This window comes from Rattus norvegicus, chromosome 3 (assembly GCF_021556685.1).
Source record: "Rattus norvegicus strain SHRSP/BbbUtx chromosome 3, alternate assembly SHRSP_T2T, whole genome shotgun sequence".
In the NCBI taxonomy this organism is placed as follows: domain Eukaryota; kingdom Metazoa; phylum Chordata; class Mammalia; order Rodentia; family Muridae; genus Rattus; species Rattus norvegicus.
In genome coordinates this window covers 151428741-151537498 of record NC_141536.1, presented here as the reverse complement: position 1 = coordinate 151537498, position 108758 = coordinate 151428741, and the positions used below count along the sequence as shown (strand labels likewise).

The window sequence follows — 108758 nt, the reverse complement described above, 5'->3', positions numbered from 1 at the left end:
AAAGCAAATGTTGAGTCCATGAGGTAGAACGAGTAAGAACAGGAGTGAGCCAACCTCACAGGCAGCTTCTTGTAAACAGTGGGGAAGGGCCCAGGTTTGTGGACACGCAGTATAAGAAGCGGGAGAAACGTGAAGGTAGTTTAGTACCAGGTACAGAGCAGAGTTTTGATTACAAGAGAATAGCACTCAGGAGAGACGGCTCAGGAGTCAAGAGCACAGGCTGGTCTTGCAGAGGACCCAGCTTCCGTTCCCAGTACCTGTGTCCAGAGACACACAGCCACCTCTAACGCCAAAGGACCCCAGGCTATTTCCTGAATCTCCCCAGGCATCTATATCACACACGCACAAACACCCACATACACACACGCACAAACACCCACATACACACGCGATCAAAAATTAAATAAATTAGCAGTGTAGGACGTCCATTGTCAGGATGAGGTGCCCTTGGAGTTCACCAGATGAACAGGAAGTGCTTTCCCTCCCCCCAAACCACCCCCTTCCTCATGGCTGGCAGCTGATGCTGCTAGGAAGCCCAGTTGTGACTGAGCCTCTGATTAATAACAGGAATATACACAGAATTTTCACCCTGGGCCAGGGCTAGGCGACATGGACCTGCTTCCTCCTAAGTAAGGTCCCAATGGTGAAGCAAAGTCCAGATCCACCAAGGTCTCCCCGGGGAACCAATGAGTTTATTAATGTTACAGACAGAGCAAGGCAGGGGGGTTATAGATAGAAACATGGGTGACCTTAAAGCAGCCACCCAGGATGATGACTTCCTCCCAGCTGTGTAGATGACACCTCCCTCCCCTACTCCTTCCGGACACATGGGTTTTCATCTTGGGGGAAGCTGTTGGTACACAGGCCAAATCTTCCTCTCTGGGCCCATTCTACCAACCGTTGGTAGCATTTCTTGGAAAAAGATGCAGGTATGTGGACAGCAGCTCCGATCTCACCTACATCATGGATCCTGTCTACGTGACAGGTCTGAAAAAGCACTACCCAGACAGATGTGTGTACACCCTGGTCTCCCCTCAGGTTACCATGGTGAGCGACCTCTGGGGTCCCAGGCTCAGGCTGAAGGGTGAGGGATGCTGGGAGCAGGCTGCAGGCTGGAGGGCCACTCAAGACATCCTTTAGGAGCATAAGCACTCAGCTCTCCCTTTGTCACTAATGGACTTAACATCCACCTGCTGGGCTAATGCCTGTTTGGCCATTAAACACACCCTAAGAGCCTACTACTGTACTATGGTTTCCAGGGTAGATGAAGTGCGACCATTGCTGTCACCATATGTGGCCTTTCAGGGGTTCAGAACTGCAGTCCCTGGGTCCCTGGTCATGAAAAGGCACCTCCTGGGTTGTGTGGAGCAAAAGCCAAAGCGTCTGCTGACTCCCTACAGGGCTAGCAACAGGGCTTCTCCTGAGCTGGGCTGCAGGCACCACAAAAAGAGTATCTGCCACGGCAATGGTGGAAGTCATTCTTTACCAAGGATCTAGTCTGAGCAGAGCAAACCGGAACTTTCCTTGGGGTGTTTCCTCGTGGCTCTCCCGTTCTCAGCCTATAGGTTCACGGGGAAGTGGGAGCAGAGAAGTTGTGGGGGAGGGGGTTTGGAAGGACCAGCTATCGGGAGGCAGAACAACTTTACTTTGGGTGACTCAAGGCTTATAAAGTTTTGAGGGACTGAGGATAGGAACATCCAGGACGGGTAAACATCATTGGCTGAGGGCTGAGGGCCAAGGGTACCAAAATGTCTCATCAGCAGGGGGAAGCATCTCAGGAATATCAGGTGTTAGCTGAACAGGTTTTTATCAGGAGAAAAGAAATTGATCCTATAATTGAACTAAGGCTATATGACATTCCTCAGGTAGAGGCCTGAGGTGCTTAGAATTCCCCCAGAGAAAGTCAGAGAAGGAGATCCCTGCAAGTGAAGAGTCTCTCATTTATGCACTGACCCAAAGGCTATGTGATCAGGGAGTGCTAGAGTCCTGTCCAACGTCAAGAAGCCCCACTCTGAGTCGGGATGTGGGTTTATTTCCTAGCAAAGGTGGAAGCGTGTTCTATGCTTGGAGAAACGGAACTGTATACTGACGCAAAGAGACAGGGAGAGACCTCGGGACTGTGGACTAAGCTGGGCCCTCCTTCCAGGCTTTGTGCCTGGAAATTTGACAACTCCTGGAACCCTGAAGTTAGCATGCTTTAGACAGTGAAAGGTCACTAGGAGGGGTAGTTACCATTCCGGGGTAGCAGCTTTAAAAGCTAGGGAAAGCAGCTAGGAAGACAGCTCAGTGGGGAAGGACACGTGTTGCTCATGCATGAGGACCTGAGTTTGAATCCCCAGCACCCACGTGTGCCCATGCACATATCTTTAAGTCCAACGCTGTTGGGGACAGGGACTGGAGAATCTCTGAGGCAGGCTGGATCCCAGCCTAGCTCTGGGCTCAGTGAGAGATCTGTCTTAGGAATTTGGCAGAGCACTGTAAGGCCTCAATGCCTCCTTAGGCTTCCATATCTGCTCACACACATGCATATGTCACGCATATGAAGCACGCGCGCGCGCGCGCGCGCGCGCGCGCACACACACACACAGAGCCAGTGCACGGCTCACCATGGGCCTCATCTCTTTTTAGACAGAAGCATGAACTGCTACAGAGGCCTAATAAGCCTAAAGCCCTCTTATAGCAACAAGCAGATCCCCCTTCCCAGGCACCCCATGTCCCAGGCGCCTGCTTCAGACAAGTTCTACTGCTCCAAGCCATGGCGAACCTTATGTTACTACTTTACCAGTCTGACCCTGCCTGTCCTGGTGCTGCCTGAGGGTATAAGGGTAAGGAAGAGGCATGGCGGTAAAGGGCAATCCCCCAATTAAGACAGGCGACCAGCTGGGCAAACTCCAAACTCTGTCTTCTCCATGTCTGATGTCAAAGCAGTCTTTAGGTCTTCAACGCCCTTTTCATCGTTGTTGTCTGTCACACACTTCTTTCTCCTGGGCTGGTCCCACTCCCTGTTAGCAGCTTTCCTCAGCAGAGAGCCCGGGACTCTGGCATCTTTAACATCTTGGGTCTCCCAGGGAACTTGTTTCAGTGTCCATGATCCTCCAGAGCGCTGGCTTCACTTCTCCAGCTCTGCCCTCTGTAGCACTCAGGTTGATCCACTCCACTGTCTCAGCTGTTCCTGGTGATCATCCCACGGTCCCGGCATCTCCAATACACCGGGGTCTTCCAGGCGTCCCTCTAATACTCGAACCATATATTGTGTATTTTTCCTCTTTCAACTTCCCTTTTTTTCATTAAAATGCTCTTCATGAGACTTAACCAGAGAACAAAATCTATGATGGGCGTTTCTGAGACTTCTTTTGCCAATGTAATTAATCTGAGTCTTTTCACCTTAGCCTCAGGCCTTCAGACAAAGGCAAAAAGCAGCCACATTCTTCACCAAAATACCACAAAAGCAGTCTTTACAGAACTTACCAAAATTATTCTCCTCTGAAACCTCTTGGGCCTGGCCTGCACAGTTCAACTCACTCTCAGTAACAAAGACTTCCACATTCCTACTAGGAAAGCCCATTAAGCCCCATTAAAAGCATTCCCCTGCTTTCCAAATCCAAAGTCCCAAAATCCACATTCTTTTGAGCAAAAGCATGATCAGGCTTATCACATCAATACCCCAGTCCCTGCTACCAACTTCTGTCTTAGTTAGGGTCTTATTGCTGTGAACGGACACCATGACCAATATAAGTTTTATAAAGGGACTGGCTTACAGGTTCAGAGGTTCAGTCCATTATCATCAAGGCGGGAACATGGCAGTATCCAGGCAGGCATGGTGCAGGAGGAGCTGAGTTCTACATCTTCACCTGAAGGAAGCCAGGAACAGACTGAGCATCCTCAGGCAGCTAGGAGGAGGGTCTCCTAGCCCACCCCCACAGTGACTCACTTCTACCAACAAGGCCACACCTTCTAATAGTGCCACTCCCTGGGCCAAGCATATGCAAACCATAACAACTTCTAAGGTGCTTCTCCTCTTCATTCACCCCGTAGACGGTACAGACCATATTTAGGTAGTCTCCTAGAGGGTTCTAGATCCTATCAAGTTAACAATATTAGCCACTATAATGTCCAACATAAAGAAAATACTAAACTTAATGGGGAAAAAAAAACCACAAACCACTGATAGAGATTAGAAAATTCAGGGAACTGTGTATATGTCAGGCACACATGTGTGCACGTGCCCCTTGCCCAAGTCACAAAAGTGTTAAGCAGTGGGCAGGAGGATTTAAACCTGAGCCATTAGTCTGCTTTCTGAGCCATTATTGATGAGGGATTTGGAAAGAACTCATGCGGATTACGAAACTCAGCAAGAACTGGGGCGGGAAGCTCCAGAATGGGCCAGCCGGCAAACATCTGGACTGTCCAAACTACTCAAACGAGTCGCAGCCACCAGGAGACGCTATGTAAACAAGTGGGTTTGGCGAGGTTTCAAGACTTCACACTTTACTTACAGGAGCAGATCTGGATTCAGGCCACCGGTCATCGTTTATTGATGCCCGACCCGGAAATACAGATCCGCGAAGATAGTCGTGCCTTGCCCTCTTTTTGGAATAAAAATAGCAAGCAGAGACTTGGTCTAACATGAGAGCAAAGCTCATAAAGTAGAGGTCCCAATGTTGCTGTCTAGAGTTGTCCCTGCCCCCTTCTCTCTCATGCACACACATGCACTCACACTCACGCACTCACTAACGACAACAACAACAACAATATGACTCCCATCGTCATCCCAGCCCTTGGGAGCGGGAGGTAGGAAGAGGCAGAAGTTGTGAGCACGCTTAGATACATCTGCGTTCGAGGCCAGCCTGAGATACATGAGGCGCTGCCTCAAACGAAAAACCACAAACCCTCCTACAATTGTCTAATTTGGACTTCAGTTCTGCCCTGTGCAGTGGAAGCAGAACAGTAGTGGGAATGAATCCCTACCCGCGCCCTCACGCCCAGAGCAAGGACTGTTTCCCACATCCAGCCGAGGTACCAAGAGCTCCAGCTTCACGGATACAGGGAAGCATCTGAAGGTTTCTTTCCACCCAGTGAGACTTTAGGAGGCTTCCCAGGGTAGCAGCTGAGCTACTTGTAAAGGAGGGCAAAACTGAGAGCCACGCTTGCAGGCTCACGCCTTTATGCCAGTCTCTGCGAGGTACAGAAGCTTGCCAGCTAAGGAGGCTGTGACTCGGAGGCTGTGACTCGGTGGAGGCGGTCCCTGGCGCTGTAGCGATCCCTGGCGCTGTAGCGGTCCCTGGCGCTGTAGCGGTCCCTGGCGCTGTAGCGGTCCCTGGCGCTGTATCGCTACCCGGCAAAGTTCTTCAGGAGGAGGACACATCTATCTTACACTTTAGGGCAACAGAATTTGCACTACTAAGGATTTCCCAAAGATAATGAGCACCAAGCTACTAACTAAAACTAGTTAGCAGCACACATCTACTATCCCAGTTTAGGACGCTGAGGCAGGAGGATTGCCAGTTCAAGGTTAGCTTAAACTACATAATAGGATCCTCCCTCCCTCAAGCCAAAATGAATTTGCAAAAAACAGGTCCATGGGCTTCAAACACAGTTTTTAATCAACTCAGCTTATCACACTTTAAAAAAATGAAATGGCCAACTTCCTGTTCTGTCTGCACAGAGCAGGAAGCTATTCAAGGCAGTGTGGATCGTTGGAAAAACAACCAGAGCCCTAGACATGCAAACTGTAAACACCCAAATTATGATTCAGTAGGGAAGGGCTGGGTACACGGCTCAGTGGGTAAAGTGCTTGCCACACAAGCCTCAGGACCTGAGTTTCGATCCCAGCACCCACAGACAAAGCTGGGCCTGGGCTCCTATGATGCCAGTGCCGAGGCAGAGGCAGATATGTAGTCATTACTTTCCTGTTTCAGTTCTAAAACACTATGACCAGAAGTAAGGCCACACCTCCTAGACCTACTCTCCAAGTGGGAGCTAAGTACTCAAGCATCTGAGCTTATAAGGGAACCTTCCTCATGTAAATAACCACACACCCTATCCTGGTTAGGGTGTCTATTGCTGCAATGAAATACCATGCCCAAAGCAAACTGGGGAGGAAAGGGTTTATTTAGCTCAGACTTCCACTGTACTCTTCATCACTGAAGGAAGTCGGGACGGGAACTCAGCGTGGGAGCCTGGAGGTAGGAGCTGATGAAGAAGCCATGGAGGGATGCAGCTTATTGGCTTTCTTATAGAACCCAGGACCACTAGCCCAGGGGATGGCCCCACCCACAAAGGGCTGGACCCTGCCTCGTTCATCACTAATTTAGAAAATGCCCTACGGCTGGATCTTAAAGGGGTATTTTCTCAATTGAGTGAGGTTCCTCCCTCAAGACGCTAGCTGATTTGTGTCAAGTTAGCATAAAACCAGTCAATACACACCGAAACGTGTCACCAATGGGAACCGAGTTTCTGAGCCTGTGGTAGAGTGGGGGGAATTCTTGGTGGTTAAGAGCATTGGTTGCACTTCCGAGGACCCTAGGTCAATTCCCAGCACCAATGCGATGGCTCGCAACCACCTGTGACTGCAGTTCGGGGTCTCCAATGCTCTCTTCTAGTCTCCGTGGGCACTGCTACCTGAATACCATATATGGGCATACACCTGCAGGCGGTACACCCAACAATATTAAAAAAAAATTTGTTTTCTTTTTTTCGGAGCTGGGGACCAAACCCAGAAAAAAAAATTTTTTTAAAGGTTAAAAACACCCAGCAAGCACCAGGTTCATTGAGAAACTTTGTCTCGCTTAAAAAAAATAAATAAAGTGGAGGGTGACTGAAGATGATGCCCAATGCTATCCTGTAGGCTCTGCTCACACAGGCAAACCCACACAAACATGTACACACTCGCGCAACACACTCTCAGTTAAAGAAGGAGCAGGGGCATCTGTCAACAGATCTGTCCCTGTAGAAGAAACAGTGAGCTAAAGCACTGTTTTAGCACTGCAATCGGAGGAAATTATAGTTTATCTCACAGGACATTCGTGGAGGAGGGTGTGAGATGCTCGGATTGGTGAGGGTAGCCCTAGGGTCCTCAGTGGGGGGTGGGGGAGAATGAGGCAGAAGCAGCCTTCGAGGCGCGGCTGAATGTTTTCCAAAACCAACACAAGATAGCCACACCCAGGTTCAAGAAACCGAGTAAGTACAGGGTGTTACCGCTCTGTTGGCACCATGAACCTGGGAGAGTGGATCCTAAAACTGAAGTGGAATAAAGTCTCACGCAGTAGCCAACTCTGACAATTCATACTCTGAGGGTATTCTTGAAAATTAAGCAAGGTCATATGAGCAAAGGTCACATGAGTTCAGACTTATACAGTCACCAGGGTAAGGTCGCATTAGTGTGAGCTCTGTACCGTTGCTAGAACACCTGCCTGAAAACATTATTCTGAATAACAGGGTTAGTGATGAGTAATCTAAAGTAAAATCCACTCCTAGTCTCACCCCGGGGAGGGGCACATTCCTAGAACAACCATGTTATAGAGGGACAGAGGTTGCAAGACTCTTCTTGTCGGGTTTGCTTGGCGTTTTCTCACGAGGAACCAGAAACCTCTCACAGCTTCATTCATGGACCATTTGTGTGTTCCAAAACCAGAAAAAGAATAAAAGAGGGAAATCACCACCCAGTCAGGCCTGCTAATCTGAGGCGTGCTGGAGTCTGAGCCAGAAGCAAGTTCAAATCCAGCCTGGATAATTTAGCAATACTCTGTCTCAACTTCAATAGAGAAGAAAAGTTCGAGGCTGTAAGTTCTATGGCAGGGTGGGCGCCTAGCTTATGTATGGCAGTGGGACTCAGTCTCAGTAGCAAACGCACAAGAAGAAATAACAGAAGAAAGAGAAATACCTCAACTCAATAAAAAGGTTAGGCTGTGGAAACAACCAACAATAAAAGTTCTGTAAGACATAGAAAAGGAAATAGACTATCTTCTATCAAGTTAAAGGAAGGCTTGGAGAGAGCTCATCAGTGAAGTTCTGACCTCACAGGTCTGAGGAGCCAAGTCCTTGGAAACCTGAGGTTTCAGTCCCTGGAGCCCAGGTGAAAAGGCTACAGGACACAGTAGTGCCCGCTTAGAATCCCAGAGACTGAAAAGGGGGGGGCGGAGACTTGCTGGCCAATCTAGCCTAACCGGCGAGCACTAGGCCAGTGAAAGATCCTTCCACAAGGGAGGTAAGCAGTGGGTAATGCCTACCATAGTCATCTGGCTCCTTGTGCGCGCACGCACACACACACACACACACACACACACACACACACACACAAAGGTGTGAGTACTTGAAATGGACCCTTAACTCCATGTAGAACGATAAAAACTGGATTTAGCTGAAGGGAAAAGAGGAAGTAACTCACTGCAAGTCAGAGAAAATACTGTTCAAGAATAAGGGGGGAGGAAGTTGCTGGAAAGTTGGCTCAGTGGTTAGAGCATTTGTTGTTCTTAGAGAGGACCCCGGTTTGATTCCCAGCACCCACACAGAAGATCACAACTGCCTGTAACGCCAGTCCTCCAAGATCCAACACCCTCTCTGACCTCTGAGAGCACCAGGTGCACACTTGGTCCACCTACATATATGCAAGCAAAGCAAGACACTCATAAACACAAACTAATAAAATAAATCTTAATAAATAAAAGTGGGTGCTAGAAGACAGGGTCATCAGCTAAGAGCCCTTGCTGCTCATACAGAGAACCCACAGCAGGCTCTGACAACCTCCTACAACACCTGCTTCTGGTCTCTGAGGGCGCCACATACACACAGTATACACTTACACGGAGACACATATAAATAAAATAAATCTTTAAGGTCAAAAGAAGTGAAATTAGAGTGTGATGGCATTAACGGTGGCCGGCCGGTCAGTCAAAAGGAAGTTCAGGAAGCTGAACTTGAATCAGAAGGACAGTGGTTCCCTAAGCAGGGGTAAGAAGCAAGCTAAGCCAGAATAGCAGAGGCAGGTGCAGATTCTAGAAGCAAGAGGACCCCAGTTCGATTCCCGGCACCCACAAGAGGAGAAACAGAAGGAAATCTCAACGATACAAAATGACAAGAGCAGTGAGGTCCAGGGAGGCCTTTAGATCAGAGTTAGAGCTCTCCCTTCAGTACCCCTTTCCATCCCTTATGTAAGTCCTAGTCTGCCCTGCCTCCTTTGAGAAGCTCACATGCATGCAGGAGTCTACGGAGGCCAGAAGAGGGCACCAAGCTCCTCTAGAACTGGTGTAATAGACAACTGTGAGCTCTCATGAGGGCGTTGGATCTGAAAGAACAGACGTATTTAAGTACTGAGTAATCTCTCCAGTCTTCTGTTGAGGTTTGATCTGTTGCTGTGTGTTACAATGCTAAATTCTGGGTTTTTGTTTGTTTGGTTTTTGTTTTTGTTTTGTTTTGTTTTTTGTTTGTTTGTGGGGTTTTTTTGTTTTTGTTTTTGTTTTTTTGTTTGTTTGTGGGGTTTTTTTGTTTTTGTTTTTGTTTTTTTTTTTTTTGTTTTTTTTTGAGCTGAGGACTGAACCCAGGGCCTTGCGCTTGCCAAGCGCTCTACCACTGAGCTAAATCCCCAACCCCACAATGCTAAATTCTGAACCCAAAGGTCTGGCCTATGAGTGAATTCTCATCGTTACCAGCTTTTCTTGTGCAAAACCTTGTCCCTTAATTTAAAACCACTGGTTAAATAAAAATGGCTACAACCAATTACTGGAAGGATTAGAGGTAGGTGGGTTTTGAGTTACCTGGCTGGGGGGTGGAAACAGGAGAGGGAGAGAGAAGAGACCACAATGGGAGAGAGAAGGCACCATGAGAGGAGATGGACCATGAGCCAAGAGAAACAGCAGGTATCTGGGGACACTGCTGGGGATCAAAGCCAAGTAAAATAACGACAAACTGAGTCTCATCTATGTGTAAGCTAGTTGGGAATAAGCTTAAGTTAGTTGTGTTACACGCCTCCAAAATATCTTTATAAAACCCTAACTCAGCTTCATAAAAAGCAATAGCAGTAAAACAAGGTTTAAAATGCAAAGAGGTTGAGGATGTGTGTAAGACCTTAGGTTCAGTCTCCAGCACTAAAAGGAAGAAAGGGAGGGAGGGAGGAGGGTTGGTGGATTAAAAGACAGCTGCACATGATCCAGCAAGGGTAAAGTAGTAACTTGAAATTTTGGTAAATCGAGGACTAGCGAGATGTCTCAGTGGTTGAGCCCTTGCTGCTCTCCCACATGACCCGAGTTCAGTTCCCAGCACCCACGTGGTGGCTTACAGCTGTCTGTCACTCCAGTTCCAGAAGATCCAGAGCCCTCTTCCGGCTCGGCACACACACGGTGCACTTGCACACATGCAGGAAAAATGCTCACACACAAAATTAAAAAAAAAATTAAAAAGACACTGGTAAATCATCCGTGGATGATTCAATTTGTAATTACTAAACAATTAGAAAAATGCACAGGGGCCGGAGAGATGGCTCAGCGGTTAGGAACACTGACTGCTCTTCCAGAGGTCCCGAGTTCAAATCCCAGCAAGCACATGGTGGCTCACCACCATCTGTAATGGGATCCGATGCCCTCTTCTGGTGTGTGACAACAAACTTGCATATAAAAATAAATAAATAAATAAATAAATAAATAAATAAATAAAAGAAAAATGCACAGATTGAGGAAGGGGTAGAAATATTTCTTTAACACTGTGTACTTAAAATGAGGAATGATGCCAGGTGTGCTGGCGCTGTAAGAAACTGTAGCATGCAGGAAGCTGGGGCATGAGGGTTTTAAGTTTGGAACTGCCTACACTAAGACCTAGTAGCCTGGATAGACGGATGGATGGAGGGAGGGAGGGAGGGAGGGAGGGAGGGAGGGAGGGAGGGAGGGAGGGAGGGATGGATGAATGGATAGATGGATAGAGAAAAACATGAACCGAAAAGAGAGCAGGAACTAAGGACTGAGGATGTAGCCCAGTTGCCAGATCACTTGCCATAAACACATGAAGCTCTGGATTTGGTCCCCAGCACCATGTAAATTGGATATGGAGGCACACATCCATAATCCCAGCATACAAGGTCATATCAAGGTCAAGGCCAACCTGAGCTAAAGGAGACCTTGTCTCCGAGAGGGGAGGGGGACAGCAGAGGAACAAAGGAAGGACTTGGAAGGAATGGCAGGAAGACTCATTGGGTAAAAGTGTTTGGGGGTTGGGGATTTAGCTCAGTGGTAGAGCGCTTGCCTAGGAAGTGCAAGGCCCTGGGTTCGGTCCCCAGCTCCGAAAAAAAAGAACAACAACAAAAAAAAAAGTGTTTGCTGCTAAGCCTGATAACCTGGATTTGATGATCCCCAGAGCCCACCTGGAAACACCAAGTCCTTCCTACAAGTTGTTCTCCAACCTCCAAGTGTACCACCCATGCCACTCCTAACAAAGAAACACGTGATGTGAAAAAGATGTTTTCGAAAGACTAAACGGGTAAGCTGATTTAAACTGAAATGAAAAAGGGGGTTAATTATGCTAATGAAGTCAGAGGCCGAGAGTGTCCAGGTCCGTGTCATAAACAGATTTGAATAGCAGCTTTCCTCAAGCCACTCCCCCACCCAGTGGACAGTCTGTTCCTGATGTCATAAGCTGCCCATTGTGACCACCCATTCTGTCCCTTGACAACACAGGGTATCTTAGCCCTTCGAGTCAAAGGGTTATTATAACCTGCTAACTTCACCTCCTTGGAAGCTACTGTTTTGGGCTCTTGTATCTGCCTGAGTTAACGTCTCTGGTGGCCATTGTATGGCTTTCTCTGCATAGCTGTTGCTGACAGAACTTGGAAGAGTAAGAATTTCACTCCAGAGTCCCAAGAGCCAAAGCCTGGCAGAAGACAGCACAATATTTCTTAGGAAGAGGCGTTTCCTAGCGAGGTGTACCACTTACACTTTGGGTAGCAGGACACCTGGCTTCAAGTCAACTCCCCCATGGAGCCAGAATCCATAGAAATTTGTCCTTATAACCCACACCACCGAATTCCTCTCAGCAGATTCCAGTACCACCTGGCGTCGTGCAGAAAGAAGAACCCCAAGAAAGCCAAAAAGATGGCCAGCTGTAAATACAACGCCTGCCACGTGGTCCCCATCAGAAAGCTGGCTGAACATGAAGCTACCTGTGTCAACAGAAGCTCCATGGAGGAAGAGGACGCCTTAGGCCCTCTGCAAGTCAGCCTCCCACGGCCTCAGAACGAGGACACACTACAGGTCCGTTGGCTTTCCAGCCCTGATATTTGGAATGTTGACGGTGCCAACTGTCACCCAATGTTCGTCCTTAAGAGTTTTGTTCCCCAAAAACTTGTTTGTGAAAGTGACATCCAAGAGTCACCGGGAGGAGACCAATGCCCAGAAGATCCTCAGACTAGGACCAGGAAGGCAAACTTCTAGCAGGAGGAAGAGGGCTCTCAAATGCGCAGATGGATGCGCATCTCATCTGAATAAAAACCTACAAAGTAACCATCCGAGCTCTGCTGGTTGTTTCTAAGGGCTTGGGAAGAGCTGCGGTGGAGGTGGGGTTTAGGACAGAGCTGAGAATGTCAAATTGAACCAACTTCCACCGGGAACACTTAACAGTAGCTATGAAAAATGCTTAACACACACAGGCTTTGATCAAGTAATTCTACATCTAAAACATCACCCTGCACAGCCAGCCACATGCAGAAAATGGAGTTGAATACAGTTATTCAGTGAGGCGTTATTTATAGTGGCATTGACTTACCCAGAGGGAGGGCCTAACTAAGGAAACTATGTTGCAGCTTTACAAAGGAGAGATGATACCGTCCTGAAACAGGGGTACAGTTTATGGGTGTGGAAACTCTGACATTGATTGTTCAGAAGTCTATAGGTAGAACCAGCTACTTGGTTCTATAGCCTTAAAACAGCCAGAGAGAACACCTAAGGCAGTGTTCCAATAAAACTGTACACAAACCGGCAGCAGGCTGGATTTGGCTGGTGGGATGTCAGTTGGCCTTAAACTTTGAAGTTTCCAGTTTCTGATGGGATCACAGGTGTCCCACCACATCCAGTTTAGGAGGAAACTTTTTTTCTTTTACCATAACTTACACTCCACACTACACTTGCCTCTTCAGTTGTTTCCATGAAACTGTCCCTCCAAAGAAGGTTCTGGGTATGTGAAGTTTGGCACAATTACTCACTCGGTGGGTTATCGAGAAGCCTGCTGACCCGAATTCAAACTCTAGAACCTACATAAAGGTGGGAAGAAAATCAATTCCACATGTCCTCTGACCTCCATGTGGGCACCCCCCCAACATATATCCAATAATAATTTTAATATTTATTTTTATTGTGCGTGTGCGAATGTATGCCAGGTATTAGAAGGTGCCACTGGGGCTGGAATTCGTGTCTTTAACCACTGAGAGCCATCTCTCTGGTTCTTAATACAATTTAAAGAACTGCGACGTGGTTATCTAGGGGACGTAGTACACAGAATAGTTGTATAAGGCCAGGAAAAGAAGTCTGATGTGGGTTATGAGATAAATTGGTCATCGACAACAAATTTTACTTTCATCTCAAATAAATTCATCCTAGCATTTTTACTCTTGTGTACATTTGGTGCTAAGGACCAAACCCAGGGCTTTGCACACACTAAACACGCACACTATCGCTTGCTATGTCTTTGGCCTACTTCTATCTAAAGTTGAAGTCTTCCATAATGGAGTTTAGATACATATGCTAAATGCCCTGTGACATACACGGAATACAGAAACAGAGGACAAAACAAACATAACCTGGTAAAAGTCATATTAAGTCTGTTTTGTGGATGGTTTAAACCAGCCATTCTTCCTGGTGAGATAGGAATTGGTAAGGAAGCAGTAAGGTTTTGAGAATTCATTACACGGTCACAGAAATTTGCAAGTACAAAGTCCAGGTGAAGCTCAGAAGACTCTTAATGGCCTCTGCACAGCCTGGTGCGGGCTAAGTCCCAGCTCTTGTCTCCGTCCAGTGCTGGGTTTGGGAAGTTTCCACCAGCTGTTCATGAGTACAGCTCATGTTTGTTAAAAGGACTGAGTTCAGCAAATTCAGACTAAGGAGCCTTTCCCTCAATGCTAATGACCTTAATGGTTGAGCCGTCCAAGCCATTCTTCCAGGCAAAGTCCCACCCACAAACCCAGGTTCCAGCCATCAGCTGTGGCCTAGGCCTGCTGCAGTGCCACCTCAGTTTGTGTCCTGTGTGGGTTCTTTCAGGTGAGGCACTCCCAAGCCTGACTGTCAGCTCGAATCCTCCGTGTCCCAGCCTCAGTTTCCCATCTTCGCCTTGGATCTTGCTAGCTCAACCCTATCCAATCTTCAGAAAGACTTCCTACTCGCATGTAGTCCCATTCTGCTCCCAGCATGAGTTCATTACAATAGCTTAGGAAGCCCAACTGATGAAGGATGTAAGGCTCACCACAGTTGAATCACCTATGTCATAAGTGAGTGGTAACAGGTCGCCCTCTCCCCAGTGGGCTCCTTCTGGAATAGGTAGCTCTTGAGAGCCAGACCAGAGATAGGAAATGGGACCCGGTAGGCAGCCTAAGGTCCCTCTCCTAGGCTAGCTCAGCACAATCAGATTTGGACTGGGCTCCTCTTGAAAGCCTTTAGACCTAAGAATTTCTGGGCAGCGGCAGGCAGCCACAACACTCCAGAGTCTTGGTAGGAACCTTTGGAAACAATGCAGTTCAGGCCTCTTCCCCAAGAAAGCAGCCAGCCCTTTATGGCAGAGAAGAAGGTAGAGCCAGAGACTACATACAGAGACTACACAGACACAACAATTTGCTACTCTTTATTGTCAACTTGGCTGACAAGAAGGCACACATTTGCGTGTGTCTATGAGGAAATTCCAGGGTTAAAAGAGCCCCCCTAAATGCAGGCTGCGGCACCCCTTAGAGAGCCCCGACTGTAGGAGAGCCTGGTAGGCACCAGCAGCCTTTATCCTCTGCTTGACAGCCTGTCCTCCACCATGCCTTCTCAAGCACAGACCGCACACACGCGTGGCTGCTAGTCGCCTTAGCCATTCTGAGAAAAGAACTAGAGAGCCAGGGGTGAGGCAGGTGCTGCTCACTGAGCATGGGGCTCAGACAAGGAGGCTGCAGTAGGCACAGTGTGAGAGCACAGCCCGGCTCCCGTATCTTTTACAGGAGAGCGCCTGGACTCCGGTGTGCTAGCGCAGTCTTCTTCAGACGTTATCTCTTGCCCAGTTGGAGAACATTTGCCTCAAGTCTCCCTTTAACCAGGACTAAGTCTAGACCTCCCATAGGTCCATCTAACTCCCAACCCAGGGACACCCAGGCAGGCTACAGAAAACAACACTTCCTAACGTAGACATTAGGCTCAGCATCTCCCTAGTCAAGCTCTTAACTGACTGAACTATGGACCACGCTCTACCCACTGACTCCAAGGGAGGTGACAGCCCAGGCCATGGCTGCCACCAATTCAGGATAAAAGATCCAGGAGCTGGGCAGCCTTCCACACATTGGCCAGAGTCGAAAGGCCTGCCATCCATCCCTCTACCTATATTAATGGTCTTACCTATGGCAGGCTCGGCTTAAGGCAGCAGCTGCTCCGTGGAAGCCATAAGAACCACCCATGCCCCAAGCCATGGCCCTGAGGCATCAGGGCAAAGGTGAATACACCGTTCTAACAGGTTCTCAGAACCCATCTTCATCCACTCAGAGCTCTTGGGAGCTTTGCAGAGATGCTCACTGGGTAAAGCTGTACCTAAGAACAGAGGTCTACAGGCCTACGTGTCAGGAGAGGGCCTTCAAGGCACTTCAAGACTCAGAGGGCAGAGTCGGGGCTGCATAGGGAGAACGGTATTTTATTGTGGAGACAGTGTACCAACAAACGAGGGAAGGAGCACCCCTCGCCACACCCCCATCCTAAGCAGGAGTCTGGATGAGAGCCTGGGAGAACCTAATAGGGCTCCTTGTGGCACTGGGCGGAGGGCAGGCAGGCCCAGGAGTGGGACTTTGTTCTATTAGCACCACCAGGAACTTCACAAAGGCTAGACCGGGGGAAGAGATGTACCATGTGACTTCTGCCACCTGAGCAGACTGAGGGGCTGGCAGAAGACTTCCTGAAGCTGGTCATTTAATGTGACTTCAACGCACACCTTACCCCACACCCTACCCCTGTAAACATGAGAGCTGGCTTGTTCCCTGCAAGCCCCTCAGGACAGAATGAGGGTCCGAGATGTGTGGCTGGACTTCAGACGGCCCAGGAGCTGCCGGGCCTTCTCTTGCATGAAGAGCTGGTCTTTAGTGCCCCCACAGGCCACCGTCTTCCAGGCACGGGTCATCTGAAAGGAGGTGAGGGGGTTAGCTCTGTACAAACCTAGTGGTCCTGACTATAAGAGGGGGTGCATTTCTAGACCCCTCCCTCTCGACGCTGGAAGCCAGCCTGTGCTTCCTCCATTTTCTTGGGGGACCTGGGGAAGCCATGCTTCATCTTTGGGCTTTTAACAGTAAGGCAAAGAGAGCAGGAGGCCGGGACAGGAAAGGAGGTGGTGGGGGATCTCGAGGAGTCAGCCGAGCAGACGAGGACACTGGGATGCGCGGCCCAGGCCAGCTGTCAGGAACAGAGCAATAAGCAAACCTAACACAGATAATGACCTAGTGACAGTAAGTCTGGGCCTCAGGAAGGAAATGAGGCTGGGGGCATCTCTCCAGTGAGGTCAGGAATGGCTTCCTGTAGGAAGTTGCATCTGCGCTATGGTAACTGTTTAAGTCAATCAGCCAAGCAGCCGGGAACTCAGCAGAAAGCAGGCCCTGGGGGTGAAAGGATGGGCAGAAGGACCTATCTACTGCACTCACAGGAGCAGGGGCTGGAATGTGGCTCCGGGGCTTCTGGGTGGCCACCACCTTCTCGGGTTTGGCCTGTAGGAAGCCCTGGTTGAGCAGGCTGTTATCCTCCTTGATACCCGGCAAGATGAAGCCAGAGGAGCTGGATGGGACACTGGTTGGCTGGAATCAAAACCGAGATAGTCACCACTTTGTCGGAGATCTTTGCAAGGAGAGGAAAACACAACAAACCAACACACCCTGACACCACCCCGGGCTGCCGCCATCCGGAGCAGGATGTACCTCTCTAAGCCTCAGTTCCCTTTCCGACATGGAAGTTTAGATGAGCTCCCTTAATCTTCTTGCTTAAAGGATTAAGGGAGTATCTGAACTGTTCATTTCAGAGCCCAGCGATGCCAGCTCCTATGCCGGAGGATCAGGCTTCCTGGTCTAGAAATCCCGTAAGCATCAAGTGGGGGAGGACATGGACCCAGAAGGCGCTCCCTGCTCTGCTCAGTGCTCCCTTCCTAATGTCCCACTTGGGGCTGGGGCACAGGCTAATTACTTCCCACACCCATCTCCACAGCAGAGCTCACACCCAGAGTGAGAGGGTGAGGCCCTGGGCTCAACCCCCAGTACTGCTTTAAAAAAAAAAACTTCGAGTAGAGGTAGCCAAAAATGTCTGAGGCTTCCCGGGACAAAAGCTTTTCTAGAAGGACACGGGACACAGCCTTACTTGTAAGATCTCTTTAGCAGTTCATGTCCTTTGATAATGTTCCCCACCCCCTCCTCACAGCTTCTCTATTGGTGCCAGGTCCAAAAGAAACTCCAATCCCCCAAACTCCAAGACAGCTCAACCTGGTCTACAGAAGGATTCCTGGCAGTTAGGTAAGAGCCCGGCATTCCTTAGGAACTTGTGAAGCCGGTTCCACTCTACCAAAAGGAGTCTTTTTCCGTCCCTCTGGCAGAAGGGACAGATAGGCACCGTACCTATCAGTCTATGATGGCCTCCAGGCTCCCTCAGCATCTCAAGTACCTGTCACACATTCCAAAGCCCACCCAGTCCTTATCTCCCCCTCCCCTAAACTCCTCCAGCTCCCTCCTAGCAGCTTCTCCTCCTTAGAGCCCTGATACCCTCACCATGGTTTCTCTGTTCTCTTCAGCTGCCATTCTCCCCACACTCACAGAGCTAGAGGCCCTGGCCATGTCTAGTCTGCTGTCCATGCTCAGTCTGCTTTCTCTGCTCTGGACTCCAGATGCCTCTCAGGGCTGCTCTCTATCTCATAAAACCTCCCCATAACCATATCACAGTCCGGCCACGTCATCGGTTCAGTCAAGCCAGGTCACCTCCCATCAGCTGCAAGGGACCAGTGTCCCCCACAGCATCTGGACTCTTAACGGCAGTGACTCTGTACCTGGAAGAACAAGGCTGGCCCACAGACCAGACAGACAGTAGCCACTTGGGGTTATGCCTCAACCGCAGGCTGTGCTTGGGGGCACAGATGGGTGACCCTTAGTGAGAAGAGTGGTGCTGGGGGCCCATAGCATTCTATCAATAAAACTACTGCCAAATAAAACCTAGGAAAGAAATCAGGCTTAGTGCCAACACTGAGCCCAGCTGGAGAACAAGAACCCACTCCAACTAAAGTGTCCTCTCCATGACCAGACAGCTCCAAAGACAGAAGGTTCCTGAAGATCTGAAGCAGGTGCTGTCAGCCCCTTACCAAGGACAGAGTCTTGGGCGAGGTCGATGACATCATCTTCCCATCCTCATCCACAATGTCAAGAGCCAGAGACTTCCGAACCTTCTTGATAGGGCTTCGCCGGAGCTGAGGGTTAGGAAGAAAACGGACGGTCAGCGTCAGCCATCAGGTCCCCATGGCCAGCGCCTCAGTGAATTAAGAGTGGAACTTTCAAGGCCTAGCTAGCAGCTCTTGCTCCAGGGATAGGGGAAGACCAGGAGCCCTTGGCCACACTAGATCCTGACCCAGATGAACTTTACCCTGCCAGACACTGGGGATCTCCCCAGCCTCACTGTCTATCCTTAGAGCAGTCTAGAAAAAAGAGGTAAAGAAACAAGGAGAGAGTTCAAGTGCCACCTGTGGCTAGAGACAGTGTAAGGAAAGAAGCTCACCCTGAGTCTGGGGCCTCCCCCACCACCCAGCAGCCTGTGAATCACACCTCACTCAATGACACCCTGTGCTATTTTCATGGCCGAGGGAGGCCCTCGCTCCTGAAAGGAACCCTTGGGATCTGTCCTGTCTACTGCCTTTCCTCCCACATGGATTCAGCCAGCCATGAAATAAAGTGTGCTGTATGCCATTCTCTGTCCACTGAGCACCAAGAGTCTCACCTAACCACTACTGCACCCACCACAGACAACCAAGCTCATGTCAGGACGCCCAGTCACAACGCTGGAAGAAAGGCTGCATCATTCACAGTACGGAAGGACCCAGGTGAGAAGCCAGGGCCCTCTCTGGAAGGAGCAGTCACGTAAGGCACTTATGGGTCCTCCAGCCCTCAGGTCTGGCTTTCTATGTGAACTGCCCAGGCAGAGCTGAGGGTCAAGCCCACAGCCACTCACCCCAGGCTTTCTCTTCTGTTTCTCGGGTCTCATGTCATCCTCAATGATGAGCTCAATGCCAGCCTCGGAACGAAGCACCTCCTTCAAGTCCTCTTCCAGGTGTGGGGTTTGGGGCTGTGGGCAGAGGCGAGGGTGAGCATGGGAGGGCCACTCAGACTGCAGGACGTGTACGTCTAAGAGGTAAGCAGTACAGGCAAGCAGAGAGCTCACGCCAGGACGATGCCCTCATGTGCACTGCTCATAACCATGAACTGTCCTGCCTTGGACAAACGGACGAAGACATTAACCCCGAAGGCCTATGGGTTCAGCTCTGCACCCCCATAATGCTGTGTAGCAATTACCATGTCCAGAGTTGAAACTCAGGCTCACACCGAGGGCCCGACCCAAACCATAGCAGTCATTAGAGCTCAGATTCGTGAGCCCAGTCTTCCACCAAGTCCCAGCTCTCATGTGTGGAGGTAGAAGCACCCCTTGAACCCAGGAATTTTAGACAGCACCACCTTCTATGACCTAAGCACCCAAGAGGCCAAGGTGGAGGAATTGGCCCCGGGCAAGTTCAGGGGTGATCTGAGTGTGCTGGTTAGATCTCCATTAACTTGATACAAACTAGAGTCATCTGAGAAGAGGGACCCTCAACTGAGAAATGAGACACCCAGTGAGACTGGGCTATAGGCAAATCTGTGCGGGTATTTTCTCCATTAGAGATTGATGTGGGAGGGCCAAGGGTGGGCTGTGCCCCTCCCTCTTGGGCAGGTGGTCCAGGAGTGTATAAGAAGACAACTCCTCCATGGCCTCTGCATCAGTTCCCTCCTCCAGGTTCCTTCCGAGTTCCCTCAGTGATGGACTTTAACTGTAAGTTGTAATAAACCCTATCTTTCTTAGGTTGCTTTTGGTCACAATGTTTTTTACCAAAGCAACAGAAACCTAAGACACTGGGCTTTGTAGACAAGTTACCTCAAAAACTAAAGAACCTACAGCCCCGAAAGCCACGCTCCTTCTGTCTTTGCTCCACACTAACTGGGCTATCTTTCTTAGGTTGCTTTTGGTCACAATGTTTTTTACCAAAGCAACAGAAACCTAAGACACTGGGCTTTGTAGACAAGTTACCTCAAAAACTAAAGAACCTACAGCCCCGAAAGCCACGCTCCTTCTGTCTTTGCTCCACACTAACTGGGACACAAGGGTGTCCATTTCCATTGCTCAGGAGCTCCCTTCCTTCCTCCCCATGTTGTGAAGACTGGCTCTCCATCCGCTTGCCCCAGGAACCCACGTGCTGGATTATAAGACCACCATACCTGGCTTCCAGCTTTTTCTTAAAAATAGGGTCTCGTGCCAGTTAGGCTAGCCTCAAACTTGCTAGGCAGCAGAGGACGACCTCGAACTTTTGATCTGCCTGCCTCCTCCACCAGCCAGGTACTGGTATTATAGGCGTGTGGCCAGCACCTCTCAACCCTTTCCCTTACAGTAAACTCTTCCGTTTTTTAGATAGCATGCGTTTTAATATCCACATCCCCCATCCAAGTCACCACTACCTCATCAGCCAGCCAGTATCTGCCCGGTGCGCTGAGGGGACTCAGGGCATGTAGATGAGGTGACAAGTGGAAACTGTACTTTGCTAGAATATAGAGACCCCAGAGAAAAAAAGAGTTCGTCATCCCATGTTAGATAAACCCAGCCCAGAGACTCACAGCATCCATGCCACATACCAGGGGTTTCAGTGGTCCATATTTCTCCAGAGCATTCTTGAACGGGGTTGGTGTGTGGGGAGTGTTGTCCATGGAATACTTCTGATCTGGGGTTACAAACCTGCTACAGGCCAGAGGCAGCAGCTCAGCAAAGAAGAGCAGATTCACTTTCCAGGTCATGCCCACCGCTTCCCCACAGATACCTTCCCCTACCACTGTGGTCCAATGGTGCCTGCCTGCCTGCCTGCCTGCCTGCCTGCCTGCCTGCCTGCCTGCCTGCCTGCAAAAGTCTAGGTCAGGGGCCCAGAGCAGCAGCTGTCCTCAAAGAAAGGACAGGAAGAGGGGGGAGGAGGCCAGGACAATACTGGAGAGTGTTGCCCCATCAAAGTACGTATGTGGGACGTCCCAGAAACAGGCAGGCCTGAAAAGACTACACCCTCCCTGTATGCCCTCTCTACAGAACGTGTCGTGAGGTCATGATCTATCTCCACGAGTCCCCTCAATCATCACGGTGGAGACAGAAACGTGGTGAGAACCCATTTGCCACGTTCCCCCGTGTTCTCACTCTACCCCTTCCCAGCTCAAGAGCCACAACTATGCACAAGGGCATGCTTCTACCTTCAAGCTTTGGTGGTTCCTCCCTTGGTCCCTTTCTGCATTTAAAGATACAAGTCAAAGTCTTCTTCTACCTCTGGACAAAATGCAACAAGAACTAGATATACCCTCTCGGCAGTAGAAGAGATGGCTGAACAGGGGTACTGGGGACATCGGGGAACTGGGGAAAGTGATCCCCCAAAAGAGGGGGGAGTCTATGGCTATTCCAGTTATCCTAGCCACAGAACAGAGAGGGGCACCCAGGTCGAGCCCAGCAGACACGTGAGCCGAAGAGAGAAAGGGTCCATCCAACACTGGGCAACTAGCTGCCGAGTGCTGACACAGGCAGTGCCTGAGAGGAAGGGCTGGCTGTCACGGTGACATTGTCAGCACAGCAGGCCCTTCAAAGTACTCTCAGCGCCATACTATCCTGTGCAGTCAGGTGAGGAAACCACCTTGGCCCACGTGAGTACGACTCGGAAAAACTAGAGGAAACAGCCCGTACGTGACTCGCAGGCCCGGAAGGACACTCTTTCTCACTGGCTACACCAGATGAGCGCTATCCCTTGTTGAGATGGGGGCTCACTGTGCAGCTTTGGTAGGCCTGAAACGTGCTCTGAAGACCAAGCTGCCCTTGAACTCAGAGGTCCAATTGTTCCACAGGCATGCACCACCAAGCCCACCCTGCTCTGTCCCGTCTTAGTAGATCCTTTAAAGGACCCACTTCTTACTACTGACAGCACCGGCCTCTAGTCATCTGCGACTGTGAAGACCAGGCTGTTCTGTGGTTCAGTGTCCCTATTTAAAGGATTCTCGTTTGAATGTAAGAACTTCTCGCAAGGCCTATCATTTCAGACTGAGCAATGGATTAGTAACTTGTTTCTGAAGGCATCTCGATACGTTGTACAATCCCTGAAATGGTTCCTTGGACAGACTGCAATGCTTCACTGAAAACCAACGAACAGGAGCAATGACAGCACCCTCATGGACCCAGAACTCCATTCGCCACCAGAGGAAGTGGACGCCCTTGGACAACCCTCCTCACAGCAGGCTGAGGACAGACACACTGCTGAGCTCTAGGCTCCAGAGTCAGACAGCGCCCAGGGGCACCTTATGGTTCAAACACATCTGATCCACACTTGATGCTTATCGACGGAGGGAAAGATCTGGATTTTTGTGACAGTTGACATTTCTGAGATCATCAAGTTAAAAGACAAGTGAGGGACAAAGATGTTTAAGACCAGGCTCTTTAGACAAGGGCAGGGGTGTGGCAGCCACCCCCCACCCGACCAGAGCACCTCCCCATCCTCCAGGGTGGACAGGTGGCCTTGTGGGACTCACGATGGATACTTCTGGTGCAGGGGCGTCTTATCCCTGTGCAAGGGTGTGGTGACTACCACCTTTTGGCTGCACACCGGAGTGGACGTCAGGGAGGGGCTCTCCAACTCCAGGGTATCCTGTTTGTTCCAGAAGTTCAGAAACTGCCAGGGAAGAGAGAAGACATGTGACAAGGCGACCTTTGTAAGCGTCCATGAGGCCTTTGCAGGGAGGAGGGACAGCTCCTTAGACCCCCCCCCCCCTTCCCTATGACTGCTTGTTCAGGAAGGTTGAGGTCTTGTCCTAACCTGTAGGGCACCAGCAAAGACTTCTTTCAACAAACATGACTCAGCCCTTCTGTCTGTTAGCATCCAGGGGGGCCTTTCAGCTTTCTCAATGGAAGCTCCACCCCTACAAGTTCTGGATCCCTAGTTATCAACTTGATGGTTTACACAGTCACTGTGGGAAAAAGCCTCAGCCTGTCTGCCAAGTATTTTTCTAGGTTCAGTTAAATGAGGTGGGATTACCCACCTGAATATGGGCAGTGCCCGTCCACAGGCTGGGTTCTTAGACTGACCGACAAGGGAAAAGGAAGCCGAATGGGACATCATTCTGCCTCTTGGCCGGCTGTAGTATGACTAGCTGCTTTCAACTCCGACTACCACGAATTCCTAGCCTTGGTGGACTATACCCTAGACCTGAAGCCCAAATAAGGCTGTCCTTCCTTCAGTTGCTTCCACGAATGACTTAACGACCTTAGCCAGCCCCCCTTTCAGCCCCATAGCCTCTTCCTTTTTATGCAATCACCCATCTGGATCTGAAGACCAGAGTGTTAGCTCCATAAGGGGAGGGCCAGCTCTGGTTTTGCTCACCACTGGTTCCCAAGAACTGAGCACAGGGAGAGAACCATCGAATACTGATTATCTAGTGTGTACCTGCGCCAGGCCCTCACCGGGCACAAGGTGTTTATGTATGGAAGCCAAGGTAGGCAGAGGTGCCCACACACCTGGGAAGGAGAGAAGGGAAGGGTTTTGACAGGTGTGCTCTTCGGGGTAAGGCTATTACAGGAGTCCAGGAAGGACAAGCTGGCACTGTTCTCTGTGACAGGCGACAGGGCCACGCGCCGTTTCTTCTGTCGCTTGAGCACTGAGGGCGGTGTGCCAATGCCTGAGCCCCCAAACTCAGTGCTTGGGGAAATGGGGATCAGCTCTCCCCGGCTGCTCCGGCTCAGGTCTGAAATAGTGTGGCCATCAAGGCGATACTCAGTCACACTGGGCCCTGGTGTGGCAGCCTGGTGGAATGACAGTGCCTGCTGGTGCTGTTGCTGCTGCTGCGGTGTCTGGAGTTGCACTGGGCTACTGTTGACACTGCCCTCTGCAGACGGTTCTTCAGGAAGATCAAATTTACTGAGGTCACACCAAGCATCAGGGTCCTGCCAGAAAGGGAGGTTAAAGGTCTTCCTAATACGGTAGAACTTAATTGAAACACAGGAAGAAGACAGACCGGTGTCAAACCTGCTCCCTTATCCACTTAGTCGCTACTGTTTACATTCATTTCCTCAGCATCCTACATACCATAGTGCGACTTGAACAGGATGCTTGCCCATCCATGGCTTTATAGTGCCTATAGCAACCGGCTGGGAAAACATGCGTTTGCTGCTTTATGTTTGTCAGCTCACTACACATGCGTTGGTGTAAGGAGTTAGGTCTCTCCTACCTCGTGGGTCCTGGGGGGTGACTTCAGATGGCCAGGCTTGGTGATAAGCACCTCTATCCACTGGGCCATCTCACTAGCTCCTTTTCCCACTCGCACATCAAGGAACCCACGCTAAGCTCTTAAGAACAAACAGGAACCACATGCCCTCTGTCTTTCCTTACCCAAAGCTTTCTGAAAACAGAAGGTTCCACTTTGATCCTGGAAATGTGGCCTGAGTAGAACGAGCTCAGCTGCAGGTTGTGGCTGTGGGGACTTGCCGGAGCCGGGACAGTTTATTCCTAAGTGGAAACTAGCTGGCAGCTGGGATCAGAGACCTCAGAGACCAGAGGTCTTGGAGACTGAAGGCATCTACCTTGGTGGTAGGAAGCTATCCTGCAACAATGTCTGGGGAAGATGCGGAGGGGGGCATAGAGAGCAGGCTCTGGGCATCTTTCCCTGATCTTCACCTTGGAAGAGTTAGACATGAGGACTTCTGGCTGACGGATCCTAAAGCTGGAGGTCACAACCAAGAGGAGTGGCTCCACCCACAGGCTCGCAGGCAAAGTCATTGTTGAGCTATTTTCTCAGAAATGACACGGTCCCTCCTAGAGGAAAGTTACAAGAGCCACAAGGCCCCTCCCCAGGATTCTAAAGCTGTAAATAACTGCTGGTGAAAAAAGGAGATGCTGCCCTGCAGGTTGCATGCGTGTTGGGCCGGAAGCTCCAGGGAGAGCGCCTTTATGAGTCTGTCATTCTTCTGGTCATGCAGCAGTCTTCCTGTCACCCATGGACCTGCCAGTGTGTCTAAGGATTTTATTAGTCTGCCATGCTAGACCTGTGTGCACTTGCTCCTTTCACCTGTCCTTAGCACCACTTATCTGGGGTAAACAGGTTCTGTGTTTGTCTCCTCAGAAAAAGCTGTGCAGGGAGCATGAATCACAACAGTATACGGCCTTGGCTGAGCAGCCGAAACCGTCTTGTTACTCCTGGCCCTTCGGGGCTTCTCTCCAGTGAGATCTGGCTATGCAACGCCAATTCAGCCTTTCTCTCTGGGAAGCCCTTTCACCCTACTCCATGCTGGAGGGTAAAGACTGCTCAGAGCTGTGCAGCCCCCATCATTCAATAAATGCTAGGAGGATGGCGGCGGTGGAGGGGGCCGGCTCACAAGGGAAGTGCTATTCGCTGTGTGCCTGCTGGGACCAACAAACATACCGACTCGATCAAGTCCAGAGCTTCGGAGAGGCTGGACTCCACAGCAGGGATGAGGAGGTTCGCGGCCTCCACCACCCACTTGTAGGGCAGGCTTGTTTCTGGGGAGGATTCCTCCTGGTATTCACGCTTGAGGAATTCCAGGGGCTCTGGGGTGCGCACTTCCCCCAGATCAGTGGGGACGGGCTCCTGCTTGTGTTCCTTAGCAGAAGTAGTAGCCACGGCAGCCTCCTCCTCGCTGCTCTCCTCCTCCTTCACAGTAGAGGGCGCCAGGGGCCAGCTGCTCACGAGACTTCCCTGTCGGACGCAAGGGCACACTGGAGATTTTTGTTGAAATAGCGTGCTAATGTTGTTTGTAGCTAAAGACACATAACCCCAATCAAATATCCAAAGAACTCATGTGAACAGAGGCTGAGGGACATTCCAACCCTCCTGAACACTGGAAAACATATTAGTATCATGACAGGGGCTAATGAGATTTATGCATAAATGACACTGTCATTAACAAAATGGAACAGAACACAGGCGAGACAGAGGCTCTGGAGTCAAGGCTGGGCACAGCTGCACTTGCCTACTATCCCAGAACCTGGAAGGCCAAGGCAGGACGATTACCAGAAGTTAAGTGAATTCCACAGCAGCACGGGCTAAAATTGGCTCATTAAGTAAAGGTGCTTGCAGCTGGGCTGATGACCTGAGTTTAACCCTTAAGACCCACACAGTAGGAGAAAACAGACTCTGTCCCAACGTCTTCATGTGTGCTTGCGTGCAGGTGCGTGCACGCATGCATACACTTGTTTTGGTTTTTTTTAAATGCCTTAAAGCAAGCAAACAAAAATAAATTGTTGTCTCCACAAGATTCGGGATCAATATGGAAGTCCCCGACTTAGAAATAAACATGCACGAGCATGTAAGTGACTGCCCACATCTTAGAAAATACAAGCCAGGGGTTGGGGATTTAGCTCAGTGGTAGAGCGCTTGCCTAGCAAGCGCAAGGCCCTGAGTTTGGACCCCAGCTCCGAAAAAAAAGAAAAGGGAAAAGAAAAAAAATATATATATATACAAGCCAAAGTATGAAGCATTCATTCAGGGGATAAAAACGTAGTAGGTCTGAGTTTTCCCTTTTTCTTTCTTTCTTTCTTTTTTTTTTTTTTTGAGGCAGTATCTTTAATTAGCCCCAGTTGGCATAGAAGTCTGTGCTGACCAGCTTCTGCCTCTGGGTGCTGAGACTAAAGGCATGGACCCGGTCCCCCCGCCCTAGATGAAGTAAATCTCAAACAGGACAGGACACACAGAAGTAATACAGTGAGTTGATATAGGTCTGGCAAATGGTTAACTGAGCTGAGCCCTGGGGTTGCAGGTCTGTGGAAGGTGCTTATTGAGCAAGAACAAGGCCCTTTAGGAATGGGATGAGGATGGAACCCAGTATACGTGGGGACTCCCTGCACTATTCCTGAAACTCTTCTGGGTGCTTATTATAGAGTCTGAAAATACATTATCCCAACGCTGTGACAGATACCGAGGAAACTGCCAGAAGCTGACTCCTTTGGTAAGGGGACCTCTGGGGAATTAGGACTAGGAGACACCCTTTCACTCTATTCTCCCCTTCCCTCGCCAATCAATGCCATACCCCCTACAGAGCTGCACTTGTCAGCAGGGGGCCAAACACCATCTGTAGCAGGTGGAACGAGCAGCAAGCCTCCCCCCACCAGTAAGAGAGATACTGTTACAACAGAATGTGTACAAAACACCTTTAAAGGAAAGAACAAGTCAAAGGGTACAAAACAAACTGTGACAGTTTATCTATGCTCGGCCCACTAAGTAGCACTTTTAGGAGGTGTGGCCCTGTTGGAATAGGTGTGTCACTGTGGATGTGGGCTTTAAGACCCTCCTCCTAGCTGCCTGGAAGCCAGTATTCTGCTAGCAGCCTTCAGATGAAGATGTACAACTCTCAGCTCCTCCTGCACCATGCCCGCCTGGATGCTGTCATGCTCCTACCTTGAGGATAATGGGCTGAACCTCTAACCCTATAAGCCAGCCCCAGTGAAATGTTGTCCCTGTAAGAGTTGTCTTGGTCATGGTTCACAACAGAAAAACCCTAACTAAGACACAAACACACACATCATTGACCAGCTTGGTGCACAGAAAGCACAAGACAATGCAGAGCTGCTCACTGTGAAATCTTCCCAGAGCCATCTTTGTTTCCAGTCTTACTTTTTAAAAAATAAATCAGTTTCTTGACCTCTTAGATAAGATGTTATGTGTAAAGAAAATCAAATCGAGGCAGACACCGTTTAAAATGTAACGCTTGGGAGGCAGAGCTGTAAATCAGTTAGCCAATTAATTGGGGGAGTGATTGCTTAGTTTGCAGGAAGCCCTAGTGAGATGGCTCTTCTTGGTGGTCAACTTGACTACATCTGGAATGAACTCAAACACAAGGGGATGGATGCACTTGGGAGGAATTTTCCTTAAAGCTTTCAAGCAGGAAAAACCACTTTTAACCTGGATCTTTTGTGGTGGGAAGATCCTCCTTTAATGGCCCTGCCTGCTGGCAGCCATCATAAGCCACAGAAGAAGGAAGCTTTTTGCTCTTTGCCAGCTGACCCTCACTGGCTGGCAAGTCCACACCTCCACTGGCAATAGAGCCAGCTTCAGAATTCAGTGTATAGAGACCGTCTAAGACATCCGGTCTTAAACCCCCAGTGAACGTGATTGTTGGGGGGAGGGTGGTAATGGGGGGAGGATGGGGTTGGGGAAACCCATCTAGAAGGGGAGGTGGAGGGGTTAGGGGGATGTTGGCCCGGAAACTGGGAAGGGGAATAACAATCGAAATGTAAATAATACTCAAGTTAATAAAGATTAAAAAAAAAAAAGACATCCAGTCTTGTGGACCAAGCAACCACTGGATCCTTGGACAAGCTGGACACAGCTTGAAAGACATTCTAATGAATCTCCTATATATATATACATATATATATATATATGTATATATATATATGATTTATATATTACACACACACACACACACACACATTTAGTCCATAAACAGTTCCTCTAGACAGCCCTAATACTTACATTCAACTTCCAGACCAAATGAACTGGGCACGCACACTGCGTATGCATGTGAGTCCAGCCTCTGGAGTTACGTGCAGAAGACCAGAAGCTGAAGTTAAGCTACCCTTAACTACGCCTGGGTAAAAGACCCTGTCTCCAAAGAAACTGGGAGCAGGTGGGTAGGATGCACAACCCGGACACCTGGGGTTCAGTTTCTAGAATCCAAGGTAGGCGAGATCTGGCACCCAAAAGCTACCCTCTGACCCCTACACCTGTGCTCATACTCACACACATGAACAGAAGGGGAAATGCAGCTGTCTGGGGAGTGGAGATTTAGCCCACGCACCTACCAGTGTCATTGTTTATAACTGTGATAGACAGAAAACACATCAGGGAGACGAGGGGAGTTAAAGTCCGACAGAAAAGTGCAAAGGATTCTGGGTAGATGCTAATGCAGAAATATAGTGGCTGTTAAGCAGCTAGAAATGCACCAATGTGCATTTAGAGAATTATCATAATTCAGAATATATGCCCTTTTTTAAAAAAACCAGCAAATAGAGAGCTACAGAGACCACTCAGCAATTAAGATTACTTTACTACTCTTGCAGAGGACCCATGTTCAGTTCCCAGAACCTACAGTTTTAGGGGATCTAATGTTCTCGTCTGATCTTGTGGGCTCCTACATACACATATAACGAACATCTTTAAATCGTAAAGTCTCAGCAGATAGAATGAGCGGAAACTCATATGGCGGAAGGAGAGAACCGACTCCTCCACGTTGGCTTCTGAGGGCAGAACATAGTGGTGTGTGCCTTTAATCCCAGTACTTGGGAGGCAGTTTGAGGCCAGCATGGCCTGTACAGCACATTCCAGGACAGAGCCACACAGAAAGAGAGCCTGTCTCACAAGATGCACCCCTCCCCCATCCCCCCCCCCAAAAGAAAGAAAGAAAAAAACATATAAGTCACCATGACGAGTTGTCCTCTGACCTCCACACGGACAGATTGACGGGAAGACAGTCACTGAGAGGACAGAGCCTTAGGACCTCTCCCCAGTGTTACCCATCATCCTCAGTGTTACCCATCATACCACTGCTCTCCCCTCCTGAATGAGAACTAGGGCTAGCTGGTCTGTCACAAGCAAAGCTCTAGAAACATGCTGGCCACACTCAGATCCTAGGCAGAAAATGGGTGAGTGGCTCTGGGGAAGTTCTTGGGGAGATTGGGTCAGATGACCAGGAAATAAAGCAAACCAACCAGCCTGGAACCGAGTCCAGAGAACGAGCCCCAAGGCTGCCCACTCACCGGGCCTTCCACAGGCTGGACACTCTGTTGGTAATCCTTGTCCTCGAGCTCCAAGAGCAAGTAGACAGGCTTGCAGTCTCTGGACTCGTTTGGGAACCCTCCCGTGTCGACTTTCCTTTTGATGGTGGAATTCCAGTGATTCTTCACAGCATTGTCTGTCCTGAGGAAGAAAAAAATCCAGGGCCTCTGACATGCAGCTCTCAGCGGCTGCAGCTTATCCACACATCTGTAAGTGAAGTGTTGCAACCAAGGTGACTGCAGAGGGAGGTGAGGCTACTGCACAATCGAGGCCAATCAAGCCCCACAGAGGAGTTCCGAGTTCCCAACCGAGAATCAAGGGAGGCCCCCAAAGATAATATGCATGGGTTTACCCCAAGAAAAGAGCCAGCTCAGACTCAGGTGACACTTGGCACCTGCCTTCCTCTCTATTCTCCCAGGATCACACTGCAACAACAAAGGAAGACTGGAAACAAAGCCAGAGAGCAAAGGTGTAGCAACAGGAAGGGCCCTGGGAAGAAGTGGCAGCAGGTGAGCTTGTGGAAGTTACCAGAAGATGGAAAGCGGACAACAGCCAGCCCAGGAGACTAGGAGTTCAAACCAAATTGACCTTACAGGAGGATTCGAGTCAGAACCAATTCATTCCTAGGCTCCTCCCAGAACTGCAGGAGCCCCAGGACTGGAGTGAGGAACCCAGGTTAAGTAAGCACAACAGCTGTCCAACCTCCAAGGCAGGAGGTTTCCTCTTTAGAGAGAAATAACCCAGCAACTGTGGCCACAACACACAGGTCAGAAACTGGGGTTCCATGGAAATCTGTACCCTGGAGGTGAGGTCCCCAGACCCCATCTACATACCCTGGGGGCCCAGGCAACAATGTTCTTAAAGGAATTACCTGCCTCTGGGGAAATGATTAACTCCAGAGGAAAGGTCCTTGGAATGTCCTCCCAAAGGGCCTGTGGACACCAAACACTGCAGTAAAGGCCATCAGCAGATAAGCAGTAAAGGCATTCACAGATAAGCTCAACCACAGTCACTGACTTCTTAACTGCACTGGGGCGTCCACAGACCAGCATCCCTTCACAGCAAACCTCCCCCGTTAACAAATACGGATGGGTCAGCAAAGAGAGAGAAACACACGGCCAGTGATTCTCAAATTTCCTAACGCTGTGGTGACCCCAACCATAAAGTCACTCCCACTGCTACTTCCTAACCGTACTTTTGCTTCCGTTGTAAACTGTAAATACCTGTGTTTGTCATTTGACCGTCAAAAGGGGTCACCACCAGAGGTCGTGAACCACTACACCAGACAGACCGACAGACAGACCGACAGACAGGCACAGAAGGTGTTTTGGTCATTTTAGCAGCTGCAAACATACATTAGGAACTTGGTCCAAAAAGGAGAATTTAGAAAACAAAAACTTCTCAGCCAAAATAATTTCCAAAGGATTGGAAGGTTAAAACAAATAAAAAAAAAATAAGAAATGTCCCAGGACGCGTGAAACCAAAGAGAGAAGGAAAAGATGAAGGCATCATAATGCTCTCAATATTCTGAACAAAAGTTATTTTTAAGCTCTGTACCTACTCAACTCATCTATTAAGTGGGAGATAGAATTGAGGACAGAGCTCAGGATGCTAATGAAGGGTGTGCTCCACTAAAACAAGGAAGTAAACAACAGAAAAGGAGGGTTCATTCTAACAGTGAGAGGTCAAAGACAAGCAACTTAACAGGGCGGCAGTCACAGCACAGAGGAACCGGGCTCCACCTGCATACTTTATCTAGGGACTAAAGACGTGCCTGTGTCTGAGGCTGAAGAGGACAAAGGATCCCTGAAGTGAGTTACAGAGGGCTGCTAGGCACCACGTGGCTGCTGGGAACTGATCCCAGGTCCTCCGCAGAGCAGCAAGATATGCTGAGCCATCTCTCCAACCCTGTTTCCCTCCCTCCCATCCTCTGTTTTTCAAGAGGGTTTCTCTGTGTTGCCCTGGCTACCTGGGAACTCTGTAGACCAGGCTGGTCTTGAACTCACAGGCATCCATTAGCCTCTGCCTCCCAAGTGCCTGTATTAAAGGTGTGTGCCACCACTGCCCAGCTCTTACCTTTCTTAATAAGCTACTTCTGTTCCACAACTAACTTAAAAAGGCATGGCTTTCTCTCCATCTCCTGGTGGGTGCTGGAACTTACACTTACCCGGAACTATGTCTTTCTCTTAAACTTTTAATAAAATTGTCTTTATTAAAACAAACAAACAAACAAACAGTGGAGGGGGAAACACTTAGAACAAAAGCCAGAGAATAAGGAAATATACTCATAGACAGTACTAGCAGATTAGTTCTATGTCTGAGGCATCATAGTGTAACTTCTGTTGTCCTAACTACTAAGATCCCCTGCCTCTGCTTCCTAGGTGCTGGGGGAAGGGCGTGCATCACCAGCACCTGGACCAACATCTACTTCACTTTAATTAATAACTTGGAGTCAGCTGGGAGGCGGGGGTGCACACCTTTAATCCCAGCACTTGAGAGGCAGAGGCAGAGGCAGGCGGATTTCTGTGAGATCAAGGCCAGTTTATATAGGCAGAGTTCCGGGATAGCTAGGGCTATGGAAGGCCCCTGTCTCCAAAAGAGCATGCAAGTAAGCTCGGAACCAGCCAGCAAGCAGGGTTGCCCCTTGGTTCTGGTTTCAAGTTCTTGCTTTATCCCTCGATGATTAACTGTGACCTGGAAGTGCAAGCCAAGTCAACCCTTCTCTCTCCAACTTGCTTTAGGTGAAGTGTTTTATATCACTGCAACAGAAAGGAAACTAGGATAGGATATACTGTAGGCAGTGGGGTGGGAGGGAGGGTCAGAGTCGCAGGGAGTTAAATCCTCCATGGCTGAAAACCAGGATGGAAACCATCACAGTGGATGAGGAGACAGACAGCCCAGCAGCAGTTAACAGCATTCCCTCTTCCAGAAGATCTTGATTTGATCCCAGCACCCACAGACCAGCTCACAACTGGCCTCCTCAGGCACCAGGCATGCACATGGTACGGACACACAAGTAGGCAAAACACTCACATACATTAAATAGACTGTCCAGGCATGGTGGTACATATCCACATTAGTATCATTTGTGAAGCCAAGGTCACAAGTTCGAGAAGTCAGCCCGGGTTCAACATCTGGGGACAGAAACTAGTGTTTCTCCCATCAGATTCCCCCTAACAGGGTTCAACCAGACTTCCTAGTACTGTCTCTTTAGACAGGCCATTCTTGAGGGACCTACTTCCATTTAATGCACATCTCTAGAAGACCTGGCTGGTTGGATGTTAAAGACCACATAGGGCTGATCACAGTTCTCTGGGACACTCTATCCCAGGATGGGCCTCACCTCCCTACCAGGAGATGGCCTCACCTCCCTGGCAGCATCTTGGCGATCTCAGCCCAGCGGTTGCCCAGCACTTTATGGGCCTCACAGATGATCCGATCTTCCTCCTCTGTCCAGCAGGACTTCTTCACCTCAGGGTTGAGATGGTTGTGCCAGCGCTCACGACACTGCTTCCCAAGACGGCCCTTCAGGTGCTTGGCAATGAGCGTCCACTGTTTTGTGCCGTACTTCTTGACCAGCTCAATGACCTTAAAGAGAACAGCGGTGAAGGACCGGCCCCCACCCCGCCTCCATCGCCCTCCATTAAACGTCTAGATAGCCCGGTGGGTCTCACTTTGCAGTTTACAGAGCTACAGTAAGCCTGTGAGAGGTCCACCCGCACCATACTCTAGGGCAGGATATATCCCTTCAGCACTTCTGTGGTGTACGGCCTCAAGATGTGTGATAACACGCGTATTCCCATGTGTGCACAGGCAAAACCAGGCAAGAGTAGATACTTAGGGAAAAAAAGGAATTTCTGTGTGGAAATATTCTATTTCATTTCTGCATGGTTAAAGAAGCACCGAAAAAGCAGCCCAGGGTCATCGCAGTTTGGGGAATGTCAATCCCACTCTGTGCCTTGATTTACCCACCTATTGCACAAATAACCCACCCCGAGAGACTACGGAAATATGGCACTGAATGTCAAATGTGGCAAAACTCCTGTAACCCACAGGGGAGAGAAGCAGGAGTTTAAGTGAGTTCTGGCTGCACGGAAAGTCTGAGGCTAGCCCAAGCTAACGTGAGACCCCGTTTCAAAAAGAAAATAATCCTAGAGCAGGGATCAGAGGAGAGGTGAAGCCCAGTGGCAGAGAGCTTTACCCAGCATGCGACAGGTTTCGTGTGAAGCACCCTCAAACCAGGCATCTGAGCATTGTGTTTGTGTGGTCTAACCTGTGTCACCGTGTCTACCACATTATCACAGCTTCAATGCCAGCTGTCACTAGCGAAGCAAGCCTCTTATGTGGACCACCCATTACCTGTCCATGATGTTCTATGTGGTAGGTATGGTTACCAGTTAAAAGCTAGGTAGTCTCACCGGATGGTGGTGGCCCCTGGCACTTGGAAGGCAGAGGCAAGTGCATTTCTTTGAGTTTGAGGCCAGCTTGGTCTACAGAGTGTGTTCCAGGACAGCCAAGGTTACACAGAGAAACTCTTTCTCAGAAAACAACCAACAACAAAGAGCTGTCTGGATGATTCATGGAGTGAGGTGGCCACTCGGCCTGGCACTAGGAAGGCTGGGGTTGGAGGAGCGCTCTGAGCTCTAGGTCAGATTATGCTACAGCATGAATATGAGACCAGCCAAGCTACAAAGCTGGCCTTTCTCACTACACAAACACACACAAGTCCCTGGAGAAGCTGTGTGGTACGGGGATGTTCAGATTCCCTGCAAGCCCACCGTGTGTGCAGTCCCTTTGCCAGCACCGACCTTCTGATCTTCCTCTTTGGTCCACGGTCCCTTAACAAGGTCTGGATTCAAAACCCTCAGCCACCGGTACTGGCATTGCTGGTCTGTGCGGTTCTAGAACAGGAACAGAAAGAATGCTGACACTAGAAGATTGAACTCTGGTTGAGCCTTGAGCTCAGGGGGCAGGGTACAAGCACACCTTAGGTAGCTGTGTCCTGTGCCACGCACCCACCACACACCAGAGGCCAATATACCAGAACATGGGTACAGTGATTTTGCTTCACTTTAAAGGATGAACTCAGGCCCTGTGGAAAGGGACCTCCCACCCTGTGAACCTAGTATGTGTGTGTGTGTGTGAGGTGCACTATCTCAGAGTCTATGAAAGTTTTGTGAAAATTATTAGTTATCCCTCCTTTCTTCTTGGAGAAAAAAAAACATTTTTTTTAAGTCTTTAAAGAGCTCAGGTTACAAGGAAAAAGGCAGAGGGCAGAAAGAAGGGTGATGACTCAGCCCAGGATGCCTATGGAACTCCCAGCAGTCAGTGGTAGCCTTGGATACTCCAGCCTTTCCTGGTGCCAGCAGTCCTGGGGAGGGTGTGTGTAGAAGGGAGCTCTCATCCACAGACTTTGCATGTTAGTGTAGTGGCACTAAAACCGTGCAGGAGCTTAGTCTGCTCAAACGACGCTTCCCCTTAGGTTCAAGTTCAGGGCCCAGAACTAAGTATCCAGCTGCTCCTGACTTGCTGGAAGAAAAACAAACTTGCCTTTGGGCCCCAGACTAAGATTCGCTAAGGCAGCTATGTGAGGTCATCTCCCGGGAAACTTTCCTGTTTTATTTGGTTGATTTTCTTTTTTTTTTTTTTTTGTTGAGGTTTGGTCTACTGCTATATATTATAATGCTAAATTCTAGCAGTGACGTCTCGGGTTTATAAGCTTTTGTTGTGCAAACCTCCTTATTCCTTAATTTAAAACTATTGGCTAAATAAAATTGGCTATAGCCAATTACTGGAGGAATTAGAGGTAGGTGGATTTGGAGTGACCTGGTTGGAGGAGGAGAGACCAGAGGGAGAGGGAGAAGAAGGAGAAAGAAGCCTTTAGGAGGGGAGAGGAACCATGAGCACGTGGCCAGGAGAAACAGCAAGTATCTGGGGTACACCGCTGGGGAAGTACCCAGGCCTGCAGTTAGAAGGGTAGATTAGGGGTGACCCCCCCCCATAATTGTCAAAGCCAAGTATAATAACCACAGTCTGAGTCTCCTTTATTTGTAAGCTAGTCAGGAATAAACATAAATTGGTTTTGCTACAAGGTTTCTGTGTAGCCCTGGCTGACCTTGAACTCAGAGATCCACCTGCCTCTGCCTCCCCAAGCGTAGTACAGGAAGCCTGGCCTCCCAGCCTCACCTCACCTACACTTTCTAAGCTTTCTAGAGAGGGCTTACAGAGAATCCTTGCCCTGGGGGAGGGGCAATACTCACAGGAAAGTGACTGGCCAGGAACTTCCAGTCTTGCTGTCCAAACTGCCTCACCAGGGCCCTCAGTAGCTCATCCTGCCAAGGTAAGAAAGACACGGGCTTGGCTTAGCTCACATGTATGGAAAGTCTCACAGATGCCGTGATAACAGCATATTCATGCATTACTCAGGAACTGAGTGCCTACTAAGTGCCAAGTGTTAGTCAGAGATGCCAATCAAAGCCTCAGGCAAACAGAAGCAGAGCCACTCCACGCTGGAGGACACCCTGTGCTAAAGCTACGGTTACCGCCTCTTCAGCCAGGAGGACAGTTTAAACTGAGGAGAAGGGAGAGAAGAGGCTATGGCTGGAGAGGATGCCAGTGACAGGACTCTTATCAACAAGAGGCAGATTAGCCACTGAGGGGGAAGCAGATGATCAAGGTTCAATGTCATTGTTACAAAGTATCCGAGAGCTGCCAAAGTGGGAAAGTTTCAGAAAACAAAAGCCAAACAAGGGGGGCTCCCATCTATTCCTCTGCACTGGAGACAGAGGTTCTCCGAAAATATACAACTTAGCTAGCATTCCAGAGCGGCCTGGGAGACAAGAGATCCACCCGAAACCAAACCGAAACAACGGAATCCCACAGACAGACAAGAACTGGTTTTGGCATTCAGGGCTGAGAATGCAGCTGAGCCGCTAGAGCGCGCCCTGCCCTAGTGGGCACCGCTAGAGCGCGCCCTTCCCTAGTGGGCACTGCTAGAGTGCGCTCTTGCCTAGTGGGCACCGTGTGTTGTCTCCAGCTCTTACTTCAGGAAAAATAACAAACTCAAGACCAACCTCAGCTGCACCACAAACTGGGAGGGCTGCCCAGCGTATGTGAGAAACCCTGTCTGAAAACAAAAAGGACCAAAAAGATTGCTCTGTGGCTTCAATCCCTAGAACCCAAATGGGAGAGACCTGACCCGCAAAAGTTGTCCCAATGCATCTGCATGTGCGAGCACACTCACACACACGTAATAAAAACAAAGAAAAAAGTAGCACACACCAGCCCTCTCTCATCCAAAAACATACATAAAGATTAATGAAAGGGGACTGGAGAGCTAGCTCAGTGGTTAAGGGCACTGGCTACAGGTTCAATTCTCAGCACCCACATGGCAGTATACGACCATCTGTAATTCCAGTTCCAGAGGACCTGGCACCCTCTTCTGGCCTCTATTGACACCAGGCACACAAGTGGTGCACCTACATACATGCAGGAAAAAAATACCCATACATATAAAATAATAAAATTATTTTGTTTTAATTATTTTTAAGCCTACAGCACCCAGTATTCCCAGGTGGTCTCCCAGCCAAGTACTAACCAGGCCTGACCCTGCTTAGCTTCCAAGATCAGATGAGATTGGGCATGTTCAGGGTGGTATGGCCGTAGACTGTTTTAAATCTTTTAAAAAGTAACTTAAAAAAAAAAAAAACAAAACAAAGGATGCAGATTTATTTAGCTTCCTTGCAGCCAACAGTACTTGGTCAAATGCCTCCTTCCACAGCACGTTTAAATTTCATCTCCTCTGTGCAGCATGAGATACTCCAAGAAGGATTGGAGGTGTCTCTGGCCTCAGTATAGATTATCAACACATGGATCAACGGGCTAGCATTTTGAGAATAAGTCTGTTACGTAAGCAGTTTGGCACTGCCTCTTGTGTATCCCTCTTACGGTGTGATGTTCTACACTGCCCAGGAACACAGTCCCCACAGGGCAGAGTGCCTTCCAATTATATGCACCCAGGATGGTGAGATGAATAAACCTGGAATCTTGATAAAATACCTGGTCTCTGGCATTAGGCGGTAACAGCAGAAAGCCAGCTAAGATACAGAGCAAGAAGCACAGAAGAGATTGAGGTCCCAAGGCTTGAGGACTAACCCCCATTCTCAGATCTTAGAGCCCGAGAATGCTCTGGGGAAGTAAAGAGAAGCAGATGGCCCATCAGCTTCTTCACAGTCCATAGATGATGACGTCAGACACTCATTGGCTAACCAGCCTATCCCGGTCTCCCCCCACAAGGCCACCCCACCCCCACCCCCACATTCCATGGAGTAGCTGTGAGGCTCACCTCCTCGTGGGTCCATTTGACCTTACATTTGTTGTCTCTCTGCTCCAGGAGGTCTGAGTCCGTGTCCTGGTAGCGTAACTCATCCAGTTCCTCACTGCGGAAGCAAGCTAAAGGTCATGGACAGTGTGTTTACACACCTTTACCTGGGGGTGGTAGTGTGTGGCCAGGGGCAGGTCAACTATAGGGAGGTTTGGGGAGGCAGGCCTGCCTTTTCTACTTGTACAAAAGTAGGTACCGGTGTGGCGGCCCATACCGGTAATCCAGCACTCAGGTGACAGAAAACAAAGGTTCAAGGTCATTCTAACTACATAATCAATTCAAGCCCAGACAAGCCCGGACAAGGCTAAATCAGCAAGCCCTGTCTCAAAAAGCCGAAAAATATAGGTAGAATTTCACTTTGCTTTTTGTTTCTTTTTTGAGACAGAGTCTATGAGGTATCTCTCCTGGCTGTCCTGGGACTTGCTGTGTGGACCAGGCTGACCCCAAACGCAGATCTTACTGCCAGTGCTGATATTGAAGGCATGCATGCCCCACCAGCCTCTACCCTCTGTTTTCTTCTCAACGAAATGGGTTTATGGGCGTTAAAAATTACACTTATTGGTGTGCCTGTGTACGCGTACACCAGCACCTTCACCCGCAGAGCCATCTGCCCGGCTGAAGCGTATACTCTTTTTTGATTTGTTGAGACAGAGTTTTGTTATGAAGTCTACCTTAATTCTCTGCGATTGTAAATTGCAATTAGAAACTTAGGCCACCATGCCTGGCTCCGTTTTCCTTCTCGTTGCTTTATTTTGGGGATAAAATTGCCCAGCATGCACAAAGCCCTGGCTCCTAACCTCCACCTCACCACAAATACAAAAATCTAAACTCTTCACAAAGTGTGGTATTCGGCTGAGCCATTTTTGTGCAGGCCTACGACCCCGAGACTGGAGGCTGAGACAGATCCGCTGTGAACACAAGGCCAGCATGAACTAGAGACAGACCTAGCTCAAAACAGATGGGAAATGATATTCAAAGCCACCTTCTCACTTTTTTCTTCTCAATAACAAACTCAACACTGGGCATTGCCTGTGTTTTTTTTTTTTTAAGATTTATGTTATGACGTGCCCTGGTGTTTTGCCTGTATCTGCGTACCGCACGTAAGCCTGGTGCATGCAGTTAGAATAGTGACCCCTCCCCCCCCCAGAACTGGAGTTCCAGATGATTGTAAGCCATCAGGGTGGGTCCTGGGAACTGAGCCTGGATCATCTGAAAGAGCCTTTAAGTGTTCTTAACCTCTGCGGCACCTCTCCCACGGCCGCCGGCATTGGATATTTTAAAGATAACCTGTAATCATCAAAAATGCAAAATTTTAAACCTCTTAGGTATGTCCTCAATAACTTTTTCCATTCTTTTGATCTGGATTAAAGGCATATTCCACCTCACCAAGCCGAACTTCATTCATTCCTGCCTGTCCCTTTCCAATCCTTGCCTGTACACGGGCACAACTAACGGAAAACAAAGACCTCAGAATACAATGATTTGACGTCTGGAAGCTTCAAAGAACGAACATGGAAGTTTTTGTTCTTTTTTGTTTGTTTGTTTTTATTTGTTTCTCAAGACAGTTTCTCTGTGTAGCCCTAGCTATCCTGGAACTCATTCGGCAGACTCAAGAGATCTGCCTGCCTCTGTCTCCCTGCTGGGATTACCTAAAGGCAGGGTCTACTACGGCCTGGCTGACATGGAGCCTTTTGACTGCTGTCCTATTACCTAGTTTAATGGTTTTGAGAAAGGAGATCATACTATGAAGTTCTAGGAATGCTCGTTAGGGACTAGAGAGCTGTCTCTGTCGAGGAACACACAGCTCTTGACAAGGATCCAAATTTAACCTCTAACCCCCTTTCCCACAATTCCCACCTCTACAAGGATCCAGGGACTCTGGCCTCTGTGGGCACCTACACCCAAGTGCACATAGCCACACACAAGTACATAACTAAAGAAGAAAGGAAAACAACCAGTTATTCCCAGAACTCGTTTAATCCTTCCCAGGGGCCTGCACTGGGTCACCTCTAACAAACACTAAAGGTGAAGTCAGTCATGTAACTGGGAAAAGAGGAGGTTTCCAAACAAGCAAGACAGGCCACACTTTGTGCCCCAAAGTGTGCTGCTGGTGTCTGCACACCCCTCCCCTTTCTTCCCTCACACTCCTCACAGCCTCTCTAGTCACTCCTACACACCCAAAGCACTTTGGAAAGCCAGGCCCTGCCCTCAGTTCCAACCTCGGGTCTTGACATCACCCACAAAGGTCAGCTCCACCTTCATTCACATCCTGGAATTTGGCACAGAAAAGGCCTAAAGAAATATTTGCCCAGGGAAGGAGTGGATTTGTGAATGAATGAATCCTTGCAAAGATACCGCCTACTAAACAATTCTAGAAACCCTAACCAAAATGAAAAGGCGTTCCTAGACCTAGCAACGCAGTTTTGTTCAGTCATGTCTGACCCGACCCATGCACTGCCTACCACTCTAAAGTCCTAACAATTGAGTCTGCTTCTCCAAAACCCAGCACAAGGCCCTGATTCTATTAGAGCTTGGCCAATGTCGCAGGAAAAAAAAAAATCTGTGTAGCAGAGCTCTGAAGCCTCAGGGCCCTGTAATGGTGACACTATTTGGGGGGGGGGGGGCACGGTTCTTTGAGACACAGCTTCTCTATGTAGTCTGGAACTCCATCTGTAAACCAACCATGCTGCTCCTCGAACTCAAATTCGCCTGTCTGAGTGCTGGAATTAAAGGTGTGTGTGGCCACCCGGCAGGGTCACACTATTAAACAGATGGGAGTGAGTATCCATCATTCACATGCATTCTGGCATTCTCAAGGGCTCCATTTAACAGATGTGAAAAGTGAGGCCAACAAAGATTATGCCACATCAAACTCCACACTTTTACACCCTAACCTCCCTGGTAACCATAGCATGAAAAAGCAGAGGCCTGTGTGCTGTTTAAAGAAAAGTCACATTTTTGTATATACACATACCATTTCTCATGCCCTTGTACGTTCTGGGCTATGCTCCAGGGAAAGGTGAGTCAGAGGCCAAGAGGGAAATGGGCCACTGGGGTACAGGGAGTTACACCATGTGGCAGAGAAAGGCTACGTGAGGATGCAGGGACACTGAGCCCGTGCTTCACAAAAGGGTCCCTCCAATAAACCCCGGCGCTCTCGGAGTAGTACTTCCAGACGCTCTTCCTGGGCACTGAACTGCCCTAGAAACTGGGGCATGGGGAACCACACTGATCAGCGCCCACGGACCCAACCAATACCCGCCCCAGCCCCGAGGAACTCTGAAAGTAAGCAAGCAGGCATCTCTGTTCCTTATCCTCAACCGAAGCTTGATTCGGCCATCTGAAGACTCGAGTAAGGTGTTCTCAATTGGAGAGACCCAAAGAGAACACAGCGGAACCCTATTATCCCACTCCTTAGAAAGCCCCGCGATTAGGCCCCAGATACACAGATGTACCAAAGGTCCAGACTTGACTCAGCCACCGAACCTCTAGGGAACTAGGAGGGAAACGTAGTTCCTGCCTTTGGCCCAGCGGTTGCTGACAGACCAGTCTCGTTGCACACCATTAGTCTTTACTCATCCCCGGTTGCCCAAAACTAGCGTGGGACAGGAAGAGGAATTCTGAAACCAAACCGAACCGGCCGCCGAATCCCCAAAGAGACAACGAGTCCCCAGCCTCACATCCCGCGGAGGGCCCAGGGGCTTTGTGCTTCCCGGAATGCTAACAAGAAAAGAACGCCAGCAAAGTCGAGCCACTCTTGAACGACAAGTGTCTCCCAGACTTCTGCCTTCCACTCGCTGCGACAAGGGGAGACATTCTCCCTACCCAGTAATGGGCCTCCAGCTGACACCGCGGGCAACAGCTTTCCTTCCCCACCCAGCAATTAGGCGGGAGACGATGGACCTCACCCAGGGCCGGGACCGGGTCTAGAGGGGGAACCCGCGCTTTCAGGCTCCCGGGCCCAGGAGGCCCGGGAACCGATCGAGGGGTCCCTAGAGCGTCTAACGTGGCGCGCGCCCCTGCACCCGGCGGCGCGGGGTGCATTTCTCCCGGGATCCCCATCTCACGCTTGCTGACCCAAGGAGAAGGGCGAAAACCCCAGCGCGCCCGCAGCCTCTCACCAGCGCGTCCGCCGAGACATCCCCCCGGCCCGGACCCCGCCGCGCCCTTACGCCCGCCGGCCGAGCCCGGAGCGGGAGCCGGGCCGGGGTCAGGACTCAGGCTGCACCGGCCGCTCCGGGCCCCAGGCGGTGCTCTGAGGCGTCAGCGTGTCTGCAGGTCTTGTCGCACGTTCCCAGGAACTGCAGCTGCCTAGGGAGCGCACTGAACCACTTTCCTATCTCCCGCCAAGTGCGTCGGCGCCGCCCGGCCCTGGCGCGCGAGCGCGGGGGCGGAGCTCGCGGGGGCGGAGCTCACGGAAGGGGCCAGGCGTACTAGAGACGAGAGGCGGAGCCGGCGCGCCAGGGCCCTAGGAGGAGCCTGGGAGGGGCGGAGCCCATGGAGGGGAGGAGGGGAGGAGGGGAGTAGTTTACCGGAGGGCTGATACCGAAAGTGCTAGTCAAGCCGGCAGATGCTCCAGCTGCGGTTGGGAATCGACTACGTCCAGATACACCTACCTTGGGATTCAATGAGGCGCGAGGACCGGCTCTGTGTGGATCTTAGATAGTCCCCCAGGAACACACATAGCAAAGACTGAAAGAACTGAATGGGAGAAACTTCCCGCCCAAATTGTCATTGCTTAGACTGTCCCCAGAGGCCCCATGCTCCCTTTGACTAGGTTTGCACCTTTTCCTTTGCAACTCTTGCTTCTTCCGCGGCCTCAAAGGGACCCAGCTCAAAATCCCAACATTCCTCTCACCAAACTTAAACCTCTCCTCTTGGGTTAAATTTGTTACTCCGTTATTGTAAAGGTCTTCCAGATCACCACGCCGAGCCCAGAGAGACGAAATTTGGCCTCCCAGCTTTTTGTTTGGGTCGTTATTTGGACCAGTAACTCCCCACATCTCCCCTCATTGGGGTTTCTTGTCCATCTTGCTTTGTGCATTTCCCTAGCTGAACTGTGAGCATCCTGGGACTCCAGCAGCCCCGGGTTCAATTTCTAATGGCTAAGACAAGCTCTGATGGCAAGGGCTGTCCACTTTAGGCTGTCATTTACTATCTAAATACTGAGAGTCATCTTACTGGGACTTCCTGGAAGGGCCCCAGCCAAATGTCCTTTAGGCTCAGACCTCAGATCTCTTTAGAAAAACTGCTGGCCACCTTTAGACAGTACAATTCTGAAAACTTCATTCACTACAGCAGAATGAAGACTTAAAAGCTACCAGTTTCCACCAGGCATAATTCAAGGCTTTCCCCCACCTCTCTCCCTTCAAAGAAATTCATGTGGACATTGGCTCTGCACTGCTGGTGGGCTTACAGCCGTATTTCCCATGGGTTGATTCCTAGCCCACCTTTCCCCGGGTCCATTATCTCAAACTATCAAACTTCTCCATGCCCGTTTCCTCATCTACAAAAACAGTTCATAAAAATCTTTGATCATCTTAAGAATCCAATGAGTTATATGCTAAGTATTACCTGGTAGCAGATGGAGAAACTGAGTCACTGACTTCCCCAAACTGTAATTCTAGAGGTAAAGAAAGGAAAGAATGGGGGCTGGAGAGATGGCTCAGAGTTTAAGAGCACTGTCTGCTCTTCCAGAGGTCCTGAGTTCAATTCCCAGCAACTACATGGTGGCTCACACCATCTATACTGAGATCTTCTGGCTTGCAGTCCTACATGCAGGCATGCTGTATACATAATAAATAAATAAATAAATATTTAAAAAAAAAGAAAGGAGAAAAATGGTTTTCCCCCTAGTGTCTTTGGCTTGTTTGCAAATTGGATGGAAAATAAGTAAGAGGAAACTCATGTTTAATTACTTGCACATCCATTGGAATCCCATAAAAAAATGATGTCATACAAAGGCTCAGAAGTTTGAAGCTTCCTGAGGTACAAAAAGGAATGGGGTCCTAGGACTTCTGTCAGGATGGTGCTGCCACCCACTACTTGGGGACAAGGAAAGGAATTATGTGGCAAATAGGTGGTCTTGTTGTGCAGATAAAAGTCTCCCAGTTAAAAGAAAGTTATTGGCAGCAGCCAGTTCCTGGTACAGAGGCTGGCTAATGTAGATTTCCTTTACAAAAGGACTGCCTACAAAGTTATTTCCTAGTCTACGGTTTCTGCAGAATAACCAGGCCAAAGCATGCTGGAAAAGTAGGAGGTCATTTCCTTCTACACTTTACTTTGGAGTACTGTGGTGCGAACCTTTAACCCTAGGCACTTCAGAGATACCTCCCCTAAATGGCTAGGATCGAGTATGTGGAAGGCGCATACCACTATTACGTGGGGTGTGTTGCTGAGGTTAGCCCTGGGCCTTCCTATGTGCCTTACTCTCAACACCTGTACCTCCTCTATGATTATATTCTGACTCCATCTGTCTTCGCCCTTGCCCCCTGAGGTCTGAGAAGCCGCTCTGCAGGCTGCACACACTCCCATTTAGATTACCAATCTCCCTTCCGGGCAAGAGCAGGACCTAGAAATCTGCCCAAGGCAAAAAGGCAGAGAGCAGATGCAGAGTCCACCTGGAACTTGGAACTGGCGCCAGTTAATCGGGACACCAGAGTTAGAGGAGCCTGGAGATCAGTGTTGAGGCAGTACGATCACTCCAGAGTCACAAGGAATCTGGTGACCTCCACAAGTGTGTCCTCTAGTTATCAGCATAGCAACACATAACCCCTGGGGAGAGCATTGCCAGCATCCAGGTGCTATCATACCTGGGAGTGGTCTCTAGGCTCAAAGCAGATAACGTACATTGTGAATTACATGGGTATACCCTTCTGGGATGGAAAGGCTCTAGCCATTTAGCCATGCAATTAGCTGTCCCACCCTAGGCTCCAAATTCAAGGCTATTCCTTTTTCAAGAAGACAAAGATCAAATCTTGTTAAAATACACTTGGCCTGGCAACAAGGAGGACACAACATTGACTGGTGGTAAATAATAAATAGGATACCTGTCCAGAGTTACGGTATCCCTCTCCTGAGTAACTCTGGTTTGGATTTTCCTTTGTTCTGTAGGGCTGCACTTCAAACTCTGGGCTTCAGCCTGCCAGGCAACCAAGCTATAAATAAGCTGTGTGCTCAACCCACTAAGCAAGCTGAGACAATTGCACTGAGCACCTAGGTACTGGGCGGGCAGGAGGAAACTGTGTGCACTCACCCAACACAATGGGACCACTTTAGGATCCTCACAGTGGGGTTACTTAGGAATTTGCAAGGTAGACAATGTAGGGAATGACAAAGAACACCCTTTGCATAGCAGGGAGGAGAAGGATTTGAAAATCTATGCAAGGTGTGGTGTCACATGTCTAATCTCTGTACTTGGAAGGCCAAGGCAGGAGAATCCCAAGTTCAAAACCAGCCTTCGCTACACCGTAGTTCCAGGCCACACTGAGAAACAAGGAGACCTTGTACCCCAAACCGAAAGATAATTCTCCTTCAAGTACTGGTGCATGCCTGAAATTACAGCACTCTGGAAGGCTAGAACAGAAGAATGGAGAGTTGAAGCATCTGCTTATCTAGCATGGACTAGGGAGATTTCCCCAATCAAAAGAGAAAAAAGAGGGAAGGGGGGTGGGGAGAAGGTGGGTGGGAGAAAGGAAAAGACCAAAAGGAGGGGCAGGTGAGGGGGTTTCTCAGAGACTGGCAAGACTTCAAAGCCTTCTTGAGTCCTTTCAAGTCACAACCTTGATCATCTACAGATCCTACTGGCTCTCATTTCAAAATGCATTCAGTACCAAAAGCACAAAAGATGTTTAAAAGCTGGACATGGGGTTGGAGAGATGGCTCAGTGGTTAAGAGCACTGGCTGCTCTTCCAGAGGTACTGAGTTCAATTCCCAGCAACCACATGGTGGCTCACAACCACCTGTAATGGGATCCAATACCCTCTTCTGGTGTGTCTAAGACAGCTACAGTGTACTTATATGTGATAAATAAATAAGTCTTTTTTAAAAAAAGTTGGACATGACACAGATCCAGAATCCTAGCTTCTTAGGAAGTTGAGGCAGGAGGATTACAAGTTCAAGGCCAGCCTGGGCAACTTAGTGAAATCTTGCGAAAAGTAAAAAGAGGGCTAATAATATAACTCAGAGGTTCAGCACTTGTGTAGTAACCATAAGTCCCTAAGTATAATCTCTAGCAGTAGCATCAACATCATCAAAACAAAAACAGGAGGAGAGAAAGAAGGAACAAAAGAAAGGATGGACAGAGGAAGGAAATGGAAAAGGCTAAGCATGATAGCACGTACCTGTAACAGGCACTCATGAGGCAGAGGCAAGCATTCCAGGACAGCCTGGTCTACAGAGCAGGTTCCAAGCCAGCCAAGACCACACCGTCAGATCCTAAAAAGAAGCATGGTGGTTATCTTAGATGGCTACTCTCCAAGCCTCGACAGCTTTGACTATTTGGAAGTGTCCCCCAATGGCCTGTTGCCATCTCTTCACAGAAGGGTGGATTGGACCCTCATTAGACCTTCACCCGAGGGCCCAACTCCTTCCTTCATCTCTCTCCCGGCCATACGGAACTCTATCAAGGCCTCTTGTAGACTCTCGGAGGCTAGAGGACATAGTATGTCTTCATTGGGTTAACTCAAGGGGATCTCCATCTTTCACAGCTCAGAGGGGGGTAGGAGGGACTCAGTGTCACAGTGAGTTCTACAAGTCAGCCCAATAAACTCACTGGTTCTCCAAAATGGACTCTGGAGGAATCCTTACTTTGGTCTGTTGGTGGTGCCCTGTCTGGGGTAAATGGGCATTTTATCTCCCCAGGAAAAGTTCATGAAATATTGATGGACTTACGAAATCCTAGCCCTCGGGAGACAAGGGGGTTGTAAACTAAAGCCACCCAGAGCTAACTAGGAAGGTTCTGTCTGAAAGAAAGAAAGAAGAAAGGAAGGAAGGAAGGAAGGGAGGGAAGGAGGGAGGGAGGAAGGGAGGAAGGAAGGAAAGAAGGAAGTAAAAGAAAAGAGATGGGAGGTGGCCTTTCCATGTAGCCCGGGCTAGCCTGAAATGCATGCTATAGCAGCAGTTCTCAATCTATGGGTACTGATCCCTTTGGGGGAGTCGAATGACCCTCTCACAGGAACCACAGGTAGATATCTTGCATATCAGATATTCGCATTACAATTGAGTCACAGCAATAGCAAAATTACAGTTAAGAAATAACAAAGAAGGGTTGGGGATTTAGCTCAGAGGTAGAGCGCTTGCCTAGCAAGCGCAAGGCTCTGGGTTCGATCCCCAGCTCCGAAAAAAAGAAAAAAAAAAAAGAAATAACAAAGAAAATAATTTGCTGGTTGGGGGTCACGACAACATGAGCAACTGTGTTAAAGGGTTGCAGCATTACGGAGGTTGAGAATCACCGCTCTATAGCCAACCTTAAACTTTTAATTCTGCTTTATCCCCACAGTTGTTTCTTAAACACATAAATAGCTTTGATACAGGCCTATAGTACCAGCTAGGAGGAAGCTGGTGTGGGAGGATTAACTAAGCCCAGGAGTTCAAGACCAGCCTAGGCAACGTAAGTCCCTGGCTCAAAGAAAGGAAGAAAGAACAATGAAAAGTGCCGTAGTGGTTCGAATGTGCTTGGCCCATGAGAAGTGACACTGTTAGGAAGTGTGGCCTTGTTGGAGGAAGTATGTCTCTGTGGAGCTGGGCTTTGAGGTCCTATGCTTAAGCTCCGCCCAGTATAGGGAAGTAGTAGTCTCCTCCTGGTTGCCTTGGGATCAAGATGTAGAATTCTCAGCTCTTCCAGCATCATGGCTGCCTGCACACTGCTATGCTTCTCACACACATGTGCTTCTCTATGATGATAATGGACTGAACCTCTGAAACTGTTAGCCAGTCTCAATTAAATGTTGCCCCAGTTAAGAGTTGCCCTGAGGGTTGGGGATTTAGCTCAGTGGTAGAGCGCTCTAGGAAGCGCAAGGCCCTGGGTTCAGTCCCCAGTTCCGAAAAAAAAAACCAAAAAAAAAAAAAAAAAAAAAAAAAGAGTTGCCCTGGTCATGGTGTCTCTTCATAGCAATGAAACCCTAACTAAGACAAGCACATGACTGTAATCCCAGCACTCAGGACGTAGAGACAAGGTTGCTAAAGATCCAATGGCTGGCCTACAAAGCGAGAGTTGGGGAGTCGGAGAAGGGATGAGAAGAAGCTTGGTAGTGTGCTTACCAAATAGGCATGAAGGCCTGGGTGTGATCTTTTTTACCCACATAAACCAGGCCTGGTGGCCCAGATCTGCAACCAGAGGCAGATGCAGGAACATCACTGAGCCCTGTTTGTTTTACATGGTAAATTCCAGATTACCCTGAGTTCTATAGTGAAACTCTCAAAACCCAACACCCCAAGTCAACCAACCAAACCTACCCAAGACAGCCCCCTCTCCCCAAACAGGAAGGGAAACTCCACATCTATATGCCACTGTATGACTGCTGCCACTTGTGTAAAACTCCAGGAACTGTGATCCCACTTACAAAGGGGACAGTGGCTGAAGGGGAGAGGAGAGGCTCGCAGCGAGACACAGTGAATTTTCTCCAGTTGCGTCACTCTAGGGTCTCTCCCGACTCACTGGGGAAAGAGTGGAGCCTGAAGACCTGCAGGTCAGCACCTTGGCTCTTTCCCAGTGCTGAGTTCCCCTCAGTCAATCTAGTCAGCTTGACCTGGTACATGGGTGCAGCTGGCGGCCCCTAGTGGCCAAGACTGCACACGGTTCCCTCTCTGCAGTGGGAGTCCTAGTTTCCAGCATAAGCAGTAGACTTGTCCACCGTTTGTAAAGTTAAAGCTTATCTTTCCACTTCCAGTAACACTGGTTGCAAAGAAGAGGGTGGAGTTCTTTCCCCTTACACCCCATACATAGTTCACTGCTCAAGACTTAGAGTGTTAGTTTTTTGTTTTTCTTTTAATTAAAAACTAAACCGGAGTTTAGTGATGCACAACTGTGATCTATTTCAGTTTCAGGAGACCTGGTGCCCTCTTCTGGGTCCACTGGTACCAGGCACAGACATGGTATACACACACACACACACACACACACACACACACACACACACGCAGGTAAAACATGTATACACATAAAATAAAATAATTAAAAACTGTTTTTTCGGGGTTGGGGATTTAGCTCAGTGGTAGAGCGCTTGCCTAGGAAGCGCAAGGCCCTGGGTTCGGTCCCCAGCTCCGAAAAAAAGAACCAAAAAAAAAAAAACAAACAAACCAAAAACCAAAACTGTTTTTTCAAGACAGGGTTTCTCTGTGTAGCTCTGGCTATCTTAGAACTAGCGATAAAGACTAGGCTGACCCCAAACTCAGAGATCTGCCTGTCTCTGCCTCCCAAGTGCTAAGATTAAAGGCATGCGCCAATACGCCCAGAAACCCCTTAGCCAAACAAACAAACCAGCTGGTGATGGTCAGAGGCCTTTAATCCCAGCCCTGCAGAGGCAGAGGCAGACGAATCTGAGTGTGAGGTCAGCCTGGTCTACCGAGGGAGTTCTAGTATGGCCAAGGCTACACAGAGAAACAATGTCTCAAAAAAACAAAAAGGCAAACAACACTCCTCTCATTTCCATAGGGCACAGGAACAGCTCTAAGAACAGAGTATTAAGCAGCACTCTGAGGCCTGTGTGCTGTTTGTTGTTGTGGAGTAGCATTTCTTTATGTCCCCAGTCTAGCCTCCATCCTCCTGCCTCAGTCTCCCAAGGAGGTATGCTTACATGGGTGCTACACTGTACTCGCTGATATTTAAAGGTAGCTTGTGGGGCCAGCCTGGTCTTCATAGTTAGGGGTGTGTTGGATGGCCCAGGCTGGCCTGGAGTTAACTTGGTATGACAGGCTCCTCTCAGCCCTCAGCAGTCCTTTTCCTCAGTCTCGTAAGTGCCTGACCACAGACAGGAGCCACACTGGTTCTGACTTAAGGCAGTAGAGAGAGGATGGGTGCAGATCAGTGTAAAAGTGCTTGTCTCCTAAATATTTCACTGTATAATGCCATTGTCACATCTGCCATATATATTAACACCTGAACTGTCCCCCATGTGCTGAATTACGTTTGTTAGATTTATTTTATTTTGTGTGTTTTTCCTACATGTAGATGTGAGCACCGTGTGTGTGCCCCACATCCATGAAGGCCAGAAGAGGGAGAGAGATCACCCTGGAATGGAGTCATGGATGGCTATGAGTCACCTTTTGAGTGCTGGGAATTGGAAATCTGGTAAGAGCAGCCAGTGCTCTTAACCACTGAGCCATCTCTCCTACCCCACTTTCTTCTTTTTGAAACAAGGTCTCCATAGCTCAGGCTGGCAATTCTCCTGCCTCAGTCTCTCAAATACTGGGACTACCATCATATGCTATCATGCTTGGCTCTCAAAATGTCCTGGGATGAAACGCATGTGCCACCCGCGTGCCTTGCTTTGTATTGTCTCTAATTAGTCCATGAGGCCGGCTTTAGCTTGAGCAGTTACTTCCTGCTGGGCTCTCCTCTGACTTTGAACCAGCCCTGAAGTCTGCACAGGACTCAAGAGAGCTCAAGCACTAGGTGTGTCTTCAATAAGATAATCTTGAGCAGGAATGAGAAAAAGGATATCAATGACAACTGTTTTATAAATTACAAAAGTTCAATCACAGATTTAATTTAAGCAAATGAATCATCTCTTCCATCTGGCACTACAGAGGATGGGCAAACCATCCACAGCGTTAGAGAAAACCAAGTACAGATACTTTCGTGAGAAGAATTCAGAAGCACAGAGCTCGGCGGGCAGAAGCTGCTCTATAGTCCTCGGAAGTTCTGGAATGTCCCTTCAGCCACATCAACGTCACGTTCCAGGATGAGACAGGAAACAGAATTTCATTTTATTTCAGGTCCGAGCCTGAAATAGGAACTCTTTGGTATTTGGAACATTAATTCGACATTCAGAATCACCGTTAGCTGGACAAGTGGGGTTAGCCGGCCTGAAGGCTGATTCTAAGCCCAGGATGAAGTTCTCACACTCCAGGACGGACTCTGCTCACGACCACAGACAGCAACCACGTGTCACACAAGTGCTGTTGAAGGCTCTGACACAGACAGCACAGCAGACTCTGAGCCAGCTCTGCTCACTCTGCTGAATGCTGGCACACTAGATCCCTCCGGCCTGGCTCTATTGTTTCTATACCAGGGCACTTACCTGGTATCTAAGTGTTTGCTTACATATTTTGGTACTGTTTGTTGGGACCCTCCAGCTAGAACAGGAGTTCTATTCTCGAAGGGATCATCATCTGTTGCTCATCTGGGAGACACTTAGTAAGCACTGAAGAACTAATGAAGGTTGCCAACAGTGGGTAACATCACCTGAAGGGCTGCCACCTCAGTGGGCCTCCTGGTTCAGTTTCTTGAACTCCACCACTTGGAAGAAGATGTGCTCAAGGATATGTTTGGCATCCTGTTGATCTTTTGGAAGTTTGCTTGTTACTCCAAGAATGTCACCACACTTCCTGACATAGAATTCCAGGTCTTCATCAGTACCTAAACACAGAACAGTCTGGTTATCCCTTAACTTCCACTCTTGCCCGAATTCAGACATTGTGTTTGAAGTGTTCCCTTCTGTTCATTACTCAGTTCTTCCTACAGTGATGTCATCATGGATGTGCTGCTTTCATAGATAAGGGCAAGGGTGACATATTTTGTCATTCTTCAGTGAGACAGTCTCATATCATAGCCCAGGCTGGCCTCAAGCCTGTACCAGTCTTCCTCCTTAGACAAGTTCCCTGAGTGCCGGGATCACAGGAGGGAGGCGGTAAGCCCAGCCTGGTCTGTTCTAGCCTCCCCACCGCTAGTCAAGCCTGGTGCACCACAAAGCACAACAACGACCGAAGGGACTCAGGGCACCAGGTCCTAAATCCAAAGGCCACAGTGAAAAGGTCAGATACAAAGTTTAAAGTAACATTTATGCCGACCACAGGGGTACATACCCAGAATCCCAACATTTGGGAGGCTGGGAAAAGAGGATTACAAATCTGAGCCTAGCCTAGGTGACACAGGATGACTCTGGCACATAAAAGAACCAGACCAGAGCCATGGCTGAGTGGTAGAGCACTGCACTGCAGTAGTACTGGGATCCAATATCCAGCCCCCAGGGAGGAGGACTGCATTTATCATAAGACGATTAGAGAAAAGTGAGGTTGTGGGTTCAATCCTTAATAAACAGAAACAAAACCCCACCATTTACTGTACATTATCAGAGAACAGCAGGGCATGACACAAGGTGGCTCATACCTGTCCTCACAACGTTGGGGAGGCTAGAACATGTGTCATGAATTTGAGGCCAGCTGAAGTGGCCCAGCTGAGGTTCAAGAGCCAGTTTATAATATACTATGAAACCCTGTTTCAAAAAGCCAAAAATAAGGGGCTGGGGATTTAGCTCAGTGGGAGAGCGCTTGTCTAGCAAGCGCAAGGCCCTGGGTTCAGTCCCCAGCTCCGAAAAAAAGAAAAGAAAAAAAAAGTTTCAAAATCGCTAATATATAAAAAGCCAAAAAGAAGCAGGGCCTGATGGGAGATGGATACAGAGAAGTCGGAGTTTAAAGTCAGTCTCGGTTAGCTATATGAAACCATCTCAACCCTCATCTCGGCCCCAGAAAATTAGAAAAATACAAAGAAAAATTTACCTGTCATAACAACAGTCTTCTATAAAGCCATTCCTAGTATTCCTAGATCTAAGTTGTGTAGTCATTACTGTTCTTCTTGAGATAGGATAGCACACTGGAGCCAAGGCTGGCCTTAAACTCAGTGATCCTCCTGTCTCAGCCTCCTGAGTGCTGGGAATATGTGAGCTGTTCTTACACCAAGCTCCATACCACAGATTAAATATGAGACAAGTGACTCCCATTCCTTTGCTAGTTGCCATGAAGGCCTATTCCCAAGTTCGTTGCTCTTTTTTCTTTGAGGGATGGGGTCTCTCACATAGTTCTGACTGTCCTGGAACTCACAGATCTGTCTGCCTCTGCCTCCTGAGTGCTGGGGTTAAAGACATCATTACAATGTACAGCTCGCTGCATTTTTAAAATAAATAATTTCATCTGTGTATGCTTATGTTTTTTCTTAAATTGTATTTTTAGGAGTGGGACCACTGCTTGCAGTGGATGGTTAATTTTATCTCTCTTGCCATTTGAGTGCAGGCTTTTTTGCTGTGTTAGAAGTAGAGCCTATCAGGAGGACCAACAGGCAGAAAGACACTCCAATTTGAAGTCTACAGAAGTCTTTTGGCCCTGACTCCTTTTTCTGTTCTTGTTTTTTAAAACGATACTTAATTGTTTTATTATTATTACCTGAATGTGTGTGCTGGGGCAGTGGTTTGTACATGGCACACATGTGGAGGTCAGAGGACAAATTTATAGAGTTGGTTCTCTCCTTTCACCTGTAAGGGTTCCAGGACTGAAACTCAGGTAATCCGACTTTCTCTACAAGCTCCTTTACCTGTGGAGCCATCTTGCCAGCCTGTGAATCTTTCTAATCTAAATGTTCCTGTGACCAGTGACCCAGGTCTACCAGGTAGACACCAGGGTTAGTATTCAACGTGGGTCATTTAGTCCATCGGAACTAAGAGGCTAAGGGGGTCAAAAGTGACCCTTCAGTTCTCGGCACCATGCTGGAATGCTCTGGATGAACTGACCTCAGAGGACCACATTCCCATGCAATGAAGACATGCTCAGCTTCATCCATCTACCCAGATTCAGTTCTGCTGGAACCATCTTTAAGCTTTCTCTTTGAGCAAGTCACAGAGGTTTGTGGTAAATAAAATTCATAAGAGAAACAATGTAACCGGCCAGTACTCACACTTGTTGGTGATCTGAGCAAGGCGTGCCTTCTCAGAAGAGAATGTTTCATCTAGGTCAAACAGCTCCAGGGGAGGGGGTGGCAGCTCCCGGAAACTTGGAGGGAAGACCTAGGGGAGATGCAGTCTTTCAGCCAAGAGTTTCTCAGAGCCTAGCAGTGATGCGAGCACAAGTAATGAGAAACTGACTGAGCCCATTGCCTGTGAGGAACTGTCCCGCTTCATCATTTCATCCATTAGGCCCAAGTACGGCTGAATCTTCAGTAAGCAACCAAGCAGTACCAGCTTTAACCACACCACAAACTGACCAAGCCACTATAACAGCGCATGAATTCAGCCAAGCCTGGCACTCAGGGCTGTGTGGTGATGTCACAACTTGTTCCTACACACTCATGTCTTTCCTGGTTTTGAGACAGGATCTTGATATATATATATATATCCATCCATTCATCCATCCATCCCAAGGTGGCCCCAAACTTCCGAGCCTCTTGCCATAGCCTCCTCAGTCCTGAATTACAGGCGTACATCACTGCAGTCAGCTAGCTCTTACGTGTTCTTTAGGAACAGAAGTCACTGGGGAAGCACATGTATATTAGCAAAGAAAGGGCTAAACTTAACATTCCTAGGTATGGACCATAAGTGAACTGGTAACTACCAGCTCTCATGACAAGTAACCTGACCTGTAGGATCTGCCGTTTTTTAGGATATAAGCATCAGCATCACCAATTTCAAGCTAGCAAACTGACCAACGAGCTCTTTAAAATCCCAGAATGTGTGCGTACCTTTAAGCCCAGAACTAGGGAGGCAGAGACAGGTGGATCTGAGTTCAAAGCTGACCTGGTCTACAAAGCAAGTTCAGAAAAACGAACAACCCTTCCCCTAAAAAAAGATGAACAAACAAACAAACAAACAAAAAGATCCCAGAATGTATGGGGCTAGGAAAAGATAGTGAACGTTCAGTTAATGCTGTACAGATGGCTGTTGTTCTATAGCTGTTGCTTCTCAACTGAAACATTACCCCAAGAAAGGAAAACAAAGACTCATAGGAGTCAGGAAACTTACAAGGTGTAGGAAGCTCATGAAGTTACAAGACTCACCAATCTATCTGGAGGTTAAACTAACAATAGAATGTGGGGAAAGGTGGATGTTACTCTCAGGTGGAACTTCCTTGGGCAGACACTCCAAGATGCAGTTCGCTGAGAAGTCACCCTTTCCCTGCCCTCCTGTGAATAACTCCTCACCATGCTCATGTAAGTAACTGATTAAAAATCTCTCTGGTTTACTAAAGTAGACTTGGGTGGAATCATGTTTCTGGTCTGTCATCAGTGTCCTCTAGGGTGAACATGGCTGTTCGAGTCTCCTCAGCAAGTCTGCAGCTGCCCCCAGGCTGTTAAAATCAAACTAAGGGTCTGAGTGCCCAATGCCTGGGAAGGCATCTCAAAGACTTTCAACCTCATTGCCCAGTGTGGTGATCTGAATGAGAATGGCAACCACAGGCTCATGTACTGGTGTCCTGGGTCCTTAGTTGCTGGAACTACATTGAGAAGGATTAGGAGGTACGCCACTGTTGGAGGAGGTCTGTCGCTGAGGGTTAGCTTTGAGGTTTGAAAGCCCACACCAGGCCTGGTCTTGTGCTCTCTGCCTCCTACTTGTGGATCAGATGTAAGCTCTTAGCTGCTGCTCCAATGCCATGTCTGCTTGCAGACTGCCACTCCTTACCATGATGGTCATGAACTCGCCTTCTGAAACTGTAAGCAAGCTCCCAACACAGTGCTTTCTTTCATAAGTTGCCTTGGTCATAGTGTTTCTTCACAGCAATAGAAAAGTGACTAGGGCACTCAGGCAGTCTCATATATGCCTTCCAACCCCATACCCTCAAGATGGAAAGGTTCAATAGCCAGGAAAGTCCATGCTCTGAGGCTTGGGCACTTTCCCACATGGAAGCTCCTACAGCAGGCTAACAGATGTGGTGTCTGACTGTGCTTAGAGGTCGAGCATTAGAACTCCATGAGGGTGCCATGCACAGTACAAAGGCCCACAGGGAGGGCAAGCAGTGGAGCTCTGCAGCAGGCACCCATGACACACTCACCGCAGGCTGAAGGGCTGGCAGCGGCATCTCAAACTGAGGTTGGACGAGCTGCAGTGGTTCATGCTTCACATTTAGTTCCTCGTGAGCCCTGGGATAATGAAAAGACAAAAACATGGGAATACAGGTAAGACCTGGTAAAGCACAGCTAACTGCTCACACTGTGGGCACATCAACACTATGCAAAAAACGCACAAAGTGTGTCTGTCGTTCTAAAGGGCTTGGAAAACAGCTCAGTAACAGGGCCAACACATGTGAGGCCTCACTGCTTCCAGAAAGCCAAACAAAACACCTGTTCTGGACTGATGAGATGGCTCAACAGGTAAAAAAATCCACACAGTAGAAAGAGAGAATGACTCCTGTAAGTTGTACACACACACACACACACACGCTATTGATAAAGGAAGTCCCAGCCGGCTCTGGACTATACCAACCTCTGAGCACACTGTCCAGGGTTTTTTTGTTTTGTAAGATTTATTTATTTATTTATTATGTATAGTAGCTGTCTTCAGACACACCAGAAGAGGGCATCAGATCCCATTACAGATGGTTGTGAGCCACCATGTGGTTGCTGGGATTTGAACTCAGGACCTCTGGAAGATCAGTCAGTGCTCTTATCCACTGAGCCATCTCTCCAGCCCTGATGTCCAGACTTTTTTTTTTTTTTTTAAAAAGCAAGTTTGCTGAGCATGAGCCAGAGGGAGCAAGCCAGAAAAAAAAAAGAAAAACATTCCTCTGTGGTTTCTGCTTCAAACTCCTTTCTGGAGCTCCTGCCCTGACCTCCCTCAGTGGTGAAGTGTGACTTGGAAGGGTAAGATTAAATAACCCCTTCCTCTCCAAGCTGCTTTGGGTCATGTGCTTATCACAGAAACAGAAACCAAACTATAACATACAAAACCAGATAAAATGTAATAGCAAGGAAAAGTAATGTAAGAGTGCTACTCTCCAGAGTCATCTTTAAAGACCCTTCTCTTCACTCCCACAGTCCTGTCTGAGCTGAGAGAGCTCCCTTTGCCGTTTAATCCCATCGGGCTTTGGTCGTTATCCAGGTGCACTGTGAGCCCTGTGGCTCACGGCATTTCCTGACTTGTTTTCCCTACTGGAGACAGTGGTCCAGTATGAACTGCTTCTGGTGAGTGAGCACACTGAGGATATGAACTCTCATGTGTTCACTTTCCTCACAAGTACTCACTGCATGTCTGCTGTGGACCAGACACAAGCACTGTGGCAACAAGAAACCAAGGAGGCTCCTCTGAGACTTAGACTCTAGAGAAGAGACACAGGGCACACAGAACACCAGGTAACGCACCAGGTATCGGTGAGTAGTATGAAAAACACCAACCAAGGGTAGAGAGACAGAAAGGGGGCTGAAGTAGGGCTGGTCAGAGGAGTCTGAGTAAGAGAGAGGGGGAAGTTACCTTGAAAAGTATCCTAAGCTGAGTCAGGCATGTGTAGCCCGTGACTGTAATCCCAGTACCCAAAAGGCTATGGCAGAAAGGTCATTCAAGGCCAGCTTGGGCTACATTTTAAGTTTTAGGCTGACCTGCAGCACAAAGTAAAATTAATTTTAAGAAAAAGAGTTTAAGGAGGCAGCAGACTAGGCAGACGGGGCTAGAGTCCTTCATCGTCACAGCGCACTGGAGAACAGTGAGGGGGCATTAGAGACTCAAGGGCCAAGCTCAAGGGACTGCTATGGCTTCTGCTCTGTCTTCACTGTCTTTTTGTACTGTAAGGTAATTCTGCAAGCTAACTCCTAGTCCAGTCTACTCTGTCTCCTTTTTCTATTCACTTGGGTTTTTTGAGACAGACTCTCACTTGTCTTGAACATGTAATCCTCCTATCCCAGTCTCATAAATGTGAATAGGCCTGGCAGCTCTGTGCCTCGCCCCACATGAACATGTGATTCATATCTGTGGCCTTTCAAAATTAAGTGAGAGAAGCACATGCCAGTGAGGGACAACTTGAGGCAGGAGTGAGGTCTGTGTCTGTGGAGAGGTGATCAGCTGAGTTACTGCTGCCAATCACTGCCTCCGTATTCTCAGGACCAGAGGGAGAGCCTGTCCTAGGAATGAGGATTATGGGTTCAAGACAAATCAGACACCGCCTCAAACAACTGAAGGAACAGAATAAGGAGAAAAGTCAAAGTGGACTAGGAGTTGCGTGAGCTCGTAGTTACGTATAGTAAAAAGGACACATTCCCAAGAAGAGAAGACACCTGCCTCCTACATGCCACATGTTTGACCCTGTACTCAACTCTTTTTATTAGGCCTCAAGACACTTTTTAGACTGTGGCATAATTCCTGAAGGTAATAGGTGTGGGGACTTGAAGTAGCTTCCAAGGCTGATTTTTTTTTTTTTTTTTTTTTTTTTTGGTTCTTTTTTTCGGAGCTGGGGACCGAACCCAGGGCCTTGTGCTTCCTAGGTACCAAGGCTGATTTTTTAAGGACAGGCAAGATGACTCTCCTTATGTAGCTTGGGCTGAGTTTGAACTCAGTCTTCCTCCTCCAGGCTCTCCACAGCCCATGCTGATTGATATTCCAAGGCTGGACCAGCACATCCTGCTCAACAGTGCTTCTTTAACCTGTGTCTGCTAAGCTGTGCTCTGCATGCTGTCTGGGATGAGAATGGTTTTAGGAACTGAATCCACTGGGATAGGGCACTCTGGGGCAAGCACCATTGTCTAAGCAAAGGCCTGGAAATTTTCCCATGTGGTCTAAGTCCTGGCAAGGGAACAGTTGAGATGCAGGGCCAGGGTCCAATCTTTGAGAAACTAGGAAAGACCTCTAGCACAAGTGCATGCTCTAATCTGTTTTCCAAAACCAGACAAAACATTTTTTTTTCAGTATCAGGAATAGAACTGAGAGCCTTACGTGTTAGGTGGGCGCTTTTGCACCAAGCTGTACACACAATCCACACCAGTCTGTCACTAACTAAGTAGATGAAGAATATTGATGGGTGGAGCTAGGAAGTGTAGCTGAGCTTTAAAGGATCTCCAGGAGAAAGAGGCCACCAGCATGTGCCTAATAGGCTGTGATGAACAAGCCCCAAGAGCCTCAGCGGTTTCTGACATGTTTAAGTGCTTCTAAGGAACCACACACATCTGTTACTAAGTTCCTGGAACCAGGACTCTGTTAACCCAGAAAAGCTGTTGGCAAAGTGTTAACGGCTTGGCTCTCTAATGCCCTACAGTTCCTGGAACACAGAGAATTGAAACCAAAAGCAGTTCTCCTATGTCATCCATACACCCAACACCAATTTCCTTACTGGCTTCCACAGATCTGAGAATGTCATCCTGCTACACCTGTGTGACCTAACTACTATCGCCACCCTCGTGTTTTCAAGCCAAACAGAGTGGAGTGCAGTGGACAGCCCAGGCAGCCTCAGTACTAACTTGATGACCTTGGGGAGGCAGGTGGTGTCCAGCTGGTAAATGGACAGGTCAAAGAGGGTGGTAAAGTCACGGGGGTTCTCATCGCCTTCCTGGAGACACACTCGGAGCTGCTCTGAAAGGGTGGCTGTGTCTGGCACCATCGTGTAGTCGGAAATCTAAAAGCCAAGAGAGAGTTCCTTTCAGCACAAGTAAATGGGAGTTTAATCTGTCGAGCATCTACCATCTTGAGTCTCAATCTACAGAAACTCTATTTGCTTGCCGAGAGATCCCCCCACTAGTCATCACTGACAACTGAACCTTCCATCAGCCACCACTTTATGCAGAAAAGAACAAAGCTCGCTGGGCCGGCAGAGTCCAAGTCTCCAATGACTCACGCCGTGAACGCAGCTGGAGGCAGGCTGACTGACTGTATCCCTTTACTGTCATGGTCATTCTTCAATTCTTGGCAGTCAACTCTTGCTCTCAAAGGTACTCACATCTCCACCTTTATCCATCAACATCCTTTGTAATCACTTCAACTTTGTCAAAAACAATTCTCCTTTTAATGAACAGCTTTTTTATTTTTTATTATAGTGAGAAATTGGAAGTGATAAGAGAAAGCTCATAAACCCCCACTACAACATACACACCGCCCGCATCTGGGCTGGGCCTGCTTTCTCCCATTGCACATCACATCTAAGTCCTTCTCCCCTAGCCAAGGATATCCCCAGCACTGCTCAGAATCAGAGCTGACATGTACTCTGAGTCGGTAATGGTAAAAGACCAGGAGAATCAAAATCTCCACTCTGGATCTCCATCTCAACAGGACACTGTTAAATGCAGTGCGCTATGAACAAGGGAAGACACCGCTCAGTGCTGAGAGCTTTTCAGAGGATTGGAATTTGGTTCCAGCACCCATGTCAGGTGGCTGCAGCTCCATGATGCCTTCTTCTGGCTCTGCTCCCGTCTCCTGCATGCTGGAACCGCAGGTATATGCCATCACGTCTAGCTCCAACAGTAATTTTAAAGGTGTGAAATAGTGTACTTACAATGTGTGCAATATCACCTGCATAAAAGACGAGGGAAGGAGAGTGCACACATAGAGGAGCCTACCTAAGTATCAACTGTCTCTGAAGAACCTATGGGACATTATAGTTGATGTCATGTGAGGGAAATGCTAAAAGGGCATGCTTGAAAGACAGAAGAAAGGCTGTTCACCGTGGATGATCTTCTTAACTCAGAACTATGTGAATGCATCACCTATTACTGTATGCCTGTAACCTCATCACTCTGAAATAGTTTAAAACTGCGCTCAGGCTCAGGGAAGCTCCAGGAGGAGGGAGCAGAAGACTGTAAGAAGCTATGACTTTGTTGGTTCCTCAACAAAGTAGCAACCTAAATAAGACCTGAATGGTGACAAGACCAATAGACTGGTCATTTGGAAGGGGCAAATCCTACAGGGTCCCATCTCTAACAAAGAACGGCAGAGAGCAGGAGAATTAGCTGGTCCCAAGGTTGAGCTCCCTAACTGGTTATCCAACCAAAAAACGTATGAAACTTAAACAAACAAAAAAGCCCTGATATGGAGCCAGATGTGACAGAACAGCCTGTGATCTCAGCACTCAGGAGGCTGAGACAAGAAGGCTGCTGTGAGCTCAAGACAAACACTGAGCATACAGGGACATTCCATCTCAAATAAAGAACAACAAAAGCTCTGGTCATCTGAAGGACCCCGATGGATGGTCAGACATTGAAAGCTTAGCATATAGGAAACTCCACCACGAAACAAACAAACCAAACAGCTAGACCTGTTTCACAAAATCTTTAGCTTTAGCACAGGAGATTAGACTGAGCATTATAGGAATAATAAGATATATTCACTTTTTTTTTTTTTCTGTAGCCCTAGGATCAATTTAATCCCAGTACTTGAGAGGCAGAGGCAGGAGGTTCTCTGTGAGTTCGAGGATAGTCTCCATTTTGAGTTCCAGGTTAGCCAAGACTATGCCATGAAACCCAGACTAAACAAAACAAACAAACAAACAAACAAAAAAAGGAAAACAAGCAAACAACCTCTCCCAATCCTCAAACTTTTTTAAAATAAAAAAATAAGCAGATAAATGCCCTTCCCAGCAACATGTGACCTCTTTAGAGACTGAGTCTCTGATAGGATGGTGGGCAGAGTGAGAGTACTGACAAGGAGGCTAACGCCACCATGACACATCCCAGCACACAGCTCAGAGAGGGCAAACAGGCCTTCCATGAAATCCTAGCTCAGAAAGTTTTCAAGGCTTAGACATCCAAACAGAAACATCAGAGTGCTCCCCGATGACTAGTTGTCCTAACTTGCTCTCTTTTTGCATTTATTTTGCACTTTGTTTATTTATTGTATGAGTGGGGACCCCTGTGCCAAGGCGTGCACGTGGCAGTAAGAGGACAATATGTAGGGGCTGGCACTCTCCTTCCATCATGTGGATTCCTGGGACTGAACTAAGGCTGTCAGGCTTGGCAACATCCCTTTAGCTGAGCAATCTTCCAGAGAGCAAGCGTTAAATCCTGGTGTTTATATGGAAGCACTCAATCAATCTTATTACTAATTAAATAGTCCCCAAGTAGCATCTCTTTCTTTCTTTTATTTATGTGAGTACATTTAAGAGGGCATCAGATCCCACTACAGATGGCTGTGAGCCACCATGTGGTTGCTGGGAATTGAACTCAGGACCTCTGGAAGAGCAGTCAGTGCTCCTAACCTCTGAGCCATCTCCCTAGCCCCTCTTCCAACTGTCTTAGGGGTGAGTTAAGAGACATCTTTCTGTTCCTTTGGAAGTGTTTCTAAGAGGCTGACCCCATTTTCCACTTCAGTCTTCTATGGTTCAGTCTCCTACCTCTGGGTCCTCAGCATCAATCTGATTTAGGTGGATGTCTCCTGTTGTAAGCCACTGGAATACAACGTCCTGCATTTGAGAGGACAAATATAGTTAGAGCCCTAGCTACGTGGGAATGCTGAAGGTCAGGCCAGACAGAATAATCATGGCGGGGGGGGGGGGGGGGACAATGAAAATTCAAAATAGGATGATCAGCCTTCTATTGGTAAAATCTTGTGAAACTAGTGAGAATGTTGGTTTAAAAACCCAGTCATGTTATGTGAGAATTTAGTTTTAATCGTAGGTCTGGGATAAGAGGCTGCTTCACAGCAGGTGGTTATGATTTGCCTCCTGCACTAGCAGGGATGTGATCTGTGCCAGCTGCAGATAGTTTAATTGTGGGGACTCTGTTGAGGGGATAAATGGGAGAGCCCCAAGAGGTCCTGGCGGCTGCTGCTCCTTCTGCTGCTGGTTCCTCTTGCTGTGGTTTGTCAAGTGGTCATGAGTAAAGAGAGAAGAAGAAACTGGAGATATCCTAACGAGAAAATTGGATTTGCCCCAAGGAACCTGACACCCCTAAATCAACAGGAAGTAGTCTAAAGTATTCTACACACCCTTTCCCCTCTAACCTTTCTCTTCTAACTAGTGTTCGGGGTTGGAAGGGATTTGGGTGGAGAAAGTTAGAAGTGTGGTAGGTAATAAGAACCCAATAAAACAGAAGAGTATGCCAGCTAATGGGTGTTCTTCAGTCTAATGCTCCCTTTATTATCAGACACTTACCACTTACCTCAGAGCATTCTAACATGTAACAAGTCCAAACTTACTAAACGTTCACAATCCTAAAATCACCTCTGTTTACTGTGATAGTCTAAACTTTTAAAAACACACCTTTTCATCTCTGGCAACTGCAATATGACAAAATCATCTATATACACATACTATATATACATACATACTATATACATATATACATACTATATATACATATATATAATATATATACATACATACTATATATATACACACACACACACACCCAGCCTTCAAAAGCAAACATTTAGGTTTCAGAACACAGTGAAAGTCACTGGAGCTCCAGGCAGACCCGTTAATCCACCTCCCACTACTGTAAGACTAGAAGGGCTCATTCCACTAGCAGAGTCCAGGCACACACCCTCCTCTGGCAGGTGAGTTGCTACAGTTCCAGTGTTCAGGTCTAGCAGTTCTAGGAAAATACTTGCTTCCCCATTATCATCCTCACAAGCCATGAGCTCTTCCCGCCACGCTGATAGCAAAGCCACACTGACTTGGTTCCTCATCAGTGATCAGCCCTATACATAACTCTTGCTACCCAGGCTGCCACCCTCACCACCTCACTAGTCACCACCTTCATTTAGTTGGCATCCTTGCCTGCCTGCCTGCCTGCCTGCCTCCGGTTGGCCTCTCCCTGTCTACCTTCCACACAACAGAGGGTGGTCTGAGTACCACCCCGACAGTGGTGAAACCCCAGCAGAGCTCTGGAGGTTAGTCAAAGGCTATGTACTGTAATGCTAAATTCTCACATTTACAAGCTTTTATTGAGTGACTTCTCCTATTTACAAGCTTTTGTTGTACAAACCTTGTTCCTAGATTTATAACTATGGGTTAAATCAAATTGCCTGCAGCCAATTGGGGGGGGGAGGTTGGGGGGACTAAAGGTTTGGAGTGACCTGGTTGGAGGAAGGGAAAAGAGAAAGAACAAGAGAGAAGGAGGAAGCCACCACAGGGGAGAGGAACCATGAGCACAAGGCCAGGAGAAACAGCAGTATCTGGGGTATACCGCTGGGGAGGTAGCCAGGCCTGCAGTTAGAATAGTAGATTAGGGGATGACCCCCCAGTAATTGTCAAAGCCAAATAAAATAACCATTTATTTAGAGCTCATTTATTTATAAGCTCAAGAGGGATATGCTGAAATTGTATGTACCACATCTCTGAGCTTAAGCTACTCAATTTACAAGTGAGACCCCTCTTCCTCACCACTTTCCCAGAGTCAGCTACCTCTCTAATTCAGCAATGCTTTTTCTACATTAACTCATCTGTATGTCACTGTCGGTGAGCAAGGCTATGGCTGACTCAACTTTGTATTGTCAGTGCCTACCATCTAATATGTTTAGCATATTATGAGTAATATATATACTTATCAGGACTTTCTTTTATTTAAAGATTTATTTATTATACAGAAGTGTACTGTAGCTATCTTCAGACACACCAGAAGAGGGCATCAGATCCCATTACAGATGGTTGTGAGCCACCATGTGGTTGCTGGGATTTGAACTCAGGACCTCTGGAAGATCAGTCAGTGCTCTCTTAACCGCTGAGCCATCTCTCCAACCCTCATCAGGATTTTCTAATGATATGGAAGTCATACTTACATAGTGTGCATTACTTTGATAAAAGAAAAAAGCTTACCATAATTTTGCTATTTTCTTCTTTATCTAAATATTGGTCACTGAACATATGACACGAGCCCAGCACTGCCAGCTTTCCAAAACCTTGGTTCTGTTGGTGACAAAACCATGTCAGATACTTAGATCCCAAACACAGTGGTTGTATCATTTATCACATCAGCATCCATCTGATACACCAATAAATGCCAATGCACAGATAGTTAACTTTTAAAAAATATCAAAACAATTTCCCTTTACTGTTATTTCTATTGAAAGACTTACCCATTTTTCATTTATGTACATGAGTGCCTCAGCTACAGGAAAACATGTGCAGCAAGTGCATGTACGAGTCTGCAGGCTGAGGAGGGCATCAGATGCCCTGGAACTGGAGATAGGTTTGAGCTCCCAAGTGGGCTGTGAGCCTCTAAGTGGGTTCTGAAACCTGAATGGGTCTCTGCAAAGGCAACAAGTGCTCCTAACTACTGAACCATCCCTCCACCCCCTACAATATGACAAAGTATCTTTGCCTTTCTGATAAATATGAAAAAGTGGTGATCACCAGTGTTGGTTAGGTCTCAGTGAGCGAGTCTTTCACCACACTGCTACTAAAATCGTCAACGTCTGCAGCTGAAGCTGGAGAGAGCGCTTGGTGGGGAAGGTGCTTGTGTGAGCACCACAGAAAGCCAGCTGGGGTAGCTGTCCATAAATAAGCACAGCACTCCCCTGTGCTCATCGGGGTAGAGGTGGAGAGAAGAAAATCCCTGGGCCTCTGTGAGCCGGCTAGCCTGGCAGACACAGCAGGAACGAAACGAGACCATCTCAAACCCAGGCCAGGTGAAGACCAGCTTCCAAGCTCGTCCTCTGACCTCCATTTGTGTGCCATGGAACACATGTGCCATATTCCCACACACACATGCAGATACCTGGGGCATGCATGCGCAGGCATCCCCCACACCACATACATACATATAAAGGCAAAACAAAATTTAAAGAAGAAGAAAACCGAAGCCCTGCAACGGACCATCTGAAGCATACGGGGATTCTGTGTGATAATCGTAATTATGAGCAATAGAAATAGACCCAATTGGGGCTGGGGATTTAGCTCAGTGGTAGAGCGCTTACCTAGGAAGCGCAAGGCCCTGGGTTCAGTCCCCAGCTCCGAAAAAAAGAACCAGAAAAAAAAAAAAAAAAAAAGAAATAGACCCAATTGTTCAGTGGGGAAACAGACTCCAGCGGCTGCCTCATTAAAAGCAAATGCTTCACAGGAAAACTACAACTATTTTGGTTTTTTTTTTGTTTTTTTGGTTTTTTTTGGAGCTGGGGACCGAACCCAGTGCCTTGAGTTTGCTAGGCAAGCGCTCTACTACTGAGCTAAATCCCCAGCCCCTGTTTTTTCTTTTCAAATCAGGGCATCATTACGTGCCCTTGGCTGGCCTGGAACTGCACTCGCAGAGCTCCGTGTGCCTCTCCCCCGCACTGGGGTTAGAGTCCTGCCTTTCACAAAGTGGTTCTTTACTTCAACAACATAGCCATACCCCGTAACTAAGAAGCAATACCTTTGAGTGATAGAAAGCCAGAATGGGCCTGTTCAGTGGGAAGCAGACAGAGCCTGTGGACAGAACAGCCACTGCTGGTTTCATGACGCTCAATGTGGCACCATAAGGGTAGACAAAGGTGAGAGCCCTGTAAGAAAGCAGACACCAGTGATTCACAGTGGGTTTTCAGAGCAGGAGATGGCTCCGCAGGTACACTTGCCTCCAATCCGCAGAGCCCACACATGGCAGAAGGGCAGAAGTAAGAATGGCAAGCTCTTCTCTACGTTCCACACACATGCTAGTGTACATGTGTCTACCCACTGCACAGACAATAAGTAAAACCCCAGTGCTCACGGCCTGACACAAAGAGACTGAGGCCAGCTCACACACGACATAGCAGGTTCCAGGCCAGCCGGTGACACAAAGCTTTGTCTAAAATTAAAAAAAAAAAAAAAAAAAAAAAAAAAAGACTCTGGCGCCTACTAGGTGGGTCTGGATCTAAGTCTGACAACACATTAGACATGTGAGGTCAGACAATTACCTCTACCTCCATCACTACTTAGATAAGTCAGAATGCAGCCAATCCAATCCCGTCATTTAAAAAATAAAGTACTTAGATCATTATATTCAGGGAAGACCTAGAAAACTCCATCCTCATAAGATACAATGACCCTCTCGGGGAGGGGCACAGATTTTCAGTGCAGAATTACTACTTTGCTTCCTTTTGAGCTATGTCATGGGTCGGGGTTTCTGTTTTATTTACATCCCAACCTTAGTTTTCCTTCCCTCCCCTCCTCCCATCCACTATCTCCTCAGTTTCTCTTCAGAAAAGGGTAGGTCTCTCAAGGAGATCAACCAAGCATGGCATATAGGTCGTAGTAAGACTAGGTACCTCCCCTGTATTAAAGCTAGACGAGGCAACCCAGAGACATTACCTCAGAGTAAAGGGTTAGAAAAAGATTTTCCAAGCAAATAGACCCAAGATGCAAGCTGGTGTAGCAATTCTAGTATCTGTCAAAATAAACTTCCAATGAAAACTAATCAAAAGAGATGGGGAAGGACACTTCATACCAATCAAAGGAAAAATCCACCAAGATGATGTTTCAATTCTTAACATCTATTCCCCAAATGCAAGGGCACCCGTATTTGTAAAAGAAACATTACTAAAGCTTAAGTCATACAGTGAACCTCACACATGAATAGTGGGAGATTTCAATACCTGAGTCTCAAATGAACAGGTCATCCAGACAGAAACTAAACAGAAATAAGGGAACTCACAGTGACTGAAACAGACCTAACAGCTATCTACAAAACATTCATCCCACAAACTGACCACATACTCAGTCACAGAGTAAGTCTCAACAGGGACAAGACAACAGAAATAACCCTCTGTGTTCCTCAGATCATCATGATTACAGTGTTTCCCTTTGGTTTTAGCTGTGCATATGCATGTGTACAGTACCCACAGTCCAGAGCAGGACTTCAGATGCCTTGAGCTGCAGGCGACTGCGAGCTTCCTGACACGGAAGCTGAGAACCAACCTTAGGTCCTGTAAGAACTGTATGCTCTTTTAACCATCTCTCCGGCTCCCAATTTGGTTTTTGTTGGTAATGGGTTTGGCGTTCTTTTGGTGAGAATTACTTTTATAAGCAGAAAACTCTTCATTTTGAAAAAGGCAACTCTTGGGAGAGCAAGTGCCTTCCTCCTCAGGGAGCTGCAGAAACACTCACTGGGCATTGTTTCCACTGTTCTCTTCATCAATGACTCCAGGCACAGCCTTCCCTGCAGCTCGGCTAATCTCTCTAAAAGAAAAACATTAAAATCTAATAAGCAAAAGGTTGGGGGACATCACACTGCCTTTATCAACAGTAAATGTGTACTAGACACAAGGACTCTGTACTTTGGCGGTTTTTAAAAATTGATAAAAGCATACCCACAAACCTACATTCTTCTCAGATATTTGCAAAAATTTAAAGAAATTAGGCTTGAACCAGGTATGGTGGTGCAGGCCTTTACTCCCAGTACTTGGTAAGCAAAGGCAGATGGATCTCTGAGTTTCAGTCAAACCTGACCTACAGAGTGAGTTCTAGGCTACCTAAGGCTAAAGGTATACAATGGCTCCCTAACAAAAAAGCAGGGCAGTGGTGGTGCATACCTCTAATCTCAGCACTCAGGAAGAAGAGGTAGGTAGATCCTTATGAGTTGGAGGCCAGCCTGGTCTACAGAGCAATGGAGTCTGAGGTCCAGAAATAAACCAACAGAATGACAGTAACAACGGGAACCCAGGCTTGGGTGGGATATAGCCCAGTTGAAAGAGTGCTAGCCCAGCATGGTCCAGGCCCTGGGTTCAGTCCCTAGGAACACATGAACAGGCTGTGGTGGTACACTCAACACTTGAGAGTGAGGAAGAGAGGCAGAAAGATTGGGAGTTCAAAGCTAGTTTGGGCTATGTGAACCTGACTAAAAAACATGAGAAAAAACCTAGATAAATGTTCAGTTCCCTTGCTGTGCTTTAGGAAGAGGGTCTTACAAAAGGGAGGACACAAAGTTGGGAGGTGTGAGAAGATGGGTGGCTCGGGGAAGAATTAGGGGAGTAATATGATCAAAGGAGAGTATATGAAATTCTCCAAGAATGAACATAGGAAAGGGAGGGGAGAAGGAAGTCTTTCCATGTAGCACTGGATGGTATGGTTGGTTCTCACTATTTAGCCCAGGCTGGCCTCAAAATGAGACCAGTCCTCTACAGTAGACTAAGTGTGGGGATCCCAGGTGTATATAACCAGGCCCTCAGTTCCTCCATCTTGAGTCCTGAGGAAAGGTCTGTGACCTGAGATCCACATTCTACACTGTATAAGCAAGGTCAGCTGAGTACCCACATGCAGCAAGTTCAAGTGTGGGATGAGTAAATTACCACACAGGAAGTAGCCATCAGATATAGCCATCTCAGACACTCACTTCCTAATTCCCAAAGCCCCTCGTCTGTTAGGATCTATAGCAGTAAAAGCTGACTCAGTCTTGGTCTCCATGAGGGGAAATCAGGGTCGGTCCGCAGTGGGCACGGGGCCTGGGATGGCTCAAATAGCAAACCTTGGACTACTCTTGAGGGAATGGTGAGACCAAATCATATTATGCTATCTCTAGACAGTGTGGCAAGTAGCCGTGAGTCAGGGAACTGTTAATACCTGCTGGAATCTGGCTAAAGCAGCGCACACTTATAATTCAAGTACTGGAGAGAGTAAGGCAGGAAGTTTGAGGCCAGACAGGGCTACAAATGGAGACCTAGTTAAAAATAACTTTTTAAAAGGGGGCAGGGGGAAAATAATGACTTTTAACAAACAAACAAACAAACAAACAAACAAACAAACAAACCAAGATCTTCAGCTACCCAAAGAGGAATGCAAATCTGAGAACACTGGGGTCCTTATGCTGTGACTCCTTCAGTCCGTCCATACTCCATGCTACCCTGCTTCCAGGCTTTCCAGTAACACATGGTTTAATCCCACTTGGATGGACTTTCCTCTTTCTTGGAGTGAAAGGTACCCTGACCAAAGGTAAATGAGCAGCTTTCCAAAGCTAGAAGAATATCATTTGAGGAATAAGAAATAAATAAGCAAGAGGGCTGAGAAGCAAGGTGTGGCAGTGAGGGTGTGTGAAGGGCGGAGGCTTCAACACTCTTACCTGTTCAACACTCCGTCTGAAACCAGAGCTTCCTTAGGATGGAAATACTTGTAATACACATTTCTAACCACAGCATCTTATGGAGCAAAACAGGAAAATACATTTTAGATTAGAAACAAACCTGACATAGAAACTCATTCAAATTTTGTAATGAAAAAAAACAAAAAAAAAAACAAAACTAGAACTCTGTCCAAAGACCTTCCATTTTCTCAAAGGTCCAGTCTACTGTAAGCTCAGAATGTCCAACCATGTTACCCACCAAGAGGTTTTTCCCACTATACCAGCAGGTCAAGAGAGCAATGATAAAATACTAAACAGGCAATCAATTCCTTTGTTTAATAATTATCGAACCGAAGACGGCTCAGTGAGTAGGGGTGCTTGCCACCAGGCCTGAAAGCCTGAGGCTGAACCTTGAAATCCACAGGGTGGAAGGAGAGAGCCAACTCCACCCCATTGTCCCCAACCTCCATACGTCCACGAGGCACACTCCACCCCGTTGTCTCCAACCCCCATAGGTCCACGAGGCACACTCCACCCCGTTGTCCCCAAACTCCATACGTACATGCGGCACACTCGTCGACAAACCAACAAATAAAATGTGGTAAGATAACACTCACCATTATTAACCATGATTCCATATTCTTCTAGAAGGAAGTTAATATTGGTATCAAATCTGGATTCTCCCCCTTCTCCCAGCATCACAAGGATGTCCCCACCACTGTCAAGGTACTTCTTCAGGACTTCAAACTACGAAAGGAAAAGACAAGGAATACAGTCAAAGGATTTTTGTTAAAATACCTACACCATGAATAACGTATTAACTTCAAATCATACTTCAAATCTGCTAGCCACTTAAATGGTCATAGGACAGTATAAGACTTTCTCAAATTCATGGTTTCAGACCCTTGCTGGCCCCTGGCCTCCCTTGGTGTCTGCATGAACATTCCTTACCTCTGCAGCAGTAAACTTTTCCCTTGGTCCAGCTGTGATCCATAGTTTCACCCCAATTAACTTCTCAGAAGTGATTTCATCTTTTAAGCTGGAAAGTGATTTTAAAAATAAGTTAGAGCCATAATTTAAGCCAATTTATGAGTTACTGTAGCCTTTTGACTATTTAGAACCATAAAGGTTGAGACAGAAGCTTAGAATAGCCTATGTTCAGAAACTCCCAATAAGCAGAGTTCAAGTTAACCCCCACCTAAAGTACAAAGAAATCTTCCAAATTCAATCAACTCTTCCATTACTTTATCTATATTTTAAGACAGAGACTTACAGCCCAGACTGGCCCCAAACTTAAGATGTAGCCAAGTCTGACTGTGAAGTCCTACTGCAACCTCCCAAGTGCCGAGACCCAAGGCACAGGCCACAAAGCCTGGCTCTAACTTAACCTCATACAACTACATGTTTTCACTCACTAAAGACAAAACCAAAGCTGTAACTTAGTGGTAGAGTACTTGTATAGCCTGTGTAGGGTATGAGGGTCAGCCTCGTGACCACAAGGGGGGAAAGACATTTAAAGAAAGCACATTGAAAAACAAAGACATTTTCATTTATCTCTCACTTTTCCTTCCCTAAGCTTAAGTGTTAAACAAACTTAAAATATGTCTGTCTCTTAGCCAAAGTTAAGTATAAAATACGGAGAGACTGTCTGATACCTTAAAATATTATATATGCATAATTATAATGAACCTTTGTTTTTTATTGGAAGGCAACTTAGTAATATGCTGACTAATCTTCAAACTATTGACAAGGTCCACCATCAGGCCACCATTAACTCTCAGAAAACAGTGCCCAAGATCATGATCACCTCTGAATCTTCCAATTACTCCGAAGTCTTTTCTGCAAAGATTTGTAGCCAGTGTTGGTGGTAAACACCTCCTTTTTGTATGCATTGAAAAGAATGGTACTCCTCAGCTCCTTCTCCATGGTTACCTTCGAGATAAAAGACAAACCAAAGAAGCAGGCATTTAAAAGTGCCCTCTAAAGCTGGGGAAGGACACACAGCTGCACATACCTCTAAACCCTAAAGATTCTCAAAGGCTGAGAGTGAAAACCAATGGCCAAACCCAATGCAGCCTGAACCTCGCCTTAACTCTCAGGCTGTGCCACCAGCTCTCGTGCCTGCCACCTTTCATGACTTTGCCTACCATCACCCTCCTGTCCTATACCGAGACTGCTCACAAGTGTAGGGCACACCTCTCTAGACTATTTTAGGCATAACTTACAGTTTATTTTTTAAAATAAGATCATTTATGGATGCTATTCTAAAACACTTTGTATATATGACAACCATTTATGTATGCATCAATTTTTCCAAATAACTACATAGCATTCTGTTTTAAGGACATAATACAACTATTTAAACCAATCATAAACCTAATGAATTTTTTCAATTTTCTTTGCTAGTAAAATACTAAACTAAACTTGTTTTTTAATTTTATCTAGATTCATTTTAAAGTTTTGTCTGTATGTCTATCTCTCTATCTCTCTATCTGAGACAAGGTCTCACTATGTAGCTCTGGCTGTTCTGACACTCATTATGTGGACCAAGCTGGCCTCAAACTCACAGAGACCCACCTGCCTCTGTCTCCAAATGTTGGGATTACAGGTCTGCATCCACATGCCCAGCTACACTCATTTAAATTTTACTTATATATGTGTATGTGCATGTACACGTGCCAGAAGGCAGATTCCCTAGAAGAAGCAGACTTCAGACAGTTATATGCTACCTGATGTGAGTGCTAGGAACCAAACCAGGGTCCTCTGCCAGACCTACTGCATGTCCCTTAACTGCTGAGAGCCACCTGTCCATTTCCCTAAAAGCATATGAATGTGGTGCTCTGTGTATTTTGCAGCATTAGACTACTATCTGTTGAATGGTTAAAGAAATGTACAAACGACCCCTCAAAACACTGATAACTCATATTTCCATTAACCATTTGTTTCCACATCACCATTGCTGTCCAGTCTTTGTCATCTTTAATCAACAAAACAGCAAAGGCTCCTTATCCATTGCTTTGCTTTTCAAGGGGGTCTAGTTTTACAAGAGGCTAAATATGGTCTGAAAATTTAAATGGAAAGTTCTAGAAATAAGAACCATTCTACAATCTCTCTCTCTCTCTCTCTCTCTCTCTCTCTGTGTGTGTGTGTGTGTGTGTGTGTGTGTGTGTGTGTGTGTGTGTGTCCTTGCCTGTCCTGGAACCAGCTATGTAGACTAGGCTGGCCTCAAACTCAGCCACTGCCTCCTGAGTAGTAGGATTAAAGGTATGTCCCTTCAAGCTTTTATGATCAAGTCTTAACACTATCCTACACTACCTTGCCCTGGACATGAGTCATATCTTTGTGTAGCCTATGCTATACATATTACCTAGCTATTAGTCACTCAGTTACCAATTCTGTCAACCAGGTTGATGGATGGTCTTGGTATCATAGGGCTCTATTCAATGCCACACAGGCACTGTATTATCTCAACCACAAGGGTATGCCTAGAATAAGGTATTTTGAGAGGAACTTTATTCATCTAACTTTGGCTTTGTAATATCAGTTTGCTTATTTGTTTATTCACTTATGAGTGCTCTATCTGTGTGTATGCCTGCATGCCAGAAGACATCAGATCACATTATAGAGGATTGTGAGCCACCATGTGGTTGCTGGGGACTGAACTCAGGACCTCTGCAAGTGCAGCCAGTGCTCTTAACCATTGAGCCATCTCTCCAGTCCCAGTATTATCAGTTCTATCAGTTCTAATAAACATACACACACACACACACACACACACACACACACACACACACACACACGATTTGATACTGTTTGTAGTCCCAGGCACCTTAGAATAGCTGCTACAGATAAGGGGAAACTACCACACTGGCCATTGGCCATTTGTATTTCTTCTCATTTTCCTGTCTGCCCTCTAAGGCATTTTTTTTCCATGGGGTTTTATAATTTTCTAATCAGCCATCGAACAAGGTTTTCAAAAGTTTATTTGCCTTTAGTCTTGTTCTAGTAATTTTTTTACTTAATTTTGCAGGTCATCCATTTTATTAATCCAAAAGAACTAATCTTTCTCTTTCTGGCTTCTGGATGGCACGATGCATCTAGAAGAGCTTTCCCTGTGGTAGGATTTTTAAGTGTTTCTGATGATTTTTTTTCTTGGGCTTTTGTGATATAATTCCTTTTTATTAAGACTTTTATTAGCACCTATTAATGAGACAATTTCATGAATGCACAAAATGTGTTTGTACCATCCATTTCCCTTTGTACTCTTGTCCCCTCCCAGTAACTCCCTTCTTCCCAGTCTTCTCTCAACTTTCATGTCTTTTTTTAAAAAATAAGTTTGGTTAGGTTTGCTTATGGGAATGTGAGTAATGTGTGGAAATGCTTTACCATCAAAGAAAATGTCTTCGCTGCCACAGCAACTTTTAAGGGCCCACAGGGCCTCAGTGGGGGACAAGGCAGTACTGGGATATATAATACATACATATATATACACACACACACACATATATACATATATACATATATATACATATACCTTTGAGACGTATTTGGGGCGGGAGCAGATTTTTGGGAAAAGTGAGTAACCCTCCTTGAGTATTGAATTGCTCTTAACGGAAGAATACACTTTGCGGTAACAGTTTATTATAGTTTAGCACCACCACCACCTTCTGAGGGAGCAGTATATTTGGGGCCCCGTCTTATTAGAATTAGAAATGAGTTTCCCTAAGAATAGGATAAAGCTTAAAAATCAGTAAAAACAAGAATATTAAAACAATATTTGGGTAACACTGTCCAACCATTCTCTTATTTTCTCTTCAATAACCTAGCAAGGTATATTAAATTTTGCCAGGGTGACGAAAAAACAAAAACAAGCGTGGTTGCAATCATAGCTGAGTCTGACTTGACGACTCCTCGCCCAGGGTTTTTTTTCATACTCTGCAAGACTACGACAAATTCGCGCAGTCTGAGGAGCTTGAAATTCTACATCATTTCCAGGACCAGCTCCTAGCCCATTTACGCGCCCTCAGTTTACCTCTACCGACCTCGGGATTCCCACAAGGTTGGCCTAGGGGTCTCCAGAGCGGCATGGCGAGGCCATCATCATCTCCAGCCAGCCCAACGACCTGGCGGCCCGTACAACCCGACCTCTCCTTACCTGAGGCCAGAGGCCGCCAGGTATCCAAGGCCGCGCGCCGAGAAGGCGTGGCTCCGGCCCCGAGCGACTTCCGTCGCGGTGCGATGACGACAGAGCGACAGAAGGGCTGTGCCAGGTGGCAGGGAACTCGAGGGGGCTGTTGGGTAGGGGTCGGGGCTAGCGCCGGACTGGCTCTCTTCCCCGGTGAGGGATGTCTCCAAGCTTAAGGAGTAATTTTTCAATAAGAAGCTCATTTTGTTCATTTACTAACAACTGCTATTAAAGACCGATAAAGATGGTAGGTCCCCAGGCCGCGAGCTCCGGCCTTCCCGTGGGCGGAGACTGCTGCAGCAAGCCACGCCCCGGCCTAGCCAGGACACGGGCACTGGGCTTATGGTCAGGCTCGGAGCAGGTACCTACAGAGTGGTTATCAGGAGACCTGAAGTGCTAGATCTTACCAAAATTTAGAAGTAGAAACTGGCGTGGGGAGTTGTGAGGCGCCGGAGATGTAGTGGAGCTGGGGAAGCGTTTCCGCCAGAGGTACTTGCCTGTGCAAATGATTGTCATGGTAACGGGAAACATGCTTGCATCAGCAGACACTTCACCGAGAGGGCTGTGGATTTGTGTTCAAAGCGGCAGCAACCTCAAAGCTTGGAGCAAGTACATGTAGGAAGCCCAGCAGTTTTGATTTTCGTCCTTGTCTTAAAAAGAGCACTATGCGTTTAGGATATTAAAACACACAACCTGTCTGGCACTTTCAAAACTGTGGTTACGACGATTTTAGAAAATGGGAAAGAGTGTGAAGGAGAACTATCTCTTCTCTCCCACTGAAGATCAAACCCAGTGCCTTCCACATCATGAGCTGTACCATTAAATTAATCCCCAGCCTGGAGACTCTTCTAGAGGAGTGCTGCAAAACTGAATGCAGTGTGCAATTAATGCAAATGAACGCGATCTGGACTTGGGCAGTAAGTGTATTGGAAGTGCTAGTTCACCAGAATGAGAGCACCTCCTAGAGCATTCCTTGCACTGTACTGGGTTGCAGAAGGAGCTCGAGAGTTTTAGAGTCAGCTACTCCAAAGTCCAGTTTCTGAAAATGATTTGTATCTGGCAAACTTGGGCATGCTGCTTGATCTGAGTACGTTCTACACGAAAATTGAAAATAGATCCTAAAGGTTTATTCTGAGGATTGTATGGAATTGGGATGGGGCCTTTGATATGGCTCTGTGGGTGAAAAGGCTGAGTCTGACACCCCGAGTTAAGTCCCCGAGTCCCACATAATGGAAATAGAGAATCGATTTCTGTAAATTGTCCTCTAACCCCTACAAGTACTCTGTGGCATGTTTATGCACACACACACACACACACACACAAATACAAATTTTTAAAAAGATTTATTTACTATGTATACAGTGTTCTGCCTACGTGTAAGACTGCACACCAGAAGAGGGTACCAGATTGTTATGAGCCACCATGTGGTTACTGGGAATTGAACTCAGGACCTCTGGAAGAACAGCCAGTGGTCTTAACCTCTGAGCCATCTCTTCAGGCCCCACAAATACAAATTTTAAATGGGGTATTCTAATATATATAGATATACATCTCACAATCAATTTCATAGTGTATTTGTTCATTTTTCTATCCTGGTAACTTTAAAATCTTAGAGCAGAACCAGCTAACTGTGGACTTTTGACAGCATGTTCAGGTTTCTGACAGTCCCCCTTCTGTAAGAGGGAAGATTTGTCCCTTCCGTGGACCCCACCTCTAGCCGTTAACCCACACTAGGTAAGGTAAAAATCAGTTCCTTTCCAGTATCAAAGCTTAAGAGTAATTCTTGCCTGAGCTTTGATCTCCAGTAGAACAGTGTTACTGGTGCTTTCTATGGTGGTTTTTATGTGTCCCACCCTTGCCTCCCCTCTTAATTCCTAGAGCAGGGACAAAGGGGACAACACTGAGAGGAAAGGAGTAGGACCAAGTATGGAGGAAAAGACAGTAAAAATCACCAGCATACACTGATTCGAAGAAAGTCCTCCCATTGTCCCCAATCCAGCGGGCTAACAGGGCTGCCCTGAAGTATGTGCCAGGAGTCAGTGGGAAAGAAATGAAGGAGAATAATGTACCCCACATGGGCAGTGTCCTGAGCACACGTCACATGCCCAAGTCTGGCTAGTGAATTACCTTCTGAAATGATGAATTGCGAACGCCTACAGCTTAATTGCTAGCCAGGGTATTGGCCTCCAAGATCAGCTCTGCCCTTAAGGTAAAGCACATGAACTTGATAACCAGGCCCAGACCTGGAGTGAGGGTCTCATCAAGACCCTTCTTTATCACTCTCTGGTTCGTTCTAGCCAATTCTTGCTTTATTCTAAGAGAATTTCTTTTTTCGAGATATGGTCTCATTGAGCCCCCCTGAATGCCTGGAACTCACTTTGTAGACCACGCTGCCCTGGAACTCACAGATCCACACATCTTGGCCTCCCTGGTCTTCCAGGCATGTGCACTATTCCCATCCACCATGAGAAATGCTAACTTATTTCTTGGCCCTGAGAGCCCAAGGGAGGAATAGACCTGACAAAGGTTACAAGGTAGAGCCCTAGGTCAAATATAGTTCACCATCCCAGCCTGATAGTAGTGTGGCTTCCAAGCCACAGGAGCAGTTTTCCTGACCTTGTCTTTTCATTGGAGAAAGAAGGGGATGTAATCATGACCTTAGGGTCATCTGGATGAAGACCGCTAACAGATATGGACATCAGCTCTACAACTTGTCCAAGAGACAAGCTCTGAGGCTGACTTTGGGCAACTAAAAAGGGAGTGTGTTAAAGACTTTGAAATCTTCGAAGGAAAGCTCGAGGCTGCTACAGTCTGCACTGTTGGCCCTTGTTTACAGTCCCATCCTTGGGCCCAGCTATGGCACACATGCATCTCTGGACCACAAGCCTCACTCATGCTAAGAGGAGGATGAGGCAGAATCTACCATTCCCTGCAGTTCTAAATGGAGGTTATCACCCCCCTCCCCGTTCCGAGACAGAGGCTCAAAAGTAGGGAATTCCTTGACTATTGTAAGTTGTTGAGGCAACCATACCCAGTAACAAATATCCAGTGTGTTTAATGCCACCTCAAACAAAGACACCACCCACAGAGCAATGTGAAACCGAAGGCAACACATGACAGGCTCACTACATTTCATCAATTTATACACAGAAATAAAAATCCAGCTACCAAGAGGTCCTCTCCCAGAGTGCCGGTCGCCTCCGCCACATTCTCCCCTCTCCCTCAGCATTCGAACCCTCTTACTAAGAGAGGTAGCTTGTGCCCAGGCTCTATTCCAGTAGAGCTGAAGAATTTATGACACACTAAAGGAAGCCACCAGACCGGGCTTCCGGGCAACCCACTTCTGTCCCGTTCCTCCTTTTCTCTTGCTTAGAACACAAAAGTGACCAGCAGGCCACTTTGTGGTCTCGTAACCCAATATTCAAAGCCATCGTGCTTCTGATCTGAAGTGTTTTCTGAAGGTTGTGGTGTTCAGCTGATAAGGCCTTTCGTAACTGATTGGATCACTATGCAATGAGGGAGGGGCTCAGGCTTCCTCAGCAAGTTAGTCCATTCACAGATTTGTAATTTTATAGCACGGAGAGGTGATAACTAGGACATTGGCTCCACTGGAAGGGAGTGGGTCACTCAGAAATATCTTATCAGAAGGTATCTTATTCCCAACCCAGACTCAGTTTCTGTTTCCTGCTAGGCATAGGGTAAGTCACTCCTTCCAGCAAGATGACTCAACTTCGGCTAAAGACCACAGCAATGGATCAGCCAACTATGGGCTGAACCTTCTGAAACTGTGAGCCCAAATAGATATTCTTTACATTACTTTTCTTGCATACTTTGTCACAGCCTCAGCAACAACAAACAAAACCAAAAATGAAAAACCAAGCACAGAAGTCATTTCTCAAGAAGGGCAAGTCTCAACCGCAGACGGCTGGGTACTCGGGAGCCTAGTCAGCCAGCCTGAACCCTTCACCGTTCTTTTATGGGATGGAAAATGCTCCCCTCTTCCCTGAGCTACTGCATCTGACTTCTTCGGGACTCGTCGTGTCTTAGTGCAGCAGAAGGTAGTTCCTGCAGGTCCCAGCTGGGCTTGGTGGCTTTCCAAGCACTTGGCTCTCAAGAGTCCAAGATGTCATCATCATCCTGTGCATAGGAGAATCCGAGGAATGCACTTGAGGCCCCAGAACTGCTGGACATGGTGTCAGGGGTGCAGCCAATGGACTTGGACACAGCCTCCTGGGTGAACTCTGGGTCAAAGTGTTTCAAGTCAGCGGGTCCCTCCTGCCAATAGAAGTCAAAGATAAGAAGGGAGGCAGGGATCAGAGCCAACTAAGGATTCCAGAGCTGGGAAAGGGGTGTCAGGCCTTCCTGTCTCAGTGCCTCCTGGTCCTTTCTATTTAAGAGTCACTGTCTCACACTCCACACCATCCTCAGATGGGCCATTACTCATGCATATGTCTCTTTTTTTTTTCTTTTCTTTTTTTCGGAGTTGGGGACCAAACCCAGGGGCTTGTGCTAGGCAAGCACTCTACCACTAAGCTAAATCCCCAACCCCTCACGTATATGTTTTAAATGCTTGCCGTATGCTCAGCTCATATCACCAGGGATATGGGAGGACAAAGCAGAGGAAACCTCTACATTCAAGGAAGACATATGACAGAGGAGAGTAAGGGGGATCATTTAGAGGGCTGATAACATCCTAGATAACAGAGGCAAAATAAGGCAATGTGGTAGAGATACTGGGCTGCTAGACCATATCGGAGGGAGATCTATAAAGGAAATGGAAAAAAAATCACAGACAAACTGCTGAGCGTGGTAGTGCACATTTGAAATCCCAGCTCTTGGGAGGGGGAGGCAGGATGATCAGAACTTCCAGGTTATCCTTGGAACAAGGTAAGTTTGAGCTTATCCAGGTGTACATAAGATATTGTCTTTAAAAAGACACAATGCTGGCCATACTGGCTGTACACCCTTAATCCAAAGACTAGTGGGGCAGAGAGGTGGCTCCTTATGAGTTTCAGGCCAGCTGGTCTACTGGTCTACCTATATGAAGAGTTCTAGGACAGCCAGGGACAGGGATACATAGTTAAACCCTAGGGGGTGGGAGAGAGAGAGAGAGAGAGACAGACAGACAGAGAGAGAGAGAGAGAGAGAGAGAGAGAGAGAGAGAGAGAGAGTAGATTCTCCATTTTCACTAAAGGGATAGAATATATATTTCTATCTTTTTGACATGGGCTAGTCATTTGACTGCCCAATCAGGTTTGAAAAAAGTTGGGGGTTGTCTCTCTTGATACTCTAGGGCCACTGTATACACAAACTCAGAACTGGCTTGATGGAGGTGAAGAGGACTCAGGAGAAAACCACAAGTGAGATAATTCCAGACCATCGGCGTCAACTGTTTGATTGCTAGCCACAGATTGAGGCACCACAGAGAGATGCTGGCCTGGTATACTCTGAAAAACCCATAGACTCCAGGTAGAAGCTTGTTCAGGGGCCAGAGAGATGGCTCAGCAGGTAAGAGTGCTTGGTGCTCTTGCAAAGGACTTAGGTTTGGTTTCCAGCACCCTCTGAAAAGCTACACAACCACCTGTAACTCCAACTCCAGGGGATCTGTTGCCCTCTTCTGGCCTCTGCTGGTACCTGCATGCACATATCCACCTACACATGGACTCAGTTAAAATAAATAAATAAAATCTTTTTAAAAAGATTGTCCTGGGGGTTGGGGATTTAGCTCAGTGGAAGAGCGCTTGCCTAGCAAGCGCAGGCCCTGGGTTCGGTCCCCAGCTCCGGAAAAAAAAATGATTGTCCTTTAGAGGGCAGGAGCAAAGCAATACTGTGTTCTTATAGAGGAGACGCTTCTCCTGGGGTTTATGACATAAGCCGGTGAGTGAGTAGTGGAAGGATCTGCAGGTCTACCTTAGCATGCAGGTCTTGGATTGAGGAAACAAACGAGCCATGCTTCTCAGAAGGGCCACAGGGTGCAGTGGTCCAGCCCTGTCTCAGAGTTCCTAGACCAGAATGTGAATTCCTGTCATGTTCCTTGCCTACCATTAGCTAGGTAGCTTTTGACAACCAAATAGTTTCCAGTTTCTACAAATGAAGAATGTGGTATTAAAGAGGTGTGTACAAGGTCTCATCAGTAGTAGCAGAACCAGGAGTCCTCCCCCGTGTCTCCCTCGAAGGCCCATACATCCTTATATTTTCCTTTATCTCTTCCTAGGATTCTGGAGCATTCCCTCTTGTGAACCAACATTCCTGATAGGAACTGTACTTCCCGTCGGTCTGATTACCTGATTAAAGCCTCTGCAATTATGGGGAGGTTGGAATGTTGCAGGTCTAGAGCCTAATTACAATTTACCTTGGGCTATCATTTGCTACTCCTCTCCCTTATCGTCATTCCTTAGCCCACCTCTGTCTGACCTGTGGCTAACAGATAAAACTTTTGGAATGTATAAACACCATAAGAATGTCTTCAGGGGGCACTAAGGCCTATGGCAGAGACTTCCCATTCTGCTGCAACCCACATACCGAGTAGTTTCCACCAGAATATTGAAGAGTGCCTTGATTTCTGAATTTCTTTGTTCCTTTATTATCAAATGTTCATGAAACTGTCACCATACTATCTTCGCTATCACTTTAAGTCCCAAGAAATAAAAGACTGAGGTGTAACTCACTGATAGAGCACTTGCCTGGCATGTGAGGCTTGGTTCCATTCCCAAGACAAAAATAAAATCTTAAAAGAAAGTAATGTCTCAGGACCCTGTGCTAACTGGGTCCTAACTGACCTTTTTTTTTTTTTTTATCAAGAACCTGGTGCTAGAACCTAGTCCCCAACAAGCAGTGTTTCGGACTGGTGGCCTTGTGTGAGCCCTGGAGTCTGCAGTCTTTCTGTTAGTCAGGATGAGCCAGATCAGTCAGAGGTGGACAAGGCCGACTCTTCAAAACTGAGTATCAGGGGGTTGGGGATTTAGCTCAGTGGCAGAGCGCTTGCCTAGCAAGCGCAAGGCCGTGGGTTCAGTCCCCAGCTCCGAAAAAAAAAAGAAAAAAAAGTTAAAAAAAAAACCTGAGTATCAAAGAGAAGAAAATAGTCCAGCAAAGAAAACTCCAGGAGGAGAAAACATCCAGATATCATCAAATGATCTTGTCTCAAGAGCAAGCCTGGGGCGGAGGGGGCTTGGTCTAGGTTTGTCTTGGAGACTGTATTTGTAGAGATTTTAGTCACATGCTCATAGCTTCACATCTGTGCTATCAGGCCAAGGGCAGAAGCAGCCCTTGTTTTCAAACACCCCAGTGGTGTGTGAATCCCACTGTCAAGAGTCTCACCATTGTTGGTCTTGGCAGGTGTAGTCCTTCCTCTCTACAGGGCAAGCAAACCTTAGCCTGTGTGGGCACCTTCAACTGTTCTGTCATCCTTATGAAGTTGCCTGCTTTTGCAGCTCCCCTCCTCAAATTCATGCTCATTTCCGATGTAGCATTGAATTAAATATAATCCCAAGGAGTGGTGCTGCTTGCCTTTAATCCCGGAGCTTGGGAGGCAGAGGCAGGTGGATCTCTGACTTGTACATAGTGAATTTCAGAATAGTCAGGGCTACATACAGAATCCCCATCTCAAAAAATGTGTATGTGTGTGTATATGTATGTATGTATGTACACACACACAAAACTGGTGCTAGCTGGCCACAGTACTTGGTTTGAAGCCAGTCAGGCATACATGGGGTGAGATAGTATCTAGACTCCTGGAAAAATAAGGAAAAAATAAATCTAGTGTCATATTCGTGGGCAGGAACTTCCACAAAGGAAAAATGTAACTAGTGAATGAATCCTGGTAGTGTTTGGGTGTGGAAGGAGGTCTGCCAACGGTGGTTTCTGTTGTCTGGTGAGATACCCTGTCTTTCCCCATTGCTGCTCTCAGTTTCGTTAGACACACTTTGTACAAGACATACATGTAACTTTTATCATTAGGAAAAGGTCTAAAGATATGGCTCTGCCTGGGTGTATTGTTGTGACACAGAACACTATAAAAATCTGTACAGGCACTGGGTGATGGTGACAGGTGCCTGTAATCCCAGTATTTGGAAGACTGCATGGGAGGATCTTAAACTGAAGGCTGATACATTGTATCAGCTTTGTGGGGTTCCGGTGCTGGATTTGAAACATGAAGAAGCAATCAGTGGTTCATCCTCCTAAGGCCGAACTGGCCTCCAGGGGCTCAAGCGAGTTCTGATTCTTGCTACTTTGCACAAGTCAATGGGACTCTCCAGTCCTTGGCTTTACCAGCTATATAAAGATAGTTGGCCTAGATTTTACCAGCCCTGGGAATCAAGAAGCCAAAATCTGGAGAGACCCCTGTGCTTGCTTACCACGTTTGGGTTGAAGGGTGGAGTCAGCCTCTTGTGGTACAGATCATCCCAATTTATGGGACTGAAGAACATGTGGTTCTTTATGTCGAGCTGCGGGAAGAAGACACTGGTCAGAAGCAGTCCTCGCCATAGCTGCTCCCCTACTGGCACCCACTATTGGCCACCAACTAGTTAGACCTTTGCAGCTCTGGCTAGTCTGCTCAGCCAAGAGAGCATTCTGTCATTTCACCCTCCACATCATCTCAACCTACATTCTTCCCTTCAGCACAGGTGCCTTTCACAGTTAGATCTCAGCACCCATACTGTACCAGGCTCTGGAGGCATTTCTGTGAGCAAGGCTGCGGAACTGGTTATAGAAGGCTAGAGTAAGTGGAGGGGGGAGGGGGCTTGAAGACAGACTCCAACTTCCACGAGCATTAATACATCTTGTCTCTTCCAGAATGCAATTCAGAGAAATAGAGCAAACCCACTCACTAACGAAGACATGAGGACTAAAGGCCCAAGAAGAGCTGCAGATTTCCCGAGACCCAGAAGTGAGGGGTGAATCCTGGACATGATTCCCCAGTTCTTTCCTAATCCTGCTTCCCTTCTGGCAGGGTCCTCCCTCTGTCTGCTTCACTCTGAACCGTTCCATAATTCCTTCCATCGGCATGGCCTTCCTGAGGTTTGATTTATGCAAACACAGCATAATTTAATCTAAAGAGTCACAGGGCATGTTCTAAGATACAAGCTCCTCTTTGGAAGGAAGGGCTCTGTCTTCATAGAAGTCTGGAACTTCAAGCCAGAATGTTCTCACACATCACAGTTCCTGGCATGAAGACCTTTTAGTGTACATAATGCTTACAAACCCACGGTGTATGCCAGACATGGGTCAAAAACTGTGCTATTCATAGAGGTATGTGTGGGAGGCAGTCCTGGCCTTTAGAGGCTGGGGCTATCTAGACTGCAGTCACTTCCTCCTTGCTTGAGACAGATCATATTATACAGCATGGCCAGTCTTTTTAGACCAGGCTGGTCTAAAACTCACAGAGACCTGACTGCCTCTGCCACATGTGGAGGTCAGAGAACAACTCTGGGGAGTCATTTCTCTTCTTCTGCTATCTGGATCCTGGGGATTGAACTCAGACTCAACAGCAGGCACCTTACACCCGAACTATCTTGCTGACCCTGAAGTGATCTTACAGGGAGTACTGAATAAGGTTGTCTTTAAAGTGATGCCTTAAAATTTTTTAAAGAAACATGCATGTGTGAGGGGAGCAGATTATGCATTCTATGAATTATTCGTCTCCATATCTTGTGTCTAACGGGCATCTGGCAATGTGAATTGCTCAGGTATTTATGAAAAGCAAGATATCTGTGAAGTCCCCCTCTGTCCGGAAGCAGAAGAAGGAAGCTTCTAGAAAACTTAGATCATACCATTCCTCTGCCCAGCAAACACACGCTGCTTCATGCCATTCTCCTTGTTCATACCTCAGGACTCTTGCACATGCTGTGCCTATGGCTGGGGAGCCTTCTGGTTCTCTGCATGGCTCCTCATATTCCAAGTTCAGTCTGTCACCTCCTTAGGGAGGGCATGTCCGGCCACACCAGTGTGAGTGGCACGGTCCCCTTACACTCTTGTTTTCTATCTCTGCTCATCGTCCATCCCCTTCCTGAAACTTCCTGTCACACTTGGTGACGACTGCACAGAGGTTCTGTTTTCTGTCAGTCTTCTTCCACCTTCAAGCTTAGCCAGGTCCGAGACCCAGGCTATTAAATCCCTAGCACCTAGCTCGGCAATGGTACAAACGAGGGTTTAGCAAATGCTGGTGGGCTACAAAATTCTGTATTCTTAAAAACACAGGGGCTAGAGAAATGGCTCAGTTGGTAAAATGCTTGAGGACCCAAGTCTGCATCGCTAGCACTTAGGTGAAGGCTGAGAAGGAGGGCATATTCTCTAATCTCAGAACTGAGGAAGCAAAGACAGGAGGCTTCCTGCGGTCCACTGGGCAGTCAGTGCAGACAATTAGTGAGATTAGTGAGCTACAGGTTCAGGAAGAAGCCCCGTCCCAAGAAGTAAAGTAGACAACTGGAGAAGGCAATTGACATCAATGTCTGCCCTACACACACACACACACACACACACACACACACACACACACACACACACACACACACACACACACACACGAGAGAGAGAGAGAGAGAGAGAGAGAGAGAGAGAGAGAGAGAGAGAGAGAAGGAGAGAGAGAGAGAATAGAGAGACAGAGAGGGACAGAGAGAGACAGAGAGAGATAGAGAGGGACAGAGAGAGACAAAGAGACAGAGAGAGATAGAATTCATTCATTCAACTGGCAAAAAGGTAATTTCTAGGCAAATGCACTAACAGCCCCTAGGTTTATGGGGCAGCAGAAGACAATCCCACCCCAGGTCCTTCTGAGCTGTCTCTGCAGGAAGGGACCAGTGCTCTTCTGCTTGGTCACCTACAAAGTCTTCCTTGGAGCCCAGCCGCTGCCTCTGGTCCTTGTGGAGAAGACCCTGCAGGAGGTCACAGGCAGCCACTGTCCGGCCTCCAGGGATCTGTAGCGGCTGATGCAAAATGTTCTCATACATCTGGGCCACATCTGTGTTGAAGAAGGGGGGCTGGGGAGACAGGGAGAAAGGCTGGAGGTTCAGTCATGAAGCCATGGAAAGGGGTCTCATAGAGTGTTAGAGCAAGCTGGATAGCCCGGAGGATGTGTCCAGGCCTGTGTCCAGGGCCACAGCTCATGGGGCAGATAAAGGACTCCAGCATAGGAGAAAGGATTGCTGAGAAACTCGCAGGGTTTCCCCATCAACGGAGGCTCCTGGAGGTCCTTGGACCACCTGTGCACCAAGTATTTTACTCTCTCCTTCCTCATTTCTTCCTGGCCTCACAGCCATCTTCTGCCAGAGGCTTCTGGCAGATGAGAGAAGAAGAGGCTAGAGACCGTTAAACCATAGAGCTAAGAAAAGAACAGGGTGGGCTGGAGAGACGGCTCAGTGGTTAAGAGCTCTGACTGCTCTTGCAGAGGTCCCAAGTTCAATTCCCAGCAACCACATGGTGGCTCACAACCATCTGTAATGGGATCTGATGCCCTCTTCTGGTGTGTCTGAAGACAGCTACAGTGTGTTCACACACATACAATAAATAATATTTTTCGGAGCTGGGGACCGAACCCAGGGCCTTGCGCTTCCTAGGTAAGCGCTCTACCACTGAGCTAAATCCCCAGCCAATATTTTTAAAAAAGAAAAGAGCAGACCTCTAAGCTACCTTCACAGTCTACCCCTCTTTACTCTTCCTCCGGCTCCTCCACCCCCCGGTCCTTCTACCTACTCAGAGCTGACTCTTTCTGCAGCACCATGCCATGCTGGAGATCCCAGCCCAGAGGAAAGCCAGCCTCAGGGTGGTTCCCAGTCTATCAGCACTGTGACCTTTCAGTCTCAGTTTCCCTCTCGGTACAATAAAAGTAACTCCATACTCTGCAGAGGGCTGGGTTATAAATGGAAGATTCTAAAATCACATTATTTTTTTAAAGATTTATTTTATGTATGTGAGTACACTGTCGCTGTCTTGCTGTCTTCAGACACACAAGAAGAGGACATCGGATCCCATTACAGATGGATGTGAGCCACCTGGGAATTGAACTCAGGTCCTCTGGAAGAACAGTCAGTACTCTTAACCATCTCTCCAGCACCAACATTATTTTAAAAGATATAGATGTTCCTTATATTTTCTTTGACCTCATCTCTACCCCAGGGTGGACAGATTGCTCATTTAATTCCCCATGCAAAGCTAGAGTAAGCTACATAAAACAGGGACCACCCTCAGCTTTCCCGAGCCACCCGTGCCCTGTAGACACAGATGTCCACTCACCAGGCCGTGCAGCATCTCGTAGAGGACGGCCCCTAAGCACCACCAGTCGACTGCTCGATCGTAAGGCTCTTTACGAAGGACTTCTGGAGCCAAGTACTGTGGAGGAAGTAATAGTTATTTGAGGACCCTTAGTCTCCGTTTCTCTATCTATAAACAAGGCACTCAAAGGAGAACATCAGCAGGGGTCGTTCCTGCCATCAAACGTCATAGCTTTCTCCTGCGTTCATCAGTATTCACTCACTAGAGGTCTGGTTGGTGACGAGCCCTTTGCAGTGTATTGGGACATACCAGGAATCAGACAAGATTGTCCTGCATGGTTATGCAGGTTTTACACCTCACGAGAGAGCCAGCCAAAGGGGTAAAGGGAACTACAACCTGTCTGTGACCTACTCGCTGACCAGATCTGCAGTTCAAAAGCCACCAAGCCTTCTTATTTGTATGTGGTCACCTGTAGGCTACCTGTGTCCTCAGTCTGGGAAATCCCCGGCAGCACCTCACAGTGTATCGAGGTGAGATGGCTCGCCTTTGTAGCTCCAGTGATATGGCGTAGGGTCAGGTTAGATAGAAGCAGATTGTCAGGGTAGACACAAGATTGTTGGCCAGTTAGCCTAGCCAAACGGGTGGACTCCAGGTTCAGTTTGGAACATTGCCTCAAAAGAATAATGTGGAGAGTGATTAGGGAGGACATTTCACGCCATCTACTGACCTCTCTATGCATGTGCACATGAACCTGTCCATATCCACATGAATATGTATGTGCCCATACTACACATACTACACACACACACACACACACACACACGGAGTAAAAAAAAAAGTGGGGGGAACATGGAGTCCCTACTGGGGACACAGGAGGAACAAAGGTAGGAACTCTTGTCTGTGTGCCTGGGACTTCAGCAGTGACATTTCTAGAAGGAATATCTCCTACATGAGTAGCAATTCCGTATCTCTCTGTCCCCTGTTGCTAGTCGTACCCAAGAAAGGACTGACTGCTGTCAGGCTTTGGCTTTGGGGGTCAGCCTCATCCAGCACCCCATGTACAAATGCAGCTAGTGGTCCCTGCTGGGAGAGGTCGCCTGACCATCAGCTCCCTGAGTACCAACCGGAGGAACCCATCTGAAGGTCCAGAACAACTTTGCAGGCAAATGGAGACAAAGAGGGAGGCTCTAAGTCCTGCCCCAGGGTGCACAGAGAGGAGCAGCTCCACTTTGTAGCTTCAATTCTTTCCTCCTCTGATGCCTGCTTGAGTTACAGGGGCCCTACTCGTTCAAGGTTCAACATCCAAGACTGGTGGATACTCAAGGAAAGGTTTATGCCCAAAGCAAATCAGATAGACATATGAATTCCTGCACAGACATGCAATATTTACTGATTGATTGATTGGTTGATTGATTGATTGATCTGTGATTCTGGAGGCTTCATGCATGCCACACAGCCTAATTATTATCTTGAGGTAGTGTCTTACAATCCCCCTGCCTCATCCTCTCAATGAGGGTAAGAGTGGGGGTGGGGATGGGGAATACAGAAATTCAAACATTTTAACTTCCTAGGATCTCAGAGAGAGGGAGGTAGACTTATGTTTAATACTTCCAAACCTATGCAACAGTGCCATCCAATACAGTAGCCTCCGGTCACGTGTGGCTATCAAACAATTGCTTTTGCAGACGATGAAGATCTGTGTCTATTGAAATGTGACTAATCACTGCTGAGGTGGACTGTAAATGTAAACCGTTCTCACATGCTAGATTGTAAGCAGAAAAATTCATCATTTCAACAATTTTACATTTATGTGTGCACGCACGCGTGCATATGCATATAGAGAGAGGCCAGAGGACCAACTTAGAAAAATCAGTTCTAAGAACCTACCGTGTGGGTTCTGGGCGTTGAACTCAGGTCCTTACACTTGACGAAAAGTGCCCTTACGTGTTAAGCCGTCTTGACAGCCCTAGTTCACAAATTTATACTGAGTGTGTGTTAAAATGAGAATATTTGATATGTATTAAGTGAAATACATTGTATTATTAAAATTAGTTTCACCAATTTCTCCTTACATAAAACACACACCGAGGCAAATCCTAACTACATAACCTGGCTGGCTGGAACCTCTTGTGTAGTCCAGGCTGGTCACAGAGATCCCCCTGCCTCACCTTTCAAACTCTGGGTGTAGCAGCACGTGCCAGCACGCCCCAGCACTACCCGTTTCCTTTTCCTTTGTGTGCGTATGGGGTGCTGGGAATCCAACCCAGGGCCTTGACAAGTGCTCTACCAGCAAGCTGCAGCCCCGTTCCTGTCTCTTTTGCTTTTCGTAAGGATTTATTTAATTTTATTTTATGTATATGGGTGTTTTGCCTACATGTATGTCTGTGTACCCCATGTGTGTAGTGCCCACAAAGGCCAAAAGAGGGTGTCATATTGTCTGGAACTGGAGTTACAGATGGCCGTGAGCTGCCATGGGGGTGGTGAGACCCAATTCCTGATCCTCTGTAAGAGGGACAAATGCTCTTAACTTCTGAGATATCTCTCCATCCCTGTCTTTATACATACATACATGCATACATACACACATACACACATGTACACACATATACATATATATTATGATTTATTTCAATTTTATATGTATGGCTGTTTTGCTTGCACCACTTACATGCAGCCCCCTGGAGGCCGGAAGAGGGCATTGAATCCTTTGAACCCTAAGTTATAGACAGTCAGGAGCTGCCATATGTTTGCTGGGAACCAAACCCAGGTTCTTTGGAAGAGTAACCACTGCTCTTAACCACGGGACCATCTCTCCAGCACGTCACTTTACTTTTTTAAAAATATATAGTTTCCTAGCATGCCCGAGGCTCTGAATTCAACCCCTAACATCACGATAGATAGATAGATAGATAGATAGATAGATAGATAGATAGATAGATAGATAGATAGATAGATAAGGTTACATGTATTTGGTTTTGGTTTCATGAAGTTCCCAGCTGACCTGGAACCTACTATATAATTGAGGCTGGCTTCCTGTGCCCTCTTCCCAAGCGTTGGGATTGCAGGCGTGCAAGCCCACATCCAGCTATAGTTGACCTATTTCCACTGGGCGACAGCTGAATTCACCAGAGGTAGCTGAGTCCCCAAAAGCTGGCTCCCTGACACTCACAAGGAAATGAAAACTGAGCACTGGGTTGGCTCAGGGGAGAGCTTGGGAGAATAAAGTAAGGCCCTTCCGCTGTAGCATGGTTGTGTTTAGTGCCTGCATCCTCAGCCATTCATGGTCTGCTTTCTCCACAGATCTTCCACATACCTCAGGGGTGCCGCAGAAGGTGGATGTGGTCTCCTCGGGCTCTACACATTCCTTGCAAAGGCCGAAATCTGTCAGTACCACGTGACCCTGTGTGGGTGAGAGATGTGGTCAAAAGTCACACTCCACACCCTAGAGCAGTGACGGTGGAGTATGGTGAGGAGACACAAGCTGCGTGCTTTATGCTGACACAGTTTGTGGCCCGGATGCTGGGAGACCTCAGGGCACAAGCCAGGGACATGGCACTCTGCGATCTTCCCTAGTTCATTGTGATTCAAGCCTGTTCCTCCAACAGTGGCATTTCCAGGATGCTCTTGTTGGGTAGCAGTCCTTTTGATGGTGGGCAGGAGTCAGACGAGCCCTCCAGCGCTAACAGGATGTGAGGATGGAGAAGGCAGAGAGATACTGAGGGGCTCTTATGAGACTCCCGGAGCTGCCTTGCTTAATCCTCACTGTTGGGACTGTACTGTTTCCAACGTTATGCTGCCCCCTAGAGGACAATCCACATCCAGCAACTGAGCGCTGAGGGTCCTGGAGGCCCAAATCGCCTTGTCTCAATTTATTCCCATCCTAAAGAACAATCCCTGCTTAGGCTCCAATCCTCTGAAGTTTGTTGAGAGCTCTCTTGCAACCACACAGTGCCAGTTCTGTATATGCATAAGATATGGATGTAGAATATGTATATGTATACGATGTATATGTGTGTATATGTGTATGTATGTGTATAATCTGCACTAATATCCGCATATGCACAGACTCCTGTACACATAAATCTATACATACATATGTACAAGATTACATATGTTCTCATACACACACAAGAATGAATGCTACCATGTGCATACATAGGTAACACATAAATGCCAATGTATACAGATCATGTTTAGAGAACACAGATTTGAGCTTCATGTATAAACACACACACACACGCACATGCACGCGCACATACATGCACACGCACGCACACACATACGCACGCACACACACACATGCACACACACACAGCTCACATACCTGGCAGTCCAAGAGAATGTTTTCTGGCTTCAGGTCTCTGCAGGAAATAAGAAAAAACAGCCATTTACTGAGTGAATTGGGGACTCGGGTCCTAACAGGAGAACTACTCACAGAAGCTCCCATAGGAGAATAAGGAAAACCCAGGGAGGCTAGGTTGACTCTGCAAATGGAGGACAGTCTCAGAAAAGCTTCAAAAAGAGGAGAGTCCTCCTCAGTTAAAGGACCAATTTCACTGGGGCGTCATGGCCCACACAATCCCTGCCTGGTGGAGCGAGAAGGTTCTGGGACTGATCACAAGGCAAGAGCAGGCTTCACCTGTAGATGATGTTGAGAGAGTGAAGATAACCGATGGCGCTTGCCACCTCTGCCGTGTAGAACCGGGCCCGGGGCTCCAGGAACCTGCGTTCCCTCTGGAGATGGAAGAAAAGCTAGGAGAGAGGAGAGAGGGATGGTGGCTGGATTCCAGCTCCCGGTGCACAAGACAGGGGCCGTCAAGACCCTCTACTTTGCGCAGGCCACTCGCCCTATTCTAAACTGCAGTGTAAATGAACCAAGAGACGGCATGCTGACTCCGCCCCTCCTGGCACTTGGGCTCTCCATGGCTCCAACAGCATAATTAATCAGCTACTGTGTTCCAGGCTGCAAATCAGGCCCCTTGATGCCTTTTATTTAATCCTCATGACCATCTTCAAGATCTCTACTGTGATGTCTGTTTCATGTCAGAGAAGGAGAAGTTAAGTGTTTTGTCTAAGGTCCCACAATTCTGAGTTGACAGAGCTGGAACTTGAAGCCAGGTAGTTCAAGACATAATTTGTGTGTGTGCATGTGTGTGTCGGGGGGGTGTGTGTTAGGTTAGGGAGTAGACTCTATGTAACCCAGACTGGCCTTGAACTCACAATCCTCCTACCTCTGTATCCCCTGTGTTGGGATTACAGGGGTGAGGCACCATGCCCAGCAAAAATGTGCTTTTCCTCTCATCTAAGCATTAGATGTCACACAGCCCAGTTTAGATCTCCCTGTTTGGTCTTTGTAAGTTGCAAAGCCATCATTTAGGGATGTGCAGGATGAAGCCTCCCCTGCTGAACTCAGGCTGAAAAACATTTCGTTAAAGGTGAAACCTGGTGCAACTGAGGAGAGCCCCACTAAATCTTGCCCCTTATTCAGGGAGTCAAAGCAAGGCCCAAGATTGTGCCCAGCTTGTCCCTGCCCTGTTTTGGGGTTAGCAGGTGGCTCAGGTCTCTACTGAGGCAGTGACATCAGGATAGAGAGATGACTCGGAGGTTAAAGTGCTTGCCATGCAGGTATGAGGACCTGTGATAGTTCCCAGGTGCTTGGCCCAGGGAGTGGCAGGATTAGAAGGTGTGGCCCTATTGGAGTAGGTGTGTCACTGTGGGTGTGGGCTTTAAGACCCTCATCCTAGCTGCCTGGAAGCCAGTATTCTGCTAGCAGCCTTCACATGAAGATGGAGAACTCAGCTCCTCCTGCACCATGCTTTCCTGGATGTTACCATGTTCCTGCCTTGGTGATAATGGACTGAACCTCTGAACCTGTAAGCCAGCCCCAATTAAATGAGACTCCTTATAAGAGTTGCTTTGGTCATGGTGTCTGTTCACAGCAATAAAACCCCAACTTAGACAGGACCTGAGTCCAGATCCCCAGAAAACAATTTAAATGCCATGTGGTCGTGGCTGCCTATCTGTAATTCTAGCCTCAAAAGATGGAGACAGAGGGACATCAGAGTAAGCTGGCTAGCAAGATTACCTACAACGCCAAGCTCTGGGTTTGCTTAAGAGACCCTGACTTGATGAAAAAGCTGGATGATAACCTGGAGGTGACTTTTGACATCAATCTCTGGCCTCCGTGTGCAAATGCACATACACTCACATGTTTGTCCTGCACATAAAAATGCATGTGTGCAGTATACATACATGGAAATAAATGAGATTTTTTTCTTTTTCCCTTTTTCTTCTTTTTTTCCCCTTTGTTTTTTCAAGACAAGGTCTCTCTGTGTAGCCTTGGCTATCCTGGAACTCACTCTTTAGACCAGGCTGGCCTCAAATTCACAGAAACCCACCTGCCTCTGCCTCTCAAGTGCTGGGATTAAAAGCATGCACCACTACTGCCCAGCTAAGTAAGATTTTTAAGGAAATGATAGTGATAGTTCATCTCTATTCTGTGGCCTGGGTGTGGGAAATATCAGCATTGGAAATAATGACCACTCGTTTCCCTTGGAGGTGACCTTTCCTAGAGTCTATGGGAGTGAGTCTGAGCCACCTTGTGTGGGAAAGGCAAGAAAGTAAAACAGCAGGCGTGAAAAGGACCCACATGGTGTAGACTGGGTTGTCTTGAGAAGTTGAGAAGTTGACCTTCTGAGCTCAACCTCTGTTTCTTGGGCTACCAAGTAGGTCTGTTGTAGGGGTGCAGTGGGGTACACGGTGGGCATGTGGGAGAGCAGCTCCCTTCATGCGGTCCACTCACCTCTCCCCCGTTGACATAGTCAAGCACAAAGTAGAGCTTCTCTGGGGTCTGGAAGGAGTAGCGCAGGCCCACAAGGAAGGGGTGCCGCACGTTCTTCAGTAGCACGTTGCGTTCTGCCATGATGTGGCTCTGCTGTGGAGTGACAGACCGGCCCACGTCACGGTTCCGTACATTCCAGGTGGCCTTGCTTATGGAGGTGTCCTGCCCAAGACTTTCTCCTTGCTTTGGTTCAAATGCCTACCTGGGCTCTCGATCATCCCCAGCCTCCTTGTCTAGTACTTAGAAGTCAGTGTCCTGAGCCTCAACCCTCGCCACTTCATACCAGTGTAACTTCAGAAAGCCCTGCCCTGGGTGACAAGCAAAGCACATACTATGGCGAGACTCATGACTTTGATTCTGCTATTTTACCCATCTGAAAAGCCCGGCCTCCCTCCCTCCCTCCCTCCCTTCCTCCTCCATGCTCTGCGTCTGTGTGTGTTCCAGAGCATCTGTAATAAAGTTGAAGACAGATGCTTCCCTCACCCCCTCTTCACCATAGCCTTTGAGACAGGTTCTCACCGGACCTGTCTCCCTCCACAGTACTGGGATTACAGAAACATGCTGCCGTGCTTAACTTTTTACGTGGGTTCTAGATTCAGGTCCTCCTGCTTGCACAGAGAGCCCTTTCCTGCCTTAGCTGGCCTCCCAGCCCCTGGACATGCCACCTTTATTTCTCAAACTATCAGAGTGCTATTTACTGTCAGGGTCCAGTCAAGGCCATTCGTGCAGGAAGACCTCCCTTCCAAGCTGGCCGTGCTGAAGGGACCTTTGAAGAGGGTATGGTGTGAGCCTACAGTGTACACTTGGGAGCCTGATACCTAGAGAGGGCAGAGAGTTGATCCATCAGAGGATCCTGTTAATGATAGGCCTTCTCATCCTCTGTGAGTCTCCTAGGGTGCCTCCCTAGGCTGGAGATCAAGAAGCAGAAAAGGAAGTGAGCTTTCTCGAGCTCTGGTACCTCTTTGTTCTTTAAGATGGACTTCTTCTGCAGCACCTTCACGGCATAGAAGGCTCCGTCTGACTTGCGCTTGGCCAGTAGGACCTAAAAAAAGAGTAAAGATACCCGACATCAGGGATGATGGGGCTCCCCTGGCAGTCCCTACACCCATTCTGTGAGTGGTGGCACAGGAGCCTTGGCTTGCCTAGGCTAATGGAGACAGCAGGCAGGAGGGAGAGGCCCCAGCCTCCCAAGTTCTTACTTACCTTCCCATAGTTCCCTTTGCCAATGACTTTGAGGAAATCAAAGTCTGTGGGTCGGGCACTGTGGACAGGAGAAGAGCAAAGATTAGCATTTGGAAGTGCAGACAGCCGGGACTCTGGTTAACTTCAGACCTGGAAAAGGCAGGTGCCTTGGCAGAAGCCTCAATGCCTTGCCACTGAAGAAAATGTCTCACAACCCGAAGAAACTTAAAAGACTCAGCCTCACACACCTCCCCCTACCCAGCTCACAGACCAGTTAATATCAGGGGAGACAGATCAGGTACATAGTGCAGGAGGCAGTCTGCCCATCCGTCCCCACTCCTGCCCTTGCCCCCACACCCAGTAGGAAAAGGGTCCAGAGAGTTGCTGACAGTACAGATATTTGGGGTCATTCCAGGCAGAAGGCTCAACCTGGGTCAAAGCAGGGAAGTTAATGAGAGATGAAGCAGAGTGGGTGTAGGGGCAGGAGGGATTCTGGGCCAGCTGGCAAAGGTTTTGAGGATACCAGGGACCTTAGATTTTATTTCTGAGGAGAACCAGCCGTGGGACAGCCAGATAGGAATTTTGTCTTTGAAACCAGAACTCACTTTGGGTTGGCTGATGGCCCCAGGTTGATGTTCCCATTGGCCCTAGAGGGCTGAAGACATATAAAGAAAGAAGCAGTGAAGATCGGCAAGCCCCCTCTCCTTCCTTTGACCTAGGCCCTAGTTCTGCCATCATCACTACTAGCTTACCCCTCCCCAACCCTCCCCACCTCCCATTCCTCTTGGGGTTTTTGTCCCTTGTGCCCACCCAGTCACTCCTCCATCTAATCATTCGCATTAAGCTTGTTTCTCCTAACAAATCATGACAATTTAAAGGAAGAAACCAGAAACCAGAGAGGAGTTGCTCAAGACCTTACAGGCAGCCAGGGTGGGACTTGAGCCTACGAATGTTCAAAACCAAATGTCATATTTTTTTTCTAACTAAATCTTTTTCTTATAATCCCTAAATCTCTCTTCAGTTTTTCTTGCCAATGGCCATCCCAGGGAACTCACGGTCACCTGGAAGAGCCAAGTTCTGGCTGAAAGCCCATAGGACTGGCCAAGATCTCTACAGATTTCCTCAGCCTTGGCAGAAAGTGAGACTCTGGTGCAGGATACTGGGTATTGGGAGGAGGATTAAGAACCACTTACCTGGGGGCTAGGAACTCCAACTGGGCTGGAGGCCATTCTGTAGCTATGATCTGATAGGCTCTGGGGGCATAGGAAAGAACATTGATTAATTAATTGATTAATTAATTAATTAATTAATTAATGGGAGTACACTGTCACTCTCTTCACACACCAGAAGAGGGCATTGGAGCCACCATGTGGTTGATGGGAATTGAACTTAGGACCTCTGGAAGAGCAGTCAGTGCTCTTAACCGCTGAGCCATCTCTCTAGCCCCCCTTGCCTTTCAAATACAACCTTAGCAGCTCCCACCCCAAAGGTCAGCAGTCCATGTATGGCTGTAATACGTGACATTTGCCAGCCCAGCCTTTCACATCAAACAATCCAGTGGGGTGGAAAGGGCTAGATAGGGTGGCCCTTGCCTGTTGGGGTCTTTGCAAAGGTTGGGGACACGCTGGACAGGAAGACCCTTGTGGTTCATAGAAGTTCCAGAATTCCAAGGTGGCCAGAGCAGGAAGGACCCTTGCAGGCCTAAAGCTGAATGTTTCCCTGCACCTCTCAGTGAGGTACCCCAACCCTTTTAAAAGGCCTTATGTGGTTTTGTTTCTCTATTGTTTTAGACAGGGTCTGGCTCTGGAGCCCATCCTGGCCTTGAGCTTGGCCTATATATCCCAGGCTGGCCTAGAACTGCCTGCCTTAGGCTCCCAAATGGTAAGAATGTGGAAAGGGGCTACCACACCTGATTTAGAAAAGGACTTTCTAGGGTCCCACCCTTTGTGGGTAGACTGGGCTTTCCAGACTCCTACCTAGGCATGTTGGCAGCCCTGAATTCTCGTGGGTACTCCCTGGTTAAGTGAAGCTCTGTGTTGAAGACAATAACCTTCTGGCCCATGTACTTTCTCCGGTGTCCAGTAACAGCAGCTGCATCAGGGACTTTGGACCAGAATCCCAGTATTCCCCAAGTAGCCAGTGTCTACATGAGGTCAAATGGTAGAAGCAGTGGGCAGCTGGTCTATGTAGCCAGCAGCACAGTCGAAGTAGCTGACTGTCTAGGACTTGGTTCAGGGCCTTGGAACCTCATAAACCCTACTCCTCCCATAGGGGTAAATGCAAGCATAAAGACCCTAGTTTGGGGGTTGGGGATTTAGCTCAGTGGTAGAGCGCTTGCCTAGGAAGTGCAAGGCCCTGGATTCGGTCCCCAGCTCCAAAAAAAAGAACCAAAAAAAAAAAAAAAACCCAAAACAAAACAAAACAAAAAACAAAAACAAAAAACCCTAGTTTGGGTGGCTGTGAGCCCTGGGCTACACAGCCCGGCATCTCTCCAGGGAAGGTCTTAGAGGCACCACTCCTGTGGGTGGGTGGGACACTGAAACCCATTCATCTGTAGCCAGGAATTTCCATCAAGTCAGAGGTCACCACCGGCAGAGAAAGGAGCTTCAGGGGAAGGGAGGGTATTCCCCCAGCAAGGCTGATCTAGAGGCTCAGCTCGGTCAAAGTCCTGCACAGCTGCGGAATTAACTCCACCAGAGGGAGTGCATTTGGGCCTCTCTGATGCACACCAGACTGGGCTCCCACAGCCAGGCTGTGACACCAGTGCCCCTCCCCAGGTGGTCCCCCATGGGCCCAGTGCCTGGCCCTGGCTGACCCCCCGACCCACATACCTATGCAGCCTGGGCAGAGCAGAGCCTCTGGGAGATGCAGCAGTTGGAGCGGAGCACAGGCCGTGGACAAGAGAGACTCTCACTGTTCTCTCAACAAGAGCCAAGTGTCAGTGCCTGGTGCCCCCAGCACAGAGCTCAGAGCTTCCAACAGTGGCAGCAGCGAGGGGACTGGTGATGTCACGCAGGATCCAGCAGCTTAGGATGGGATGGGAGACCTCTGTTCCCACGGGGTCACCATTTCTCCCTAAGGAATGAAGGAGCATGCGGCAGTCACAGAAGAACCTGGGGACCACTGGGGACTGTAAAAATGTCTGTGTGACTGTGTAGGTCAGGGTATGTGCTCTCTGCAAGAGTTTTGTACAGAGACGTGCTTTGTCCTGTCTGGTGTGTCACTGTCGCCCCAGACCTCAGATAGATGTCTCTCTCTCTCTCTCTCTCTCTCTCTCTCTCTCTCTCTCGCTCTCTCTCGCTCTCTCTCTCTCTTCCTCTACATATATACATATATGTATATATGTGTGTGTGTGCATGTATTTATATGTATATATATATTCTGTTTACTAGAGAGTGTGTGAGTCTGCTTTGAGTGTCCATGTGTCTGTCTTTAGACAAGAAGCACATCTAGTAATGTGTGTACATTGACTATGTAGCCACATATATAAGTCTATCACTGTGTGTATCTATATGTATATGTGTTTACATATACACACACATGCACACACACACACACACACACACACACACACACACACACACACCATCTATTAGAACCAGGGGCCCATCCAGGCACCATAAAGACTATGTGATCTAGAGGTCCAGACACCTGAGCTATGGCGGCAGAGAACAATCCTCCTGCCAAAACCTATAGATGCTTCAGGAAAGCTGGCTGGAGCTGGTTCTCCATCCTGCTTGCTGCGGTCTTGAACTACTGAGCCCTTGACTACCTAGGTCTTCAAGAGCTCTGGCCCACTGCCCCTAAAGCTGACCTGGCTGGCTCACAGCTCTTTTGCTGTGTGAAAGCTCACATCTCAAGAGCTCACAAAGGTCTGGCTGTTAGGCGTGACTATTAAGTTCTCACAGGGTCCTGATCCTCACAGGGGATCAGGAGGGGTAGACAGGCATTCTGAGGAAGGAAGGAATGTATGAGATCAACATAGCAACCATCTCCTAGAGCTTTCTGTGGCTATTCAGTCAGCCTAGGGAGGGAACATAATTGGCAGAGAGTGGGTGGGTCAGGCATTCTTATAGATTCTACACTTTAAGGGACCTGGAGATGTTGGCCCACGAATACTGCAGTAAACAGTACCAAAGTCTTTCGTTTTCCCACCAAATAGAAATGTTGAACCAATACACAAGTCCGCAAGGTGACGTGTTGACAAAACACATGTCTTTCCAAGGACATTTCAGTAACAAGAACCCCTTGGGATCCTCTCTGGGCAGAAGCTAAGGACAGCCTAAGTGTCCCCGCCTGGCACTGAGAAACACCTCAAGCTACGCTGGCCCTGCTCCTCACTTTGCATCCCGGCTCAACTCTTTCTTTCTTCATTAAACTCCTCTAAAGAGTTGTCTGCCTCCTTCATCTCACTCCTTCTCTGTTCTGCTCCTGTACCCATCTCAGGTTTCGTCCCAGCATCCTAACGGGTCAGTGAACAGTGGATGACTGTCTACAAGTGTGCTGGTGAGGACACCGGTGTCCTCATCTTGCTCAGCCAGCTAAGGGTTTGACAACCTACCAGTCACTCTCCCTTTACCCACTCTGCTCTGAGATGTCCTGTGGTCTCTTCTGGCTCAGTTCCCTTACTGGATTCTCCTCCTCTTCTCCTTCAACCCTGGCGCAGTCCTTGGATCTCCGTTTATTTCTTACACCCATAACCAGTTCAATGGCACCAGACATCACATGGTTGACTTCCAATAACATGGCAGAGACCTCGATCTCAACGGCACCTCTAGGCCCTTGTGCTGACTGATGTCAAGTGATGGGTTGTCTTGGACTGTCTGGGGTTTAAGGCTTCCGGTGATGAGCCTCTGCAGACCTGTGCAAACCCTGATGCTTGCCCCAGGCCTCCATGGTGGCTGCCCTGTCCTCTGGCTTTGTTTCCTTGTCTCTCTTCCCTCCATCTGTGTCACTAGTCAAGCGCTCAAACTAGAGCATCTGCTCATGGAGGCAGACTCTTCTTGCTTGGTACTGAATTCTCTACCTCTAGAACAGGCCTGAAATATAGGCGCTTTTCACGACACGTTTGACTAATGAAGTCAAGGAATGGGACAGTCGATTGTGGTATACATGCAAAGTGAAAAATTGTATAACTCAAACCTCTGTCTATAGACGCCTATGTGGATCAAAAGGGGGGCACACAGCTGATACAATTTTCAAGGAGAAAGCAAATTTAGGAATGGTGGTGCACTGGGGGTGAGTAGTCATTTATTAAAGTGGAAAAAAAAAGACAACGGGAATTTGCATGAATAGCTACAACAAAGGCAGGAAGCCTCGAGCACCATGGTTAGACTATTTGATTTTAACTTTGAACTATTGCAGAAAATTTCTCACAGTGTCACTGTTGAATTTAAAGTGCTAAGCCTCAGCAGCCCTTCAAAATGTCCCCTGCCCACTCTCCCTGTCACCTTGACGAAGATCCCACACCTGAAGAGTTCCTTTGATTCTGTATTCCTGTCTTGTGATACAACCTGGCCCAACTTGGAATCAGTGTGTGTGTGTGTGTGTGTGTGTGTGTGTGTGTGTGTGTGTGTGTGTGTGTATTAGAGGACAACTTGCAGGTGTCAATTCTCTTCTCCCACCACGAGGGTGCCTGAGATCAAACTGAGGTCATCAGGCTTGGCAGCAAGTGTCTTTGCCTAGTGAGCCATCTCAGCAGCCCTTCTCTTATCGGTGAGCCCTTAGCCCTTCTCTTACCCATGAGCCCTTAATTCGATCCCTCCCATCACCTGCTACTGCTTAGGTGTGCCTTCCTCTGGCCATGTTTGGTAGGCCTGCTTTCACATCCCTAGACCTGCTTGACGGGCTAGGTAGGAACAACATACGGATCTCTCTCTTGAGAGCATCTCCCAACCCACATGGCCTGCCTGCCTAGCCCTTTCACGGGTCCTCATTGCCACCTCTAAAAACTTTGCCCACTGTTCCTTCCTCCTATCTGTTTCTGTCATCGGACCTGCCTTCACTCCATTGGAATGTCATTTACCTGCCTTCTTAGCTCAAGGGCTGGCTTGACCTTCTTTTGTCCCTATAAACCCCACAGGATAGGAACTATCATCATCCACGCTGTGTGTGTGTGTGTGTGTGTGTGTGTGTGTGTATGTGTACCTGTGTGTATGTGTGTGTACCTGTGTATATATGTGTGTATGTACTTGTGTATATATCATATATGTGTGCTTGTATATATGTGTGTATACCTGTGTATATGTGTGTATGTGTGTACATGTGTGTACCTGTGTATATGTGTGTATGTGTGTGTACATGTGTGTACCTGTGTATATGTGTGTATACCTGTGTATATGTGTGTATATATGTGCTTGTGTATATGTGTGTATATATGTGTACCTGTGTATATGTGTGTACCTGTGTATATGTGTGTACGTGTGTGTACCTGTGTATATGTGTGTATGTGTGTGTACATGTGTGTACCTGTGTATATGTGTGTATACCTGTGTATATGTGTGTATATATGTACTTGTGTATATGTGTGTATATATGTGTACCTGTGTATATGTGTGTATGTGTGTGTACCTGTGTATATGTGTGTATGTATGTACTTGTGTATATGTGTATATATGTGTGCTTGTGTATATGTGTGTATACCTGTGTATATGTGTGTATACTTGTGTATATGTGTGTATTGTGCATACCTGTGTATGTGTGTATATCTGTGTATATGTGTGTATGTGTATATGTTGTATATGTGTGTACCTGTGTATATGTGTGTGTATGTTGTATATGTGTGTACCTGTGTATGTGTATGTACCTGTGTATGTGTGTGTACCTCTGTACATGTGCATGTATGTGTGTGTGTTGCTGAAGAGTGAATCCAGGACTACTAACCAAGTTCTCTACCTGTAAGCTCCACCCCCATCCCTATGATCCCTGTTTCAATGAGGAGCAAATTAAGGCATGGCAAAGAGAAATGACATGAGATACCATGCTAATAAGTGATCTAAATTGGATTTGAACTCAGGCAAGATGACCCCCAAACTCACAGCCTAGAACCTCCAGAAGAGTCTAGACAGTTAGAAATAATGAAAGTGGAGAGGAAGGGAAGCTGTGATGGACTGGTTCATTAAGAAAGCAGAAATTTCAAAGTCAGTTGGTTGGAAAGAAAGCCATAGCCAGACTTCCACTGCTTTGTGGGTTCTTTTCTCTTCCACCCTTCTCCACCCCTCTTCTTCCACCCTTTTAACTCCTACACTTAATAAGGAGAAAAAAAGGATAGAAGGAAAAAGGGGGTGGCAGTATCATTAGTCTACATCCTGTTGATTAGGGGGCATGGAGTTCCTTGGGGCAAGTTTGATCTTCACAGTCAGGATATCTAATTTCTTCTTGTTGTTTCTTCTTTGTGCACAGCTACTTGACAAACTGCAACAAATAACAACAACCAACCAAACAACACACACAGCCTCTGGGGCCCTGGCATTTATGTACCCTCTGAAAAGCCTCCAGAATTTCAAACATCACACAGTAACAAAAAAACCTCTCTGTAGCTGGCAAAACCATGCCCCCTGCTAGAGCACGAGGCAAATCATAGTCAGCTGCTGTGGACAATCTGAAGCAGCCTCATCCCACACCCGAGATTAAAATGAACACACATTCTTAGGAGAGTTCTGTCTTTTTAGAGAAATCAAAAGTCTCACTTCAGAAAGGAGAGAGGATTTAGGGAGTAAGAAAACTTGGATAGAAGAAAAGGAGGAATGGAGAGATGAAGTTAGGGAGGAAAAGGGGGAGAAGGGTATGAAAAAGAAAAGGTGTGTAGCTTGCAAACAATCTAGCCTAGGTTGGAATAACTCAGACGCTGTTTAAGCTGAGAGTAAGGGAGGTACCCTCCGGGAAGCTCCTCACCTGGAAACCCCCAGGTTCCAGCGCAGGTCCTGGAGAATAAAGGTTCTCTCCCTTTGCACCGTCCTTCTGACCTGAAACCCAATCCTGACTCACCCTACAACCTTCCTAAGCAGGAGTGACCTGTCACCCACTCGCCTGACTCTCAAACCAGCACAGGTCCAGCCTCCCAGCCCTGCCAGCTGACAGCCAGCTTCGAGACCTTCCGGTTACTAATTAACTGCTGGACTGAATCACCGTGGTTGCTGTACCACTGGCTCCCGGACAGCTGTGCCCTGGGGACCCTCCGAACTGTTAAAAACAGCAAACTTAAGCTGTGTGACCTTGGGCAAATGACTCCAGCTCCCGGAGCCTCACGTGAATCCCCGAGCCTCCACGAAGGCTCTGCTAAGTCTCTTGGAACACTGTAACAACTTCGTTCTTGAAATCACCCCCTCTCCATAGTCCAGCCGGGAATTTGGTTTGACCACTTAACCCTCCCAGATGCCACCATCTGAGTCACTTCCCCCTTCTCCTGGAACGTGGAGAACGGACAATAAAAAGACCTGTTTCCTCCCTCTCCCTACACCATTTCCCTGAGGAGGACTGCCGGCCTCTGGGTGCAGCCTTCTTCCTTGGTGGCTTTTGGGACTGGGCAGCTCGTTCTTGCTGTGTCTTGCTGCATTGCCAGTCTCCTCTCATTCTCTCTTGTATTGAGCTGACGCCGAACCACCCAGGATTCACCTACCCAGACATCATTTTAGGAGAATGATGTGGGGTGGAACCGAGATCCCGCTCTGAAGGTTGGAAATCTGAGGGCCAAGCATCACACCAGGGTTCAGCTAAACTGAAGGATTTTTTGTGAATGATCTGAAGCCGCCGGCCAGGCATTCTGACTCAGGCAGGGGGCAGGGCCAGGCAACTAGGCAGGTGGGGACAAGTTCTGCCAAGTGACCTTTCTGAAGTGTTTGATTTTGATTTCAGCGTTTAGAGTTTGATTTCACTCTGTTTAAAACAGCGTGCCACGTATCCTTAGCTGGCCTGGAACTCCCTATATAACTGGGACCAATTTTGAACTTCCAGTTCCCCCATTCCACCTCTCAAGTGCTGGGATGACGAATGGTACCATCTTATGTGGTGCTAGGGAATCAAAGCCAGCACCCTACATGTGCGAAGGGAGTACTCTATGCAAGCTACTTCCACGGCTGTTTGCCATTGACTCTGTTAAAAAAAAAAACAACTTGGGGCTGGAGAGATGGCAGTTAAGAGCACTGACTGCTCTTACAGAGGTCCTGAGTTCAAATCCCAGCAACCACATGGTGGCTCACAACCATCTGTAATGGGATCCGGTGTCCTCCTCTGGTGTGTCTGAAGACAGCAACAGTGTACTCATAAATAAAATAAATACATCTTTTTTTTTTTGAGCTGGGGACCGAACCCAGGGCCTACCCAAGCGCTCTACTGCTGAGCTAAATCCCCAACCCCTACATCTTTAAAATTAAAAAAAAAAAATGCCAACAACTCAATGGTCAAGCTTAGTGCCTTAAAAATTACTGCTCCCGTGCTGTGCAGAGCTCTCCAGTCGCCTCAATTCACTACTTTTTCCAAGACACACAGCAGCACACGTCGGGCCCTGGTCCAGAGAGGGGAGGCAGCTGCTGCTGGCCTGAGTGTACTGAGCAAATCAGGACTCTGGCCAGGGCTCTACCTCTTTCCCTTGCAGCCTCTGCCAAGCTCCTCCCCTGATTCCCAGAGCTGTCAAAAAAAAAAAAAAAAAAAAAAAAAAAAAAGCCATTCACACAATGGCATCGATTGTGCAGACCGAGTGCAAGAAGAATGCTAAACTGAAAGCGAAAGCATCCGTCATAATCCCTCATATCCTCAGACTTCTAGAGGTGTGTGCTGTTAATTAAACAGCGACAGCTCCTCCAGACTCTGGTCTGTGCCCTAGTGGACAATCTGCCATTCGAGTCTCAGGAATTTATTTTCTCAGGTATATCTTTCCACAGCGACAAAGGTTCGATTTTTTTCTTTTTTAAAAAAATATGTGTACGTGTGCCCGAGTGCATATGTACTCCATGCATCAGGTGCCTGAGGAGGTCAGAAGGGCGTCTGACTCCCTGCTACTGGAGTTATAGTGGCTGTGTGCTGTCTGGTGTGGGAGTTAAATGGGAACCAAACCTTCGCCCTCTGCTCTTAAGTGACCAGTCATCGCACCACCTCTTACAATTGGAGGTCAGAAGGTTCTGGGAGTTGACTCTCTCCTCTCTCTTTTCACTTTTCCTTGGCTTCTGGGGACCAACCTGAAGTCATCAGGCCTATGTGGCCAATGCCTTCACCCACCCAGACTTTTTTTTAAAGGTTTATTTTTTTTTTTGTTTTATGTATGTGAGTACACTGTCGATGTCTTCAGACACACCAGAAGAGAGGGCATCAGATCTCATTACAGATGGTTGTGAGCCACCATGTGGTTGCTGGGATTTGAACTCAGGGCCTCTGGAAGAGCAGTCAGTGCTCTTAACCGCTGAGCCATCGCTCCAGCCCACACTGAGCTGTCTTACCAGCTGAACTCTATCCTTTCCTATCAGATGCAGCACTCTGTGTAGTGTGGGGTTACTTTCATGGTTCCTCGTCTCAGTTCTTTGTCGTTAAGCATTCGTGCTGTTACTAGTTTCATGATACTTTAAATGAGACCCCAGAGAAGAGCTGTGGTCCTGTACTAACACTTCTGCGTGCCCTGTAACTGGGTAAGCTGGATGATTTTAACCCACCTACCAACTTACTATACCAATCACCATGGTTGTGGTCTTCCATGACCTGCAGCGAATAGCCAAGATGGTTCCTGTGTTGCCGTACACACCTTCTCCCAGCTTTTCTCCCCTCTTCCTTTCCCTTCCCTCCTCCTTGCATGGACTCTGTTGCATTGCATGGGTATGAAGGTCAAAGGTACACTCTTGGGGTTGGATGGCTCAGTGGTTAAGAACCCTGATTGAAGAGGACCTAAGTTCAGTTTCCAGTGTCCATGTGGCAGCTTAAAATATCTGCAACTTCAGTTCTGGAGGACACCCTCTTCCTGGTGCCCTTAACATACCAGCAAAACACTCCCATGAATAGAGTGAAAAATAAATTTAATAAAAAGATATTTGTCCCCGGGGACAAAGATGGGGACCCAAGACACCACGCCAGTGCAGACGTATCTCCATGAATACTCTCTCTAACTTGACATGCTCTGGTACGCTTTGTCCTTTGGCCTGACTTCTCCACCCTCCACTAGGGCCGCCTGCAGACTCATCCACAGGCTGAGTGAGTCACATGTTCACATTCAGTCCAGAAGACTTCTACCCCATCAGCCCTGAAAACTGTGACCCTTGTGAGCTGGAAACAGAGCCCTCGAGATAGCAGACGTACAGGCAGTAAGAAAGGACATTTTTCTGTTCTGAGAAAACAAACAAAAACAAACAAACAAACAAACAAAAACTACGAATAAAAGATGTACAAAGTTAAAAACCAAATAGGTCTGTCAGGCAGGGGTGGCGCACACCTTTAATCCCAGCACTCGCCGGCAGAGGCAGGTGGATCTCTGAATCCAGGCCAACCTGGTCTACAGAATAACTACCAGAACAGCGAGGGCTACACAGAGAAACCTGGTTTTGGAAACAAAAAAATTCAAATAGGCCTATTAGGAAAATAAGGAACCACCTCTTCTTTCCCATACCTCATGCAGCGGTCACTTCCGTGTGTCTAAATAATTGGCATATGTTTTCCCTTCTTCTGTCTTCTAGTTTGGAACCTCACCAAGTTGCTTCCTCCCCACTCCTGAGCCTGGGTGTTTAGGTCTTCTCCATCCAATCACACATTTCTGATTCTTTCCACAAATTAACCTATGGTTGCCTCAACTGTTGGTTGCTTTTTCTTATCAACTGGACACAAACCTACATGTATCTAGAAAGAGGGAACTTAATTGATACAATGTCTCTGTAAGTTTGGCCTCTAGGCGGATCTGTGGGTGTTGCGGTGATGGGTGGTTGGTATAGAAGGGTCTTGTTCATTGTGGGTGGTGCTACCCTGAGCTAGTGGTCCTTAATGGTTTAAGAAAGAAGACTGCAGAAGCCGTGGGCAGCAAGCCAGGTACGAGTGTCCCTTCATGGCCTCTGCTTCAGTTCCTGCCCTGATTTCCCTCAGTGATGGACCTGTTGTCTGGAAGCATAAGATGAAGTAAGCTGGGCTGGAGTTAAGAGTGTTGACTGCTCTTCTAGAGGTCCTGAGTTCAATTCCCAGCAACCACATGTGGCTCACAACCATCTGTAATGGGATCTGTGCCTTCTCCTGGTGTGTCTGAAAACAGCTACAGTGTACTCATATACATAAAATAAATAAATCGTTAAAAAAAAAAGAGCAATGGCTTGAAAAATTGCCTGTGTGCAGCATATACATATACATATATGGTCAGTATATGTAGGGAGAGCATACATATATCACAGATTACTTGATGAATATATGATCTGAGATGTGTGTTATTTGGTCTTTGATGAGGATCGTAGAGTATCTTCCATAAACTAAGACAGACATGGTGTTATTAGACTTAATGTTGTACGATCAATTGCCCTAACTACGGTAGAATTATTGACCATGATGTCACCGTGTAGTACATGACTGCATATTAAGCATCCTTACCCAGAATTATACATTACCATACACAATTCTGATAAAAACAGTCTATTCTCATCTGTCGGTCTGAGTTTATTCAGATCTCTCCCATCTTTTCTGGTCCTTCTCGTTCTATTGTTCTTCATGGACAGTGTCCGGCTTCACACTGGTCCTTCCTTTCCCATCAGTGTATCTCTCTTGTTTAACATCCTCAGCGGAGTCTATGCCTGCCCCTTACAGAGGCCTGTTCAATGGAGCCTACGCATTCCCCTTACTGATTATTTTATTGTGAACTAGGGAGGTGGACCCGTGTGGGTAAGGTGATGGCTAAATAGGCCTGAGGCG

At 47.7% G+C, this 108758-nt stretch overlaps 4 protein-coding genes and 1 non-coding gene across 16 annotated transcripts; 1 reads left to right on the top strand and 4 right to left on the bottom strand.

Annotated features, from left to right (window-relative positions):
* Positions 1-9778: 9778 nt before the first annotated feature.
* Positions 9779-12482, top strand: Gtsf1l (gametocyte specific factor 1-like). Its single transcript, NM_001399371.1, is given in 2 exon segments — positions 9779-9854; positions 11661-12482. A coding segment is annotated over 1 exon segment (456 nt). The 5' UTR covers positions 9779-9854; positions 11661-11957; the 3' UTR covers positions 12414-12482.
* A 2311-nt stretch (positions 12483-14793) lies between these two features.
* Positions 14794-42997, bottom strand: Mybl2 (MYB proto-oncogene like 2). 6 transcript variants are annotated; one of them, XM_087651119.1, is made up of 15 exons: positions 42767-42997; positions 38607-38713; positions 36523-36594; positions 35071-35163; positions 33630-33850; positions 30244-30403; positions 25892-26185; positions 23991-24416; positions 23009-23148; positions 21095-21197; positions 19389-19502; positions 18529-18633; positions 16838-16987; positions 16202-16323; positions 14794-16078 (listed from the first exon to the last, which is right to left on the bottom strand). In XM_087651119.1, exons 5-15 carry the CDS (start codon positions 33641-33643, stop codon positions 16030-16032), a joined length of 1677 nt encoding a protein of 558 aa, XP_087507245.1. In that variant the 5' UTR covers positions 33644-33850; positions 35071-35163; positions 36523-36594; positions 38607-38713; positions 42767-42997; the 3' UTR covers positions 14794-16029.
* LOC120101931 (5S ribosomal RNA) lies at positions 37811-37929 on the bottom strand. The gene has a single exon (XR_015685054.1). It is a non-coding gene; the product is annotated as a 5S ribosomal RNA (ribosomal RNA).
* Positions 42998-51318: 8321 nt separating the features above from the next.
* On the bottom strand, positions 51319-75702 carry Ift52 (intraflagellar transport 52). 6 transcript variants are annotated; one of them, XR_015683223.1, is made up of 13 exons: positions 75525-75702; positions 72290-72414; positions 71434-71521; positions 71100-71229; positions 70483-70558; positions 68535-68606; positions 66826-66952; positions 65292-65381; positions 62868-62936; positions 60015-60161; positions 56619-56706; positions 54532-54640; positions 51319-52224 (listed from the first exon to the last, which is right to left on the bottom strand). XR_015683223.1 is itself a non-coding variant. In XM_087653465.1 (13 exons), exons 1-13 carry the CDS (start codon positions 75567-75569, stop codon positions 52067-52069), a joined length of 1332 nt encoding a protein of 443 aa, XP_087509591.1. In that variant the 5' UTR covers positions 75570-75702; the 3' UTR covers positions 51319-52066.
* A 1291-nt stretch (positions 75703-76993) lies between these two features.
* Sgk2 (serum/glucocorticoid regulated kinase 2) lies at positions 76994-104555 on the bottom strand. Of its 2 annotated transcripts, none has more exons than XM_087647608.1 (14): positions 103791-104555; positions 98729-98972; positions 97091-97150; positions 96503-96552; positions 95919-95976; positions 95674-95757; positions 94677-94808; positions 92514-92626; positions 92199-92235; positions 91188-91274; positions 87896-87991; positions 86484-86643; positions 84022-84111; positions 76994-79942 (listed from the first exon to the last, which is right to left on the bottom strand). In XM_087647608.1, the coding sequence occupies exons 3-13, from the start codon at positions 97124-97126 to the stop codon at positions 84065-84067; spliced, it is 900 nt and encodes a 299-aa protein (XP_087503734.1). In that variant the 5' UTR covers positions 97127-97150; positions 98729-98972; positions 103791-104555; the 3' UTR covers positions 76994-79942; positions 84022-84064.
* Positions 104556-108758: the final 4203 nt, after the last annotated feature.

Excerpts from the sequence above, each read along its gene's own strand:
- Mybl2 (XM_087651117.1), bottom strand. The coding sequence starts at position 42,786 with ATGTCTCGGCGGACGCGCTG. Across the intron at positions 33,851-35,070 it reads CCAAAGAGGAAGATCAGAAG|GTCATTGAGCTGGTCAAGAA; the intron begins GTCGGTGCTGGC and ends GTTCTCTTTAAG. Across the intron at positions 16,324-16,837 it reads ACATTCCAGCCCCTGCTCCT|ATGACCCGTGCCTGGAAGAC; the intron begins GTGAGTGCAGTA and ends ACCTCCTTTCAG.
- Ift52 (XM_087653465.1), bottom strand. The coding sequence starts at position 75,569 with ATGCCGCTCTGGAGACCCCTAGGCCAACCTTGTGGGAATCCCGAG. Across the intron at positions 65,382-66,825 it reads TGGCTTTCTATCACTCAAAG|AACCAAGGTTTTGGAAAGCT; the intron begins GTATTGCTTCTT and ends TGTCACCAACAG. Across the intron at positions 62,937-65,291 it reads AAGAAAATAGCAAAATTATG|GACGTTGTATTCCAGTGGCT; the intron begins GTAAGCTTTTTT and ends TCTCAAATGCAG.
- Sgk2 (XM_087647608.1), bottom strand. The coding sequence starts at position 97,126 with ATGGCCTCCAGCCCAGTTGGAGTTCCTAGCCCCCAG. Across the intron at positions 91,275-92,198 it reads ACATTCTCTTGGACTGCCAG|GGTCACGTGGTACTGACAGA; the intron begins GTATGTGAGCTG and ends TCACCCACACAG. Across the intron at positions 84,112-86,483 it reads CTCCAAGGAAGACTTTGTAG|CTCGACATAAAGAACCACAT; the intron begins GTGACCAAGCAG and ends TTCTTCCCGCAG.